The 125,295-nt window shown below is 51.1% G+C and overlaps 2 protein-coding genes across 2 annotated transcripts in view; both read left to right on the top strand.

Annotated features, from left to right (window-relative positions):
• LOC140347165 (noelin-like) overlaps window positions 1-14,567 on the top strand; it is a 49,468-nt gene extending 34,901 nt beyond the window's left edge. The window contains exons 7-10 of the mRNA XM_072433511.1: window positions 3,340-3,574; window positions 8,103-8,353; window positions 14,143-14,280; window positions 14,461-14,567. Of these exons, the coding sequence (XP_072289612.1) occupies window positions 3,340-3,574; window positions 8,103-8,353; window positions 14,143-14,280; window positions 14,461-14,499 (663 nt within the window). The 3' untranslated portion in view covers window positions 14,500-14,567. The remainder of the gene's footprint in view (window positions 1-3,339; window positions 3,575-8,102; window positions 8,354-14,142; window positions 14,281-14,460) is intronic.
• Window positions 14,568-73,418: 58,851 nt separating this feature from the next.
• Window positions 73,419-121,489, top strand: LOC140347039 (formin-binding protein 1-like). Its single transcript, XM_072433355.1, has 18 exons — window positions 73,419-73,704; window positions 74,032-74,147; window positions 74,269-74,319; window positions 75,109-75,253; window positions 77,264-77,326; window positions 77,388-77,477; window positions 79,741-79,755; window positions 93,420-93,548; window positions 94,275-94,421; window positions 96,439-96,615; window positions 102,053-102,244; window positions 102,718-102,732; window positions 102,805-102,914; window positions 111,671-111,803; window positions 117,821-117,918; window positions 118,454-118,587; window positions 120,265-120,423; window positions 121,164-121,489. Exons 1-18 carry the CDS (start codon window positions 73,441-73,443, stop codon window positions 121,187-121,189), a joined length of 2,064 nt encoding a protein of 687 aa, XP_072289456.1. The 5' UTR covers window positions 73,419-73,440; the 3' UTR covers window positions 121,190-121,489.
• Window positions 121,490-125,295: the final 3,806 nt, after the last annotated feature.

Consider the following 125,295-nt stretch of genomic DNA (forward strand, 5'->3'; position numbering starts at 1 on the left):
TGTACTCACACCTTCTCATACTTCCTGTGTACATGTACTCACACCTTCTCATACTTCCTGTGTACATGTACTCACACCTTCTCATACTTCCTGTGTACATGTACTCACACCTTCTCATACTTCCTGTGTACATGTACTCACACCTTCTCATACTTCCTGTGTACATGTACTCACACCTTCTCATACTTCCTGTGTACATGTACTCACACCTTCTCATACTTCCTGTGTACATGTACTCACACCTTCTCATACTTCCTGTGTACATGTACTCACATCTTCTCATACTTCCTGTGTACATGTACTCACACCTTCTCATACTTCCTGTGTACATGTACTCACACCTTCTCATACTTCCTGTGTACATGTACTCACACCTTCTCATACTTCCTGTGTACATGTACTCACACCTTCTCATACTTCCTGTGTACATGTACTCACACCTTCTCATACTTCCTGTGTACATGTACTCACACCTTCTCATACTTCCTGTGTACATGTACTCACACCTTCTCATACTTCCTGTGTACATGTACTCACATCTTCTCATACTTCCTGTGTACATGTACTCACACCTTCTCATACTTCCTGTGTACATGTACTCACACCTTCTCATACTTCCTGTGTACATGTACTCACACCTTCTCATACTTCCTGTGTACATGTACTCACACCTTCTCATACTTCCTGTGTATGTGTACATGTACTCACACCTTCTCATACTTCCTGTGTACATGTACTCACACCTTCTCATACTTCCTGTGTACATGTACTCACACCTTCTCATACTTCCTGTGTACATGTACTCACACCTTCTCATACTTCCTGTGTACATGTACTCACACCTTCTCATACTTCCTGTGTACATGTACTCACACCTTCTCATACTTCCTGTGTACATGTACTCACACCTTCTCATACTTCCTGTGTACATGTACTCACACCTTCTCATACTTCCTGTGTACATGTACTCACACCTTCTCATACTTCCTGTGTACATGTACTCACACCTTCTCATACTTCCTGTGTACATGTACTCACATCTTCTCATACTTCCTGTGTACATGTACTCACACCTTCTCATACTTCCTGTGTACATGTACTCACACCTTCTCATACTTCCTGTGTACATGTACTCACACCTTCTCATACTTCCTGTGTACATGTACTCACACCTTCTCATACTTCCTGTGTACATGTACTCACACCTTCTCATACTTCCTGTGTACATGTACTCACACCTTCTCATACTTCCTGTGTACATGTACTCACACCTTCTCATACTTCCTGTGTACATGTACTCACATCTTCTCATACTTCCTGTGTACATGTACTCACACCTTCTCATACTTCCTGTGTACATGTACTCACACCTTCTCATACTTCCTGTGTACATGTACTCACACCTTCTCATACTTCCTGTGTACATGTACTCACACCTTCTCATACTTCCTGTGTATGTGTACATGTACTCACACCTTCTCATACTTCCTGTGTACATGTACTCACACCTTCTCATACTTCCTGTGTACATGTACTCACACCTTCTCATACTTCCTGTGTACATGTACTCACACCTTCTCATACTTCCTGTGTACATGTACTCACACCTTCTCATACTTCCTGTGTACATGTACTCACACCTTCTCATACTTCCTGTGTACATGTACTCACACCTTCTCATACTTCCTGTGTACATGTACTCACACCTTCTCATACTTCCTGTGTACATGTACTCACACCTTCTCATACTTCCTGTGTACATGTACTCACACCTTCTCATACTTCCTGTGTATGTGTACATGTACTCACACCTTCTCATACTTCCTGTGTACATGTACTCACACCTTCTCATACTTCCTGTGTACATGTACTCACACCTTCTCATACTTCCTGTGTACATGTACTCACACCTTCTCATACTTCCTGTGTACATGTACTCACATCTTCTCATACTTCCTGTGTACATGTACTCACACCTTCTCATACTTCCTGTGTACATGTACTCACACCTTCTCATACTTCCTGTGTACATGTACTCACACCTTCTCATACTTCCTGTGTACATGTACTCACACCTTCTCATACTTCCTGTGTACATGTACTCACACCTTCTCATACTTCCTGTGTACATGTACTCACACCTTCTCATACTTCCTGTGTACATGTACTCACACCTTCTCATACTTCCTGTGTACATGTACTCACATCTTCTCATACTTCCTGTGTACATGTACTCACACCTTCTCATACTTCCTGTGTACATGTACTCACACCTTCTCATACTTCCTGTGTACATGTACTCACACCTTCTCATACTTCCTGTGTACATGTACTCACACCTTCTCATACTTCCTGTGTATGTGTACATGTACTCACACCTTCTCATACTTCCTGTGTACATGTACTCACACCTTCTCATACTTCCTGTGTACATGTACTCACACCTTCTCATACTTCCTGTGTACATGTACTCACACCTTCTCATACTTCCTGTGTACATGTACTCACACCTTCTCATACTTCCTGTGTACATGTACTCACACCTTCTCATACTTCCTGTGTACATGTACTCACACCTTCTCATACTTCCTGTGTACATGTACTCACACCTTCTCATACTTCCTGTGTACATGTACTCACACCTTCTCATACTTCCTGTGTACATGTACTCACACCTTCTCATACTTCCGGTGTTCATGTACTCACACCTTCTCATACTTCCTGTGTACATGTACTCACACCTTCTCATACTTCCTGTGTACATGTACTCACACCTTCTCATACTTCCTGTGTACATGTACTCACACCTTCTCATACTTCCTGTGTACATGTACTCACACCTTCTCATACTTCCTGTGTACATGTACTCACACCTTCTCATACTTCCTGTGTACATGTACTCACACCTTCTCATACTTCCTGTGTACATGTACTCACACCTTCTCATACTTCCTGTGTACATGTACTCACACCTTCTCATACTTCCTGTGTACATGTACTCACACCTTCTCATACTTCCTGTGTACATGTACTCACACCTTCTCATACTTCCTGTGTACATGTACTCACACCTTCTCATACTTCCTGTGTACATGTACTCACACCTTCTCATACTTCCTGTGTACATGTACTCACACCTTCTCATACTTCCTGTGTACATGTACTCACACCTTCTCATACTTCCTGTGTACATGTACTCACACCTTCTCATACTTCCTGTGTACATGTACTCACACCTTCTCATACTTCCTGTGTACATGTACTCACACCTTCTCATACTTCCTGTGTACATGTACTCACACCTTCTCATACTTCCTGTGTACATGTACTCACTTCTAGGTTTGGTACATGGATGGTTACCATAACAACCGCTTCGTGCGGGAGTACCCGAGCCTGTGGGACTTCATGAGTTCGGAGAACTTCACGTCTCATCGTTTGCCTCATCCTTGGTCCGGCACTGGTCAAGTCGTCTACAACGGGTCACTTTTCTTCAACAAGTTCCAGTCTCACACCATCATCAAGTTCCACCTGAAGAGCGGCGTCATCAGCCGCTCCAGGACACTCGACTTCGCAGGTCAGACCCTTTCTGTCGCCCCCTTGTGTCGCCCCCTTGTGTCGCCCCCTTGTGTCGCCCCTTGTGTCGCCCCCTTGTGTCGCTCCTTGTGACGCCCCTTGTGTCGCCCCCTTGTGTCGCCCCCTTGTGTCGCCCCTTGTGTCGCCCCCTTGTATCGCCCCTTGTGTCGCCCCTTGTGTCGCCGTGACGCCCCTTGTGTCGCCCCTTGTGTCGCCCCTTGTGTCGCCCCTTGTGACGCCCCTTGTGTCGCCCCTTGTGTCGCCGTGACGCCCCTTGTGTCGCCCCTTGTGTCGCCCCTTGTGTCGCCCCTTGTGTCGCCCCTTGTGTCGCCCCTTGTGACGCCCCTTGTGTCGCCCCTTGTGTCGCCCCTTGTGTCGCCGTGACGCCCCTTGTGTCGCCCCTTGTGACGCCTCTTGTGACGCCCCTTGTGTCGCCCCTTGTGACGCCTCTTGTGACGCCCCTTGTGACGCCCCTTGTGTCGCCCCTTGTGTCGCCCCTTGTGTCGCCCCTTGTGTCGCCCCTTGTGTCGCCCCTTGTGTCGCCCCTTGTGTCGCCCCTTGTGTCGCCCCTTGTGTCGCCCCTTGTGTCGCCCCTTGTGACGCCCCTTGTGTCGCCCCTTGTGTCGCCCCTTTTGTCGCCCCTTGTGTCGCCGTGTCACCCCTTGTGACGCCCCTTGTGTCGCCCCTTGTGTCGCCCCTTGTGTCGCCCCTTGTGAAGCCCCTTGTGTCGCCCCTTGTGACGCCCCTTGTGTCGCCCCTTGTGTCGCCGTGACGCCCCTTGTGACGCCCCTTGTGTCGCCCCTTGTGAAGCCCCTTGTGTCGCCCCTTGTGACGCCCCTTGTGTCGCCCCTTGTGTCGCCGTGACGCCCCTTGTGTCGCCCCTTGTGTCGCCGTGACGCCCCTTGTGACGCCCCTTGTGTCGCCCCTTGTGAAGCCCCTTGTGTCGCCCCTTGTGACGCCCCTTGTGTCGCCCCTTGTGTCGCCGTGACGCCCCTTGTGACGCCCCTTGTGTCGCCCCTTGTGTCGCCCCTTATGACGCCCCTTGTGTCGCCCCTTGTGACGCCCCTTGTGTCGCCCCTTGTGTCGCCCCTTGTGTCGCCCCTTTTGTCGCCCCTTGTGTCGCCGTGTCACCCCTTGTGACGCCCCTTGTGTCGCCCCTTGTGTCGCCCCTTGTGTCGCCCCTTGTGAAGCCCCTTGTGACGCCCCTTGTGTCGCCCCTTGTGTCGTTGTGACGCCCCTTGTGACGCCCCTTGTGTCGCCCCTTCTGAAGCCCCTTGTGTCGCCCCTTGTGACGCCTCTTGTGACGCCCCTTGTGTCGCCCCTTGTGTCGCCCCTTGTGTCGCCCCTTGTGTCGCCCCTTGTGTCGCCCCTTGTGTCGCCCCTTGTGTCGCCCCTTGTGTCGCCCCTTTTGTCGCCCCTTGTGTCGCCGTGTCACCCCTTGTGACGCCCCTTGTGTCGCCCCTTGTGTCGCCCCTTGTGTCGCCCCTTGTGTCGCCCCTTGTGACGCCCCTTGTGTCGCCCCTTGTGTCGCCGTGACGCCCCTTGTGACGCCCCTTGTGTCGCCCCTTGTGAAGCCCCTTGTGTCGCCCCTTGTGACGCCCCTTGTGTCGCCCCTTGTGTCGCCGTGACGCCCCTTGTGTCGCCCCTTGTGTCGCCGTGACGCCCCTTGTGACGCCCCTTGTGTCGCCCCTTGTGAAGCCCCTTGTGTCGCCCCTTGTGTCGCCCCTTGTGTCGCCGTGACGCCCCTTGTGTCGCCCCTTGTGTCGCCGTGACGCCCCTTGTGACGCCCCTTGTGTCGCCCCTTGTGTCGCCCCTTATGACGCCCCTTGTGTCGCCCCTTGTGACGCCCCTTGTGTCGCCCCTTGTGTCGCCCCTTGTGTCGCCCCTTTTGTCGCCCCTTGTGTCGCCGTGTCACCCCTTGTGACGCCCCTTGTGTCGCCCCTTGTGTCGCCCCTTGTGTCGCCCCTTGTGAAGCCCCTTGTGTCGCCCCTTTTGACGCCCCTTGTGTCGCCCCTTGTGTCGTTGTGACGCCCCTTGTGACGCCCCTTGTGTCGCCCCTTGTGAAGCCCCTTGTGTCGCCCCTTGTGACGCCCCTTGTGTCGCCCCTTGTGTCGCCGTGACGCCCCTTGTGTCGCCCCTTGTGTCGCCGTGACGCCCCTTGTGACGCCCCTTGTGTCGCCCCTTGTGAAGCCCCTTGTGTCGCCCCTTGTGACGCCCCTTGTGTCGCCCCTTGTGTCGCCGTGACGCCCCTTGTGACGCCCCTTGTGTCGCCCCTTGTGTCGCCCCTTATGACGCCCCTTGTGTCGCCCCTTGTGTCGCCCCTTGTGACGCCCCTTGTGTCGCCCCTTGTGTCGCCCCTTGTGTCGCCCCTTTTGTCGCCCCTTGTGTCGCCGTGTCACCCCTTGTGACGCCCCTTGTGTCGCCCCTTGTGTCGCCCCTTGTGTCGCCCCTTGTGAAGCCCCTTGTGTCGCCCCTTGTGACGCCCCTTGTGTCGCCCCTTGTGTCGTTGTGACGCCCCTTGTGTCGCCCCTTGTGAAGCCCCTTGTGTCGCCCCTTGTGACGCCTCTTGTGACGCCCCTTGTGTCGCCCCTTGTGTCGCCCCTTGTGTCGCCCCTTGTGACGCCCCTTGTGTCGCCCCTTGTGTCGCCCCTTGTGTCGCCCCTTGTGTCGCCCCTTATGACGCCCCTTGTGTCGCCCCTTGTGACGCCCCTTGTGTCGCCCCTTGTGTCGCCCCTTTTGTCGCCCCTTGTGTCGCCGTGTCACCCCTTGTGACGCCCCTTGTGTCGCCCCTTGTGTCGCCCCTTGTGAAGCCCCTTGTGTCGCCCCTTGTGACGCCCCTTGTGTCGCCCCTTGTGACGCCCCTTGTGACGCCCCTTGTGTCGCCCCTTGTGAAGCCCCTTGTGTCGCCCCTTGTGACGCCCCTTGTGTCGCCCCTTGTGTCGCCGTGACGCCCCTTGTGTCGCCCCTTGTGTCGCCGTGACGCCCCTTGTGACGCCCCTTGTGTCGCCCCTTGTGAAGCCCCTTGTGTCGCCCCTTGTGACGCCCCTTGTGTCGCCCCTTGTGTCGCCGTGACGCCCCTTGTGTCGCCCCTTGTGTCGCCGTGACGCCCCTTGTGACGCCCCTTGTGTCGCCCCTTGTGTCGCCCCTTATGACGCCCCTTGTGTCGCCCCTTGTGACGCCCCTTGTGTCGCCCCTTGTGTCGCCCCTTGTGTCGCCCCTTGTGTCGCCCCTTTTGTCGCCCCTTGTGTCGCCGTGTCACCCCTTGTGACGCCCCTTGTGTCGCCCCTTGTGTCGCCCCTTGTGTCGCCCCTTGTGTCGCCCCTTGTGAAGCCCCTTTTGTCGCCCCTTGTGACGCCCCTTGTGTCGCCCCTTGTGTCGTTGTGACGCCCCTTGTGACGCCCCTTGTGTCGCCCCTTGTGAAGCCCCTTGTGTCGCCCCTTGTGACGCCCCTTGTGTCGCCCCTTGTGTCGCCGTGACGCCCCTTGTGTCGCCCCTTGTGTCGCCGTGACGCCCTTTGTGACGCCCCTTGTGTCGCCCCTTGTGAAGCCCCTTGTGTCGCCCCTTGTGTCGCCCCTTGTGACGCCCCTTGTGTCGCCCCTTGTGTCGCCCCTTATGACGCCCCTTGTGTCGCCCCTTGTGACGCCCCTTGTGTCGCCCCTTGTGTCGCCCCTTGTGTCGCCCCTTTTGTCGCCCCTTGTGTCGCCGTGTCACCCCTTGTGACGCCCCTTGTGTCGCCCCTTGTGTCGCCCCTTGTGTCGCCCCTTGTGAAGCCCCTTGTGTCGCCCCTTGTGACGCCCCTTGTGTCGCCGTGACGCCCCTTGTGACGCCCCTTGTGTCGCCCCTTGTGAAGCCCCTTGTGTCGCCCCTTGTGACGCCCCTTGTGTCGCCCCTTGTGTCGCCGTGACGCCCCTTGTGACGCCCCTTGTGTCGCCCCTTGTGAAGCCCCTTGTGTCGCCCCTTGTGACGCCCCTTGTGTCGCCCCTTGTGTCGCCGTGACGCCCCTTGTGTCGCCCCTTGTGTCGCCGTGACGCCCCTTGTGACGCCCCTTGTGTCGCCCCTTGTGTCGCCCCTTATGACGCCCCTTGTGTCGCCCCTTGTGACGCCCCTTGTGTCGCCCCTTGTGTCGCCCCTTGTGTCGCCCCTTTTGTCGCCCCTTGTGTCGCCGTGTCACCCCTTGTGACGCCCCTTGTGTCGCCCCTTGTGTCGCCCCTTGTGTCGCCCCTTGTGAAGCCCCTTGTATCGCCCCTTGTGACGCCCCTTGTGTCGCCCCTTGTGTCGTTGTGACGCCCCTTGTGTCGCCCCTTGTGAAGCCCCTTGTGTCGCCCCTTGTGTCGCCCCTTGTGTCGCCGTGACGCCCCTTGTGTCGCCCCTTGTGTCGCCGTGACGCCCCTTGTGTCGCCCCTTGTGAAGCCCCTTGTGTCGCCCCTTGTGAAGCCCCTTGTGTCGCCCCTTGTGACGCCCCTTGTGTCGCCCCTTGTGTCGCCGTGACGCCCCTTGTGACGCCCCTTGTGTCGCCCCTTGTGTCGCAGGCTTCAATAACATGTACCATTACTCGTGGGGCGGTCACTCGGACATTGACCTGATGGTGGACGAGGGCGGGCTCTGGGCCGTTTATGCCACGCATCAAAACGCCGGGAACATCGTCATCAGCCAATTAGACGCTGAGTCTCTGTCCGTCACTCGCAGCTGGATCACCAACCATCCCAAACGTAGCGCCGGGGAGTCCTTCATGATCTGTGGGACTCTGTACGTGACCAATGGATACTCCGGAGGGACCAAGGTGACACACACTACACACTACACACACTACACACACTACACACTACACACACTACACACTACACACACTACACACTACACACACTACACACACTACACACTACACACACTACACACTACACACACTACACACTACACACACTACACACACTACACACTACACACTACACACACTACACACTACACACACTACACACACTACACACACTACACACACTACACACTACACACTACACACACTACACACTACACACTACACACACTACACACTACACACACTACACACACTACACACTACACACACTACACACTACACACACTACACACTACACACTACACACTACACACTACACACACTACACACACTACACGCTACACACTACACACTACACACACTACACACACTACACGCTACACACACTACACACACTACACACTACACACTACACACACTACACACTACACACACTACACACTACACACTACACACACTACACACTACACACTACACACTACACACACTACACACACTACACACACTACACACTACACACACTACACACTACACACTACACACACTACACACTACACACACTACACACACTACACACTACACACACTACACACTACACACTACACACTACACACTACACACACTACACACACTACACGCTACACACTACACACTACACACACTACACACACTACACGCTACACACACTACACACACTGCACACTACACACTACACACACTACACACTACACACACTACACACACTACACACTACACACACTACACACACTACACACTACACACTACACACACTACACACTACACACTACACACACTACACACTACACACTACACACACTACACACACTACACACTACACACACTACACACTACACACTACACGCTACACACTACACACTACACACTACACACTACACACACTACACGCTACACACTACACACTACACACTACACACACTACACACACTACACACTACACACACTACACACACTACACACACACTACACACACTACACACTAGCCACTACACACACTACACACACACTACACACACTACACACTACACACTACACACTACACACTACACACACTACACACACTACACACACTACACACACTACACACACTACACACTACACACACTACACACACTACACACACTACACACACTACACACTACACACTAGCCACCACACACTACACACACTACACACACTACACACGCTACACACGCTACACACGCTACACACTACACACACTACACACACTACACACACTACACAAACTACACACTACACACTACACACTACACACACTACACACTACACACACACACACACTATAAACTACACACACTACACACACACTACACACACTACACACACTACACACTACACACACTACACACACTACACACACACACACTATAAACTACACAGACTACACACTACACACTACACACTACACACACTACACACACTACACACACTACACACACTACACACTACACACACTACACACACACACACTATAAACTACACAGACTACACACTACACACTACACACTACACAATCTACACACTACACACACTACACACTACACACACTACAAACTACACACACACTACACACTACACACACTACACACTACACACACTACACACACTACACACTACACACACTACACACTACACACTAAACACACACTACACACTACACACACTACACACACTACACACTACACACTACACACACACACACACACACACACACTACACACACTACACACACACACACACTACACACACACTACACACACTACACACTACACACACTACACACACTACACACACACACACACTATAAACTACACACACTACACACACACTACACACACACTACACACTACACACACACACACACTATAAACTACACACACTACACACACACTACACACACTACACACACTACACACTACACACTACACACACTACACACACTACACACACACTACACACACACTACACACTACACACACTACACACTACACACTACACACACTACACACACTACACACGCTACACACTACACACTACACACACTACACACTACACACACTACACAGACTACACACTACACACTACACACACTACACAGACACTACACACACTACACACTAGCCACTACACACACTACACACACTACACACACTACACACTACACACACTACACACTACACACTACACGCTACACACTACACACTACACACTACACACTACACACACTACACGCTACACACTACACACACTACACACACTACACACTACACACACTACACACACTACACACACTACACACACTACACACACTACACACTAGCCACTACACACACTACACACACACTACACACACTACACACTACACACTACACACTACACACTACACACACTACACACACTACACACACTACACACACTACACACACTACACACTACACACACTACACACACTACACACACTACACACACTACACACACTACACACACTACACACTACACACTAGCCACCACACACTACACACACTACACACACTACACACGCTACACACGCTACACACGCTACACACTACACACACTACACACACTACACACACTACACAAACTACACACTACACACTACACACTACACACACTACACACTACACACACACACACACTATAAACTACACACACTACACACACACTACACACACTACACACACTACACACTACACACACTACACACACTACACACACACACACTATAAACTACACAGACTACACACTACACACTACACACTACACACACTACACACACTACACACACTACACACACTACACACTACACACACTACACACACACACACTATAAACTACACAGACTACACACTACACACTACACACTACACAATCTACACACTACACACACTACACACTACACACACTACAAACTACACACACACTACACACTACACACACTACACACTACACACACTACACACACTACACACTACACACACTACACACTACACACTAAACACACACTACACACTACACACACTACACACACTACACACTACACACTACACACACACACACACACACACACACTACACACACTACACACACACACACACTACACACACACTACACACACTACACACTACACACACTACACACACTACACACACACACACACTATAAACTACACACACTACACACACACTACACACACACTACACACTACACACACACACACACTATAAACTACACACACTACACACACACTACACACACTACACACACTACACACTACACACTACACACACTACACACACTACACACACACTACACACACACTACACACTACACACACTACACACTACACACACTACACACGCTACACACTACACACTACACACACTACACACTACACACACTACACAGACTACACACTACACACTACACACACTACACAGACACTACACACACTACACACTAGCCACTACACACACTACACACACTACACACTACACACACACTACACACTACACACTACACAGACACTACACACTACACACTACACACTACACACTACACACTACACACACTACACACACTACACACTAGCCACTACACACTACACACACTACACACTACACACACACTACACACTACACACTACACACTACACACTACACACACTACACACACTACACACTAGCCACTACACACTACACACACTACACACTACACACACACTACACACTACACACACTACACACACTACACACACTACACACACTACACACTACACACTACACACGCTACACACTACACACACTACACACTACACATACTACACACTACACACACTACACACTACACACACTACACACACACACACACACACTATAAACTACACACACTACACACACACTACACACACACTACACACACTACACACACTACACACTACACACTACACACACTACACACACTACACACACTACACACACTACACACTACACACACTACACACACTACACACTACACACACTACACACACTACACACACTACACTACACACACTACACTACACACACTACACACACTACACGCTACACACTACACTATACACACTATACACACACTACACACTACACACTACACACACACTACACACTACACACACACTACACACTACACACACACTACACACTACACACTACACACTACACACACACTACACACTACACACTACACACACACACTACACACTACACACACACTACACACTACACGCTACACACACGCTACACGCTACACACTACACACACACTACACACTACACACACTACACACACTACACACACTACACACACACTACACACTACACACTACACACACACTACACACTACACACACTACACACACTACACACACTACACACACTACACACTACACACTACACACGCTACACACTACACACACTACACACTACACATACTACACACTACACACTACACACACTACACACACACACACACACTATAAACTACACACACTACACACACACTACACACACACTACACACACTACACACACTACACACTACACACTACACACTACACACACTACACACACTACACACACTACACACACTACACACTACACACACTACACACACTACACACTACACACACTACACACACTACACTACACACACTACACTACACACACTACACACACTACACGCTACACACTACACTATACACACTATACACACACTACACACTACACACTACACACACACTACACACTACACACACACTACACACTACACACACACTACACACTACACACTACACACACACTACACACTACACACTACACACACACACTACACACTACACACACACTACACACTACACGCTACACACACACACTACACACACACTACACACACGCTACACGCTACACACTACACACACACTACACACTACACACACTACACACTACACACTACACACTACACACACTACACACACTACACACTACACACTACACACACTACACACTACACACACTACACACTACACACACTACACACTACACACTACACACACTACACACTACACACTACACACTACACACACTACACACTACACACTACACACTACACACACTACACACTACACACACTACACACTACACACTACACACACTACACACACTACACACACTACACACACTACACGCTACACACACTACACACACTACACGCTACACACACTACACACTACACACTACACACTACACACTACACACACTACACACACTACACACACTACACACACTATACACGCTACACACTACACTACACACACTACACACTACACACACACTACACACTACACACTACACACTACACACACACTACACACTACACACTACACACACACTACACACTACACACACACTACACACTACACACACACTACACACACTACACACACACTACACACACACTACACACACTACACACACTACACACTTCATCTGTGTCAGTTTGACATGTGCAGCAGCTTGTGGTTCTCGCCTGTCACTCTCATGAATGTCATGAATAACTGACGCCTCCCTCCTTTGGCCCCTCCCTCTCCCTCCTTTGGCCCCTCCCTCATTTGGCCCCTCCCTCCTTTGGCCCCTCCCCTCAGGTGTACTACGCCTTCTCCACAAACTCGTCCACTTACGAGTACATCGACATTCCTCTGGTCAACAAGTACAGCCACCTGTCCATGTTGGACTACAACCCCCGCGAGCGAGCGCTGTACGGCTGGAACAACGGGCACCAGGTACGACACGCCGGGGGCCAGGGGCCGGGGCCCGGGGCCCGGGGCCCGGGGCCAGATACAAAACACACCGGGGGCTGGGGCCAGGTACAAAACACACCGGGGGCCGGGGCCAGGTACAAAACACGTTGGGGGCCGGGGCTAAAGCAGGTTCTAAATCCAGTTCTCTTGGTTCTGTTTCAGGTTCTGTACAATGTGACGCTGTACCACATCATCCAGTAGAGGGCGCCACACTCTGAGAAGATCAATTAATGTTAAAACTTTGACTGTTTCTGCAATTCTGTCCAGGACTAAACCAGGACTAAACCAGGACTAAACCAGGACTAAACCAGGACTAAACCAGGACTAAACCAGGTCTAAACCAGGTCTAAACCAGGACTAAACCAGGACTAAACCAGGACTAAACCAGGTCTAAACCAGGTCTAAACCAGGTCTAAACCAGGACTAAACCAGGACTAAACCAGGTCTAAACCAGGTCTAAACCAGGTCTAAACCAGGTCTAAACCAGGACTAAACCAGGTCTAAACCAGGTCTAAACCAGGTCTAAACCAGGACTAAACCAGGACTAAACCAGGTCTAAACCAGGACTAAACCAGGTCTAAACCAGGACTAAACCAGGACTAAACCAGGACTAAACCAGGTCTAAACCAGGACTAAACCAGGTCTAAACCAGGTCTAAACCAGGTCTAAACCAGGACTAAACCAGGTCTAAACCAGGACTAAACCAGGACTAAACCCGGACCAGACCCAAACAGACAATCAGACTGTTTCTGGACTGTTAAGGATTTTTGTAGAATCTCGTTTGAAGCACAAAACAACTACGTTGTCTTTTCTACTGCACCAAACTCACGCAACACAGACCCCACCAAAACATGTCCAAAACATGTCCCAACCACGAAATGAGAACTTTGAACCTGGACTCACTCCAGAACCCTCTCCCTCCAGAACCCTCTCCCTCCAGAACCCTCTCCCTCCAGAACCCTCTCCCTCCAGAACCCTCTCCCTCCAGAACCCTCTCCCTCCAGAACCTTCTCCCTCCAGAACCTTCTCCCTCCAGAACCTTCTCCCTCCAGAATGCGCCTCGTTTGTGAAGTGTCTCTAAAATGGCGCCGGCCGCACCTCAGTGTCTTGTGTACAGTCGTATTAACAGCAATAGGACGCAGAGAGGCATTGTGGGTAACGTAGTCCCAGTTCAAACACCGACTGTTCCTTTCATATTTGACATTTGAACACAAACACTTCATAATCGTAATGAGTCACAGTCGCTCAGCTTCTAGTTAGTTTAAAGTTTCTTGTGAATAAAACTCTTCATGGACCAAACACGTGTTTTATTTATTTATGATGTAATTATACTTTATTTATGATGTAGTTTTTCTTCCCATTTGTGAATTTAAATCTGAAAATGTTGTCATTTTTAAAGATAACATTGTGATTTTGAGGTTTTAATGCGATATTTAGACTTAGATCATATTTATAAGTGTAAATATTGTGACATTCCAGATTCATTATTGATAGTTTTGATTGTTGCCACGGTGACGCGTCGTCGCGGTGACGCGTCGTCGCGGTGACGCGTCGTTACGGTGACGTGTGCATGTGGCTCCGCCTTAAACACTTTGTGATTCTCAATAAACTTATGAAAGTTTCAATTGTATTTTTGTGTTTTATCTTCTGCACATGTGTCGTTCACTCTGCCTCCAGCACTATCTCAACCACATTTCCTCGCTTCCGCTGTCCTCGCTTCCTCTGTCCTCGCTTCCTCTGTCCTCGCTTCCTTTCCTCTCTAAACATAAAAACTTGCTGTTTAAGTGTAAATTATTCGAGAAACGAGTGTGCAGATGGTGAGGAGCAGGTTCTGAGTGTGGAGCAGGTTCTGAGGAGCAGGTGCTGAGTGTGGAGCAGGTGCTGAGTGTGGAGCAGGTTCTGAGTGTGGAGCAGGTTCTGAGTGAGGAGCAGGTTCTGAGTGTGGAGCAGGTTCTGAGTGTGGAGCAGGTTCTGAGGAGCAGGTTCTTAGTGAGGAGCAGGTTCTTAGTGAGGAGCAGGTTCTGAGTGTGGAGCAGGTTCTGAGCGAGGAGCAGGTTCTGAGGAGCAGGTTCTGAGTGAAGAGCAGGTTCTGAGTGAGGAGCAGGTTCTGAGGTGCAGGTTCTGAGTGAGGAGCAGGTTCTGAGTGAGGAGCAGTTTCTGAGGACCAGGTTCTGAGTGAGGAGCAGGTTCTGAGTGAGGAGCAGTTTCTGAGCGAGGAGCAGGCTCTGAACATGGAGCAGGTTCTGAGTGAGGAGCAGGTTCTGAGCAAGGAGCAGGTTCTGAGCGAGGAGCAGGTTCTGAACGTGGAGCAGGTTCTGAGTGAGGAGCAGGTTCTGAGTGTGGAGCAGGTTCTGAGTGTGGAGCAGGTTCTGAGTGAGGAGCAGGTTCTGAGTGAGGAGCAGGTTCTGAGTGAGGATCAGTTTCTGAGTGTGGAGCAGGTTCTGAGTGTGGAGCAGGTTCTGAGTGAGGAGCAGGTTCTGAGTGAGGAGCAGGTTCTGAGTAAGGAGCAGGTTCTGAGTGAGGAGCAGGTTCTGAGCGTGGAGCAGGTTCTGCGTGAGGAGCAGGTTCTGAGTGAGGAGCAGGTTCTGAGTGAGGAGCAGGTTCTGAGTGTGGAGCAGGTTCTGAGTGAGGAGCAGGTTCTGAGTGTTGAACAGGTTCTGAGTGAGGAGAGGGTTCTGAGTGAGGAGCAGGTTCTGAGTGAGGAGCAGGTTCTGAGTGAGGAGCAGGTTCTGAGTGTGAAGCAGGTTCTGAGCGAGGAGCAGGTTCTGAGCGTGGAGCAGGTTCTGAGTGAGGAGCAGGTTCTGAGCGAGGAGCAGGTTCTTAACGTGGAGCAGGTTCTGAGTGAGGAGCAGGTTCTGAGTGTGGAGCAGGTTCTGAGGAGCAGGTTCTGAGCGAGGAGCAGGTTCTGAGCAAGGAGCAGGTTCTAAATGAGGAGCAGGTTCTGATTGAGGAGCAAGTTCTGAGGAGCAGGTTCTGAGTGTGGAGCAGGTTCTGAGTGAGGAGCAGGTTGTGAGTGAGGAGCAGGTTCTAAGTGTGGAGCAAGGTTCTGGGTGAGGAGCAGGTTCTGAGTGTGGAGCAGGTTCTGAGGAGTAGGTTATGAGTGAGGAGCAGGTTGAGAGTGTGGAGCAGGTTCTGAGTGAGGAGCAGGTTCAGAGTGTGGAGCAGGTTCTTAGTGTGGAGAAGGTTCTGAGTGAGGAGCAGGTTCTGAGGAGCAGGTGGCGAGTGTGGAGCAGGTTCTGAGTGAGGAGCAGGTTCTGAGTGTGGAGCAGGTTCTGAGTGAGGAGCAGGTTCTGAGTGAGGAGCAGGTTCTGAGTGTGGAGCAGGTTCTGAGTGAGGAGCAGTTTCTGAGGAGCAGGTTCTGAGTGAGGAGCAGGTTCTGAGTGAGGATCAGGTTCTGAGTGAGGAGCAGGTTCTGAGTGAGGAGCAGGTTCTGAGTGTGGACCAGGTTCTGAGTGAGGAGCAGGTTCTGAGTGAGGAGCAGGTTCTGAGTGTGGAGCAGGTTCTAAGGAGCAGGTTCTGAGTGTGGAGCAGGTTCTGAGCGAGGAGCAGGTTCGGAGTGTGGAGCAAGTTCTAAGTATGGAGCAGGTTCTGAGGAGCAGGTTCTGAGTGTGGAGCAGGTTCTGAGGAGCAGGTTCTGAGTGTGGATCAGGTTCTGAGTGTGGAGCAGGTTCTGAGTGAGGAGCAGATTCTGAGGAGCAGGTTCTGAGTGTGGAGCTGGTTCTGAGTGAGGAGCAGGTTCTGAGCGTGGAGCAGGTTCTGAGTGAGGAGCAGTTTGAGGAGCAGGTTCTGAATGTGGAGCAGGTTCTGAGTGAGGAGCAGGTTCTGAGTGAGGAGCAGGTTCTGAGTGAGGAGCAGGTTCTGAGTGAGGAGCAGATTCTGAGGAGCAGGTTCTGAATGAGGAGCAGGTTCTGAGTGAGGAGCAGGTTCTGAGTGAGGAGCAGGTTCTGAGTGTGGAGCAGGTTCTGAGTTTGGAGCAGGTTCTGAGTGAGGAGCAGGTTCTGAGGAGCAGGTTCTGAGTGTGCAGCAGGTTCTGAGTGGGGAGCAAGTTCTGAGCGTGGAGCAGGTTCTGAGTGTGGAGCAGGTTCTGAGTGTGGAGCAGGTTCTGAGTGAGGAGCAGGTTCTGAGTGTGGAGCAGGTTCTGAGTGAGGAGCAGGTTCTGAGGAGCAGGTTCTGAGTGAGGAGCAGGTTCTGAGTGTGGAGGAGGTTCTGAGGAGCAGGTTCTGAGTGTGGAGCAGGTTTTGAGTGAGGAGCAGGTTCTGAGGAGCAGGTTCTGAGTGAGGAGCAGGTTCTGAGCAAGGAGCAGGTTCTGAATGAGGAGCAGGTTCTGATTGAGGAGCAAGTTCTGAGGAGCAGGTTCTGAGTGTGGAGCAGGTTCTGAGTGAGGAGCAGGTTCTGAGTGAGGAGCAGGTTCTGAGTGTGGAGCAAGTTCTGAGTGTGGAGCAAGTTCTGAGTGTAGAGCAGGTTCTGAGGAGCAGGTTCTGAGTGTGGAGCAGGTTCTGAGGAGCAGGTTCTGAGTGTGGAGCAGGTTCTTAGTGAGGAGCAGGTTCTGAGTGTGGAGCAGGTTCTGAGCGAGGAGCAGGTTCTGAGGAGCAGGTTCTGAGTGAAGAGCAGGTTCTGAGTGAGGAGCAGGATCTCAGTGAGGAGCAGGTTCTGAGTGTGGCGCAGGTTCTGAGCGAGGAGCAGGTTCTGAGGTGCAGGTTCTGAGTGAGGAGCAGGTTCTGAGTGAGGAGCAGTTTCTGAGGACCAGGTTCTGAGTGAGGAGCAGGTTCTGAGTGAGGAGCAGGTTCTGAGCGAGGAGTAGGCTCTGAACATGGAGCAGGTTCAGAGTGAGGAGCAGGTTCTGAGCAAGGAGCAGGTTCTGAGCGAGGAGCAGGTTCTGAACGTGGAGCAGGTTCTGAGTGAGGAGCAGGTTCTGAGGTGCAGGTTCTGAGTGAGGAGCAGGTTCTGAGTGAGGAGCAGTTTTTGAGGACCAGGTTCTGAGTGAGGAGCAGGTTCTGAGTGAGGAGCAGGTTCTGAGCGAGGAGCAGGCTCTGAACATGGAGCAGGTTCTGAGTGAGGAGCAGGTTCTGAGCAAGGAGCAGGTTCTGAGCGAGGAGCAGGTTCTGAACGTGGAGCAGGTTCTGAGTGAGGAGCAGGTTCTGAGTGTGGAGCAGGTTCTGAGTGAGGAGCAGGTTCTGAGTGAGGAGCAGGTTCTGAGTGAGGATCAGGTTCTGAGTGTGGAGCAGGTTCTGAGTGAGGAGCAGGTTCTGAGTGTGGACCAGGTTCTGAGTGAGGAGCAGGTTCTGAGTGAGGAGCAGGTTCTGAGTAAGGAGCAGGTTCTGAGTGAGGAGCAGGTTCTGAGCGTGGAGCAGGTTCTGCGTGAGGAGCAGGTTCTGAGTGAGGAGCAGGTTCTGAGTGAGGAGCAGGTTCTGAGTGTGGAGCAGGTTCTGAGTGAGGAGCAGGTTCTGAGTGTGGAACAGGTTCTGAGTGAGGAGAGGGTTCTGAGTGAGGAGCAGGTTCTGAGTGAGGAGCAGGTTCTGAGTGAGGAGCAGGTTCTGAGTGTGGAGCAGGTTCTGAGCGAGGAGCAGGTTCTGAGCGTGGAGCAGGTTCTGAGTGAGGAGCAGGTTCTGAGCGAGGAGCAGGTTCTTAACGTGGAGCAGGTTCTGAGTGAGGAGCAGGTTCTGAGTGTGGAGCAGGTTCTGAGGAGCAGGTTCTGAGTGAGGAGCAGGTTCTGAGCAAGGAGCAGGTTCTAAATGAGGAGCAGGTTCTGATTGAGGAGCAAGTTCTGAGGAGCAGGTTCTGAGTGTGGAGCAGGTTCTGAGTGAGGAGCAGGTTGTGAGTGAGGAGCAGGTTCTAAGTGTGGAGCAAGGTTCTGGGTGAGGAGCAGGTTCTGAGTGTGGAGCAGGTTCTGAGGAGTAGGTTATGAGTGAGGAGCAGGTTGAGAGTGTGGAGCAGGTTCTGAGTGAGGAGCAGGTTCTGAGTGAGGAGCAGGTTCAGAGTGTGGAGCAGGTTCTTAGTGTGGAGAAGGTTCTGAGTGAGGAGCAGGTTCTGAGGAGCAGGTGGCGAGTGTGGAGCAGGTTCTGAGTGAGGAGCAGGTTCTGAGTGTGGAGCAGGTTCTGAGTGAGGAGCAGGTTCTGAGTGAGGAGCAGGTTCTGAGTGAGGAGCAGGTTCTGAGTGTGGAGCAGGTTCTGAGTGAGGAGCAGTTTCTGAGGAGCAGGTTCTGAGTGAGGAGCAGGTTCTGAGTGAGGATCAGGTTCTGAGTGAGGAGCAGGTTCTGAGTGAGGAGCAGGTTTTGAGTGTGGACCAGGTTCTGAGTGAGGAGCAGGTTCTGAGTGAGGAGCAGGTTCTGAGTGTGGAGCAGGTTCCGAGTGAGGAGCAGGTTCTAAGGAGCAGGTTCTGAGTGTGGAGCAGGTTCTAAGGAGCAGGTTCTGAGTGTGGAGCAGGTTCTGAGCGAGGAGCAGGTTCGGAGTGTGGAGCAAGTTCTGAGTATGGAGCAGGTTCTGAGGAGCAGGTTCTGAGTGTGGAGCAGGTTCTGAGGAGCAGGTTCTGAGTGTGGAGCAGGTTCTGAGTGAGGAGCAGGTTCTGAGCGTGGAGCAGGTTCTGAGTGAGGAGCAGTTTGAGGAGCAGGTTCTGAATGTGGAGCAGGTTCTGAGTGAGGAGCAGGTTCTGAGTGAGGAGCAGGTTCTGAGTGAGGAGCAGGTTCTGAGTGAGGAGCAGATTCTGAGGAGCAGGTTCTGAGTGTGGAGCAGGTTCTGAGTGAGGAGCAGGTTCTGAGTGAGGAGCAGGTTCTGAGTGAGGAGCAGGTTCTGAGTGTGGAGCAGGTTCTGAGTGTGGAGCAGGTTCCGAGTGAGGAGCAGGTTCTGAGGAGCAGGTTCTGAGTGTGGAGCAGGTTCTGAGTGTGGAGCAGGTTCTGAGTGAGGAGCAGGTTCTGAGTGAGGAGCAGGTTCTGAGTGAGGATCAGGTTCTGAGTGAGGAGCAGGTTCTGAGGAGCAGGTTCTGAGTGTGGAGCAGGTTCTGAGTGTGGAGCAGGTTCTGAGTGAGGAGCAGGTTCTGAGTGAGGAGCAGGTTCTGAGTGAGGATCAGGTTCTGAGTGAGGAGCAGGTTCTGAGTGAGGAGCAGGTTCTGAGTGTGGACCAGGTTCTGAGTGAGGAGCAGGTTCTGAGTGAGGAGCAGGTTCTGAGTGTGGAGCAGGTTCTGAGTGAGGAGCAGGTTCTAAGGAGCAGGTTCTGAGTGTGGAGCAGGTTCTAAGGAGCAGGTTCTGAGTGTGGAGCAGGTTCTGAGCGAGGAGCAGGTTCGGAGTGTGGAGCAAGTTCTGAGTATGGAGCAGGTTCTGAGGAGCAGGTTCTGAGTGTGGAGCAGGTTCTGAGGAGCAGGTTCTGAGTGTGGAGCAGGTTCTGAGTGTGGAGCAGGTTCTGAGTGTGGAGCAGGTTCTGAGTGAGGAGCAGGTTCTGAGGAGCAGGTTCTGAGTGTGGAGCAGGTTCTGAGTGTGGATCAGGTTCTGAGTGTGGAGCAGGTTCTGAGTGAGGAGCAGATTCTGAGGAGCAGGTTCTGAGTGTGGAGCAGGTTCTGAGTGAGGAGCAGGTTCTGAGCGTGGAGCAGGTTCTGAGTGAGGAGCAGTTTGAGGAGCAGGTTCTGAGTGAGGAGCAGGTTCTGAGTGAGGAGCAGGTTCTGAGTGAGGAGCAGGTTCTGAGTGAGGAGCAGATTCTGAGGAGCAGGTTCTGAGTGTGGAGCAGGTTCTGAGTGAGGAGCAGGTTCTGAGTGAGGAGCAGGTTCTGAGTGAGGAGCAGGTTCTGAGTGTGGAGCAGGTTCTGAGTGTGGAGCAGGTTCTGAGTGAGGAGCAGGTTCTGAGGAGCAGGTTCTGAGTGTGGAGCAGGTTCTGAGTGTGGAGCAGGTTCTGAGTGTGGAGCAGGTTCTGAGTGAGGAGCAGGTTCTGAGTGTGGAGCAGGTTCTGAGTGAGGAGCAGGTTCTGAGGAGCAGGTTCTGAGTGAGGAGCAGGTTCTGAGTGAGGAGCAGGTTCTGAGGAGCAGGTTCTGAGTGATGAGCAGGTTCTGAGCAAGGAGCAGGTTCTGAATGAGGAGCAGGTTCTGATTGAGGAGCAAGTTCTGAGGAGCAGGTTCTGAGTGAGGAGCAGGTTCTGAGCAAGGAGCAGGTTCTGAATGAGGAGCAGGTTCTGATTGAGGAGCAAGTTCTGAGGAGCAGGTTCTGAGTGTGGAGCAGGTTCTGAGTGTGGAGCAAGTTCTGAGTGTAGAGCAGGTTCTGAGGAGCAGGTGTTGCGGAAACTATTCTATAACAAATGACAGAGAAAATGAGGCAAAATATAACCAAGTTGTCTTGTTCAAAAGTGGTTCTTTATTTTAGCCGTGCACAGCCAAAAAAGCTCTCCCTGACATCTGCCGTTCTGTCCCTCCTGATCTGCCCAGATCAAACATTGAGTTCAGCTTATTAAGGCACAACAGGTGCCACGTATGCACAAAACCAGTCTAAACATATTGCAGAGACACACACTCAATGTTCTACCGCATGCGAGACATCCTTGGATCCGCAGCTGTCAGTCTGTTTACCCAGGGACGTCTGCAGACAGAGTCATAATAAGTGTGACCCAGATGTTAAACATATGTGACCTAAGTTCTATGGCATCAGGCAAAGACATTACATTTTTACACCACACAGGTTCTGAGTGTGGAGCAGGTTCTGAGTGAGGAGCAGGTTCTGAGGAGCAGGTTCTGAGTGTGGAGCAGGTTCTTAGTGAGGAGCAGGTTCTGAGTGTGGAGCAGGTTCTGAGCGAGGAGCAGGTTCTGAGGAGCAGGTTCTGAGTGAAGAGCAGGTTCTGAGTGAGGAGCAGGATCTCAGTGAGGAGCAGGTTCTGAGTGTGGCGCAGGTTCTGAGCGAGGAGCAGGTTCTGAGGTGCAGGTTCTGAGTGAGGAGCAGGTTCTGAGTGAGGAGCAGTTTCTGAGGACCAGGTTCTGAGTGAGGAGCAGGTTCTGAGTGAGGAGCAGGTTCTGAGCAAGGAGCAGGCTCTGAACATGGAGCAGGTTCTGAGTGAGGAGCAGGTTCTGAGCAAGGAGAAGGTTCTGAGCGAGGAGCAGGTTCTGAACGTGGAGCAGGTTCTGAGTGAGGAGCAGGTTCTGAGTGTGGAGCAGGTTCTGAGTGAGGAGCAGGTTCTGAGTGAGGAGAAGGTTCTAAGTAAGGATCAGGTTCTGAGTGAGGAGCAGGTTCTGAGTGAGGAGCAGGTTCTGAGTGTGGACCAGGTTCTGAGTGAGGAGCAGGTTCTGAGTGAGGAGCAGGTTCTGAGTAAGGAGCAGGTTCTGAGTGAGGAGCAGGTTCTGAGCGTGGAGCAGGTTCTGCGTTAGGAGTAGGTTCTGAGTGAGGAGCAGGTTCTGAGTGAGGAGCAGGTTCTGAGTGTGGAGCAGGTTCTGAGTGAGGAGCAGGTTCTGAGTGTGGAACAGGTTCTGAGTGAGGAGAGGGTTCTGAGTGAGGAGCAGGTTCTGAGTGAGGAGCAGGTTCTGAGTGAGGAGCAGGTTCTGAGTGTGGAGCAAGTTCTGAGCGAGGAGCAGGTTCTTAATGTGGAGCAGGTTCTGAGTGAGGAGCAGGTTCTGAGAGTGGAGCAGGTTCTGAGGAGCAGGTTCTGAGTGAGGAGCAGGTTCTGAGCAAGGAGCAGGTTCTAAATGAGGAGCAGGTTCTGATTGAGGAGCAAGTTCTGAGGAGCAGGTTCTGAGTGTGGAGCAGGTTCTGAGTGAGGAGCAGGTTGTGAGTGAGGAGCAGGTTCTAAGTGTGGAGCAGGTTCTGGGTGAGGAGCAGGTTCTGAGTGTGGAGCAGGTTCTGAGGAGTAGGTTATGAGTGAGGAGCAGGTTGAGAGTGTGGAGCAGGTTCTGAGTGAGGAGCAGGTTCTGAGTGAGGAGCAGGTTCAGAGTGTGGAGCAGGTTCTTAGTGTGGAGAAGGTTCTGAGTGAGGAGCAGGTTCTGAGGAGCAGGTTCTGAGTGTGGAGCAGGTTCTGAGTGAGGAGCAGGTTCTGAGTGTGGAGCAGGTTCTGAGTGAGGAGCAGGTTCTGAGTGAGGAGCAGGTTCTGAGTGAGGAGCAGGTTTTGAGTGAGGAGCAGTTTCTGAGGAGCAGGTTCTGAGTGAGGAGCAGGTTCTGAGTGAGGATCAGGTTCTGAGTGAGGAGCAGGTTCTGAGTGAGGAGCAGGTTCTGAGTGAGGAGCAGGTTCTGAGTGAGGAGCAGGTTCTGAGTGTGGAGCAGGTTCTAAGGAGCAGGTTCTGAGTGTGGAGCAGGTTCTGAGCGAGGAGCAGGTTCGGAGTGTGGAGCAAGTTCTGAGTATGGAGCAGGTTCTGAGGAGCAGGTTCTGAGTGTGGAGCAGGTTCTGAGGAGCAGGTTCTGAGTGTGGATCAGGTTCTGAGTGTGGAGCAGGTTCTGAGTGAGGAGCAGATTCTGAGGAGCAGGTTCTGAGTGTGGAGCAGGTTCTGAGTGAGGAGCAGGTTCTGAGCGTGGAGCAGGTTCTGAGTGAGGAGCAGTTTGAGGAGCAGGTTCTGAGTGTGGAGCAGGTTCTGAGTGAGGAGCAGGTTCTGAGTGAGGAGCAGGTTCTGAGTGAGGAGCAGATTCTGAGGAGCAGGTTCTGAGTGTGGAGCAGGTTCTGAGTGAGGAGCAGGTTCTGAGTGAGGAGCAGGTTCTGAGTGAGGAGCAGGTTCTGAGTGTGGAGCAGGTTCTGAGTGTGGAGCAGGTTCTGAGTGTGGAGCAGGTTCTTAGTGAGGAGCAGGTTCTGAGTGTGGAGCAGGTTCTGAGTGGGGAGCAATTTCTGAGCGTGGAGCAGGTTCTGAGTGTGGAGCAGGTTCTGAGTGTGGAGCAGGTTCTGAGTGAGGAGCAGGTTCTGAGTGTGGAGCAGGTTCTGAGTGAGGAGCAGGTTCTGAGGAGCAGGTTCTGAGTGAGGAGCAGGTTCTGAGTGTGGAGGAGGTTCTGAGGAGCAGGTTCTGAGTGTGGAGCAGGTTTTGAGTGAGGAGCAGGATCTGAGGAGCAGGTTCTGAGTGAGGAGCAGGTTCTGAGCAAGGAGCAGGTTCTGAATGAGGAGCAGGTTCTGATTGAGGAGCAAGTTCTGAGGAGCAGGTTCTGAGTGTGGAGCAGGTTCTGAGTGAGGAGCAGGTTCTGAGTGAGGAGCAGGTTCTGAGTGTGGAGCAAGTTCTGAGTGTGGAGCAAGTTCTGAGTGTAGAGCAGGTTCTGAGGAGCAGGTTCTGAGTGTGGAGCAGGTTCTGAGGAGCAGGTTCTGAGTGTGGAGCAGGTGCTGAGTGTGGAGCAGATTCTGAGGAGCAGGTTCTGAGTGTGGAGCAGGTTCTGAGTGAGGAGCAGGTTCTGAGTGTGGAGCAGGTTCTGAGCGAGGAGCAGGTTCTGAGGAGCAGGTTCTGAGTGAAGAGCAGGTTCTGAGTGAGGAGCAGGATCTCAGTGAGGAGCAGGTTCTGAGTGTGGCGCAGGTTCTGAGCGAGGAGCAGGTTCTGAGGTGCAGGTTCTGAGTGAGGAGCAGGTTCTGAGTGAGGAGCAGTTTCTGAGGACCAGGTTCTGAGTGAGGAGCAGGTTCTGAGTGAGGAGCAGGTTCTGAGCGAGGAGCAGGCTCTGAACATGGAGCAGGTTCTGAGTGAGGAGCAGGTTCTGAGCAAGGAGCAGGTTCTGAGCAAGGAGCAGGTTCTGAACGTGGAGCAGGTTCTGAGTGAGGAGCAGGTTCTGAGTGTGGAGCAGGTTCTGAGTGTGGAGCAGGTTCTGAGTGAGGAGCAGGTTCTGAGTGAGGAGCAGGTTCTGAGTGTGGAGCAGGTTCTGAGTGAGGAGCAGGTTCTGAGTGTGGACCAGGTTCTGAGTGAGGAGCAGGTTCTGAGTGAGGAGCAGGTTCTGAGTAAGGAGCAGGTTCTGAGTGAGGAGCAGGTTCTGCGTGAGGAGCAGGTTCTGAGTGAGGAGCAGGTTCTGAGTGTGGAGTAGGTTCTGAGTGAGGAGCAGGTTCTGAGTGTGGAACAGGTTCTCAGTGAGGAGAGGGTTCTGAGTGAGGAGCAGGTTCTGAGTGAGGAGCAGGTTCTGAGTGAGGAGCAGGTTCTGAGTGTGGAGCAGGTTCTGAGCGAGGAGCAGGTTCTGAGCGTGGAGTAGGTTCTGAGTGAGGAGCAGGTTCTGAGCGAGGAGCAGGTTCTTAACGTGGAGCAGGTTCTGAGTGAGGAGCAGGTTCTGAGTGTGGAGCAGGTTCTGAGGAGCAGGTTCTGAGTGAGGAGCAGGTTCTGAGCAAGGAGCAGGTTCTAAATGAGGAGCAGGTTCTGATTGAGGAGCAAGTTCTGAGGAGCAGGTTCTGAGTGTGGAGCAGGTTCTGAGTGAGGAGCAGGTTGTGAGTGAGGAGCAGGTTCTAAGTGTGGAGCAGGTTCTGGGTGAGGAGCAGGTTCTGAGTGTGGAGCAGGTTCTGAGGAGTAGGTTATGAGTGAGGAGCAGGTTGAGAGTGTGGAGCAGGTTCTGAGTGAGGAGCAGGTTCTGAGTGAGGAGCAGGTTCAGAGTGTGGAGCAGGTTCTTAGTGTGGAGAAGGTTCTGAGTGAGGAGCAGTTTCTGAGGAGCAGGTTCTGAGTGAGGAGCAGGTTCTGAGTGAGGATCAGGTTCTGAGTGAGGAGCAGGTTTTGAGTGAGTAGCAGGTTCTGAGTGAGGAGCATGTTCTGAGTGAGGAGCAGGTTCTGAGTGAGGAGCAGGTTCTGAGTGAGGAGCAGGTTCTGAGTGAGGATTTGGTTCTGAGTGTGGAGCAGGTTCTGAGTGAGGAGCAGGTTCTGAGTGTGGACCAGGTTCTGAGTGAGGAGCAGGTTCTGAGTGAGGAGCAGGTTCTGAGTAAGGAGCAGGTTCTGAGCGAGGAGCAGGTTCTGAGCGTGGAGTAGGTTCTGAGTGAGGAGCAGGTTCTGAGCGAGGAGCAGGTTCTTAACGTGGAGCAGGTTCTGAGTGAGGAGCAGGTTCTGAGTGTGGAGCAGGTTCTGAGGAGCAGGTTCTGAGTGAGGAGCAGGTTCTGAGCAAGGAGCAGGTTCTAAATGAGGAGCAGGTTCTGATTGAGGAGCAAGTTCTGAGGAGCAGGTTCTGAGTGTGGAGCAGGTTCTGAGTGAGGAGCAGGTTGTGAGTGAGGAGCAGGTTCTAAGTGTGGAGCAGGTTCTGGGTGAGGAGCAGGTTCTGAGTGTGGAGCAGGTTCTGAGGAGTAGGTTATGAGTGAGGAGCAGGTTGAGAGTGTGGAGCAGGTTCTGAGTGAGGAGCAGGTTCTGAGTGAGGAGCAGGTTCAGAGTGTGGAGCAGGTTCTTAGTGTGGAGAAGGTTCTGAGTGAGGAGCAGTTTCTGAGGAGCAGGTTCTGAGTGAGGAGCAGGTTCTGAGTGAGGATCAGGTTCTGAGTGAGGAGCAGGTTTTGAGTGAGTAGCAGGTTCTGAGTGAGGAGCAGGTTCTGAGTGAGGAGCAGGTTCTGAGTGAGGAGCAGGTTCTGAGTGTGGAGCAGGTTCTAAGGAGCAGGTTCTGAGTGTGGAGCAGGTTCTGAGCGAGGAGCAGGTTCGGAGTGTGGAGCAAGTTCTGAGTATGGAGCAGGTTCTCCGGAGCAGGTTCTGAGTGTGGAGCAGGTTCTGAGGAGCAGGTTCTGAGTGTGGATCAGCTTCTGAGTGTGGAGCAGGTTCTGAGTGAGGAGCAGATTCTGAGGAGCAGGTTCTGAGTGTGGAGCAGGTTCTGAGTGAGGAGCAGGTTCTGAGTGTGGAGCAGGTTCTGAGTGAGGAGCAGGTTCTGAGGAGCAGGTTCTGAGTGTGGAGCAGGTTCTTAGTTAGGAGCTGGTTCTGAGTGTGGAGCAGGTTCTGAGCGAGGAGCAGGTTCTGAGGAGCAGGTTCTGAGTGAAGAGCAGGTTCTGAGTGAGGAGCAGGATCTCAGTGAGGAGCAGGTTCTGAGTGTGGCGCAGGTTCTGAGCGAGGAGCAGGTTCTGAGGTGCAGGTTCTGAGTGAGGAGCAGGTTCTGAGTGAGGAGCAGTTTCTGAGGACCAGGTTCTGAGTGAGGAGCAGGTTCTGAGTGAGGAGCAGGTTCTGAGCGAGGAGCAGGCTCTGAACATGGAGCAGGTTCTGAGTGAGGAGCAGGTTCTGAGCAAGGAGCAGGTTCTGAGCAAGGAGCAGGTTCTGAACGTGGAGCAGGTTCTGAGTGAGGAGCAGGTTCTGAGTGTGGAGCAGGTTCTGAGTGTGGAGCAGGTTCTGAGTGAGGAGCGGGTTCTGAGTGAGGAGCAGGTTCTGAGTGAGGATCAGGTTCTGAGTGTGGAGCAGGTTCTGAGTGAGGAGCAGGTTCTGAGTGTGGACCAGGTTCTGAGTGAGGAGCAGGTTCTGAGTGAGGAGCAGGTTCTGAGTAAGGAGCAGGTTCTGAGTGAGGAGCAGGTTCTGAGCGTGGAGCAGGTTCTGCGTGAGGAGCAGGTTCTGCGTGAGGAGCAGGTTCTGCGTGAGGAGCAGGTTCTGAGTGAGGAGCAGGTTCTGAGTGTGGAGTAGGTTCTGAGTGAGGAGCAGGTTCTGAGTGTGGAACAGGTTCTCAGTGAGGAGAGGGTTCTGAGTGAGGAGCAGGTTCTGAGTGAGGAGCAGGTTCTGAGTGTGGAGCAGGTTCTGAGCGAGGAGCAGGTTCTGAGCGTGGAGTAGGTTCTGAGTGAGGAGCAGGTTCTGAGCGAGGAGCAGGTTCTTAACGTGGAGCAGGTTCTGAGTGAGGAGCAGGTTCTGAGTGTGGAGCAGGTTCTGAGGAGCAGGTTCTGAGTGAGGAGCAGGTTCTGAGCAAGGAGCAGGTTCTAAATGAGGAGCAGGTTCTGATTGAGGAGCAAGTTCTGAGGAGCAGGTTCTGAGTGTGGAGCAGGTTCTGAGTGAGGAGCAGGTTGTGAGTGAGGAGCAGGTTCTAAGTGTGGAGCAGGTTCTGGGTGAGAAGCAGGTTTTGAGTGTGGAGCAGGTTCTGAGGAGTAGGTTATGAGTGAGGAGCAGGTTGAGAGTGTGGAGCAGGTTCTGAGTGAGGATCAGGTTCTGAGTGAGGAGCAGGTTTTGAGTGAGTAGCAGGTTCTGAGTGAGGAGTAGGTTCTGAGTGAGGAGCAGGTTCTTAGTGAGGAGCAGGTTCTGAGTGTGGAGCAGGTTCTAAGGAGCAGGTTCTGAGTGTGGAGCAGGTTCTGAGCGAGGAGCAGGTTCAGAGTGTGGAGCAAGTTCTGAGTATGGAGCAGGTTCTCCGGAGCAGGTTCTGAGTGTGGAGCAGGTTCTGAGGAGCAGGTTCTGAGTGTGGATCAGCTTCTGAGTGTGGAGCAGGTTCTGAGTGAGGAGCAGATTCTGAGGAGCAGGTTCTGAGTGTGGAGCAGGTTCTGAGTGAGGAGCAGGTTCTGAGCGTGGAGCAAGTTCTGAGTGTAGAGCAGGTTCTGAGGAGCAGGTTCTGAGTGTGGAGCAGGTTCTGAGGAGCAGGTTCTGAGTGTGGAGCAGGTTCTGAGGAGCAGGTTCTGAGTGAGGAGCAGGTTCAGAGTGTGGAGCAGGTTCTTAGTGTGGAGAAGGTTCTGAGTGAGGAGCAGGTTCTGAGGAGCAGGTTCTGATTGTGGAGCAGGTTCTGAGTGAGGAGCAGTTTCTGAGGAGCAGGTTCTGAGTGAGGAGCAGGTTCTGAGTGAGGATCAGGTTCTGAGTGAGGAGCAGGTTCTGAGTGAGGAGCAGGTTCTGAGTGTGGACCAGGTTCTGAGTGAGGAGCAGGTTCTGAGTGAGGAGCAGGTTCTGAGTGTGGAGCAGGTTCTAAGGAGCAGGTTCTGAGTGTGGAGCAGGTTCTGAGCGAGGAGCAGGTTCGGAGTGTGGAGCAAGTTCTAAGTATGGAGCAGGTTCTGAGGAGCAGGTTCTGAGTGTGGAGCAGGTTCTGAGGAGCAGGTTCTGAGTGTGGATCAGGTTCTGAGTGTGGAGCAGGTTCTGAGTGAGGAGCAGATTCTGAGGAGCAGGTTCTGAGTGTGGAGCTGGTTCTGAGTGAGGAGCAGGTTCTGAGCGTGGAGCAGGTTCTGAGTGAGGAGCAGTTTGAGGAGCAGGTTCTGAATGTGGAGCAGGTTCTGAGTGAGGATCAGGTTCTGAGTGAGGAGCAGGTTCTGAGTGAGGAGCAGGTTCTGAGTGAGGAGCAGATTCTGAGGAGCAGGTTCTGAATGAGGAGCAGGTTCTGAGTGAGGAGCAGGTTCTGAGTGAGGAGCAGGTTCTGAGTGTGGAGCAGGTTCTGAGTGTGGAGCAGGTTCTGAGTGAGGAGCAGGTTCTGAGGAGCAGGTTCTGAGTGTGCAGCAGGTTCTGAGTGGGGAGCAAGTTCTGAGCGTGGAGCAGGTTCTGAGTGTGGAGCAGGTTCTGAGTGTGGAGCAGGTTCTGAGTGAGGAGCAGGTTCTGAGTGTGGAGCAGGTTCTGAGTGAGGAGCAGGTTCTGAGGAGCAGGTTCTGAGTGAGGAGCAGGTTCTGAGTGTGGAGGAGGTTCTGAGGAGCAGGTTCTGAGTGTGGAGCAGGTTTTGAGTGAGGAGCAGGTTCTGAGGAGCAGGTTCTGAGTGAGGAGCAGGTTCTGAGCAAGGAGCAGGTTCTGAATGAGGAGCAGGTTCTGATTGAGGAGCAAGTTCTGAGGAGCAGGTTCTGAGTGTGGAGCAGGTTCTGAGTGAGGAGCAGGTTCTGAGTGAGGAGCAGGTTCTGAGTGTGGAGCAAGTTCTGAGTGTGGAGCAAGTTCTGAGTGTAGAGCAGGTTCTGAGGAGCAGGTTCTGAGTGTGGAGCAGGTTCTGAGGAGCAGGTTCTGAGTGTGGAGCAGGTTCTGAGTGAGGAGCAGGTTCTGAGGAGCAGGTTCTGAGTGTGGAGCAGGTTCTTAGTGAGGAGCAGGTTCTGAGTGTGGAGCAGGTTCTGAGCGAGGAGCAGGTTTTGAGGAGCAGGTTCTGAGTGAAGAGCAGGTTCTGAGTGAGGAGCAGGATCTCAGTGAGGAGCAGGTTCTGAGTGTGGCGCAGGTTCTGAGCGAGGAGCAGGTTCTGAGGTGCAGGTTCTGAGTGAGGAGCAGGTTCTGAGTGAGGAGCAGTTTCTGAGGACCAGGTTCTGAGTGAGGAGCAGGTTCTGAGTGAGGAGCAGGTTCTGAGCGAGGAGCAGGCTCTGAACATGGAGCAGGTTCTGAGTGAGGAGCAGGTTCTGAGCAAGGAGCAGGTTCTGAGCGAGGAGCAGGTTCTGAACGTGGAGCAGGTTCTGAGTGAGGAGCAGGTTCTGAGGTGCAGGTTCTGAGTGAGGAGCAGGTTCTGAGTGAGGAGCAGTTTTTGAGGACCAGGTTCTGAGTGAGGAGCAGGTTCTGAGTGAGGAGCAGGTTCTGAGCGAGGAGCAGGCTCTGAACATGGAGCAGGTTCTGAGTGAGGAGCAGGTTCTGAGCAAGGAGCAGGTTCTGAGCGAGGAGCAGGTTCTGAACGTGGAGCAGGTTCTGAGTGAGGAGCAGGTTCTGAGTGTGGAGCAGGTTCTGAGTGAGGAGCAGGTTCTGAGTGAGGAGCAGGTTCTGAGTGAGGATCAGGTTCTGAGTGTGGAGCAGGTTCTGAGTGAGGAGCAGGTTCTGAGTGTGGACCAGGTTCTGAGTGAGGAGCAGGTTCTGAGTGAGGAGCAGGTTCTGAGTAAGGAGCAGGTTCTGAGTGAGGAGCAGGTTCTGAGCGTGGAGCAGGTTCTGCGTGAGGAGCAGGTTCTGAGTGAGGAGCAGATTCTGAGTGAGGAGCAGGTTCTGAGTGTGGAGCAGGTTCTGAGTGAGGAGCAGGTTCTGAGTGTGGAACAGGTTCTGAGTGAGGAGAGGGTTCTGAGTGAGGAGCAGGTTCTGAGTGAGGAGCAGGTTCTGAGTGAGGAGCAGGTTCTGAGTGTGGAGCAGGTTCTGAGCGAGGAGCAGGTTCTGAGCGTGGAGCAGGTTCTGAGTGAGGAGCAGGTTCTGAGCGAGGAGCAGGTTCTTAACGTGGAGCAGGTTCTGAGTGAGGAGCAGGTTCTGAGTGTGGAGCAGGTTCTGAGGAGCAGGTTCTGAGTGAGGAGCAGGTTCTGAGCAAGGAGCAGGTTCTAAATGAGGAGCAGGTTCTGATTGAGGAGCAAGTTCTGAGGAGCAGGTTCTGAGTGTGGAGCAGGTTCTGAGTGAGGAGCAGGTTGTGAGTGAGGAGCAGGTTCTAAGTGTGGAGCAAGGTTCTGGGTGAGGAGCAGGTTCTGAGTGTGGAGCAGGTTCTGAGGAGTAGGTTATGAGTGAGGAGCAGGTTGAGAGTGTGGAGCAGGTTCTGAGTGAGGAGCAGGTTCTGAGTGAGGAGCAGGTTCAGAGTGTGGAGCAGGTTCTTAGTGTGGAGAAGGTTCTGAGTGAGGAGCAGGTTCTGAGGAGCAGGTGGCGAGTGTGGAGCAGGTTCTGAGTGAGGAGCAGGTTCTGAGTGTGGAGCAGGTTCTGAGTGAGGAGCAGGTTCTGAGTGAGGAGCAGGTTCTGAGTGAGGAGCAGGTTCTGAGTGTGGAGCAGGTTCTGAGTGAGGAGCAGTTTCTGAGGAGCAGGTTCTGAGTGAGGAGCAGGTTCTGAGTGAGGATCAGGTTCTGAGTGAGGAGCAGGTTCTGAGTGAGGAGCAGGTTTTGAGTGTGGACCAGGTTCTGAGTGAGGAGCAGGTTCTGAGTGAGGAGCAGGTTCTGAGTGTGGAGCAGGTTCCGAGTGAGGAGCAGGTTCTAAGGAGCAGGTTCTGAGTGTGGAGCAGGTTCTAAGGAGCAGGTTCTGAGTGTGGAGCAGGTTCTGAGCGAGGAGCAGGTTCGGAGTGTGGAGCAAGTTCTGAGTATGGAGCAGGTTCTGAGGAGCAGGTTCTGAGTGTGGAGCAGGTTCTGAGGAGCAGGTTCTGAGTGTGGAGCAGGTTCTGAGTGAGGAGCAGGTTCTGAGCGTGGAGCAGGTTCTGAGTGAGGAGCAGTTTGAGGAGCAGGTTCTGAATGTGGAGCAGGTTCTGAGTGAGGAGCAGGTTCTGAGTGAGGAGCAGGTTCTGAGTGAGGAGCAGGTTCTGAGTGAGGAGCAGATTCTGAGGAGCAGGTTCTGAGTGTGGAGCAGGTTCTGAGTGAGGAGCAGGTTCTGAGTGAGGAGCAGGTTCTGAGTGTGGAGCAGGTTCTGAGTGTGGAGCAGGTTCTGAGTGTGGAGCAGGTTCTGAGTGAGGAGCAGGTTCTGAGGAGCAGGTTCTGAGTGTGGACCAGGTTCTGAGTGTGGAGCAGGTTCTGAGTGAGGAGCAGGTTCTGAGTGAGGAGCAGGTTCTGAGTGAGGATCAGGTTCTGAGTGAGGAGCAGGTTCTGAGTGAGGAGCAGGTTCTGAGTGTGGACCAGGTTCTGAGTGAGGAGCAGGTTCTGAGTGAGGAGCAGGTTCTGAGTGTGGAGCAGGTTCTGAGTGAGGAGCAGGTTCTAAGGAGCAGGTTCTGAGTGTGGAGCAGGTTCTAAGGAGCAGGTTCTGAGTGTGGAGCAGGTTCTGAGCGAGGAGCAGGTTCGGAGTGTGGAGCAAGTTCTGAGTATGGAGCAGGTTCTGAGGAGCAGGTTCTGAGTGTGGAGCAGGTTCTGAGGAGCAGGTTCTGAGTGTGGAGCAGGTTCTGAGTGTGGAGCAGGTTCTGAGTGTGGAGCAGGTTCTTAGTGAGGAGCAGGTTCTGAGGAGCAGGTTCTGAGTGTGGAGCAGGTTCTGAGTGTGGATCAGGTTCTGAGTGTGGAGCAGGTTCTGAGTGAGGAGCAGATTCTGAGGAGCAGGTTCTGAGTGTGGAGCAGGTTCTGAGTGAGGAGCAGGTTCTGAGCGTGGAGCAGGTTCTGAGTGAGGAGCAGTTTGAGGAGCAGGTTCTGAGTGAGGAGCAGGTTCTGAGTGAGGAGCAGGTTCTGAGTGAGGAGCAGGTTCTGAGTGAGGAGCAGATTCTGAGGAGCAGGTTCTGAGTGTGGAGCAGGTTCTGAGTGAGGAGCAGGTTCTGAGTGAGGAGCAGGTTCTGAGTGAGGAGCAGGTTCTGAGTGTGGAGCAGGTTCTGAGTGTGGAGCAGGTTCTGAGTGAGGAGCAGGTTCTGAGGAGCAGGTTCTGAGTGTGGAGCAGGTTCTGAGTGTGGAGCAGGTTCTGAGTGTGGAGCAGGTTCTGAGTGAGGAGCAGGTTCTGAGTGTGGAGCAGGTTCTGAGTGAGGAGCAGGTTCTGAGGAGCAGGTTCTGAGTGAGGAGCAGGTTCTGAGTGAGGAGCAGGTTCTGAGGAGCAGGTTCTGAGTGAGGAGCAGGTTCTGAGCAAGGAGCAGGTTCTGAATGAGGAGCAGGTTCTGATTGAGGAGCAAGTTCTGAGGAGCAGGTTCTGAGTGAGGAGCAGGTTCTGAGCAAGGAGCAGGTTCTGAATGAGGAGCAGGTTCTGATTGAGGAGCAAGTTCTGAGGAGCAGGTTCTGAGTGTGGAGCAGGTTCTGAGTGTGGAGCAAGTTCTGAGTGTAGAGCAGGTTCTGAGGAGCAGGTGTTGCGGAAACTATTCTATAACAAATGACAGAGAAAATGAGGCAAAATATAACCAAGTTGTCTTGTTCAAAAGTGGTTCTTTATTTTAGCCGTGCACAGCCAAAAAAGCTCTCCCTGACATCTGCCGTTCTGTCCCTCCTGATCTGCCCAGATCAAACATTGAGTTCAGCTTATTAAGGCACAACAGGTGCCACGTATGCACAAAACCAGTCTAAACATATTGCAGAGACACACACTCAATGTTCTACCGCATGCGAGACATCCTTGGATCCGCAGCTGTCAGTCTGTTTACCCAGGGACGTCTGCAGACAGAGTCATAATAAGTGTGACCCAGATGTTAAACATATGTGACCTAAGTTCTATGGCATCAGGCAAAGACATTACATTTTTACACCACACAGGTTCTGAGTGTGGAGCAGGTTCTGAGTGAGGAGCAGGTTCTGAGGAGCAGGTTCTGAGTGTGGAGCAGGTTCTTAGTGAGGAGCAGGTTCTGAGTGTGGAGCAGGTTCTGAGCGAGGAGCAGGTTCTGAGGAGCAGGTTCTGAGTGAAGAGCAGGTTCTGAGTGAGGAGCAGGATCTCAGTGAGGAGCAGGTTCTGAGTGTGGCGCAGGTTCTGAGCGAGGAGCAGGTTCTGAGGTGCAGGTTCTGAGTGAGGAGCAGGTTCTGAGTGAGGAGCAGTTTCTGAGGACCAGGTTCTGAGTGAGGAGCAGGTTCTGAGTGAGGAGCAGGTTCTGAGCAAGGAGCAGGCTCTGAACATGGAGCAGGTTCTGAGTGAGGAGCAGGTTCTGAGCAAGGAGCAGGTTCTGAGCGAGGAGCAGGTTCTGAACGTGGAGCAGGTTCTGAGTGAGGAGCAGGTTCTGAGTGTGGAGCAGGTTCTGAGTGAGGAGCAGGTTCTGAGTGAGGAGAAGGTTCTAAGTAAGGATCAGGTTCTGAGTGAGGAGCAGGTTCTGAGTGAGGAGCAGGTTCTGAGTGTGGACCAGGTTCTGAGTGAGGAGCAGGTTCTGAGTGAGGAGCAGGTTCTGAGTAAGGAGCAGGTTCTGAGTGAGGAGCAGGTTCTGAGCGTGGAGCAGGTTCTGCGTTAGGAGTAGGTTCTGAGTGAGGAGCAGGTTCTGAGTGAGGAGCAGGTTCTGAGTGTGGAGCAGGTTCTGAGTGAGGAGCAGGTTCTGAGTGTGGAACAGGTTCTGAGTGAGGAGAGGGTTCTGAGTGAGGAGCAGGTTCTGAGTGAGGAGCAGGTTCTGAGTGAGGAGCAGGTTCTGAGTGTGGAGCAAGTTCTGAGCGAGGAGCAGGTTCTTAATGTGGAGCAGGTTCTGAGTGAGGAGCAGGTTCTGAGAGTGGAGCAGGTTCTGAGGAGCAGGTTCTGAGTGAGGAGCAGGTTCTGAGCAAGGAGCAGGTTCTAAATGAGGAGCAGGTTCTGATTGAGGAGCAAGTTCTGAGGAGCAGGTTCTGAGTGTGGAGCAGGTTCTGAGTGAGGAGCAGGTTGTGAGTGAGGAGCAGGTTCTAAGTGTGGAGCAGGTTCTGGGTGAGGAGCAGGTTCTGAGTGTGGAGCAGGTTCTGAGGAGTAGGTTATGAGTGAGGAGCAGGTTGAGAGTGTGGAGCAGGTTCTGAGTGAGGAGCAGGTTCTGAGTGAGGAGCAGGTTCAGAGTGTGGAGCAGGTTCTTAGTGTGGAGAAGGTTCTGAGTGAGGAGCAGGTTCTGAGGAGCAGGTTCTGAGTGTGGAGCAGGTTCTGAGTGAGGAGCAGGTTCTGAGTGTGGAGCAGGTTCTGAGTGAGGAGCAGGTTCTGAGTGAGGAGCAGGTTCTGAGTGAGGAGCAGGTTTTGAGTGAGGAGCAGTTTCTGAGGAGCAGGTTCTGAGTGAGGAGCAGGTTCTGAGTGAGGATCAGGTTCTGAGTGAGGAGCAGGTTCTGAGTGAGGAGCAGGTTCTGAGTGTGGACCAGGTTCTGAGTGAGGAGCAGGTTCTGAGTGAGGAGCAGGTTCTGAGTGTGGAGCAGGTTCTAAGGAGCAGGTTCTGAGTGTGGAGCAGGTTCTGAGCGAGGAGCAGGTTCGGAGTGTGGAGCAAGTTCTGAGTATGGAGCAGGTTCTGAGGAGCAGGTTCTGAGTGTGGAGCAGGTTCTGAGGAGCAGGTTCTGAGTGTGGAGCAGGTTCTGAGTGTGGAGCAGGTTCTGAGTGAGGAGCAGGTTCTGAGTGTGGAGCAAGTTCTGAGTGTGGAGCAAGTTCTGAGTGTAGAGCAGGTTCTGAGGAGCAGGTTCTGAGTGTGGAGCAGGTTCTGAGGAGCAGGTTCTGAGTGTGGAGCAGGTGCTGAGTGTGGAGCAGATTCTGAGGAGCAGGTTCTGAGTGTGGAGCAGGTTCTGAGTGAGGAGCAGGTTCTGAGTGTGGAGCAGGTTCTGAGCGAGGAGCAGGTTCTGAGGAGCAGGTTCTGAGTGAAGAGCAGGTTCTGAGTGAGGAGCAGGATCTCAGTGAGGAGCAGGTTCTGAGTGTGGCGCAGGTTCTGAGCGAGGAGCAGGTTCTGAGGTGCAGGTTCTGAGTGAGGAGCAGGTTCTGAGTGAGGAGCAGTTTCTGAGGACCAGGTTCTGAGTGAGGAGCAGGTTCTGAGTGAGGAGCAGGTTCTGAGCGAGGAGCAGGCTCTGAACATGGAGCAGGTTCTGAGTGAGGAGCAGGTTCTGAGCAAGGAGCAGGTTCTGAGCAAGGAGCAGGTTCTGAACGTGGAGCAGGTTCTGAGTGAGGAGCAGGTTCTGAGTGTTGAGCAGGTTCTGAGTGTGGAGCAGGTTCTAAATGAGGAGCAGGTTCTGAGTGAGGAGCAAGTTCTGAGGAGCAGGTTCTGAGTGTGGAGCAGGTTCTGAGTGAGGAGCAGGTTGTGAGTGAGGAGCAGGTTCTAAGTGTGGAGCAGGTTCTGGGTGAGGAGCAGGTTCTGAGTGTGGAGCAGGTTCTGAGGAGTAGGTTATGAGTGAGGAGCAGGTTGAGAGTGTGGAGCAGGTTCTGAGTGAGGAGCAGGTTCTGAGTGAGGAGCAGGTTCAGAGTGTGGAGCAGGTTCTTAGTGTGGAGAAGGTTCTGAGTGAGGAGCAGATTCTGAGGAGCAGGTTCTGAGTGTGGAGCAGGTTCTGAGTGAGGAGCAGGTTCTGAGCGTGGAGCAGGTTCTGAGTGAGGAGCAGTTTGAGGAGCAGGTTCTGAGTGTGGAGCAGGTTCTGAGTGAGGAGCAGGTTCTGAGTGAGGAGCAGGTTCTGAGTGAGGAGCAGATTCTGAGGAGCAGGTTCTGAGTGTGGAGCAGGTTCTGAGTGAGGAGCAGGTTCTGAGTGAGGAGCAGGTTCTGAGTGAGGAGCAGGTTCTGAGTGTGGAGCAGGTTCTGAGTGTGGAGCAGGTTCTGAGTGTGGAGCAGGTTCTGAGTGAGGAGCAGGTTCTGAGTGTGGAGCAGGTTCTGAGTGGGGAGCAATTTCTGAGCGTGGAGCAGGTTCTGAGTGTGGAGCAGGTTCTGAGTGTGGAGCAGGTTCTGAGTGAGTAGCAGGTTCTGAGTGTGGAGCAGGTTCTGAGTGAGGAGCAGGTTCTGAGGAGCAGGTTCTGAGTGAGGAGCAGGTTCTGAGTGTGGAGGAGGTTCTGAGGAGCAGGTTCTGAGTGTGGAGCAGGTTTTGAGTGAGGAGCAGGTTCTGAGGAGCAGGTTCTGAGTGAGGAGCAGGTTCTGAGCAAGGAGCAGGTTCTGAATGAGGAGCAGGTTCTGATTGAGGAGCAAGTTCTGAGGAGCAGGTTCTGAGTGTGGAGCAGGTTCTGAGTGAGGAGCAGGTTCTGAGTGAGGAGCAGGTTCTGAGTGTGGAGCAAGTTCTGAGTGTGGAGCAAGTTCTGAGTGTAGAGCAGGTTCTGAGGAGCAGGTTCTGAGTGTGGAGCAGGTTCTGAGGAGCAGGTTCTGAGTGTGGAGCAGGTGCTGAGTGTGGAGCAGATTCTGAGGAGCAGGTTCTGAGTGTGGAGCAGGTTCTGAGTGAGGAGCAGGTTCTGAGTGTGGAGCAGGTTCTGAGCGAGGAGCAGGTTCTGAGGAGCAGGTTCTGAGTGAAGAGCAGGTTCTGAGTGAGGAGCAGGATCTCAGTGAGGAGCAGGTTCTGAGTGTGGCGCAGGTTCTGAGCGAGGAGCAGGTTCTGAGGTGCAGGTTCTGAGTGAGGAGCAGGTTCTGAGTGAGGAGCAGTTTCTGAGGACCAGGTTCTGAGTGAGGAGCAGGTTCTGAGTGAGGAGCAGGTTCTGAGCGAGGAGCAGGCTCTGAACATGGAGCAGGTTCTGAGTGAGGAGCAGGTTCTGAGCAAGGAGCAGGTTCTGAGCAAGGAGCAGGTTCTGAACGTGGAGCAGGTTCTGAGTGAGGAGCAGGTTCTGAGTGTTGAGCAGGTTCTGAGTGTGGAGCAGGTTCTGAGTGAGGAGCAGGTTCTGAGTGAGGAGCAGGTTCTGAGTGTGGAGCAGGTTCTGAGTGAGGAGCAGGTTCTGAGTGTGGACCAGGTTCTGAGTGAGGAGCAGGTTCTGAGTGAGGAGCAGGTTCTGAGTAAGGAGCAGGTTCTGAGTGAGGAGCAGGTTCTGAGCGTGGAGCAGGTTCTGCGTGAGGAGCAGGTTCTGCGTGAGGAGCAGGTTCTGAGTGAGGAGCAGGTTCTGAGTGTGGAGTAGGTTCTGAGTGAGGAGCAGGTTCTGAGTGTGGAACAGGTTCTCAGTGAGGAGAGGGTTCTGAGTGAGGAGCAGGTTCTGAGTGAGGAGCAGGTTCTGAGTGAGGAGCAGGTTCTGAGTGTGGAGCAGGTTCTGAGCGAGGAGCAGGTTCTGAGCGTGGAGTAGGTTCTGAGTGAGGAGCAGGTTCTGAGCGAGGAGCAGGTTCTTAACGTGGAGCAGGTTCTGAGTGAGGAGCAGGTTCTGAGTGTGGAGCAGGTTCTGAGGAGCAGGTTCTGAGTGAGGAGCAGGTTCTGAGCAAGGAGCAGGTTCTAAATGAGGAGCAGGTTCTGATTGAGGAGCAAGTTCTGAGGAGCAGGTTCTGAGTGTGGAGCAGGTTCTGAGTGAGGAGCAGGTTGTGAGTGAGGAGCAGGTTCTAAGTGTGGAGCAGGTTCTGGGTGAGGAGCAGGTTCTGAGTGTGGAGCAGGTTCTGAGGAGTAGGTTATGAGTGAGGAGCAGGTTGAGAGTGTGGAGCAGGTTCTGAGTGAGGAGCAGGTTCTGAGTGAGGAGCAGGTTCAGAGTGTGGAGCAGGTTCTTAGTGTGGAGAAGGTTCTGAGTGAGGAGCAGTTTCTGAGGAGCAGGTTCTGAGTGAGGAGCAGGTTCTGAGTGAGGATCAGGTTCTGAGTGAGGAGCAGGTTTTGAGTGAGTAGCAGGTTCTGAGTGAGGAGCATGTTCTGAGTGAGGAGCAGGTTCTGAGTGAGGAGCAGGTTCTGAGTGAGGAGCAGGTTCTGAGTGAGGATCTGGTTCTGAGTGTGGAGCAGGTTCTGAGTGAGGAGCAGGTTCTGAGTGTGGACCAGGTTCTGAGTGAGGAGCAGGTTCTGAGTGAGGAGCAGGTTCTGAGTAAGGAGCAGGTTCTGAGCGAGGAGCAGGTTCTGAGCGTGGAGTAGGTTCTGAGTGAGGAGCAGGTTCTGAGCGAGGAGCAGGTTCTTAACGTGGAGCAGGTTCTGAGTGAGGAGCAGGTTCTGAGTGTGGAGCAGGTTCTGAGGAGCAGGTTCTGAGTGAGGAGCAGGTTCTGAGGAGCAGGTTCTGAGTGTGGATCAGGTTCTGAGTGTGGAGCAGGTTCTGAGTGAGGAGCAGATTCTGAGGAGCAGGTTCTGAGTGTGGAGCAGGTTCTGAGTGAGGAGCAGGTTCTGAGCGTGGAGCAGGTTCTGAGTGAGGAGCAGTTTGAGGAGCAGGTTCTGAGTGTGGAGCAGGTTCTGAGTGAGGAGCAGGTTCTGAGTGAGGAGCAGGTTCTGAGTGAGGAGCAGATTCTGAGGAGCAGGTTCTGAGTGTGGAGCAGGTTCTGAGTGAGGAGCAGGTTCTGAGTGAGGAGCAGGTTCTGAGTGAGGAGCAGGTTCTGAGTGTGGAGCAGGTTCTGAGTGTGGAGCAGGTTCTGAGTGTGGAGCAGGTTCTGAGTGAGGAGCAGGTTCTGAGTGTGGAGCAGGTTCTGAGTGGGGAGCAATTTCTGAGCGTGGAGCAGGTTCTGAGTGTGGAGCAGGTTCTGAGTGTGGAGCAGGTTCTGAGTGAGGAGCAGGTTCTGAGTGTGGAGCAGGTTCTGAGTGAGGAGCAGGTTCTGAGGAGCAGGTTCTGAGTGAGGAGCAGGTTCTGAGTGTGGAGGAGGTTCTGAGGAGCAGGTTCTGAGTGTGGAGCAGGTTTTGAGTGAGGAGCAGGTTCTGAGGAGCAGGTTCTGAGTGAGGAGCAGGTTCTGAGCAAGGAGCAGGTTCTGAATGAGGAGCAGGTTCTGATTGAGGAGCAAGTTCTGAGGAGCAGGTTCTGAGTGTGGAGCAGGTTCTGAGTGAGGAGCAGGTTCTGAGTGAGGAGCAGGTTCTGAGTGTGGAGCAAGTTCTGAGTGTGGAGCAAGTTCTGAGTGTAGAGCAGGTTCTGAGGAGCAGGTTCTGAGTGTGGAGCAGGTTCTGAGGAGCAGGTTCTGAGTGTGGAGCAGGTGCTGAGTGTGGAGCAGATTCTGAGGAGCAGGTTCTGAGTGTGGAGCAGGTTCTGAGTGAGGAGCAGGTTCTGAGTGTGGAGCAGGTTCTGAGCGAGGAGCAGGTTCTGAGGAGCAGGTTCTGAGTGAAGAGCAGGTTCTGAGTGAGGAGCAGGATCTCAGTGAGGAGCAGGTTCTGAGTGTGGCGCAGGTTCTGAGCGAGGAGCAGGTTCTGAGGTGCAGGTTCTGAGTGAGGAGCAGGTTCTGAGTGAGGAGCAGTTTCTGAGGACCAGGTTCTGAGTGAGGAGCAGGTTCTGAGTGAGGAGCAGGTTCTGAGCGAGGAGCAGGCTCTGAACATGGAGCAGGTTCTGAGTGAGGAGCAGGTTCTGAGCAAGGAGCAGGTTCTGAGCAAGGAGCAGGTTCTGAACGTGGAGCAGGTTCTGAGTGAGGAGCAGGTTCTGAGTGTTGAGCAGGTTCTGAGTGTGGAGCAGGTTCTGAGTGAGGAGCAGGTTCTGAGTGAGGAGCAGGTTCTGAGTGTGGAGCAGGTTCTGAGTGAGGAGCAGGTTCTGAGTGTGGACCAGGTTCTGAGTGAGGAGCAGGTTCTGAGTGAGGAGCAGGTTCTGAGTAAGGAGCAGGTTCTGAGTGAGGAGCAGGTTCTGAGCGTGGAGCAGGTTCTGCGTGAGGAGCAGGTTCTGCGTGAGGAGCAGGTTCTGAGTGAGGAGCAGGTTCTGAGTGTGGAGTAGGTTCTGAGTGAGGAGCAGGTTCTGAGTGTGGAACAGGTTCTCAGTGAGGAGAGGGTTCTGAGTGAGGAGCAGGTTCTGAGTGAGGAGCAGGTTCTGAGTGAGGAGCAGGTTCTGAGTGTGGAGCAGGTTCTGAGCGAGGAGCAGGTTCTGAGCGTGGAGTAGGTTCTGAGTGAGGAGCAGGTTCTGAGCGAGGAGCAGGTTCTTAACGTGGAGCAGGTTCTGAGTGAGGAGCAGGTTCTGAGTGTGGAGCAGGTTCTGAGGAGCAGGTTCTGAGTGAGGAGCAGGTTCTGAGCAAGGAGCAGGTTCTAAATGAGGAGCAGGTTCTGATTGAGGAGCAAGTTCTGAGGAGCAGGTTCTGAGTGTGGAGCAGGTTCTGAGTGAGGAGCAGGTTGTGAGTGAGGAGCAGGTTCTAAGTGTGGAGCAGGTTCTGGGTGAGGAGCAGGTTCTGAGTGTGGAGCAGGTTCTGAGGAGTAGGTTATGAGTGAGGAGCAGGTTGAGAGTGTGGAGCAGGTTCTGAGTGAGGAGCAGGTTCTGAGTGAGGAGCAGGTTCAGAGTGTGGAGCAGGTTCTTAGTGTGGAGAAGGTTCTGAGTGAGGAGCAGTTTCTGAGGAGCAGGTTCTGAGTGAGGAGCAGGTTCTGAGTGAGGATCAGGTTCTGAGTGAGGAGCAGGTTTTGAGTGAGTAGCAGGTTCTGAGTGAGGAGCATGTTCTGAGTGAGGAGCAGGTTCTGAGTGAGGAGCAGGTTCTGAGTGAGGAGCAGGTTCTGAGTGAGGATCTGGTTCTGAGTGTGGAGCAGGTTCTGAGTGAGGAGCAGGTTCTGAGTGTGGACCAGGTTCTGAGTGAGGAGCAGGTTCTGAGTGAGGAGCAGGTTCTGAGTAAGGAGCAGGTTCTGAGCGAGGAGCAGGTTCTGAGCGTGGAGTAGGTTCTGAGTGAGGAGCAGGTTCTGAGCGAGGAGCAGGTTCTTAACGTGGAGCAGGTTCTGAGTGAGGAGCAGGTTCTGAGTGTGGAGCAGGTTCTGAGGAGCAGGTTCTGAGTGAGGAGCAGGTTCTGAGCAAGGAGCAGGTTCTAAATGAGGAGCAGGTTCTGATTGAGGAGCAAGTTCTGAGGAGCAGGTTCTGAGTGTGGAGCAGGTTCTGAGTGAGGAGCAGGTTGTGAGTGAGGAGCAGGTTCTAAGTGTGGAGCAGGTTCTGGGTGAGGAGCAGGTTCTGAGTGTGGAGCAGGTTCTGAGGAGTAGGTTATGAGTGAGGAGCAGGTTGAGAGTGTGGAGCAGGTTCTGAGTGAGGAGCAGGTTCTGAGTGAGGAGCAGGTTCAGAGTGTGGAGCAGGTTCTTAGTGTGGAGAAGGTTCTGAGTGAGGAGCAGTTTCTGAGGAGCAGGTTCTGAGTGAGGAGCAGGTTCTGAGTGAGGATCAGGTTCTGAGTGAGGAGCAGGTTTTGAGTGAGTAGCAGGTTCTGAGTGAGGAGCAGGTTCTGAGTGAGGAGCAGGTTCTGAGTGAGGAGCAGGTTCTGAGTGTGGAGCAGGTTCTAAGGAGCAGGTTCTGAGTGTGGAGCAGGTTCTGAGCGAGGAGCAGGTTCGGAGTGTGGAGCAAGTTCTGAGTATGGAGCAGGTTCTCCGGAGCAGGTTCTGAGTGTGGAGCAGGTTCTGAGGAGCAGGTTCTGAGTGTGGATCAGCTTCTGAGTGTGGAGCAGGTTCTGAGTGAGGAGCAGATTCTGAGGAGCAGGTTCTGAGTGTGGAGCAGGTTCTGAGTGAGGAGCAGGTTCTGAGTGTGGAGCAGGTTCTGAGTGAGGAGCAGGTTCTGAGGAGCAGGTTCTGAGTGTGGAGCAGGTTCTTAGTTAGGAGCTGGTTCTGAGTGTGGAGCAGGTTCTGAGCGAGGAGCAGGTTCTGAGGAGCAGGTTCTGAGTGAAGAGCAGGTTCTGAGTGAGGAGCAGGATCTCAGTGAGGAGCAGGTTCTGAGTGTGGCGCAGGTTCTGAGCGAGGAGCAGGTTCTGAGGTGCAGGTTCTGAGTGAGGAGCAGGTTCTGAGTGAGGAGCAGTTTCTGAGGACCAGGTTCTGAGTGAGGAGCAGGTTCTGAGTGAGGAGCAGGTTCTGAGCGAGGAGCAGGCTCTGAACATGGAGCAGGTTCAGAGTGAGGAGCAGGTTCTGAGCAAGGAGCAGGTTCTGAGCAAGGAGCAGGTTCTGAACGTGGAGCAGGTTCTGAGTGAGGAGCAGGTTCTGAGTGTGGAGCAGGTTCTGAGTGTGGAGCAGGTTCTGAGTGAGGAGCAGGTTCTGAGTGAGGAGCAGGTTCTGAGTGAGGATCAGGTTCTGAGTGTGGAGCAGGTTCTGAGTGAGGAGCAGGTTCTGAGTGTGGACCAGGTTCTGAGTGAGGAGCAGGTTCTGAGTGAGGAGCAGGTTCTGAGTAAGGAGCAGGTTCTGAGTGAGGAGCAGGTTCTGAGCGTGGAGCAGGTTCTGCGTGAGGAGCAGGTTCTGCGTGAGGAGCAGGTTCTGCGTGAGGAGCAGGTTCTGAGTGAGGAGCAGGTTCTGAGTGTGGAGTAGGTTCTGAGTGAGGAGCAGGTTCTGAGTGTGGAACAGGTTCTCAGTGAGGAGAGGGTTCTGAGTGAGGAGCAGGTTCTGAGTGAGGAGCAGGTTCTGAGTGAGGAGCAGGTTCTGAGTGTGGAGCAGGTTCTGAGCGAGGAGCAGGTTCTGAGCGTGGAGTAGGTTCTGAGTGAGGAGCAGGTTCTGAGCGAGGAGCAGGTTCTTAACGTGGAGCAGGTTCTGAGTGAGGAGCAGGTTCTGAGTGTGGAGCAGGTTCTGAGGAGCAGGTTCTGAGTGAGGAGCAGGTTCTGAGCAAGGAGCAGGTTCTAAATGAGGAGCAGGTTCTGATTGAGGAGCAAGTTCTGAGGAGCAGGTTCTGAGTGTGGAGCAGGTTCTGAGTGAGGAGCAGGTTGTGAGTGAGGAGCAGGTTCTAAGTGTGGAGCAGGTTCTGGGTGAGAAGCAGGTTCTGAGTGTGGAGCAGGTTCTGAGGAGTAGGTTATGAGTGAGGAGCAGGTTGAGAGTGTGGAGCAGGTTCTGAGTGAGGATCAGGTTCTGAGTGAGGAGCAGGTTTTGAGTGAGTAGCAGGTTCTGAGTGAGGAGCAGGTTCTGAGTGAGGAGCAGGTTCTTAGTGAGGAGCAGGTTCTGAGTGTGGAGCAGGTTCTAAGGAGCAGGTTCTGAGTGTGGAGCAGGCTCTGAGCGAGGAGCAGGTTCAGAGTGTGGAGCAAGTTCTGAGTATGGAGCAGGTTCTCCGGAGCAGGTTCTGAGTGTGGAGCAGGTTCTGAGGAGCAGGTTCTGAGTGTGGATCAGCTTCTGAGTGTGGAGCAGGTTCTGAGTGAGGAGCAGATTCTGAGGAGCAGGTTCTGAGTGTGGAGCAGGTTCTGAGTGTGGAGCAGGTTCTGAGTGTGGAGCAGGTTCTGAGTGAGGAGCAGGTTCTGAGTGTGGAGCAAGTTCTGAGTGTGGAGCAAGTTCTGAGTGTAGAGCAGGTTCTGAGGAGCAGGTTCTGAGTGTGGAGCAGGTTCTGAGGAGCAGGTTCTGAGTGTGGAGCAGGTGCTGAGTGTGGAGCAGATTCTGAGGAGCAGGTTCTGAGTGTGGAGCAGGTTCTGAGTGAGGAGCAGGTTCTGAGTGTGGAGCAGGTTCTGAGCGAGGAGCAGGTTCTGAGGAGCAGGTTCTGAGTGAAGAGCAGGTTCTGAGTGAGGAGCAGGATCTCAGTGAGGAGCAGGTTCTGAGTGTGGCGCAGGTTCTGAGCGAGGAGCAGGTTCTGAGGTGCAGGTTCTGAGTGAGGAGCAGGTTCTGAGTGAGGAGCAGTTTCTGAGGACCAGGTTCTGAGTGAGGAGCAGGTTCTGAGTGAGGAGCAGGTTCTGAGCGAGGAGCAGGCTCTGAACATGGAGCAGGTTCTGAGTGAGGAGCAGGTTCTGAGCAAGGAGCAGGTTCTGAGCAAGGAGCAGGTTCTGAACGTGGAGCAGGTTCTGAGTGAGGAGCAGGTTCTGAGTGTTGAGCAGGTTCTGAGTGTGGAGCAGGTTCTAAATGAGGAGCAGGTTCTGAGTGAGGAGCAAGTTCTGAGGAGCAGGTTCTGAGTGTGGAGCAGGTTCTGAGTGAGGAGCAGGTTGTGAGTGAGGAGCAGGTTCTAAGTGTGGAGCAGGTTCTGGGTGAGGAGCAGGTTCTGAGTGTGGAGCAGGTTCTGAGGAGTAGGTTATGAGTGAGGAGCAGGTTGAGAGTGTGGAGCAGGTTCTGAGTGAGGAGCAGGTTCTGAGTGAGGAGCAGGTTCAGAGTGTGGAGCAGGTTCTTAGTGTGGAGAAGGTTCTGAGTGAGGAGCAGATTCTGAGGAGCAGGTTCTGAGTGTGGAGCAGGTTCTGAGTGAGGAGCAGGTTCTGAGCGTGGAGCAGGTTCTGAGTGAGGAGCAGTTTGAGGAGCAGGTTCTGAGTGTGGAGCAGGTTCTGAGTGAGGAGCAGGTTCTGAGTGAGGAGCAGGTTCTGAGTGAGGAGCAGATTCTGAGGAGCAGGTTCTGAGTGTGGAGCAGGTTCTGAGTGAGGAGCAGGTTCTGAGTGAGGAGCAGGTTCTGAGTGAGGAGCAGGTTCTGAGTGTGGAGCAGGTTCTGAGTGTGGAGCAGGTTCTGAGTGTGGAGCAGGTTCTGAGTGAGGAGCAGGTTCTGAGTGTGGAGCAGGTTCTGAGTGGGGAGCAATTTCTGAGCGTGGAGCAGGTTCTGAGTGTGGAGCAGGTTCTGAGTGTGGAGCAGGTTCTGAGTGAGGAGCAGGTTCTGAGTGTGGAGCAGGTTCTGAGTGAGGAGCAGGTTCTGAGGAGCAGGTTCTGAGTGAGGAGCAGGTTCTGAGTGTGGAGGAGGTTCTGAGGAGCAGGTTCTGAGTGTGGAGCAGGTTTTGAGTGAGGAGCAGGTTCTGAGGAGCAGGTTCTGAGTGAGGAGCAGGTTCTGAGCAAGGAGCAGGTTCTGAATGAGGAGCAGGTTCTGATTGAGGAGCAAGTTCTGAGGAGCAGGTTCTGAGTGTGGAGCAGGTTCTGAGTGAGGAGCAGGTTCTGAGTGAGGAGCAGGTTCTGAGTGTGGAGCAAGTTCTGAGTGTGGAGCAAGTTCTGAGTGTAGAGCAGGTTCTGAGGAGCAGGTTCTGAGTGTGGAGCAGGTTCTGAGGAGCAGGTTCTGAGTGTGGAGCAGGTGCTGAGTGTGGAGCAGATTCTGAGGAGCAGGTTCTGAGTGTGGAGCAGGTTCTGAGTGAGGAGCAGGTTCTGAGTGTGGAGCAGGTTTTGAGCGAGGAGCAGGTTCTGAGGAGCAGGTTCTGAGTGAAGAGCAGGTTCTGAGTGAGGAGCAGGATCTCAGTGAGGAGCAGGTTCTGAGTGTGGCGCAGGTTCTGAGCGAGGAGCAGGTTCTGAGGTGCAGGTTCTGAGTGAGGAGCAGGTTCTGAGTGAGGAGCAGTTTCTGAGGACCAGGTTCTGAGTGAGGAGCAGGTTCTGAGTGAGGAGCAGGTTCTGAGCGAGGAGCAGGCTCTGAACATGGAGCAGGTTCTGAGTGAGGAGCAGGTTCTGAGCAAGGAGCAGGTTCTGAGCAAGGAGCAGGTTCTGAACGTGGAGCAGGTTCTGAGTGAGGAGCAGGTTCTGAGTGTTGAGCAGGTTCTGAGTGTGGAGCAGGTTCTGAGTGAGGAGCAGGTTCTGAGTGAGGAGCAGGTTCTGAGTGTGGAGCAGGTTCTGAGTGAGGAGCAGGTTCTGAGTGTGGACCAGGTTCTGAGTGAGGAGCAGGTTCTGAGTGAGGAGCAGGTTCTGAGTAAGGAGCAGGTTCTGAGTGAGGAGCAGGTTCTGAGCGTGGAGCAGGTTCTGCGTGAGGAGCAGGTTCTGCGTGAGGAGCAGGTTCTGAGTGAGGAGCAAGTTCTGAGTGTGGAGTAGGTTCTGAGTGAGGAGCAGGTTCTGAGTGTGGAACAGGTTCTCAGTGAGGAGAGGGTTCTGAGTGAGGAGCAGGTTCTGAGTGAGGAGCAGGTTCTGAGTGAGGAGCAGGTTCTGAGTGTGGAGCAGGTTCTGAGCGAGGAGCAGGTTCTGAGCGTGGAGTAGGTTCTGAGTGAGGAGCAGGTTCTGAGCGAGGAGCAGGTTCTTAACGTGGAGCAGGTTCTGAGTGAGGAGCAGGTTCTGAGTGTGGAGCAGGTTCTGAGGAGCAGGTTCTGAGTGAGGAGCAGGTTCTGAGCAAGGAGCAGGTTCTAAATGAGGAGCAGGTTCTGATTGAGGAGCAAGTTCTGAGGAGCAGGTTCTGAGTGTGGAGCAGGTTCTGAGTGAGGAGCAGGTTGTGAGTGAGGAGCAGGTTCTAAGTGTGGAGCAGGTTCTGGGTGAGGAGCAGGTTCTGAGTGTGGAGCAGGTTCTGAGGAGTAGGTTATGAGTGAGGAGCAGGTTGAGAGTGTGGAGCAGGTTCTGAGTGAGGAGCAGGTTCTGAGTGAGGAGCAGGTTCAGAGTGTGGAGCAGGTTCTTAGTGTGGAGAAGGTTCTGAGTGAGGAGCAGTTTCTGAGGAGCAGGTTCTGAGTGAGGAGCAGGTTCTGAGTGAGGATCAGGTTCTGAGTGAGGAGCAGGTTTTGAGTGAGTAGCAGGTTCTGAGTGAGGAGCATGTTCTGAGTGAGGAGCAGGTTCTGAGTGAGGAGCAGGTTCTGAGTGAGGAGCAGGTTCTGAGTGAGGATCTGGTTCTGAGTGTGGAGCAGGTTCTGAGTGAGGAGCAGGTTCTGAGTGTGGACCAGGTTCTGAGTGAGGAGCAGGTTCTGAGTGAGGAGCAGGTTCTGAGTAAGGAGCAGGTTCTGAGCGAGGAGCAGGTTCTGAGCGTGGAGTAGGTTCTGAGTGAGGAGCAGGTTCTGAGCGAGGAGCAGGTTCTTAACGTGGAGCAGGTTCTGAGTGAGGAGCAGGTTCTGAGTGTGGAGCAGGTTCTGAGGAGCAGGTTCTGAGTGAGGAGCAGGTTCTGAGGAGCAGGTTCTGAGTGTGGATCAGGTTCTGAGTGTGGAGCAGGTTCTGAGTGAGGAGCAGATTCTGAGGAGCAGGTTCTGAGTGTGGAGCAGGTTCTGAGTGAGGAGCAGGTTCTGAGCGTGGAGCAGGTTCTGAGTGAGGAGCAGTTTGAGGAGCAGGTTCTGAGTGTGGAGCAGGTTCTGAGTGAGGAGCAGGTTCTGAGTGAGGAGCAGGTTCTGAGTGAGGAGCAGATTCTGAGGAGCAGGTTCTGAGTGTGGAGCAGGTTCTGAGTGAGGAGCAGGTTCTGAGTGAGGAGCAGGTTCTGAGTGAGGAGCAGGTTCTGAGTGTGGAGCAGGTTCTGAGTGTGGAGCAGGTTCTGAGTGTGGAGCAGGTTCTGAGTGAGGAGCAGGTTCTGAGTGTGGAGCAGGTTCTGAGTGGGGAGCAATTTCTGAGCGTGGAGCAGGTTCTGAGTGTGGAGCAGGTTCTGAGTGTGGAGCAGGTTCTGAGTGAGGAGCAGGTTCTGAGTGTGGAGCAGGTTCTGAGTGAGGAGCAGGTTCTGAGGAGCAGGTTCTGAGTGAGGAGCAGGTTCTGAGTGTGGAGGAGGTTCTGAGGAGCAGGTTCTGAGTGTGGAGCAGGTTTTGAGTGAGGAGCAGGTTCTGAGGAGCAGGTTCTGAGTGAGGAGCAGGTTCTGAGCAAGGAGCAGGTTCTGAATGAGGAGCAGGTTCTGATTGAGGAGCAAGTTCTGAGGAGCAGGTTCTGAGTGTGGAGCAGGTTCTGAGTGAGGAGCAGGTTCTGAGTGAGGAGCAGGTTCTGAGTGTGGAGCAAGTTCTGAGTGTGGAGCAAGTTCTGAGTGTAGAGCAGGTTCTGAGGAGCAGGTTCTGAGTGTGGAGCAGGTTCTGAGGAGCAGGTTCTGAGTGTGGAGCAGGTGCTGAGTGTGGAGCAGATTCTGAGGAGCAGGTTCTGAGTGTGGAGCAGGTTCTGAGTGAGGAGCAGGTTCTGAGTGTGGAGCAGGTTCTGAGCGAGGAGCAGGTTCTGAGGAGCAGGTTCTGAGTGAAGAGCAGGTTCTGAGTGAGGAGCAGGATCTCAGTGAGGAGCAGGTTCTGAGTGTGGCGCAGGTTCTGAGCGAGGAGCAGGTTCTGAGGTGCAGGTTCTGAGTGAGGAGCAGGTTCTGAGTGAGGAGCAGTTTCTGAGGACCAGGTTCTGAGTGAGGAGCAGGTTCTGAGTGAGGAGCAGGTTCTGAGCGAGGAGCAGGCTCTGAACATGGAGCAGGTTCTGAGTGAGGAGCAGGTTCTGAGCAAGGAGCAGGTTCTGAGCAAGGAGCAGGTTCTGAACGTGGAGCAGGTTCTGAGTGAGGAGCAGGTTCTGAGTGTTGAGCAGGTTCTGAGTGTGGAGCAGGTTCTGAGTGAGGAGCAAGTTCTGAGTGAGGAGCAGGTTCTGAGTGTGGAGCAGGTTCTGAGTGAGGAGCAGGTTCTGAGTGTGGACCAGGTTCTGAGTGAGGAGCAGGTTCTGAGTGAGGAGCAGGTTCTGAGTAAGGAGCAGGTTCTGAGTGAGGAGCAGGTTCTGAGCGTGGAGCAGGTTCTGCGTGAGGAGCAGGTTCTGCGTGAGGAGCAGGTTCTGAGTGAGGAGCAGGTTCTGAGTGTGGAGTAGGTTCTGAGTGAGGAGCAGGTTCTGAGTGTGGAACAGGTTCTCAGTGAGGAGAGGGTTCTGAGTGAGGAGCAGGTTCTGAGTGAGGAGCAGGTTCTGAGTGAGGAGCAGGTTCTGAGTGTGGAGCAGGTTCTGAGCGAGGAGCAGGTTCTGAGCGTGGAGTAGGTTCTGAGTGAGGAGCAGGTTCTGAGCGAGGAGCAGGTTCTTAACGTGGAGCAGGTTCTGAGTGAGGAGCAGGTTCTGAGTGTGGAGCAGGTTCTGAGGAGCAGGTTCTGAGTGAGGAGCAGGTTCTGAGCAAGGAGCAGGTTCTAAATGAGGAGCAGGTTCTGATTGAGGAGCAAGTTCTGAGGAGCAGGTTCTGAGTGTGGAGCAGGTTCTGAGTGAGGAGCAGGTTGTGAGTGAGGAGCAGGTTCTAAGTGTGGAGCAGGTTCTGGGTGAGGAGCAGGTTCTGAGTGTGGAGCAGGTTCTGAGGAGTAGGTTATGAGTGAGGAGCAGGTTGAGAGTGTGGAGCAGGTTCTGAGTGAGGAGCAGGTTCTGAGTGAGGAGCAGGTTCAGAGTGTGGAGCAGGTTCTTAGTGTGGAGAAGGTTCTGAGTGAGGAGCAGTTTCTGAGGAGCAGGTTCTGAGTGAGGAGCAGGTTCTGAGTGAGGATCAGGTTCTGAGTGAGGAGCAGGTTTTGAGTGAGTAGCAGGTTCTGAGTGAGGAGCATGTTCTGAGTGAGGAGCAGGTTCTGAGTGAGGAGCAGGTTCTGAGTGAGGAGCAGGTTCTGAGTGAGGATCTGGTTCTGAGTGTGGAGCAGGTTCTGAGTGAGGAGCAGGTTCTGAGTGTGGACCAGGTTCTGAGTGAGGAGCAGGTTCTGAGTGAGGAGCAGGTTCTGAGTAAGGAGCAGGTTCTGAGCGAGGAGCAGGTTCTGAGCGTGGAGTAGGTTCTGAGTGAGGAGCAGGTTCTGAGCGAGGAGCAGGTTCTTAACGTGGAGCAGGTTCTGAGTGAGGAGCAGGTTCTGAGTGTGGAGCAGGTTCTGAGGAGCAGGTTCTGAGTGAGGAGCAGGTTCTGAGCAAGGAGCAGGTTCTAAATGAGGAGCAGGTTCTGATTGAGGAGCAAGTTCTGAGGAGCAGGTTCTGAGTGTGGAGCAGGTTCTGAGTGAGGAGCAGGTTGTGAGTGAGGAGCAGGTTCTAAGTGTGGAGCAGGTTCTGGGTGAGGAGCAGGTTCTGAGTGTGGAGCAGGTTCTGAGGAGTAGGTTATGAGTGAGGAGCAGGTTGAGAGTGTGGAGCAGGTTCTGAGTGAGGAGCAGGTTCTGAGTGAGGAGCAGGTTCAGAGTGTGGAGCAGGTTCTTAGTGTGGAGAAGGTTCTGAGTGAGGAGCAGTTTCTGAGGAGCAGGTTCTGAGTGAGGAGCAGGTTCTGAGTGAGGATCAGGTTCTGAGTGAGGAGCAGGTTTTGAGTGAGTAGCAGGTTCTGAGTGAGGAGCAGGTTCTGAGTGAGGAGCAGGTTCTGAGTGAGGAGCAGGTTCTGAGTGTGGAGCAGGTTCTAAGGAGCAGGTTCTGAGTGTGGAGCAGGTTCTGAGCGAGGAGCAGGTTCGGAGTGTGGAGCAAGTTCTGAGTATGGAGCAGGTTCTCCGGAGCAGGTTCTGAGTGTGGAGCAGGTTCTGAGGAGCAGGTTCTGAGTGTGGATCAGCTTCTGAGTGTGGAGCAGGTTCTGAGTGAGGAGCAGATTCTGAGGAGCAGGTTCTGAGTGTGGAGCAGGTTCTGAGTGAGGAGCAGGTTCTGAGTGTGGAGCAGGTTCTGAGTGAGGAGCAGGTTCTGAGGAGCAGGTTCTGAGTGTGGAGCAGGTTCTTAGTTAGGAGCTGGTTCTGAGTGTGGAGCAGGTTCTGAGCGAGGAGCAGGTTCTGAGGAGCAGGTTCTGAGTGAAGAGCAGGTTCTGAGTGAGGAGCAGGATCTCAGTGAGGAGCAGGTTCTGAGTGTGGCGCAGGTTCTGAGCGAGGAGCAGGTTCTGAGGTGCAGGTTCTGAGTGAGGAGCAGGTTCTGAGTGAGGAGCAGTTTCTGAGGACCAGGTTCTGAGTGAGGAGCAGGTTCTGAGTGAGGAGCAGGTTCTGAGCGAGGAGCAGGCTCTGAACATGGAGCAGGTTCAGAGTGAGGAGCAGGTTCTGAGCAAGGAGCAGGTTCTGAGCAAGGAGCAGGTTCTGAACGTGGAGCAGGTTCTGAGTGAGGAGCAGGTTCTGAGTGTGGAGCAGGTTCTGAGTGTGGAGCAGGTTCTGAGTGAGGAGCAGGTTCTGAGTGAGGAGCAGGTTCTGAGTGAGGATCAGGTTCTGAGTGTGGAGCAGGTTCTGAGTGAGGAGCAGGTTCTGAGTGTGGACCAGGTTCTGAGTGAGGAGCAGGTTCTGAGTGAGGAGCAGGTTCTGAGTAAGGAGCAGGTTCTGAGTGAGGAGCAGGTTCTGAGCGTGGAGCAGGTTCTGCGTGAGGAGCAGGTTCTGCGTGAGGAGCAGGTTCTGCGTGAGGAGCAGGTTCTGAGTGAGGAGCAGGTTCTGAGTGTGGAGTAGGTTCTGAGTGAGGAGCAGGTTCTGAGTGTGGAACAGGTTCTCAGTGAGGAGAGGGTTCTGATTGAGGAGCAGGTTCTGAGTGAGGAGCAGGTTCTGAGTGAGGAGCAGGTTCTGAGTGTGGAGCAGGTTCTGAGCGAGGAGCAGGTTCTGAGCGTGGAGTAGGTTCTGAGTGAGGAGCAGGTTCTGAGCGAGGAGCAGGTTCTTAACGTGGAGCAGGTTCTGAGTGAGGAGCAGGTTCTGAGTGTGGAGCAGGTTCTGAGGAGCAGGTTCTGAGTGAGGAGCAGGTTCTGAGCAAGGAGCAGGTTCTAAATGAGGAGCAGGTTCTGATTGAGGAGCAAGTTCTGAGGAGCAGGTTCTGAGTGTGGAGCAGGTTCTGAGTGAGGAGCAGGTTGTGAGTGAGGAGCAGGTTCTAAGTGTGGAGCAGGTTCTGGGTGAGAAGCAGGTTCTGAGTGTGGAGCAGGTTCTGAGGAGTAGGTTATGAGTGAGGAGCAGGTTGAGAGTGTGGAGCAGGTTCTGAGTGAGGATCAGGTTCTGAGTGAGGAGCAGGTTTTGAGTGAGTAGCAGGTTCTGAGTGAGGAGCAGGTTCTGAGTGAGGAGCAGGTTCTTAGTGAGGAGCAGGTTCTGAGTGTGGAGCAGGTTCTAAGGAGCAGGTTCTGAGTGTGGAGCAGGTTCTGAGCGAGGAGCAGGTTCAGAGTGTGGAGCAAGTTCTGAGTATGGAGCAGGTTCTCCGGAGCAGGTTCTGAGTGTGGAGCAGGTTCTGAGGAGCAGGTTCTGAGTGTGGATCAGCTTCTGAGTGTGGAGCAGGTTCTGAGTGAGGAGCAGATTCTGAGGAGCAGGTTCTGAGTGTGGAGCAGGTTCTGAGTGAGGAGCAGGTTCTGAGCGTGGAGCAAGTTCTGAGTGTAGAGCAGGTTCTGAGGAGCAGGTTCTGAGTGTGGAGCAGGTTCTGAGGAGCAGGTTCTGAGTGTGGAGCAGGTTCTGAGGAGCAGGTTCTGAGTGAGGAGCAGGTTCAGAGTGTGGAGCAGGTTCTTAGTGTGGAGAAGGTTCTGAGTGAGGAGCAGGTTCTGAGGAGCAGGTGGCGAGTGTGGAGCAGGTTCTGAGTGAGGAGCAGGTTCTGAGTGTGGAGCAGGTTCTGAGTGAGGAGCAGGTTCTGAGTGAGGAGCAGGTTCTTATTGTGGAGCAGGTTCTGAGTGAGGAGCAGTTTCTGAGGAGCAGGTTCTGAGTGAGGAGCAGGTTCTGAGTGAGGATCAGGTTCTGAGTGAGGAGCAGGTTCTGAGTGAGGAGCAGGTTCTGAGTGTGGACCAGGTTCTGAGTGAGGAGCAGGTTCTGAGTGAGGAGCAGGTTCTGAGTGTGGAGCAGGTTCTAAGGAGCAGGTTCTGAGTGTGGAGCAGGTTCTGAGCGAGGAGCAGGTTCGGAGTGTGGAGCAAGTTCTAAGTATGGAGCAGGTTCTGAGGAGCAGGTTCTGAGTGTGGAGCAGGTTCTGAGGAGCAGGTTCTGAGTGTGGATCAGGTTCTGAGTGTGGAGCAGGTTCTGAGTGAGGAGCAGATTCTGAGGAGCAGGTTCTGAGTGTGGAGCTGGTTCTGAGTGAGGAGCAGGTTCTGAGCGTGGAGCAGGTTCTGAGTGAGGAGCAGTTTGAGGAGCAGGTTCTGAATGTGGAGCAGGTTCTGAGTGAGGAGCAGGTTCTGAGTGAGGAGCAGGTTCTGAGTGAGGAGCAGGTTCTGAGTGAGGAGCAGATTCTGAGTGAGGAGCAGGTTCTGAGTGTGGAGCAGGTTCTGAGTGTGGAGCAGGTTCTGAGTGAGGAGCAGGTTCTGAGGAGCAGGTTCTGAGTGTGCAGCAGGTTCTGAGTGGGGAGCAAGTTCTGAGCGTGGAGCAGGTTCTGAGTGTGGAGCAGGTTCTGAGTGTGGAGCAGGTTCTGAGTGAGGAGCAGGTTCTGAGTGTGGAGCAGGTTCTGAGTGAGGAGCAGGTTCTGAGGAGCAGGTTCTGAGTGAGGAGCAGGTTCTGAGTGTGGAGGAGGTTCTGAGGAGCAGGTTCTGAGTGTGGAGCAGGTTTTGAGTGAGGAGCAGGTTCTGAGGAGCAGGTTCTGAGTGAGGAGCAGGTTCTGAGCAAGGAGCAGGTTCTGAATGAGGAGCAGGTTCTGATTGAGGAGCAAGTTCTGAGGAGCAGGTTCTGAGTGTGGAGCAGGTTCTGAGTGAGGAGCAAGTTCTGAGTGAGGAGCAGGTTCTGAGTGTGGAGCAAGTTCTGAGTGTGGAGCAAGTTCTGAGTGTAGAGCAGGTTCTGAGGAGCAGGTTCTGAGTGTGGAGCAGGTTCTGAGGAGCAGGTTCTGAGTGTGGAGCAGGTTCTGAGTGAGGAGCAGGTTCTGAGGAGCAGGTTCTGAGTGTGGAGCAGGTTCTTAGTGAGGAGCAGGTTCTGAGTGTGGAGCATGTTCTGAGCGAGGAGCAGGTTCTGAGGAGCAGGTTCTGAGTGAAGAGCAGGTTCTGAGTGAGGAGCAGGATCTCAGTGAGGAGCAGGTTCTGAGTGTGGCGCAGGTTCTGAGCGAGGAGCAGGTTCTGAGGTGCAGGTTCTGAGTGAGGAGCAGGTTCTGAGTGAGGAGCAGTTTCTGAGGACCAGGTTCTGAGTGAGGAGCAGGTTCTGAGTGAGGAGCAGGTTCTGAGCGAGGAGCAGGCTCTGAACATGGAGCAGGTTCTGAGTGAGGAGCAGGTTCTGAGCAAGGAGCAGGTTCTGAGCGAGGAGCAGGTTCTGAACGTGGAGCAGGTTCTGAGTGAGGAGCAGGTTCTGAGGTGCAGGTTCTGAGTGAGGAGCAGGTTCTGAGTGAGGAGCAGTTTTTGAGGACCAGGTTCTGAGTGAGGAGCAGGTTCTGAGTGAGGAGCAGGTTCTGAGCGAGGAGCAGGCTCTGAACATGGAGCAGGTTCTGAGTGAGGAGCAGGTTCTGAGCAAGGAGCAGGTTCTGAGCGAGGAGCAGGTTCTGAACGTGGAGCAGGTTCTGAGTGAGGAGCAGGTTCTGAGTGTGGAGCAGGTTCTGAGTGAGGAGCAGGTTCTGAGTGAGGAGCAGGTTCTGAGTGAGGATCAGGTTCTGAGTGTGGAGCAGGTTCTGAGTGAGGAGCAGGTTCTGAGTGTGGACCAGGTTCTGAGTGAGGAGCAGGTTCTGAGTGAGGAGCAGGTTCTGAGTAAGGAGCAGGTTCTGAGTGAGGAGCAGGTTCTGAGCGTGGAGCAGGTTCTGCGTGAGGAGCAGGTTCTGAGTGAGGAGCAGATTCTGAGTGAGGAGCAGGTTCTGAGTGTGGAGCAGGTTCTGAGTGAGGAGCAGGTTCTGAGTGTGGAACAGGTTCTGAGTGAGGAGAGGGTTCTGAGTGAGGAGCAGGTTCTGAGTGAGGAGCAGGTTCTGAGTGAGGAGCAGGTTCTGAGTGTGGAGCAGGTTCTGAGCGAGGAGCAGGTTCTGAGCGTGGAGCAGGTTCTGAGTGAGGAGCAGGTTCTGAGCGAGGAGCAGGTTCTTAACGTGGAGCAGGTTCTGAGTGAGGAGCAGGTTCTGAGTGTGGAGCAGGTTCTGAGGAGCAGGTTCTGAGTGAGGAGCAGGTTCTGAGCAAGGAGCAGGTTCTAAATGAGGAGCAGGTTCTGATTGAGGAGCAAGTTCTGAGGAGCAGGTTCTGAGTGTGGAGCAGGTTCTGAGTGAGGAGCAGGTTGTGAGTGAGGAGCAGGTTCTAAGTGTGGAGCAAGGTTCTGGGTGAGGAGCAGGTTCTGAGTGTGGAGCAGGTTCTGAGGAGTAGGTTATGAGTGAGGAGCAGGTTGAGAGTGTGGAGCAGGTTCTGAGTGAGGAGCAGGTTCTGAGTGAGGAGCAGGTTCAGAGTGTGGAGCAGGTTCTTAGTGTGGAGAAGGTTCTGAGTGAGGAGCAGGTTCTGAGGAGCAGGTGGCGAGTGTGGAGCAGGTTCTGAGTGAGGAGCAGGTTCTGAGTGTGGAGCAGGTTCTGAGTGAGGAGCAGGTTCTGAGTGAGGAGCAGGTTCTGAGTGAGGAGCAGGTTCTGAGTGTGGAGCAGGTTCTGAGTGAGGAGCAGTTTCTGAGGAGCAGGTTCTGAGTGAGGAGCAGGTTCTGAGTGAGGATCAGGTTCTGAGTGAGGAGCAGGTTCTGAGTGAGGAGCAGGTTTTGAGTGTGGACCAGGTTCTGAGTGAGGAGCAGGTTCTGAGTGAGGAGCAGGTTCTGAGTGTGGAGCAGGTTCCGAGTGAGGAGCAGGTTCTAAGGAGCAGGTTCCGAGTGTGGAGCAGGTTCTAAGGAGCAGGTTCTGAGTGTGGAGCAGGTTCTGAGCGAGGAGCAGGTTCGGAGTGTGGAGCAAGTTCTGAGTATGGAGCAGGTTCTGAGGAGCAGGTTCTGAGTGTGGAGCAGGTTCTGAGGAGCAGGTTCTGAGTGTGGAGCAGGTTCTGAGTGAGGAGCAGGTTCTGAGCGTGGAGCAGGTTCTGAGTGAGGAGCAGTTTGAGGAGCAGGTTCTGAATGTGGAGCAGGTTCTGAGTGAGGAGCAGGTTCTGAGTGAGGAGCAGGTTCTGAGTGAGGAGCAGGTTCTGAGTGAGGAGCAGATTCTGAGGAGCAGGTTCTGAGTGTGGAGCAGGTTCTGAGTGAGGAGCAGGTTCTGAGTGAGGAGCAGGTTCTGAGTGTGGAGCAGGTTCTGAGTGTGGAGCAGGTTCTGAGTGAGGAGCAGGTTCTGAGGAGCAGGTTCTGAGTGTGGAGCAGGTTCTGAGTGTGGAGCAGGTTCTGAGTGAGGAGCAGGTTCTGAGTGAGGAGCAGGTTCTGAGTGAGGATCAGGTTCTGAGTGAGGAGCAGGTTCTGAGTGAGGAGCAGGTTCTGAGTGTGGACCAGGTTCTGAGTGAGGAGCAGGTTCTGAGTGAGGAGCAGGTTCTGAGTGTGGAGCAGGTTCTGAGTGAGGAGCAGGTTCTAAGGAGCAGGTTCTGAGTGTGGAGCAGGTTCTAAGGAGCAGGTTCTGAGTGTGGAGCAGGTTCTGAGCGAGGAGCAGGTTCGGAGTGTGGAGCAAGTTCTGAGTATGGAGCAGGTTCTGAGGAGCAGGTTCTGAGTGTGGAGCAGGTTCTGAGGAGCAGGTTCTGAGTGTGGATCAGGTTCTGAGTGTGGAGCAGGTTCTGAGTGAGGAGCAGATTCTGAGGAGCAGGTTCTGAGTGTGGAGCAGGTTCTGAGTGAGGAGCAGGTTCTGAATGTGGAGCAGGTTCTGAGTGAGGAGCAGGTTCTGAGTGAGGAGCAGGTTCTGAGTGAGGAGCAGGTTCTGAGTGAGGAGCAGATTCTGAGGAGCAGGTTCTGAGTGTGGAGCAGGTTCTGAGTGAGGAGCAGGTTCTGAGTGAGGAGCAGGTTCTGAGTGTGGAGCAGGTTCTGAGTGTGGAGCAGGTTCTGAGTGAGGAGCAGGTTCTGAGGAGCAGGTTCTGAGTGTGGAGCAGGTTCTGAGTGTGGAGCAGGTTCTGAGTGTGGAGCAGGTTCTGAGTGAGGAGCAGGTTCTGAGTGTGGAGCAGGTTCTGAGTGAGGAGCAGGTTCTGAGGAGCAGGTTCTGAGTGAGGAGCAGGTTCTGAGTGAGGAGCAGGTTCTGAGGAGCAGGTTCTGAGTGAGGAGCAGGTTCTGAGCAAGGAGCAGGTTCTGAATGAGGAGCAGGTTCTGATTGAGGAGCAAGTTCTGAGGAGCAGGTTCTGAGTGAGGAGCAGGTTCTGAGCAAGGAGCAGGTTCTGAATGAGGAGCAGGTTCTGATTGAGGAGCAAGTTCTGAGGAGCAGGTTCTGAGTGTGGAGCAGGTTCTGAGTGTGGAGCAAGTTCTGAGTGTAGAGCAGGTTCTGAGGAGCAGGTGTTGCGGAAACTATTCTATAACAAATGACAGAGAAAATGAGGCAAAATATAACCAAGTTGTCTTGTTCAAAAGTGGTTCTTTATTTTAGCCGTGCACAGCCAAAAAAGCTCTCCCTGACATCTGCCGTTCTGTCCCTCCTGATCTGCCCAGATCAAACATTGAGTTCAGCTTATTAAGGCACAACAGGTGCCACGTATGCACAAAACCAGTCTAAACATATTGCAGAGACACACACTCAATGTTCTACCGCATGCGAGACATCCTTGGATCCGCAGCTGTCAGTCTGTTTACCCAGGGACGTCTGCAGACAGAGTCATAATAAGTGTGACCCAGATGTTAAACATATGTGACCTAAGTTCTATGGCATCAGGCAAAGACATTACATTTTTACACCACACAGGTTCTGAGTGTGGAGCAGGTTCTGAGTGAGGAGCAGGTTCTGAGGAGCAGGTTCTGAGTGTGGAGCAGGTTCTTAGTGAGGAGCAGGTTCTGAGTGTGGAGCAGGTTCTGAGCGAGGAGCAGGTTCTGAGGAGCAGGTTCTGAGTGAAGAGCAGGTTCTGAGTGAGGAGCAGGATCTCAGTGAGGAGCAGGTTCTGAGTGTGGCGCAGGTTCTGAGCGAGGAGCAGGTTCTGAGGTGCAGGTTCTGAGTGAGGAGCAGGTTCTGAGTGAGGAGCAGTTTCTGAGGACCAGGTTCTGAGTGAGGAGCAGGTTCTGAGTGAGGAGCAGGTTCTGAGCAAGGAGCAGGCTCTGAACATGGAGCAGGTTCTGAGTGAGGAGCAGGTTCTGAGCAAGGAGCAGGTTCTGAGCGAGGAGCAGGTTCTGAACGTGGAGCAGGTTCTGAGTGAGGAGCAGGTTCTGAGTGTGGAGCAGGTTCTGAGTGAGGAGCAGGTTCTGAGTGAGGAGAAGGTTCTAAGTAAGGATCAGGTTCTGAGTGAGGAGCAGGTTCTGAGTGAGGAGCAGGTTCTGAGTGTGGACCAGGTTCTGAGTGAGGAGCAGGTTCTGAGTGAGGAGCAGGTTCTGAGTAAGGAGCAGGTTCTGAGTGAGGAGCAGGTTCTGAGCGTGGAGCAGGTTCTGCGTTAGGAGTAGGTTCTGAGTGAGGAGCAGGTTCTGAGTGAGGAGCAGGTTCTGAGTGTGGAGCAGGTTCTGAGTGAGGAGCAGGTTCTGAGTGTGGAACAGGTTCTGAGTGAGGAGAGGGTTCTGAGTGAGGAGCAGGTTCTGAGTGAGGAGCAGGTTCTGAGTGAGGAGCAGGTTCTGAGTGAGGAGCAGGTTCTGAGTGTGGAGCAGGTTCTGAGCGAGGAGCAGGTTCTTAATGTGGAGCAGGTTCTGAGTGAGGAGCAGGTTCTGAGAGTGGAGCAGGTTCTGAGGAGCAGGTTCTGAGTGAGGAGCAGGTTCTGAGCAAGGAGCAGGTTCTAAATGAGGAGCAGGTTCTGATTGAGGAGCAAGTTCTGAGGAGCAGGTTCTGAGTGTGGAGCAGGTTCTGAGTGAGGAGCAGGTTGTGAGTGAGGAGCAGGTTCTAAGTGTGGAGCAGGTTCTGGGTGAGGAGCAGGTTCTGAGTGTGGAGCAGGTTCTGAGGAGTAGGTTATGAGTGAGGAGCAGGTTGAGAGTGTGGAGCAGGTTCTGAGTGAGGAGCAGGTTCTGAGTGAGGAGCAGGTTCAGAGTGTGGAGCAGGTTCTTAGTGTGGAGAAGGTTCTGAGTGAGGAGCAGGTTCTGAGGAGCAGGTTCTGAGGAGCAGGTTCTGAGTGAGGAGCAGGTTCTGAGTGTGGAGCAGGTTCTGAGTGAGGAGCAGGTTCTGAGTGAGGAGCAGGTTCTGAGTGAGGAGCAGGTTCTGAGTGAGGAGCAGGTTCTGAGTGAGGAGCAGTTTCTGAGGGGCAGGTTCTGAGTGAGGAGCAGGTTCTGAGTGAGGATCAGGTTCTGAGTGAGGAGCAGGTTCTGAGTGAGGAGCAGGTTCTGAGTGTGGACCAGGTTCTGAGTGAGGAGCAGGTTCTGAGTGAGGAGCAGGTTCTGAGTGTGGAGCAGGTTCTAAGGAGCAGGTTCTGAGTGTGGAGCAGGTTCTGAGCGAGGAGCAGGTTTGGAGTGTGGAGCAAGTTCTGAGTATGGAGCAGGTTCTGAGGAGCAGGTTCTGAGTGTGGAGCAGGTTCTGAGGAGCAGGTTCTGAGTGTGGATCAGGTTCTGAGTGTGGAGCAGGTTCTGAGTGAGGAGCAGATTCTGAGGAGCAGGTTCTGAGTGTGGAGCAGGTTCTGAGTGAGGAGCAGGTTCTGAGCGTGGAGCAGGTTCTGAGTGAGGAGCAGTTTGAGGAGCAGGTTCTGAGTGTGGAGCAGGTTCTGAGTGAGGAGCAGGTTCTGAGTGAGGAGCAGGTTCTGAGTGAGGAGCAGATTCTGAGGAGCAGGTTCTGAGTGTGGAGCAGGTTCTGAGTGAGGAGCAGGTTCTGAGTGAGGAGCAGGTTCTGAGTGAGGAGCAGGTTCTGAGTGTGGAGCAGGTTCTGAGTGTGGAGCAGGTTCTGAGTGTGGAGCAGGTTCTGAGTGAGGAGCAGGTTCTGAGTGTGGAGCAGGTTCTGAGTGGGGAGCAATTTCTGAGCGTGGAGCAGGTTCTGAGTGTGGAGCAGGTTCTGAGTGTGGAGCAGGTTCTGAGTGAGGAGCAGGTTCTGAGTGTGGAGCAGGTTCTGAGTGAGGAGCAGGTTCTGAGGAGCAGGTTCTGAGTGAGGAGCAGGTTCTGAGTGTGGAGGAGGTTCTGAGGAGCAGGTTCTGAGTGTGGAGCAGGTTTTGAGTGAGGAGCAGGTTCTGAGGAGCAGGTTCTGAGTGAGGAGCAGGTTCTGAGCAAGGAGCAGGTTCTGAATGAGGAGCAGGTTCTGATTGAGGAGCAAGTTCTGAGGAGCAGGTTCTGAGTGTGGAGCAGGTTCTGAGTGAGGAGCAGGTTCTGAGTGAGGAGCAGGTTCTCAGTGTGGAGCAAGTTCTGAGTGTGGAGCAAGTTCTGAGTGTAGAGCAGGTTCTGAGGAGCAGGTTCTGAGTGTGGAGCAGGTTCTGAGGAGCAGGTTCTGAGTGTGGAGCAGGTGCTGAGTGTGGAGCAGGTTCTGAGTGAGGAGCAGATTCTGAGGAGCAGGTTCTGAGTGTGGAGCAGGTTCTGAGTGAGGAGCAGGTTCTGAGTGTGGAGCAGGTTCTGAGCGAGGAGCAGGTTCTGAGGAGCAGGTTCTGAGTGAAGAGCAGGTTCTGAGTGAGGAGCAGGATCTCAGTGAGGAGCAGGTTCTGAGTGTGGCGCAGGTTCTGAGCGAGGAGCAGGTTCTGAGGTGCAGGTTCTGAGTGAGGAGCAGGTTCTGAGTGAGGAGCAGTTTCTGAGGACCAGGTTCTGAGTGAGGAGCAGGTTCTGAGTGAGGAGCAGGTTCTGAGCGTGGAGCAGGCTCTGAACATGGAGCAGGTTCTGAGTGAGGAGCAGGTTCTGAGCAAGGAGCAGGTTCTGAGCAAGGAGCAGGTTCTGAACGTGGAGAAGGTTCTGAGTGAGGAGCAGGTTCTGAGTGTGGAGCAGGTTCTGAGTGTGGAGCAGGTTCTGAGTGAGGAGCAGGTTCTGAGTGAGGAGCAGGTTCTGAGTGAGGATCAGGTTCTGAGTGTGGAGCAGGTTCTGAGTGAGGAGCAGGTTCTGAGTGTGGACCAGGTTCTGAGTGAGGAGCAGGTTCTGAGTGAGGAGCAGGTTCTGAGTAAGGAGCAGGTTCTGAGTGAGGAGCAGGTTCTGAGCGTGGAGCAGGTTCTGCGTGAGGAGCAGGTTCTGCGTGAGGAGCAGGTTCTGAGTGAGGAGCAGGTTCTGAGTGTGGAGTAGGTTCTGAGTGAGGAGCAGGTTCTGAGTGTGGAACAGGTTCTCAGTGAGGAGAGGGTTCTGAGTGAGGAGCAGGTTCTGAGTGAGGAGCAGGTTCTGAGTGAGGAGCAGGTTCTGAGTGTGGAGCAGGTTCTGAGCGAGGAGCAGGTTCTGAGCGTGGAGTAGGTTCTGAGTGAGGAGCAGGTTCTGAGCGAGGAGCAGGTTCTTAACGTGGAGCAGGTTCTGAGTGAGGAGCAGGTTCTGAGTGTGGAGCAGGTTCTGAGGAGCAGGTTCTGAGTGAGGAGCAGGTTCTGAGCAAGGAGCAGGTTCTAAATGAGGAGCAGGTTCTGATTGAGGAGCAAGTTCTGAGGAGCAGGTTCTGAGTGTGGAGCAGGTTCTGAGTGAGGAGCAGGTTGTGAGTGAGGAGCAGGTTCTAAGTGTGGAGCAGGTTCTGGGTGAGGAGCAGGTTCTGAGTGTGGAGCAGGTTCTGAGGAGTAGGTTATGAGTGAGGAGCAGGTTGAGAGTGTGGAGCAGGTTCTGAGTGAGGAGCAGGTTCTGAGTGAGGAGCAGATTCTGAGGAGCAGGTTCTGAGTGTGGAGCAGGTTCTGAGTGAGGAGCAGGTTCTGAGTGAGGAGCAGGTTCTGAGTGTGGAGCAGGTTCTGAGTGTGGAGCAGGTTCTGAGTGTGGAGCAGGTTCTGAGTGAGGAGCAGGTTCTGAGTGTGGAGCAGGTTCTGAGTGGGGAGCAATTTCTGAGCGTGGAGCAGGTTCTGAGTGTGGAGCAGGTTCTGAGTGTGGAGCAGGTTCTGAGTGAGGAGCAGGTTCTGAGTGTGGAGCAGGTTCTGAGTGAGGAGCAGGTTCTGAGGAGCAGGTTCTGAGTGAGGAGCAGGTTCTGAGTGTGGAGGAGGTTCTGAGGAGCAGGTTCTGAGTGTGGAGCAGGTTTTGAGTGAGGAGCAGGTTCTGAGGAGCAGGTTCTGAGTGAGGAGCAGGTTCTGAGCAAGGAGCAGGTTCTGAATGAGGAGCAGGTTCTGATTGAGGAGCAAGTTCTGAGGAGCAGGTTCTGAGTGTGGAGCAGGTTCTGAGTGAGGAGCAGGTTCTGAGTGAGGAGCAGGTTCTCAGTGTGGAGCAAGTTCTGAGTGTGGAGCAAGTTCTGAGTGTAGAGCAGGTTCTGAGGAGCAGGTTCTGAGTGTGGAGCAGGTTCTGAGGAGCAGGTTCTGAGTGTGGAGCAGGTGCTGAGTGTGGAGCAGGTTCTGAGTGAGGAGCAGATTCTGAGGAGCAGGTTCTGAGTGTGGAGCAGGTTCTGAGTGAGGAGCAGGTTCTGAGTGTGGAGCAGGTTCTGAGCGAGGAGCAGGTTCTGAGGAGCAGGTTCTGAGTGAAGAGCAGGTTCTGAGTGAGGAGCAGGATCTCAGTGAGGAGCAGGTTCTGAGTGTGGCGCAGGTTCTGAGCGAGGAGCAGGTTCTGAGGTGCAGGTTCTGAGTGAGGAGCAGGTTCTGAGTGAGGAGCAGTTTCTGAGGACCAGGTTCTGAGTGAGGAGCAGGTTCTGAGTGAGGAGCAGGTTCTGAGCGTGGAGCAGGCTCTGAACATGGAGCAGGTTCTGAGTGAGGAGCAGGTTCTGAGCAAGGAGCAGGTTCTGAGCAAGGAGCAGGTTCTGAACGTGGAGAAGGTTCTGAGTGAGGAGCAGGTTCTGAGTGTGGAGCAGGTTCTGAGTGTGGAGCAGGTTCTGAGTGAGGAGCAGGTTCTGAGTGAGGAGCAGGTTCTGAGTGAGGATCAGGTTCTGAGTGTGGAGCAGGTTCTGAGTGAGGAGCAGGTTCTGAGTGTGGACCAGGTTCTGAGTGAGGAGCAGGTTCTGAGTGAGGAGCAGGTTCTGAGTAAGGAGCAGGTTCTGAGTGAGGAGCAGGTTCTGAGCGTGGAGCAGGTTCTGCGTGAGGAGCAGGTTCTGCGTGAGGAGCAGGTTCTGAGTGAGGAGCAGGTTCTGAGTGTGGAGTAGGTTCTGAGTGAGGAGCAGGTTCTGAGTGTGGAACAGGTTCTCAGTGAGGAGAGGGTTCTGAGTGAGGAGCAGGTTCTGAGTGAGGAGCAGGTTCTGAGTGAGGAGCAGGTTCTGAGTGTGGAGCAGGTTCTGAGCGAGGAGCAGGTTCTGAGCGTGGAGTAGGTTCTGAGTGAGGAGCAGGTTCTGAGCGAGGAGCAGGTTCTTAACGTGGAGCAGGTTCTGAGTGAGGAGCAGGTTCTGAGTGTGGAGCAGGTTCTGAGGAGCAGGTTCTGAGTGAGGAGCAGGTTCTGAGCAAGGAGCAGGTTCTAAATGAGGAGCAGGTTCTGATTGAGGAGCAAGTTCTGAGGAGCAGGTTCTGAGTGTGGAGCAGGTTCTGAGTGAGGAGCAGGTTGTGAGTGAGGAGCAGGTTCTAAGTGTGGAGCAGGTTCTGGGTGAGGAGCAGGTTCTGAGTGTGGAGCAGGTTCTGAGGAGTAGGTTATGAGTGAGGAGCAGGTTGAGAGTGTGGAGCAGGTTCTGAGTGAGGAGCAGGTTCTGAGTGAGGAGCAGGTTCAGAGTGTGGAGCAGGTTCTTAGTGTGGAGAAGGTTCTGAGTGAGGAGCAGTTTCTGAGGAGCAGGTTCTGAGTGAGGAGCAGGTTCTGAGTGAGGATCAGGTTCTGAGTGAGGAGCAGGTTTTGAGTGAGTAGCAGGTTCTGAGTGAGGAGCAGGTTCTGAGTGAGGAGCAGGTTCTGAGTGAGGAGCAGGTTCTGAGTGTGGAGCAGGTTCTAAGGAGCAGGTTCTGAGTGTGGAGCAGGTTCTGAGCGAGGAGCAGGTTCGGAGTGTGGAGCAAGTTCTGAGTATGGAGCAGGTTCTCCGGAGCAGGTTCTGAGTGTGGAGCAGGTTCTGAGGAGCAGGTTCTGAGTGTGGATCAGCTTCTGAGTGTGGAGCAGGTTCTGAGTGAGGAGCAGATTCTGAGGAGCAGGTTCTGAGTGTGGAGCAGGTTCTGAGTGAGGAGCAGGTTCTGAGTGTGGAGCAGGTTCTGAGTGAGGAGCAGGTTCTGAGGAGCAGGTTCTGAGTGTGGAGCAGGTTCTGAGTGTGGAGCAGGTTCTTAGTGAGGAGCTGGTTCTGAGTGTGGAGCAGGTTCTGAGCGAGGAGCAGGTTCTGAGGAGCAGGTTCTGAGTGAAGAGCAGGTTCTGAGTGAGGAGCAGGATCTCAGTGAGGAGCAGGTTCTGAGTGTGGCGCAGGTTCTGAGCGAGGAGCAGGTTCTGAGGTGCAGGTTCTGAGTGAGGAGCAGGTTCTGAGTGAGGAGCAGTTTCTGAGGACCAGGTTCTGAGTGAGGAGCAGGTTCTGAGTGAGGAGCAGGTTCTGAGCGAGGAGCAGGCTCTGAACATGGAGCAGGTTCTGAGTGAGGAGCAGGTTCTGAGCAAGGAGCAGGTTCTGAGCAAGGAGCAGGTTCTGAACGTGGAGCAGGTTCTGAGTGAGGAGCAGGTTCTGAGTGTGGAGCAGGTTCTGAGTGTGGAGCAGGTTCTGAGTGAGGAGCAGGTTCTGAGTGAGGAGCAGGTTCTGAGTGAGGATCAGGTTCTGAGTGTGGAGCAGGTTCTGAGTGAGGAGCAGGTTCTGAGTGTGGACCAGGTTCTGAGTGAGGAGCAGGTTCTGAGTGAGGAGCAGGTTCTGAGTAAGGAGCAGGTTCTGAGTGAGGAGCAGGTTCTGAGCGTGGAGCAGGTTCTGCGTGAGGAGCAGGTTCTGCGTGAGGAGCAGGTTCTGCGTGAGGAGCAGGTTCTGAGTGAGGAGCAGGTTCTGAGTGTGGAGTAGGTTCTGAGTGAGGAGCAGGTTCTGAGTGTGGAACAGGTTCTCAGTGAGGAGAGGGTTCTGAGTGAGGAGCAGGTTCTGAGTGAGGAGCAGGTTCTGAGTGAGGAGCAGGTTCTGAGTGTGGAGCAGGTTCTGAGCGAGGAGCAGGTTCTGAGCGTGGAGTAGGTTCTGAGTGAGGAGCAGGTTCTGAGCGAGGAGCAGGTTCTTAACGTGGAGCAGGTTCTGAGTGAGGAGCAGGTTCTGAGTGTGGAGCAGGTTCTGAGGAGCAGGTTCTGAGTGAGGAGCAGGTTCTGAGCAAGGAGCAGGTTCTAAATGAGGAGCAGGTTCTGATTGAGGAGCAAGTTCTGAGGAGCAGGTTCTGAGTGTGGAGCAGGTTCTGAGTGAGGAGCAGGTTGTGAGTGAGGAGCAGGTTCTGAGTGTGGAGCAGGTTCTGAGGAGTAGGTTATGAGTGAGGAGCAGGTTGAGAGTGTGGAGCAGGTTCTGAGTGAGGATCAGGTTCTGAGTGAGGAGCAGGTTTTGAGTGAGTAGCAGGTTCTGAGTGAGGAGCAGGTTCTGAGTGAGGAGCAGGTTCTTAGTGAGGAGCAGGTTCTGAGTGTGGAGCAGGTTCTAAGGAGCAGGTTCTGAGTGTGGAGCAGGTTCTGAGCGAGGAGCAGGTTCTCCGGAGCAGGTTCTGAGTGTGGAGCAGGTTCTGAGGAGCAGGTTCTGAGTGTGGATCAGCTTCTGAGTGTGGAGCAGGTTCTGAGTGAGGAGCAGATTCTGAGGAGCAGGTTCTGAGTGTGGAGCAGGTTCTGAGTGAGGAGCAGGTTCTGAGCGTGGAGCAAGTTCTGAGTGTAGAGCAGGTTCTGAGGAGCAGGTTCTGAGTGTGGAGCAGGTTCTGAGGAGCAGGTTCTGAGTGTGGAGCAGGTGCTGAGGAGCAGGTTCTGAGTGTGGAGCAGGTTCTGAGTGTGGAGCAAGTTCTGAGTGTGGAGCAAGTTCAGAGTGTAGAGCAGGTTCTGAGGAGCAGGTTCTGAGTGTGGAGCAGGTTCTGAGGAGCAGGTTCTGAGTGTGGAGCAGGTGCTGAGTGTGGAGCAGGTTCTGAGTGAGGAGCAGATTCTGAGGAGCAGGTTCTGAGTGTGGAGCAGGTTCTGAGTGAGGAGCAGGTTCTGAGTGTGGAGCAGGTTCTGAGTGAGGAGCAGGTTCTGAGGAGCAGGTTCTGAGTGTGTAGCAGGTTCTTAGTGAGGAGCAGGTTCTGAGTGTGGAGCAGGTTCTGAGCGAGGAGCAGGTTCTGAGTGAAGAGCAGGTTCTGAGTGAGGAGCAGGATCTCAGTGAGGAGCAGGTTATGAGTGTGGCGCAGGTTCTGAGCGAGGAGCAGGTTCTGAGGTGCAGGTTCTGAGTGAGGAGCAGGTTCTGAGTGAGGAGCAGTTTCTGAGGACCAGGTTCTGAGTGAGGAGCAGGTTCTGAGTGAGGAGCAGGTTCTGAGCGAGGAGAAGGCTCTGAACATGGAGCAGGTTCTGAGTGAGGAGCAGGTTCTGAGCAAGGAGCAGGTTCTGAGCGAGGAGCAGGTTCTGAGTGAAGAGCAGGTTCTGAGTGAGGAGCAGGATCTCAGTGAGGAGCAGGTTATGAGTGTGGCGCAGGTTCTGAGCGAGGAGCAGGTTCTGAGGTGCAGGTTCTGAGTGAGGAGCAGGTTCTGAGTGAGGAGCAGTTTCTGAGGACCAGGTTCTGAGTGAGGAGCAGGTTCTGAGTGAGGAGCAGGTTCTGAGCGAGGAGAAGGCTCTGAACATGGAGCAGGTTCTGAGTGAGGAGCAGGTTCTGAGCAAGGAGCAGGTTCTGAGCGAGGAGCAGGTTCTGAACGTGGAGCAGGTTCTGAGTGAGGAGCAGGTTCTGAGTGTGGAGCAGGTTCTGAGTGTGGAGCAGGTTCTGAGTGAGGAGCAGGTTCTGAGTGAGGAGCAGGTTCTGAGTGAGGAGCAGGTTCTGAGTGTGGAGCAGGTTCTGAGTGAGGAGCAGATTCTGAGGAGCAGGTTCTGAGTGTGGAGCAGGTTATGAGCGAGGAGCAGGTTCTGAGTGAGGAGCAGGTTCTGAGTGTGGAGCAGGTTCTGAGTGTGGAGCAGGTTCTGAGTGTGGAGCAGGTTCTGAGTGAGGAGCAGGTTCTGAGTGTGGAGCAGGTTCTGAGTGTGGAGCAGGTTCTGAGTGTGGAGCAGGTTCTGAGTGAGGAGCAGGTTCTGAGTGTGGAGCAGGTTCTGAGTGAGGAGCAGTTTCTGAGGAGCAGGTTCTGAGTGAGGAGCAGGTTCTGAGTGAGGAGCAGGTTCTGAGTGAGGAGCAGGTTCTGAGTGAGGAGCAGGTTCTGAGTGTGGAGCAGGTTCTGAGGAGCAGGTTCTTAGTGTGGAGCAGGTTCTGAGTGTGGAGCAGGTTCTGAGTGAGGAGCAGGTTCTGAGTGAGGAGCAGATTCTGAGTGTGGAGCAGGTTCTGAGTGTGCAGCAGGTTCTGAGTGTGGAGCAGGTTCTGAGTGAGGAGCAGGTTCTGAGGAGCAGGTTCTGAGGAGCAGGTTCTGAGTGGGGAGCAAGTTCTGAGCGTGGGGCAGGTTCTGAGTGTGGAGCAGGTTCTGAGTGTGGAGCAGGTTCTGAGTGTGGAGCAGGTTCTGAGAGTGGAGCAGGTTCTGAGTGAGGAGCAGATTCTGAGGAGCAGGTTCTGAGTGTGTAGCAGGTTCTTAGTGAGGAGCAGGTTCTGAGTTTGGAGCAGGTTCTGAGTGAGGAGCAGGTTCTGAGTGTGGAGCAGGTTCTGAGTGTGGAGCAGGTTCTGAGTGTGGAGCAGGTTCTGAGCGAGGAGCAGGTTCTGAGGAGCAGGTTCTGACTGATGAGCAGGTTCTGAGTGAGGAGCAGGTTCTGAGGAGCAGGTTCTGAGTGAGGAGCAGGTTCTGAGTGAGGAGCAGGTTCTGAGTGAGGAGCAGGTTCTGAGTGAGGAGCAGGTTCTGAGTGAGGAGCAGGTTCTGAGCGAGGAGCAGGTTCTGAACGTGGAGCAGGTTCTAAGTGAGGAGCAGGTTTTGAGTGTGGAGCAGTTTCTGAGCGTGGAGCAGGTTCTGAGTGAGGAGCAGGTTCTGAGTGAGGAGCAGGTTCTGAGTGAGGAGCAGGTTCTTAGGAGCAGGTTCTGAGTGTGGAGCAGGTTCTGAGGACCAGGTTCTGAGTGAGGAGCAGATTCTGAGGAGCAGGTTCTGAGTGTGGAGAAGGTTCTGAGCGAGGAGCAGGTTCTGAGCGAGGAGCAGGTTCTGAGTGTGGAGCAGGTTCTGAGTGTGGAGCAGGTTCTGAGTGAGGAGCAGGTTCTGAGTGTGGAGCAGGTTCTGAGTGAGGAGCAGGTTCTGAGTGTGGAGCAGTTTCTGAGTGAGGAGCAGGTTCTGAGTGTAGAGCAGTTTCTGAGTGAGGAGCAGGTTCTATGTGAGGAGCAGGTTCTGAGCGAGGAGCAGGTTCTGAGCGTGGAGCAGGTTCTGAGGAGCAGGTTCTGAGTGTGGAGCAGGTTCTGAGTGTGGAGCAGGTTCTGAGTGAGGAGCAGATTTTGAGGAGCAGGTTCTGAGTGTGTAGCAGGTTCTGAGTGAGGAGCAGGTTCTGAGGTGCAGGTTCTGAGTAAGGAGCAGTTTCTGAGGAGCAGGTTCTGAGTGAGGAGCAGGTTCTGAGTGTGGAGCAGTTTCTGAGTGAGGAGCAGGTTCTGAGTGTAGAGCAGTTTCTGAGTGAGGAGCAGGTTCTATGTGAGGAGCAGGTTCTGAGCGAGGAGCAGGTTCTGAGCGTGGAGCAGGTTCTGAGGAGCAGGTTCTGAGTGTGGAGCAGGTTCTGAGTGTGGAGCAGGTTCTGAGTGAGGAGCAGATTTTGAGGAGCAGGTTCTGAGTGTGTAGCAGGTTCTGAGTGAGGAGCAGGTTCTGAGGTGCAGGTTCTGAGTAAGGAGCAGTTTCTGAGGAGCAGGTTCTGAGTGAGGAGCAGGTTCTGAGTGAGGAGCAGGTTCTGAGCGAGGAGCAGGTTCTGAACGCGGAGCAGGTTCTGAGTGAGGAGCAGGTTCTGAGTGAGGAGCAGGTTCTGAACGTGGAGCAGGTTCTGAGTGAGGAGCAGGTTCTGAGTGTGGAGCAGTTTGAGTGAGGAGCAGGTTCTAAGTGAGGAGCAGTTTCTGAGTGAGGAGCAGGTTCTAAGTGAGGAGCAGGTTCTGAGTGAGGAGCAGGTTCTGAGCGTGGAGCAGTTTCTGAGTGAGGAGCAGGTTCTGAGTGTGGAGCAGGTTCTGAGTGAGGAGCAGGTTCTAAGCGAGGAGCAGGTTCTGAGTGAGGAGCAGGTTCTGAGCGTGGAGCAGGTTCTGAGTGAGGAGCAGGTTCAGAGTGAGGAGCAGGTTCTGAGTGAGGAGCAGGTTCTGAGGAGCAGGTTCTGAGTGTGGAGCAGGTTCTGTGGAGCAGGTTCTGAGTGTGGAGCAGGTTCTGAGTGTGGAGCAGGTTCTGAGTGAGGAGCAGATTCTGAGGAGCAGGTTCTGAGTGTGGAGCAGGTTCTGAGCGAGGAGCAGGTTCTGAGTGAGGAGCAGGTTCTGAGTGTGGAGCAGGTTCTGAGTGTGGAGCAGGTTCTGAGTGTGGAGCAGGTTCTGAGTGAGGAGCAGGTTCTGAGTGTGGAGCAGGTTCTGAGTGTGGAGCAGGTTCTGAGTGAGGAGCAGGTTCTGAGTGTGGAGCAGGTTCTGAGTGTGGAGCAGGTTCTGAGTGAGGAGCAGGTTTTGAGTGTGGAGCAGGTTCTGAGTGAGGAGCAGGTTCTAAGTGAGGAGCAGGTTCTGAGTGAGGAGCACGTTCTGAGCGTGGAGCAGGTTCTGAGTGAGGAGCAGGTTCTGAGTGAGGAGCAGGTTCTGAGTGAGGAGCAGGTTCTGAGTGAGGAGCAGGTTCTGAGGAGCAGGTTCTGAGTGTGGAGCAGGTTCTGAGTGAGGAGCAGATTCTGAGGAGCAGGTTCTGAGTGTGGAGCAAGTTATGAGCGAGGAGCAGGTTCTGAGTGAGGAGCAGGTTCTGAGTGTGGAGCAGGTTCTGAGTGTGGAGCAGGTTCTGAGTGTGGAGCAGGTTCTGAGTGAGGAGCAGGTTCTGAGTGTGGAGCAGGTTCTGAGTGTGGAGCAGGTTCTGAGTGTGGAGCAGGTTCTGAGTGAGGAGCAGGTTCTGAGTGTGGAGCAGGTTCTGAGTGAGGAGCAGTTTCTGAGGAGCAGGTTCTGAGTGAGGAGCAGGTTCTGAGTGAGGAGCAGGTTCTGAGTGAGGAGCAGGTTCTGACTGAGGAGCAGGTTCTGAGTGTGGAGCAGGTTCTGAGTGTGGAGCAGGTTCTGAGGAGCAGGTTCTTAGTGTGGAGCAGGTTCTGAGTTTGGAGCAGGTTCTGAGTGAGGAGCAGGTTCTGAGTGAGGAGCAGATTCTGAGTGTGGAGCAGGTTCTGAGTGTGGAGCAGGTTCTGAGTGAGGAGCAGGTTCTGAGGAGCAGGTTCTGAGTGTGGAGCAGGTTCTGAGTGGGGAGCAAGTTCTGAGCGTGGGGCAGGTTCTGAGTGTGGAGCAGGTTCTGAGTGTGGAGCAGGTTCTGAGTGAGGAGCAGGTTCTGAGTGTGGAGCAGGTTCTGAGAGTGGAGCAGGTTCTGAGTGAGGAGCAGATTCTGAGGAGCAGGTTCTGAGTGTGTAGCAGGTTCTGAGTGAGGAGCAGGTTCTGAGTGTGGAGCAGGTTCTGAGTGAGGAGCAGGTTCTGAGTGTGGAGCAGGATCTGAGTGTGGAGCAGGTTCTGTGTGTGGAGCAGGTTCTGAGTGAGGAGCAGGTTCTGAGTGTGGAGCAGGTTCTGAGTGTGGAGCAGGTTCTGAGCGAGGAGCAGGTTCTGAGGAGCAGGTTCTGACTGATGAGCAGGTTCTGAGTGAGGAGCAGGTTCTGAGGAGCAGGTTCTGAGTGAGGAGCAGGTTCTGAGTGAGGAGCAGGTTCTGAGCGAGGAGCAGGTTCTGAACGTGGAGCAGGTTCTGAGTGAGGAGCAGGTTCTGAGTGAGGAGCAGGTTCTGAGCGAGGAGCAGGTTCTGAACGTGGAGCAGGTTCTAAGTGAGGAGCAGGTTCTGAGTGTGGAGCAGTTTCTGAGCGTGGAGCAGGTTCTGAGTGAGGAGCAGGTTCTGAGTGAGGAGCAGGTTCTGAGTGAGGAGCAGGTTCTGAGGAGCAGGTTCTGAGTGTGGAGCAGGTTCTGAGGAGCAGGTTCTGAGTGAGGAGCAGATTCTGAGGAGCAGGTTCTGAGTGTGGAGCAGGTTCTGAGCGAGGAGCAGGTTCTGAGCGAGGAGCAGGTTCTGAGTGTGGAGCAGGTTCTGAGAGTGGAGCAGGTTCTGAGTGAGGAGCAGATTCTGAGGAGCAGGTTCTGAGCGAGGAGCAGGTTCTGAGTGAGGAGCAGGTTCTGAGGAGCAGGTTCTGAGTGTGGAGCAGGTTCTGAGGAGCAGGTTCTGAGTGAGGAGCAGATTCTGAGGAGCAGGTTCTGAGTGTGGAGCAGGTTCTGAGCGAGGAGCAGGTTCTGAGCGAGGAGCAGGTTCTGAGTGTGGAGCAGGTTCTGAGAGTGGAGCAGGTTCTGAGTGAGGAGCAGATTCTGAGGAGCAGGTTCTGAGCGAGGAGCAGGTTCTGAGTGTGGAGCAGGTTCTGAGTGTGGAGCAGGTTCTGAGTGTGGAGCAGGTTCTGAGTGTGGAGCAGGTTCTGAGTGTGGAGCAGGTTCTGTGTGTGGAGCAGGTTCTGAGTGTGGAAACCACCCTCTTGGAGCTCATCTGGGACGGGGATAAGATGTGGGGGTTTTCTTCATGTTTGACCGGCAGAAGCTTCAGCTGTGGTCAAGGTTCTTGACAGGTACAAACTGGACTCACTCTCATCTTTCCTTGTTTCTTCGCGTCCTCTTCCCTTCCTTCTTTTACTTCCTTCTTTTACTTCCTTCTTTTACTTCCTTCCTCCTTCCTTTCCTTGCTTCCTCTCCGCTCTCCTCCATGCGGCGGCGCATGCGCAGTGCGCTGAACAGAACGGCACTTTCAGCCGTTTGTAGAGGCTGTGCGCATGCGCAGTGCCTCTCGCGCGGAGCATCTCTGTGACAAAGGAGCGTGTGCGCGCCGCTCGTGCCCGCGCGGGACAAACCGTTTTTTCTTCAGAACCGGAACAATCTTCAGCAGAACCTTCTGCCCGCGGCTCACGTCACGAGCCGTCCGGTCTGCGCGTGTGCGTGAGGCGCGTGCGTCTGGAGAAGCGGCAGAAGAACCGGAGCAGAACCGGAGCAGAACCGGAGCCACAGACATGAGCTGTAACTGGGGCACGGAGCTGTGGGTAGGTCTGTGCGCGTGCGTGTGAGCGGGCACCGGGCCTCGTGCTCTTGTGCCATGGCAACGGCTGCAGCCACAGAACCCGGGCCGAACCGGGTTAAACACAGGTCTACGTGTCCGCGGGACAAACCGGGACAAACCGGGACAATGTGTGCGCGCGCGCGTGTCAGAGGTGAGGAGGATTTCACCTGCAGCAGAGCGTCGGTGTGCGCATGCGCGTCACTGTCTGGAGCTAGAGCTCATTAAGAACATGTTTAGAACATGTTTAGAACATGACTCATGTGTCTGCCTGACCCCTGACCCTGTGCTGACCTCTGACCTCTGTCCTCAGGACCAGTTCGAGAGTTTGGAGAAACACACGTCGTGGGGCATCGACTTTTTAGAGAAATACACAAAGTTTCTGAAAGAAAGATCCGAGATCGAGCAGAACTACGCCAAACAGATCAGGTACTGGACCTGGACCTGGACTGGACTGGACCTGGACCTGGACCTGGACCTGGACCTGGACCTGGACCTGGACCTGGACCTGGACCTGGGTCAGTTTCAGTAAATTGTGTTGGTGTTTCAGGAATCTGTCGAAGAAGTATCAGCCCAAACGGAGCCGTGAAGATGAGACCAGGTCTGACCTCTGACCTCTGAGACCAAGAGACTGAATCATCTTCAATAAAGTATTAAAACTGAGACAGACGTTTCTACAATTTACTCCCCCCCTCCTCCCTCCCCCCCTCCTCCTCCCCCCTCCTCCCTCCCCCCCTCCTCCTCCCCCCTCCTCCCTCCCCCCCTCCTCCTCCCCCCTCCTCCCTCCCCCCCTCCTCCTCCTCCCCTCCTCCCCCCCCCCTCCTCCTCCCTCCCCCCTCCTCCTCCTGCTCCTCCCCCCTCCTCCCTCCCCCCCTCCTCCCTCCCCCCCTCCTCCTCCTCCTCCTCCCCCCCTCCTCCTCCTCCCCTCCTCCCTCCCCCCCTCCTCCTCCTCCTCCCCCCTCCTCCCTCCTCCCCCCCCTCCTCCTCCTCCCCTCCTCCCTCCCCCTCCTCCTCCTCCTCCTCCTCCTCCCTCCCCCCCTCCTCCTCCTCCTCCCCCTCCTCCTCCCCTCCTCCTCCTTCCCCCTCCTCCCTCCCCCCTCCTCCTCCCCTCCTCCCTCCCCCCCTCCTCCTCCTCCTCCTCCCCCCCTCCTCCTCCTCCTCCTGCTCCTCCTCCCTCCCCCCCTCCCCCTCCTCCTCCTCCTCCTCCCCCCCTCCTCCTCCTCCCCCTCCTCCTCCTCCCCCCTCCTCCCTCCCCCCTCCTCCTCCCCCTCCTCCTGCTCCTCCCCCTCCTCCTCCCCTCCTCCTCCCCCCCTCCTCCTCCTCCCCCTCCTCCCCTCCTCCTCCTCCCCCCTCCTCCCTCCCCCCCTCCTCCTCCTCCTCCCCCCCTCAGGTTCTCCTGGTGTGTGGCGTTCTGCTCCTCGTTGCGTCATCTGGAGGTTTTGGCGTCTCAGAGAGAGGAACTGTCTGAGAACCTGAGTGAGAACATGCAGGAGCTGAGCCGCTACAGCAGCGACCTGAAGGGCGAGAGGAAAGGGGTGAGTAAAGGGGTGTCCCACAGCGTCCCCTGTCCTCAGGCAACTGTCCCACAGCGTCCCCTGTCCTCAGGCAACTGTCCCACAGCGTCCCCTGTCCTCAGGCAACTGTCCCACAGCGTCCCCTGTCCTCAGCCAACTGTCCCACAGCGTCCCCTGTCCTCAGCCAACTGTCCCACAGCGTCCCCTGTCCTCAGCCAACTGTCCCAGCGCAGGGTGCCGTGTTACTTCAGTTATTTTGTTCTTTGGGCTGGTTACCATGTGACTTCCTCTGCGGGACAGGGCGTGTCTGACCCTGGACAGGGCGTGTGTCTGAGGCGGGACAGGGCGTGTCTGACCCTGGACAGGGCGTGTGTCTGAGGCGGGACAGGGCGTGTCTGACCCTGGACAGGGCGTGTGTCTGAGGCGGGACAGGGCGTGTCTGAGGCGGGACAGGGCGTGTGTCTTAGGCGGGACAGGGCGTGTCTGACCCTGGACAGGGTGTGTGTCTGAGGCGGGACAGGGCGTGTGTCTGAGGCGGGACAGGGCGTGTCTGAGGCGGGACAGGGCGTGTGTCTGAGGCGAGACAGGGCGTGTGTCTGAGGCGGGACAGGGTGTGTCTGAGGCGGGACAGGGCGTGTGTCTGAGGCGGGACAGGGTGTGTCTGAGGCGGGACAGGGCGTGTGTCTGAGGCGGGACAGGGTGTGTCTGAGGCGGGACAGGGCGTGTGTCTGAGGCGGGACAAGGCGTGTGTCTGAGGCGGGACAGGGCGTGTCTGAGGCGGGACAGGGCGTGTGTCTGAGGCGGGACAGGCCGTGTGTCTGAGGCGGGACAGGGCGTGTCTGAGGCTGGACAGGGCGTGTCTGAGGCGGGACAGGGCGTGTGTCTGAGGCGGGACAGGGCGTGTGTCTGAGGCGGGACAGGGCGTGTGTCTGAGGCGGGACAGGGCGTGTCTGAGGCGGGACAGGGCGTGTGTCTGAGGTGGGACAGGGCGTGTCTGAGGTGGGACAGGGCGTGTCTGAGGCGGGACAGGGCGCGTGTCTGAGGCGGGACAGGGCGTGTGTCTGAGGCGAGACAGGGCGTGTGTCTGAGGTGGGACAGGGCGTGTCTGAGGTGGGACAGGGCGTGTGTCTGAGGTGGGACAGGGCGTGTCTGAGGCGGGACAGGGCGTGTGTCTGAGGCGGGACAGGGTGTGTCTGAGGCGGGACAAGGCGTGTCTGAGGTGGGACAGGGCGTGTGTCTGAGGTGGGACAGGGCGTGTCTGAGGTGGGACAGGGCGTGTCTGAGGCGGGACAGGGCGTGTGTCTGAGGTGGGACAGGGTGTGTCTGAGGCGGGACAGGGCGTGTGTCTGAGGCGGGACAGGGTGTGTCTGAGGCGGGACAGGGTGTGTCTGAGGCGGGACAGGGCGTGTGTCTGAGGCGGGACAGGGTGTGTCTGAGGCGGGACAGGGCGTGTGTCTGAGGCGGGACAAGGCGTGTGTCTGAGGCTGGACAGGGCGTGTCTGAGGCGGGACAGGGCGTGTGTCTGAGGCGGGACAGGGCGTGTGTCTGAGGCGGGACAGGGTGTGTCTGAGGCGGGACAGGGCGTGTGTCTGAGGCGGGACAAGGCGTGTGTCTGAGGCGGGACAGGGCGTGTGTCTGAGGCGGGACAGGGCCTGTCTGAGGCGGGACAGGGCGTGTGTCTGAGGCGGGACAGGGTGTGTCTGAGGCGGGACAGGGTGTGTCTGAGGCGGGACAGGGCGTGTGTCTGAGGCGGGACAGGGTGTGTCTGAGGCGGGACAGGGCGTGTGTCTGAGGCGGGACAAGGCGTGTGTCTGAGGCGAGACAGGGCGTGTGTCTGAGGCGGGACAGGGCGTGTGTCTGAGGCGGGACAGGGTGTGTCTGAGGCGGGACAGGGCGTGTGTCTGAGGCGGGACAGGGTGTGTCTGAGGCGGGACAGGGCGTGTGTCTGAGGCGGGACAAGGCGCGTGTCTGAGGTGGGACAGGGCGTGTCTGAGGCGGGACAGGGCGTGTCTGACGTGTGTCGTCCCGCAGCACTTCCAGGACGGGCGGCGGGCGCAGCAGCACATCGAGAGCTCGTGGAAGCAGCTGGAGTCGGTCAGAAACACTTTGGTCAAAGTCAAACTCTGGATCTTTTATAATCGTGTCTTTGTTTCAGAGCAAACGACGTTTTGAGCGCGACTGTAAAGAGGCGGAGCGAGCGCAGCACGCCGCTGACCGCCTGCAGCTGGAGCGGGACGGAGAGAAGGTCAGACCATGAGTGACCTACTGTTAACACAGGGTCATGACCTTTTTGTGACCTCTGGTGATCACTGGTGACCTCTGGTGACCTCTGGTGATCACTGGTGACCTCTGGTGATCACTGGTGACCTCTGGTGATCACTGGTGACCTCTGGTGACCTCTGGTGATCACTGGTGACCTCTGGTGATCACTGGTGACCACTGGTGAACTCTGGTGATCACTGGTGACCTCTGGTGACCTCTGGTGATCACTGGTGACCTCTGGTGATCACTGGTGACCTCTGGTGACCTCTGGTGACCACTGGTGACCTCTGGTGATCACTGGTGACCACTGGTGACCTCTGGTGATCACTGGTGACCTCTGGTGATCACTGGTGACCTCTGGTGATCACTGGTGACCACTGGTGACCTCTGGTGACCTCTGGTGACCTCTGGTGATCTCTGGTGATCACTGGTGACCTCTGGTGACCTCTGGTGACCTCTGGTGATCACTGGTGACCTCTGGTGATCACTGGTGACCTCTGGTGACCTCTGGTGATCACTGGTGACCTCTGGTGATCACTGGTGACCACTGGTGAACTCTGGTGATCACTGGTGACCTCTGGTGACCTCTGGTGATCACTGGTGACCTCTGGTGATCACTGGTGACCTCTGGTGACCTCTGGTGATCACTGGTGACCTCTGGTGACCTCTGGTGATCACTGGTGACCTCTGGTGATCACTGGTGACCTCTGGTGACCTCTGGTGATCACTGGTGACCACTGGTGAACTCTGGTGATCACTGGTGACCTCTGGTGACCTCTGGTGATCACTGGTGACCTCTGGTGATCACTGGTGACCTCTGGTGACCTCTGGTGATCACTGGTGACCTCTGGTGATCACTGGTGACCACTGGTGACCTCTGGTGACCTCTGGTGATCACTGGTGACCTCTGGTGACCTCTGGTGATCACTGGTGACCTCTGGTGATCACTGGTGATCACTGGTGACCTCTGGTGACCTCTGGTGATCAATGGTGACCTCTGGTGACCACTGGTGATCACTGGTGACCTCTGGTGACTGGTGACCTCTGGTGATCACTGGTGACCACTGGTGACCACTGGTGATCACTGGTGACCTCTGGTGACCTCTGGTGACCTCTGGTGACCTCTGGTGACCTCTGGTGATCACTGGTGACCTCTGGTGACCTCTGGTGACCTCTGGTGACCTCTGGTGATCACTGGTGACCTCTGGTGACCTCTGGTGATCACTGGTGACCTCTGGTGACCTCTGGTGACCACTGGTGACCTCTGGTGATCACTGGTGACCACTGGTGACCTCTGGTGATCACTGGTGACCTCTGGTGATCACTGGTGACCACTGGTGACCTCTGGTGACCTCTGGTGACCTCTGGTGATCTCTGGTGATCACTGGTGACCTCTGGTGACCTCTGGTGACCTCTGGTGATCACTGGTGACCTCTGGTGATCACTGGTGACCTCTGGTGACCTCTGGTGATCACTGGTGACCTCTGGTGATCACTGGTGACCACTGGTGAACTCTGGTGATCACTGGTGACCTCTGGTGACCTCTGGTGATCACTGGTGACCTCTGGTGATCACTGGTGACCTCTGGTGACCTCTGGTGATCACTGGTGACCTCTGGTGACCTCTGGTGATCACTGGTGACCTCTGGTGATCACTGGTGACCACTGGTGAACTCTGGTGATCACTGGTGACCTCTGGTGACCTCTGGTGATCACTGGTGACCTCTGGTGATCACTGGTGACCTCTGGTGACCTCTGGTGATCACTGGTGACCTCTGGTGATCACTGGTGACCACTGGTGACCTCTGGTGACCTCTGGTGACCTCTGGTGATCACTGGTGACCTCTGGTGACCTCTGGTGATCACTGGTGACCTCTGGTGATCACTGGTGATCACTGGTGACCTCTGGTGACCTCTGGTGATCACTGGTGACCTCTGGTGACCACTGGTGATCACTGGTGACCTCTGGTGACCTCTGGTGACCTCTGGTGACCTCTGGTGACCTCTGGTGATCACTGGTGACCTCTGGTGACCTCTGGTGACCTCTTTAGGCTCTAATCTGTTTCAGTTATGAGAATTATAATAGAAGTAAACCAGGTCTAAACAGTGTAAAAAAGATAAAATATATTTATAAGTTTGGGGGAAATTTAACTGTCTAAACACAACATAAAAGGAATAAAACCAGGATAAAGTTCAGATTATTTTACCAAAGGAAGAAACTATAATTCTGCTCTGTTTTCTCTGCAGCGGTGCAGCATCAAGGTGAGACTAAACCAGGACTAAACCAGGACTAAACCAGGACTAAACCAGGTCTAAACCAGGACTAAACCAGGACTAAACCAGGACTAAACCAGGTCTAAATCAGGACTAAATCAGGTCTAAACCAGGACTAAACCAGGACTAAACCAGGACTAAACCAGGTCTAAACCAGGACTAAACCAGGACTTAACCTGGACTAAACCAGGACTAAACCAGGACTTAACCTGGACTAAACCAGGACTAAACCAGGTCTAAACCAGGATTTAACCTGGACTAAACCAGGACTAAACCAGGACTAAACCAGGACTAAACCAGGACTAAACCAGGTCTGAAGCAGGACTAAACCAGGACTAAACCAGGTCTAAACCAGGACTAAACCAGGACTAAACCAGGTCTGAAGCAGGACTAAACCAGGACTAAACCAAGACTTAACCTGGACTAAACCAGGACTAAACCAGGTCTAAACCAGGTCTAAACCAGGACTAAACCAGGACTAAACCAGGACTAAACCAGGTCTAAATCAGGACTAAATCAGGTCTAAACCAGGACTAAACCAGGACTAAACCAGGACTTAACCAGGACTAAACCAGGTCTAAACCAGGACTAAACCAGGACTTAACCTGGACTAAACCAGGACTAAACCAGGACTAAACCAGGACTAAACCAGGTCTAAACCAGGACTAAACCAGGACTAAACCAGGACTAAACCAGGTCTAAATCAGGACTAAATCAGGTCTAAACCAGGACTAAACCAGGACTAAACCAGGACTAAACCAGGTCTAAACCAGGACTTAACCTGGACTAAACCAGGACTAAACCAGGACTAAACCAGGACTAAACCAGGTCTAAACCAGGACTAAACCAGGACTAAACCAGGACTAAACCAGGACTAAACCAGGACTTAACCTGGACTAAACCAGGACTAAACCAGGACTAAACCAGGACTAAACCAGGTCTAAACCAGGACTAAACCAGGACTAAACCAGGACTAAACCAGGTCTAAATCAGGACTAAATCAGGTCTAAACCAGGACTAAACCAGGACTAAACCAGGACTAAACCAGGTCTAAACCAGGACTAAACCAGGACTTAACCTGGACTAAACCAGGACTAAACCAGGACTTAACCTGGACTAAACCAGGACTAAACCAGGTCTAAACCAGGATTTAACCTGGACTAAACCAGGACTAAACCAGGACTAAACCAGGACTAAACCAGGACTAAACCAGGTCTGAAGCAGGACTAAACCAGGACTAAACCAGGTCTAAACCAGGACTAAACCAGGACTAAACCAGGTCTGAAGCAGGACTAAACCAGGACTAAACCAAGACTTAACCTGGACTAAACCAGGACTAAACCAGGTCTAAACCAGGTCTAAACCAGGACTAAACCAGGACTAAACCAGGACTAAACCAGGTCTAAATCAGGACTAAATCAGGTCTAAACCAGGACTAAACCAGGACTAAACCAGGACTTAACCAGGACTAAACCAGGTCTAAACCAGGACTAAACCAGGACTAAACCAGGACTAAACCAGGACTTAACCTGGACTAAACCAGGACTAAACCAGGACTAAACCAGGACTTAACCTGGACTAAACCAGGACTAAACCAGGTCTAAACCAGGTCTAAACCAGGACTAAACCAGGACTAAACCAGGACTAAACCAGGACTAAACCAGGTCTAAACCAGGACTAAACCAGGACTAAACCAGGACTAAACCAGGACTTAACCTGGACTAAACCAGGACTAAACCAGGACTAAACCAGGTCTAAACCAGGACTAAACCAGGACTAAACCAGGACTTAACCTGGACTAAACCAGGACTAAACCAGGACTAAACCAGGTCTAAACCAGGACTAAACCAGGACTAAACCAGGACTTAACCTGGACTAAACCAGGACTAAACCAGGACTTAACCTGGACTAAACCAGGACTAAACCAGGACTAAACCAGGTCTAAACCAGGACTAAACCAGGACTAAACCAGGACTAAACCAGGACTAAACCAGGACTTAACCTGAACTAAACCAGGACTAAACCAGGACTTAACCAGGACTAAACCAGGACTTAACCTGGACTAAACCAGGACTAAACCAGGACTAAACCAGGACTTAACCTGGACTAAACCAGGACTAAACCAGGACTAAACCAGGACTTAACCTGGACTAAACCAGGACTAAACCAGGACTTAACCAGGACTAAACCAGGACTTAACCTGGACTAAACCAGGACTAAACCAGGTCTAAACCAGGTCTAAACCAGGACTAAACCAGGACCAAACCAGGACTAAACCAGGACTAAACCAGGTCTAAACCAGGACTAAACCAGGACTAAACCAGGACTTAACCTGGACTAAACCAGGACTAAACCAGGACTAAACCAGGACTTAACCTGGACTAAACCAGGACTAAACCAGGACTAAACCAGGACTTAACCTGGACTAAACCAGGACTAAACCAAGACTAAACCAGGACTTAACCTGGACTAAACCAGGACTAAACCTGGACTAAACCAGGACTAAACCAGGACTAAACCAGGACTTAACCAGGACTAAACCAAGACTAAATCAGGTCTAAACCAGGACTAAACTAGGACTAAACCAGGACTTAACCTGGACTAAACCTGGACTAAACCAGAACTAAACCAGAACTAAACCAGGACTAAACCAGGTATAAACCAGGACTAAACCAGGACTAAACCAGGACTAAACCAAGACTTAACCTGGACTAAACCAGGACTAAACCAGGACTAAACCAGGACTTAACCTGGACTAAACCAGGACTAAACCAGGACTAAATCAGGACTAAATCAGGTCTAAACCAGGTCTAAACCACGACTAAACCAGGACTAAACCAGGACTTAACCTGGACTAAACCAGGACTAAACCAGGACTTAACCAGGACTAAACCAGGACTAAACCAGGTCTAAACCAGGTCTAAACCAGGACTAAACCAGGTCTAAACCAGGACTTAACCAGGACTAAACCAGGACTAAACCAGGACTTAACCTGGACTAAACCAGGACTTAACCAAGACTTAACCTGGACTAAACCAGGACTAAACCAGGACTAAACCAAGACTTAACCAGGACTAAACCAGGACTAAACCAGGACTAAACCAGGACTTAACCTGGACTTAACCTGGACTAAACCAGGACTAAACAGGACTAAATCAGGACTAAACCAGGACTAAACCAGGACTAAACCAGGACTTAACCTGGACTAAACCAGGACTAAACCAGGACTTAACCAGGACTAAACCAGGACTAAACCAGGACTTAACCAGGACTAAACCAGGTCTAAACCAGGACTAAACCAGGACTTAACCTGGACTAAACCAGGACTAAACCAGGTCTAAACCAGGACTAAACCAGGACTAAACCAGGACTAAACCAGGACTTAACCTGGACTAAACCAGGACTAAACCAGGACTTAACCTGGACTAAACCAGGACTAAACCAGGACTAAACCAGGTCTAAACCAGGACTAAACCAGGACTAAACCAGGACTTAACCTGGACTAAACCAGGACTAAACCAGGACTAAACCAGGTCTAAACCAGGACTAAACCAGGACTAAACCAGGACTTAACCTGGACTAAACCAGGACTAAACCAGGACTTAACCTGGACTAAACCAGGACTAAACCAGGACTAAACCAGGTCTAAACCAGGACTAAACCAGGACTAAACCAGGACTAAACCAGGACTAAACCAGGACTTAACCTGAACTAAACCAGGACTAAACCAGGACTTAACCAGGACTAAACCAGGACTTAACCTGGACTATACCAGGACTAAACCAAGACTAAACCAGGACTAAACCAGGTCTAAACCAGGACTAAACCAAGACTAAACCAGGACTAAACCAGGTCTAAACCAGGACTTAACCTGGACTAAACCAGGACTAAACCAAGACTAAACCAGGACTAAACCAGGACTAAACCAGGACTAAACCAGGACTAAACCAGGTCTAAACCAGGTCTAAACCAGGACTAAACCAGGACTTAACCTGGACTAAACCAGGACTAAACCAGGACTAAACCAGGACTTAACCAGGACTAAACCAAGACTAAACCAGGACTTAACCTGGACTAAACCAGGACTAAATCAGGACTAAATCAGGTCTAAACCAGGACTAAACTAGGACTAAACCAGGACTTAACCAGGACTAAACCAGGACTAAACCAGGACTTAACCTGGACTAAACCTGGACTAAACCAGGACTAAACCAGGTCTAAACCAGGACTAAACCAGGACTTAACCTGGACTAAACCAGGACTAAACCAGGACTAAACCAGGTCTAAACCAGGACTAAACCAGGACTAAACCAGGACTTAACCTGGACTAAACCAGGACTAAACCAGGACTTAACCTGGACTAAACCAGGTCTAAACCAGGACTAAACCAGGACTAAACCAGGACTAAACCAGGACTTAACCTGGACTAAACCAGGACTAAACCAGGACTTAACCAGGACTAAACCAGGACTTAACCTGGACTAAACCAGGACTAAACCAGGTCTAAACCAGGTCTAAACCAGGACTAAACCAGGACCAAACCAGGACTAAACCAGGACTAAACCAGGACTTAACCAGGACTAAACCAGGACTAAACCAGGACTTAACCAGGACTAAACCAGGACTAAACCAGGTCTAAACCAGGACAAAACCAGGACTAAACCAGGTCTAAATCAGGACTAAATCAGGACTAAACCAGGACTTAACCAGGACTAAACCAGGACTAAACCAGGACTTAACCAGGACTAAACCAGGACTAAACCAGGTCTAAACCAGGACAAAACCAGGACTAAACCAGGACTTTACCAGGACTAAACCAGGACTTAACCAGGACTAAACCAGGACTAAACCAGGACTTAACCAGGTCTAAACCAGGTCTAAATCAGGTCTAAACCAGGACTAAACCAGGACTTAACCAGGACTAAACCAGGACTAAACCAGGACTTAACCAGGACTAAACCAGGTCTAAACCAGGACTTAACCTGGACTAAACCAGGACTAAACCAGGTCTAAACCAGGCCTAAACCAGGACTAAACCAGGACTAAACCAGGACTTAACCTGGACTAAACCAGGACTTAACCTGGACTAAACCAGGACTAAACCAGGACTTAACCTGGACTAAACCAGGACTAAACCAGGACTAAACCAGGTCTAAACCAGGACTAAACCAGGACTAAACCAGGACTTAACCTGGACTAAACCAGGTCTAAACCAGGACTAAACCAGGACTAAACCAGGACTTAACCTGGACTAAACCAGGACTAAACCAGGATTTAACCTGGACTAAACCAGGACTAAACCAGGACTAAACCAGGTCTAAACCAGGACTAAACCAGGACTAAACCAGGACTAAACCAGGACTAAACCAGGACTTAACCTGGACTAAACCAGGACTAAACCAGGACTTAACCAGGACTAAACCAGGACTTAACCTGGACTAAACCAGGACTAAACCAGGTCTAAACCAGGTCTAAACCAGGACTAAACCAGGACCAAACCAGGACTAAACCAGGACTAAACCAGGTCTAAACCAGGACTAAACCAGGACTAAACCAGGACTTAACCTGGACTAAACCAGGACTAAACCAGGACTAAACCAGGACTTAACCTGGACTAAACCAGGACTAAACCAGGACTAAACCAGGACTTAACCTGGACTAAACCAGGACTAAACCAAGACTAAACCAGGACTTAACCTGGACTAAACCAGGACTAAACCAGGTCTAAACCAGGTCTAAACCAGGACTAAACCAGGACTTAACCTGGACTAAACCAGGACTAAACCAGGACTAAACCAGGACTTAACCAGGACTAAACCAAGACTAAACCAGGACTTAACCTGGACTAAACCAGGACTAAATCAGGGCTAAATCAGGTCTAAACCAGGACTAAACTAGGACTAAACCAGGACTTAACCAGGACTAAACCAGGACTAAACCAGGACTTAACCTGGACTAAACCTGGACTAAACCAGAACTAAACCAGAACTAAACCAGGACTAAACCAGGTATAAACCAGGACTAAACCAGGACTAAACCAGGACTAAACCAAGACTTAACCTGGACTAAACCAGGACTAAACCAGGACTAAACCAGGACTAAACCAGGACTTAACCTGGACTAAACCAGGACTAAACCAGGACTAAATCAGGACTAAATCAGGTCTAAACCAGGTCTAAACCACGACTAAACCAGGACTAAACCAGGACTTAACCTGGACTAAACCAGGACTAAACCAGGACTTAACCAGGACTAAACCAGGACTAAACCAGGTCTAAACCAGGTCTAAACCAGGACTAAACCAGGTCTAAACCAGGACTTAACCAGGACTAAACCAGGACTAAACCAGGACTTAACCAGGACTAAACCAGGACTAAACCAGGTCTAAACCAGGTCTAAACCAGGACTAAACCAGGTCTAAACCAGGACTAAACCAGGTCTACACCAGGACTAAACCAGGACTAAACCAGGTCTAAACCAGGACTTAACCAGGACTAAATCTGGACTAAACCAGGACTAAGCCTGGACTAAACCAGGACTAAACCAGGACTAAACCAGGACTTAACCTGGACTAAACCTGGACTAAACCAGGACTAAACCAGGACTAAACCAGGACTAAACCAGGACTAAACCAGGACTTAACCTGGACTAAACCAGGACTTAACCAAGACTTAACCTGGACTAAACCAGGACTAAACCAGGACTAAACCAGGACTTAACCAGGACTAAACCAGGACTAAACCAGGACTTAACCAGGACTAAACCAGGTCTAAACCAGGACTAAACCAGGACTTAACCTGGACTAAACCAGGACTAAACCAGGTCTAAACCAGGACTAAACCAGGACTAAACCAGGACTAAACCAGGACTTAACCTGGACTAAACCAGGACTAAACCAGGACTTAACCTGGACTAAACCAGGACTAAACCAGGACTAAACCAGGTCTAAACCAGGACTAAACCAGGTCTAAACCAGGACTTAACCTGGACTAAACCAGGACTAAACCAGGACTAAACCAGGACTTAACCTGGACTAAACCAGGACTAAACCAGGACTTAACCTGGACTAAACTAGGACTAAACCAGGACTAAACCAGGTCTAAACCAGGACTAAACCAGGACTAAACCAGGACTTAACCTGGACTAAACCTGGACTAAACCAGGACTAAACCAGGACTAAACCAGGACTTAACCTGGACTAAACCAGGACTTAACCAAGACTTAACCTGGACTAAACCAGGACTAAACCAGGACTAAACCAAGACTTAACCTGGACTAAACCAGGACTAAACCAGGACTAAACCAGGACTAAACCAGGACTTAACCTGGACTAAACCAGGACTAAACCAGGACTAAATCAGGACTAAATCAGGTCTAAACCAGGACTTAACCTGGACTAAACCAGGACTAAACCAGGACTTAACCAGGACTAAACCAGGACTAAACCAGGACTTAACCAGGACTAAACCAGGTCTAAACCAGGACTAAACCAGGACTTAACCTGGACTAAACCAGGACTAAACCAGGACTAAACCAGGACTAAACCAGGACTAAACCAGGACTTAACCTGGACTAAACCAGGACTAAACCAGGACTAAACCAGGTCTAAACCAGGACTAAACCAGGACTAAACCAGGACTTAACCTGGACTAAACCAGGACTAAACCAGGACTTAACCTGGACTAAACCAGGACTAAACCAGGACAAACCAGGTCTAAACCAGGACTAAACCAGGACTAAACCAGGACTAAACCAGGACTAAACCAGGACTTAACCTGAACTAAACCAGGACTAAACCAGGACTTAACCAGGACTAAACCAGGACTTAACCTGGACTAAACCAGGACTAAACCAGGACTAAACCAGGTCTAAACCAGGTCTAAACCAGGACTAAACCAGGACTTAACCTGGACTAAACCAGGACTTAACCTGGACTAAACCAGGACTAAACCAGGTCTAAACCAGGTCTAAACCAGGACTAAACCAGGACCAAACCAGGACTAAACCAGGACTAAACCAGGACTTAACCAGGACTAAACCAGGACTAAACCAGGACTTAACCAGGACTAAACCAGGACTAAACCAGGTCTAAACCAGGACAAAACCAGGACTAAACCAGGTCTAAATCAGGACTAAATCAGGACTAAACCAGGACTTAACCAGGACTAAACCAGGACTAAACCAGGACTTAACCAGGACTAAACCAGGACTAAACCAGGTCTAAACCAGGACAAAACCAGGACTAAACCAGGACTTTACCAGGACTAAACCAGGACTTAACCAGGACTAAACCAGGACTAAACCAGGACTTAACCAGGTCTAAACCAGGTCTAAATCAGGTCTAAACCAGGACTAAACCAGGACTTAACCAGGACTAAACCAGGACTAAACCAGGACTTAACCAGGACTAAACCAGGTCTAAACCAGGACTTAACCTGGACTAAACCAGGACTAAACCAGGTCTAAACCAGGCCTAAACCAGGACTAAACCAGGACTAAACCAGGACTTAACCTGGACTAAACCAGGACTTAACCTGGACTAAACCAGGACTAAACCAGGACTTAACCTGGACTAAACCAGGACTAAACCAGGACTAAACCAGGTCTAAACCAGGACTAAACCAGGACTAAACCAGGACTTAACCTGGACTAAACCAGGTCTAAACCAGGACTAAACCAGGACTAAACCAGGACTTAACCTGGACTAAACCAGGACTAAACCAGGATTTAACCTGGACTAAACCAGGACTAAACCAGGACTAAACCAGGTCTAAACCAGGACTAAACCAGGACTAAACCAGGACTAAACCAGGACTTAACCTGGACTAAACCAGGACTAAACCAGGACTTAACCAGGACTAAACCAGGACTTAACCTGGACTAAACCAGGACTAAACCAGGTCTAAACCAGGTCTAAACCAGGACTAAACCAGGACCAAACCAGGACTAAACCAGGACTAAACCAGGTCTAAACCAGGACTAAACCAGGACTAAACCAGGACTTAACCTGGACTAAACCAGGACTAAACCAGGACTAAACCAGGACTTAACCTGGACTAAACCAGGACTAAACCAGGACTAAACCAGGACTTAACCTGGACTAAACCAGGACTAAACCAAGACTAAACCAGGACTTAACCTGGACTAAACCAGGACTAAACCAGGTCTAAACCAGGTCTAAACCAGGACTAAACCAGGACTTAACCTGGACTAAACCAGGACTAAACCAGGACTAAACCAGGACTTAACCAGGACTAAACCAAGACTAAACCAGGACTTAACCTGGACTAAACCAGGACTAAATCAGGACTAAATCAGGTCTAAACCAGGACTAAACTAGGACTAAACCAGGACTTAACCAGGACTAAACCAGGACTAAACCAGGACTTAACCTGGACTAAACCTGGACTAAACCAGAACTAAACCAGAACTAAACCAGGACTAAACCAGGTATAAACCAGGACTAAACCAGGACTAAACCAGGACTAAACCAAGACTTAACCTGGACTAAACCAGGACTAAACCAGGACTAAACCAGGACTAAACCAGGACTTAACCTGGACTAAACCAGGACTAAACCAGGACTAAATCAGGACTAAATCAGGTCTAAACCAGGTCTAAACCACGACTAAACCAGGACTAAACCAGGACTTAACCTGGACTAAACCAGGACTAAACCAGGACTTAACCAGGACTAAACCAGGACTAAACCAGGTCTAAACCAGGTCTAAACCAGGACTAAACCAGGTCTAAACCAGGACTTAACCAGGACTAAACCAGGACTAAACCAGGACTTAACCAGGACTAAACCAGGACTAAACCAGGTCTAAACCAGGTCTAAACCAGGACTAAACCAGGTCTAAACCAGGACTAAACCAGGTCTACACCAGGACTAAACCAGGACTAAACCAGGTCTAAACCAGGACTTAACCAGGACTAAATCTGGACTAAACCAGGACTAAGCCTGGACTAAACCAGGACTAAACCAGGACTAAACCAGGACTTAACCTGGACTAAACCTGGACTAAACCAGGACTAAACCAGGACTAAACCAGGACTAAACCAGGACTAAACCAGGACTTAACCTGGACTAAACCAGGACTTAACCAAGACTTAACCTGGACTAAACCAGGACTAAACCAGGACTAAACCAGGACTTAACCAGGACTAAACCAGGACTAAACCAGGACTTAACCAGGACTAAACCAGGTCTAAACCAGGACTAAACCAGGACTTAACCTGGACTAAACCAGGACTAAACCAGGTCTAAACCAGGACTAAACCAGGACTAAACCAGGACTAAACCAGGACTTAACCTGGACTAAACCAGGACTAAACCAGGACTTAACCTGGACTAAACCAGGACTAAACCAGGACTAAACCAGGTCTAAACCAGGACTAAACCAGGACTAAACCAGGACTTAACCTGGACTAAACCAGGACTAAACCAGGACTAAACCAGGACTAAACCAGGACTTAACCTGGACTAAACCAGGACTAAACCAGGACTTAACCTGGACTAAACCAGGACTAAACCAGGACTAAACCAGGTCTAAACCAGGACTAAACCAGGACTAAACCAGGACTTAACCTGGACTAAACCTGGACTAAACCAGGACTAAACCAGGACTAAACCAGGACTAAACCAGGACTTAACCTGGACTAAACCAGGACTTAACCAAGACTTAACCTGGACTAAACCAGGACTAAACCAGGACTAAACCAAGACTTAACCTGGACTAAACCAGGACTAAACCAGGACTAAACCAGGACTAAACCAGGACTTAACCTGGACTAAACCAGGACTAAACCAGGACTAAATCAGGACTAAATCAGGTCTAAACCAGGACTTAACCTGGACTAAACCAGGACTAAACCAGGACTTAACCAGGACTAAACCAGGACTAAACCAGGACTTAACCAGGACTAAACCAGGTCTAAACCAGGACTAAACCAGGACTTAACCTGGACTAAACCAGGACTAAACCAGGTCTAAACCAGGACTAAACCAGGACTAAACCAGGACTAAACCAGGACTTAACCTGGACTAAACCAGGACTAAACCAGGACTTAACCTGGACTAAACCAGGACTAAACCAGGACTAAACCAGGTCTAAACCAGGACTAAACCAGGACTAAACCAGGACTTAACCAGGACTAAACCAGGACTTAACCTGGACTAAACCAGGACTAAACCAGGTCTAAACCAGGACTAAACCAGGACTAAACCAGGACTAAACCAGGACTTAACCTGGACTAAACCAGGACTAAACCAGGTCTAAACCAGGACTAAACCAGGACTAAACCAGGACTAAACCAGGACTTAACCTGGACTAAACCAGGACTAAACCAGGACTTAACCTGGACTAAACCAGGACTAAACCAGGACTAAACCAGGACTAAACCAGGACTAAACCAGGACTAAACCAGGTCTAAACCAGGACTAAACCAGGACTAAACCAGGACTTAACCTGGACTAAACCAGGACTAAACCAGGACTTAACCTGGACTAAACCAGGACTAAACCAGGACAAACCAGGTCTAAACCAGGACTAAACCAGGACTAAACCAGGACTAAACCAGGACTAAACCAGGACTTAACCTGAACTAAACCAGGACTAAACCAGGACTTAACCAGGACTAAACCAGGACTTAACCTGGACTAAACCAGGACTAAACCAGGACTAAACCAGGTCTAAACCAGGTCTAAACCAGGACTAAACCAGGACTTAACCTGGACTAAACCAGGACTAAACCAGGACTAAACCAGGACTAAACCAGGTCTAAACCAGGTCTAAACCAGGACTAAACCAGGACTTAACCTGGACTAAACCAGGACTAAACCAGGACTAAACCAGGACTAAACCAGGACTTAACCTGGACTAAACCTGGACTAAACCAGAACTAAACCAGAACTAAACCAGGACTAAACCAGGTATAAACCAGGACTAAACCAGGACTAAACCAGGACTAAACCAAGACTTAACCTGGACTAAACCAGGACTAAACCAGGACTAAACCAGGACTAAACCAGGACTAAACCAGGACTTAACCTGGACTAAACCAGGACTAAACCAGGTCTAAACCAGGAATAAACCAGGACTAAACCAGGTCTAAACCAGGACTAAACCAGCTCTAAACCAGGACTAAACCAGGTCTAAACCAGGACTAAACCAGGACTAAACCAGGACTAAACCAGCTCTAAACCAGGACTAAACCAGGACTAAACCAGGACTAAACCAGGACTAAACCAGCTATAAACCAGGACTAAACCAGGTCTAAACCAGGACTAAATCAGGACTAAATCAGGTCTAAACCAGGTCTAAACCACGACTAAACCAGGACTAAACCAGGACTTAACCTGGACTAAACCAGGACTAAACCAGGACTTAACCAGGACTAAACCAGGACTAAACCAGGTCTAAACCAGGTCTAAACCAGGACTAAACCAGGTCTAAACCAGGACTTAACCAGGACTAAACCAGGACTAAACCAGGACTTAACCAGGACTAAGCCTGGACTAAACCAGGACTAAACCAGGACTAAACCAGGACTAAACCAGGACTTAACCTGGACTAAACCTGGACTAAACCAGGACTAAACCAGGACTAAACCAGGACTAAACCAGGACTTAACCTGGACTAAACCAGGACTTAACCAAGACTTAACCTGGACTAAACCAGGACTAAACCAGGACTTAACCAAGACTTAACCTGGTCTAAACCAGGACTAAACCAGGACTAAACCAGGACTAAACCAGGACTTAACCTGGACTAAACCAGGACTAAACCAGGACTAAATCAGGACTAAATCAGGTCTAAACCAGGTCTAAACCACGACTAAACCAGGACTAAACCAGGACTTAACCTGGACTAAACCAGGACTAAACCAGGACTTAACCAGGACTAAACCAGGACTAAACCAGGTCTAAACCAGGTCTAAACCAGGACTAAACCAGGTCTAAACCAGGACTTAACCAGGACTAAACCAGGACTAAACCAGGACTTAACCAGGACTAAACCAGGACTAAACCAGGTCTAAACCAGGACTAAACCAGGTCTACACCAGGACTAAACCAGGACTAAACCAGGTCTAAACCAGGACTTAACCAGGACTAAATCTGGACTAAACCAGGACTAAGCCTGGACTAAACCAGGACTAAACCAGGACTAAACCAGGACTAAACCAGGACTTAACCTGGACTAAACCTGGACTAAACCAGGACTAAACCAGGACTAAACCAAGTATAAACCAGGACTAAACCAGGACTAAACCAGGTCTAAACCAGGACTAAACCAGGACTTAACCTGGACTAAACCAGGACTAAACCAGGACTTAACCTGGACTAAACCAGGACTAAACCAGGACTAAACCAGGACTTAACCTGGACTAAACCAGGACTAAACCAGGACTTAACCTGGACTAAACCAGGACTAAACCAGGTCTAAACCAGGACTAAACCAGGACTAAACCAGGACTTAACCAGGTCTAAACCAGGACTAAACCAGGACTAAACCAGGACTAAACCAGGACTAAACCAGGTCTAAACCAGGTCTAAACCAGGACTAAACCAGGACTAAACCAGGACTAAACCAGGACTAAACCAGGTCTAAACCAGGTCTAAACCAGGACTAAACCCTGACTCTATCCAGGTCCGTCAGAACGCGCAACAGAAACAATTAAATGCTGAAGAATCTCGGAAAGACTATGAGACGAGTCTGAACCAGTTTAACCAGGACCAGCACCAGCACTACAGGACTCTAGTGCCCGTCATCTACCAGGTACAGGGGCGGGGCATCTGACACAGGGGGCGGGGCATCTGACACAGGGGGCGGGGCATCTGACACAGGGGGCGGGGCATCTGACACAGGGGGAGGGGCATCTGACACAGGGGGCGGGGCATCTGACACAGGGGGAGGGGCATCTGACACAGCGGGCGGGGCATCTGACACAGGGGGCGGGGCATCTGACACAGGGGGCGGGGCATCTGACACAGGGGGCGGGGCATCTGACCCAGGGGAAGGGGCATCTGACACAGCGGGCGGGGCATCTGACACAGGGGGCGGGGCATCTGACACAGCGGGCGGGGCATCTGACACAGGGGGAGGGGCATCTGACACAGGGGGCGGGGCATCTGACACAGGGGGCGGGGCATCTGACACAGGGGGCGGGGCATCTGACACAGGGGGAGGGGCATCTGACACAGGGGGCGGGGCATCTGACACAGGGGGCGGGGCATCTGACCCAGGGGAAGGGGCATCTGACACAGCGGGCGGGGCATCTGACACAGGGGGCGGGGCATCTGACACAGCGGGCGGGGCATCTGACCCAGGGGAAGGGGCATCTGACACAGCGGGCGGGGCATCTGACACAGGGGGCGGGGCATCTGACACAGGGGGCGGGGCATCTGACCCAGGGGAAGGGGCATCTGACACAGCGGGCGGGGCATCTGACACAGTCTCTACAGTGTCATGTGGAGGACGGAAGGGCATCTGTGTGTTCTGCAGAGGATCCAGGACATGGAGGAGAGAAGGATCGAGCGAGTGTCAGAAACCATGAGGAGCTGTGCAGAGGCCGAGAGGAAGATCCTGCCTCAGACCTCCAGATGTGTCGAGGGTCTTCTAGAAGCGGCAGCCAGAGTCCAGCCAGGCCAGGTCTGAGACCAGGACCAGGACTGAGACCAGGACCAGAACCAGGACTGAGACCAGGACCAGGACTGAGACCAGGACCAGGACTGAGACCAGGACCAGGACTGAGACCAGGACTGAGACCAGGACCAGGACTGAGACCAAGACCAGGACTGAGATCAGGACCTGGACCAGGACTGAGACCAGGACCAGGACCAGGACTGAGACCAGGAACAGGACTGAGACCAGGACCAGGACCAGGACTGAGACCAGGACCAGGACCAGGACTGAGACCAGGACCAGGTCTGAGACCAGGACCTGGACTGAGACCAGGACCAGGACTGAGACCAGGACCAGAACCAGGACTGAGACCAGGACCAGGACTGAGACCAGGACCAGGACTGAGACCAGGACCAGAACCAGGACTGAGACCAGGACCAGGACTGAGACCAAGACCAGGACTGAGACCAGGACCAGGACTGAGACCAAGACCAGGACTTAGACCAGGACCAGGACTGAGACCAGGACCAGGACTGAGACCAAGACCAGGACTGAGACCAGGACCAGGACTGAGACCAGGACCTGGACCAGGACTGAGACCAGGACCAGGACTGAGACCAGGAACAGGACTGAGACCAGGACCAGGACCAGGACTGAGACCAGGACCAGGACCAGGACCAGGACCAGGACTGAGACCAGGAACAGGACTGAGACCAGGACCAGGACTTAGACCAGGACCAGGACTGAGACCAGGACCAGGACCAGGTCTGAGACCAGGACCAGGATTGAGACCAGGACCAGGACTGAGACCAGGACCAGGACCAGGACCAGGACCAGGACTGAGACCAGGACCAGGACTGAGACCAGGACCAGAACCAGGACTGAGACCAGGACCAGGACTGAGACCAGGACCAGGACTGAGACCAAGACCAGGACTGAGACCAGGACCAGAACCAGGACTGAGACCAGGACCAGGACTGAGACCAAGACCAGGACTGAGACCAGGACCAGGACTGAGACCAAGACCAGGACTGAGACCAGGACCAGGACTGAGACCAGGACCTGGACCAGGACTGAGACCAGGACCAGGACCAGGACTGAGACCAGGACCAGGACTGAGACCAAGACCAGGACTGAGACCAGGACCAGAACCAGGACTGAGACCAGGACCAGGACTGAGACCAAGACCAGGACTGAGACCAGGACCAGGACTGAGACCAAGACCAGGACTGAGACCAGGACCAGGACTGAGACCAGGACCAGGACCAGGACTGAGACCAGGACCAGGACTGAGACCAAGACCAGGACTGAGACCAGGACCAGGACTGAGACCAGGACCAGAACCAGGACTGAGACCAGGACCAGGACTGAGACCAGGACCTGGACCAGGACTGAGACCAAGACCAGGACTGAGACCAGGACCAGGACTGAGACCAGGACCTGGACCAGGACTGAGACCAGGACCAGGACCAGGACCAGGACCAGGACCAGGACTGAGACCAGGAACAGGACTGAGACCAGGACCAGGACCAGGACTGAGACCAGGACCAGGACTGAGACCAGGACCAGGACCAGGACTGAGACCAGGAACAGGACTGAGACCAGGACCAGGACTGAGACCAGGACCAGGACTGAGACCAGGACCAGGACCAGGACTGAGACCAGTACCAGGACTGAGACCAGGACCAGAACCAGGACTGAGACCAGGACCAGGACTGAGACCAGGACCAGGGCCAGGACTGAGACCAGGACCAGGACTGAGACCAGGAACAGGACCAGGACTGAGACCAGGACCAGGACCAGGACTGAGACCAGTACCAGGACTGAGACCAGGACCAGAACCAGGACTGAGACCAGGACCAGGACTGAGACCAGGACCAGGGCCAGGACTGAGACCAGGACCAGGACTGAGACCAGGAACAGGACCAGGACCAGGGCCAGGACTGAGACCAGGACCAGGGCCAGGACCAGGACCAGGACTGAGACCAGGACCAGGACCAGGGCCAGGACCAGGAGCAGGACTTTAAAGCTGGTGTCTCCTCAGGACACTCGGGAGGTGGTGGAGGTCTATAAGTCTGGTTTTGATCCTCCTGGAGACGTGGAGTTTGAGGACTACAGCGCCACCATGAGGCGCAGTGTGTCTGAGTCCAGTTACCTTGACAACCGCGGGGAGGGGCGGAGACCAAGCAGGAAGCTGTGGCCCTTCATCCGAAAGAACAAGGTATTCACTCACACATGACATACGTGTAATGACATAAGTGTAATGACATAAGTGTAATGATATACGTGTAATGACATATGTGTAATGACATAAATGTAATGACATATGTGTAATGACATAAGTGTAATGACATATGTGTAATGACATATGTGTAATGTCATAAGTGTAATGACATAAGTGTCATGACATATGTGTAATGACGTAAGTGTAATGACATATGTGTAATGACATATGTGTAATGACATAAGTGTAATGACATATGTGTAATGACATAAATGTAATGACATATGTGTAATGACATAAGTGTAATGACATATGTGTAATGACATATGTGTAATGTCATAAGTGTAATGACATAAGTGTCATGACATATGTGTAATGACGTAAGTGTAATGACATATGTGTAATGACATATGTGTAATGACATAAGTGTAATGACATATGTGTAATGTCATAAGTGTAATGACATAAGTGTCATGACATATGTGTAATGACATAAGTGCAATGACATAAGTGTAATGACATATGTGTAATGACATATGTGTAATGACATAAGTGTAATTACATATGTGTAATGACATATGTGTAATGACATAAGTGTAATGACATATGTGTCATGACATAAGTGTAATGACATATGTGTAATGACATATGTGTAATGACATGTGTGTCATGACATATGTGTAATGACATAAGTGTCATGACATAAGTGTCATGACATAACTGTAATGACATATGTGTAATGACATATGTGTAATGACATATGTGTCATGACATATGTGTAATGACATATGTGTCATGACATATGTGTCATGACATATGTGTAATGACATAAGTGTCATGACATAACTGTAATGACATATGTGTAATGACATAAGTGTAATGACATATGTGTAATGACATATGTGTAATGACATATGTGTCATGACATATGTGTAATGACATATGTGTAATGACATATGTGTCATGACATATGTGTCATGACATATGTGTAATGACATAAGTGTCATGACATAACTGTAATGACATATGTGTAATGACATAAGTGTAATGACATAAGTGTAATGACATATGTGTAACGACATAAGTGTAATGACATATGTGTAATGACATAAGTGTAATGACATGTCAAATCAAATCAATTTATTTTTGTAAGGCCCAAAATCACAACAACAGTTGCCTCTGAGGGCCACAGGGAGAAATGAATCAACAATGTCTGTGGTGGCGAGGGACGATGTCCCAGGTCCTCTGTCCTTAGACTCTCCTTCTCGGCCAGGAAAAACTACAAAAAAAACCTCTTTGGGAAAAAAGCGTAGAAACCTGGAGGAGTTCCAGTGAAGGAGAGATCCGACTCTCACAGACGGACAGACGGACACGAGGGAGACTGGAGCTGGAGCCACTCTTCAGGCAGATGAGGGACCGTCCACACAGGGCAGGGACCACTTCACCAGGAGAGGGACATCTGGGTCCACAGGTCCTCAGGAGTGAGAGAAAGAAAAGAAGGCGGTGAACAGTTTGCAAGTGGAATCAAAAAATAAATATTGTTTGATAGCATAAGTAGTCAGAAGAAGAAGAGGATAGTGCTCAAGCTGTCATACTTCCCCCAGCATAGTTACTCCTAGGGCAGCGTAGCTGAAGCTGTGGGTTTATGTTTCTGTTCCTAACTAGTCTGACCATAAGCGATTTCGAAGAGGAACGTTTTAAGCCTGGACTTAAATGAAGAGACTGTGTCAGCATATTTAACATGGGTCGGGAGCTGATTCCATAACACAGGAGCTTGGGAGCTAAACGCTCTACCTCCTACAGTACTTTTAGAGACTCTTGGCACCACCAGAAGGCCGGCATTCTGAGAGCGAAGAGCTCTGATTGGATGATATGGTTCTATAGCATCTTTGAGGTAGGATGGGGCCATGTCATTTATGGCTTTGTAGGTCAAGAGTAGAATTTTAAATTTGATTCTAGACTCGACGGGGAGCCAGTGAAGAGACTTCAGCACTGGCGTAATGTGCTCTCTTCTTTTTGTTCATGTTAGTAATCTTGCTGCTGCATTTTGAACCAGTTGAAAGCTTTTTATGGAGCTTTTAGGACACGCTGTGAGCAGGAGTTACAGTAGTCTAATCTAGTCGTTACAAATGCATGGATAAGTTTTTCGGCATCACTTTTAGGCAGGATTCTTCTGATTTTGGCTCTTGTTGCGCAAATGGAAATAGGCTGTTTTACAAGCTTGATTTATATGAGCTTTAAATGAGAGCTCCTGGTCAAATAAGACTCTGAGGTTTCTTACAGTAGAACTGGAGGCTACACTGACATTGTCCAGTGTGACTATCTGCTCAGATAGAGAGTCTCGTAGGTGTTTAGGACCAAGCTCAATGACCTCGGTTTTTTCAGGGTTAAGAAGCAGGTAGTTTAGTGTCATCCAGGTTTTTATCTCCTTCACACAAGTACTAAGTCTGTCTACTTGATCGCTCTGATCAGGTTTCATTGATAAATACAGCTGAGTGTCGTCTGCAGAGCAGTGGAAGTTAATGTCATATGACCTGATCATGTGACCTAATGGCAGCATATAAAGAGTAAACAGAATTGGACCGAGTACTGATCCCTGTGGCACACTGTAAATTACTTTAGAGCAGGTGAGGAGCTCTGGTTTACATTAACAAATTGGAACCTATCAGATAAATAGGATTTAAACCAGCTGAGGGCGGGGCCTCTGAGGGCGGGGCCTCTGAGGGCGGGGCCTCCAACACCTACATCACATTCTAACCTCTGCAGTAGAATGTTGTGGTCGATGGTCAAACGCTGAGGTCCAACAGAACCAGGACTGAGACCAGTCCATCATCAGCGGCTAATAACAAATCATTTGTGACTTTAACTAGTGCAGTTTCAGTGCTGTGGTGGGCTCTGAACCCTGCTGTGGTGGGCTCTGAACCCTGCTGTGGTGGGCTCTGAACCCTGCTGTGGTGGGCTCTGAACCCTGCTGTAGTGGGCTCTGAACCCTGCTGTGGTGGGCTCTGAACCCTGCTGTGGTGGGCTCTGAACCCTGCTGTGGTGGGCTCTGAACCCTGCTGTGGTGGGCTCTGAACCCTGCTGTGGTGGGCTCTGAACCCTGCTGTGGTGGGCTCTGAACCCTGCTGTGGTGGGCTCTGAACCCTGCTGTGGTGGGCTCTGAACCCTGCTGTGGTGGGCTCTGGACCCTGCTGCAGGTGGCGACAAAGCTGTTTTTCTACAACTTTTTCAAGGATTTTAGAGACGAAGGGAAGATTATAAATAGGTCTGTAGTTTATCAATAGGTCGGGATCTAGATGAGGCTTTTTCAGAAGAGGTTTAATGACGTCATGTTTGAAGGACGTGGAACATAAGCACTTTCTACAGAAGTATTTATTATATTCAGAATAGGGTCTATAATTAGGGGGAGAATGTCTTTGAGGAGCTTGGAATGGGGTCTAGGACACAAGTGGAGCTTTTAGAGGACATAAGGGCTGAAGTTATCTCTCTTGATCAACAGATGTGAACCTTTCTAAGTTTACAGCTGGATTTATATGGGACGTTAGATTTACAGCTTGGGCTAGTTCAGGGCTAATAGCGGGGGTAATTTCATCTAATTTATCTCTGATTGTTTTTATTTTATTGTTAAAAAATAGGAGGAAATCATCAGAGCTAAGTGTAGCTGGGAGTGAGGGCTCTACTGCTGTGACAGTTTGTTAGCCTAGCTACAGCGCTGAAAAGAAATGTAGTGTTACTTTTGTTGACTTCTATTAGATGTGAATAATATCTGGTTCTGGCCTCACACAGAGCTGCTGACAGGACAGGAGCAACTTTTCCTGCTTTTAGGGATTCTTCTGTGAGAGAGCGACAAAATAATCCCTCTAACTTTCTAACTTTGTTTATGTGAACGCAGTTCTTGGTTGTACCAGGAGGAGGCGCTTTGACCTAATGACCTTCTGTTTTAACAGAGCTGCAGCATCGAGAGCAGACTTCAGAGAATTCATGGTCAAGTCGACACATTGATCACTTAAACTGGGACTAAAACTGTTCTCAGCAGGATCACATGACACGATCACATGACATGATCACATGACATGATCACATGACATGATCACATGACATGATCACATGACATGATCACATGACACGATCACATGACATGATCACATGACACGATCACATGACATGATCACATGACGTGATCACATGACATGATCACATGACATGATCACATGACATGATCACATGACACGATCACATGACATGATCACATGACATGATCACATGACATGATCACATGACATGATCACATGACATGATCACATGACATGAGCACATGACATGATCACATGACACGATCACATGACACGATCACATGACACGATCACATGACATGAGCACATGACATGATCACATGACACGATCACATGACATGATCACATGACATGATCACATGACGCGATCACATGACATGATCACATGACACGATCACATGACACGATCACATGACATGATCACATGACATGATCACATGACATGATCACATGACACGATCACATGACATGATCACATGACATGATCACATGACATGATCACATGACATGATCACATGACATGATCACATGACACGATCACATGACATGAGCACATGACATGATCACATGACACGATCACATGACACGATCACATGACGCGATCACATGACGCGATCACATGACATGATCACATGACACGATCACATGACACGATCACATGACACGATCACATGACATGAGCACATGACATGAGCACATGACATGATCACATGACACGATCACATGACACGATCACATGACACGATCACATGACGTGATCACATGACACGATCACATGACATGATCACATGACATGTCACTGAATATTGGCTCTATTATTTCTTTGAATTTTGAGATAGATTTTTCAGATATTGTCCTTTTCATTATAACTTTATTCTGTGGGACTGGATGATCTTTAAGAATAAACTGAAAGGTAATTATGAAATGATCTGACAATATAGAGTTTTGAGGGAGGACAATGAGGTCACTAATCTCTGTTCCATACGTTAGGACAAGATCCAGAGTGTTCTTGTGAGTGTGAGTCGGTTTATTTACATTCTGAGTGAAACCAATGCTGTCTAACAAGGCGCGTGTGTCATGACATGTGTCATGACATATGTGTAATGACCTAAGTGTAATTACATGTGTGTAATGACATATGTGTAATGACATATGTGTAATGACATGTGTGTCATGATCGTGTTATTACTAGAACGTGTTTTAAGCAGTTAGCTTTAGCTACACGTTAGCACGCCGCTCTCGTCCAGCTCGTGCACTAATTGGTCAGAACGGTCACTGTCCAGACCAATCATCTCCTGCAGGTGATCGAGCTGATGATGAGGCTTTATATTCTATAGTTTATTTGTGTTTTTGTTTTACAGCTGTTGACTCTGCTGTCATCACCACGGCAACCTCCTCCTCCTCCACCCACCTCTCCCTCTCCGGGAGGCGTGGCTTCCAGCCCTCAGTCCCCGCCCACTGCCTCCAGAGAGCCAATCACAGCACGGCTCAACGACCTCATGTCCTCAGGCTCCAGGACCAGGAAGCAGTGTCTGCGCAGCATCAAGAGAGGGGTGAGCTAACAAGCTAACAGGCTAACAAGCTAACAAGTTAACAAGTTAACAAGCTAACAAGCTAACAAGTTAACAAGTTAACAAGTTAACAGGCTAATGAGCTAACAGGCTAATGAGCTAACAGGCTAACAAGTTAAAAGGCTAACAAGTTAACAGGCTAATGAGCTAACAGGCTAATGAGCTAACAAGTTAACAGGCTAATGAGCTAACAGGCTAACAAGCTAACATAAGCGGTCTGAGCGGCCCCGGGCGGTCTGAGCGGCCCCGGGCGGTCTGAGCGGCCCGGGCGGTCTGGGCGGTCTGAGGCCCCCGGGCGGTCTGAGCGGCCCCGGGCGGTCTGGGCGGTCTGAGGCCCCCGGGCGGTCTGAGCGGCCCCGGGCGGTCTGAGGCCCCCGGGTGGTCTGAGCGGCCCTCAGCATTAGTGGTGACTGTGGTTCTCTGCGTCTCTTTAATCGTCTCTTCTTCTGCCGCAGCTTTCGCTCAAACTGGTGAGTTTTTAAGTCTTTTCTTTTTTCTTTTCTTTTTTTTAAATCTCAATTTGAATCAAATGTTTTCCTCAGAGTTCAAGTCCAGCCGACTGCAGCCACCTGCCGCCTGAGCAGCGCCGCAAGAAGCTGCAGAGCCGACTGTCCTCCATCAGCCACGAGATCCAGAGAGAGAAGGAGCAGAGGTCAACCAGACTCAACCAGACTCAACCAGACCAAACCAGACTAAATCAGACTAAACCAGACCAAACCAGACTCAACCAGACTCAACCAGAACAAACCAGACTAAACCAGACCAAACCAGACTCAACCAGACCAAACCAGACTAAACCAGACTAAACCAGACTCAACCAAACCAGACCAAATCAGACTAAACCAGACTAAACCAGACTCAACCAGACTAAACCAGACTAAACCAGACTCAACCAGACTAAACCAGACTAAACCAGACCAAACCAGACTCAACCAGACCAAACCAGACCAAACCAGACTAAACCAGACCAAACCATACCAAACCAGCCTAAACCAGACCAAACCAGACTAAACCAGACTCAACCAGACTAAACCAGACCAAACCAGGACTAAACCAGACCAGACCAAACCAGACCAAACCAGACTAAACCAGACCAAACCATACCAAACTAGACTAAACCATACCAAACCAGACCAAACCAGCCTTAACCAGACCAAACCATACCAAACCATACCAGACCAGACTAAACCAGACCAAACCAGACTAAACCAGATTCAACCAGACCAAACCAGCCTAAACCAGACCAATCCATACCAAACCAGACTAAACCAGACTCAACCAGACTAAACCAGACCAAACCATACCATACCAAACCAGACTAAACCAGACCAAACCAGACTCAACCAGACTCAACCAGACTAAACCAGACTCAACCAGACTCAACCAGGCCAAACCAGACCAAACCAGACTCAACCAGACTAAACCAGACCAAACCATACCAAACCATACCAAACCAGACTAAACCAGACTCAACCAGACTAAACCAGACTAAACCAGACCAAACCATACCAAACCAGACTCAACCAGACTAAATTAGACCAAACAAGATTAAACCAGACCAAACCAGACTAAACCAGACCCAACCAGACTAAACCAGACTAAACCAGACTCAACCAGACCAAATCATACCAAACCAGACCAAACCAGCCTAAACCAGACCAAACCATACCAAACCAGAATAAACCAGACTCAACCAGACCAAACCAGGACTAAACCAGACCAAACCATACCAAACCAGCCTAAATCAGACCAAACCATACTAGACCAGACCAAACCAGACTAAACCAGACCCAACCAGACTCAACCAGACCAAACCAGACTAAACCAGACTTAACCAGACCAAACCATACCAAACCAGACTCAACCAGACTCAACCAGACCAGACTAAACCAGACTCAACCAGACCAAACCAGGACTAAACCAGACCAAACCATACCAAACCAGACCAAACCAGCCTAAACCAGACCAAACCAGACCAAACCAGCCTAAACCAGACCAAACCATACCAAACCAGACCAAACCAGACTAAACCAGACCAAACCATACCAGACCAGACTAAACAAGACCTAACCAGACTAAACCATACCAAACCAGACTAAACCAGACTCAACCAGACCAAACCAGACTAAACCAGATTCAACCAGACCAAACCAGACCAAACCAGCCTAAACCATACCAAACCAGACTAAACCAGACTAAACCAGACCAAACCAGACTAAACCAGACTAAACCAGACCAAACCAGACTCAACCAGACTCAACCAGACTAAACCAGACTCAACCAGACCAAACCAGACCAAACCAGACTCAACCAGACCAAACCAGCCTTAACCAGACCAAACCATACCAAACCATACCAGACCAGACTAAACCAGACCAAACCAGACTAAACCAGATTCAACCAGACCAAACCAGCCTAAACCAGACCAATCCATACCAAACCAGACTAAACCAGACTCAACCAGACTAAACCAGACCAAACCATACCATACCAAACCAGACTAAACCAGACTAAACCAGACCAAACCAGACTCAACCAGACTCAACCAGACTAAACCAGACTCAACCAGACTCAACCAGGCCAAACCAGACCAAACCAGACTCAACCAGACTAAACCAGACCAAACCAGACTCAACCAGACTCAACCAGACTAAACCAGACTCAACCAGACTCAACCAGGCCAAACCAGACCAAACCAGACTCAACCAGACTAAACCAGACCAAACCAGGACTAAACCAGACCAGACCAAACCAGACCAAACCAGACTAAACCATACCAAACTAGACTAAACCATACCAAACCAGACCAAACCAGCCTTAACCAGACCAAACCATACCAAACCATACCAGACCAGACTAAACCAGACCAAACCAGACTAAACCAGATTCAACCAGACCAAACCAGCCTAAACCAGACCAATCCATACCAAACCAGACTAAACCAGACTCAACCAGACTAAACCAGACCAAACCATACCATACCAAACCAGACTAAACCAGACTAAACCAGACCAAACCAGACTCAACCAGACTCAACCAGACTAAACCAGACTCAACCAGACTCAACCAGGCCAAACCAGACTCAACCAGACTAAACCAGACCAAACCATACCAAACCATACCAAACCAGACTAAACCAGACTCAACCAGACTAAACCAGACTAAACCAGACCAAACCATACCAAACCAGACTCAACCAGACTAAATCAGACCAAACAAGATTAAACCAGACCAAACCAGACTAAACCATACCAAACCAGACTAAACCAGACTCAACCAGACCAAACCAGACTAAACCAGATTCAACCAGACCAAACCAGACCAAACCAGCCTAAACCATACCAAACCAGACTAAACCAGACTCAACCAGACTAAACCAGACCAAACCAGACTAAACCAGACTAAACCAGACCAAACCAGACTCAACCAGACTCAACCAGACTAAACCAGACTCAACCAGACCAAACCAGACCAAACCAGACTCAACCAGACTAAACCAGACCAAACCAGCCTAAACCAGACCAAACCATACCAAACCAGACTAAACCAGACTCTACCAGACTAAACCAGCCCAAACCAGGACAAAACCAGACCAAACCAGCCTAAACCATACCAAACCATACCAAACCAGACTAAACCAGACCAAACCATACCAAACCAGACTCAACCAGACTAAATCAGACCAAACAAGATTAAACCAGACCAAACCAGACCCAACCAGACTAAACCAGACTCAACCAGACCAAATGATACCAAACCAGACCAAACCAGCCTAAACCAGACCAAACCATACCAAACCAGAATAAACCAGACTCAACCAGACCAAACCAGGACTAAACCAGACCAAACCATACCAAACCAGCCTAAATCAGACCAAACCATACCAGACCAGACCAAACCAGACTCAACCAGACTAAACCAGACCCAACCAGACTCAACCAGACCAAACCAGACTCAACCAGACCAAACCAGACTCAACCAGACCAGACTAAACCAGACTCAACCAGACCAAACCAGGACTAAACCAGACCAAACCATACCAAACCAGTCTAAACCACACCAAACCAGACCAGACTAAACCAGACCAAACCAGACTCAACCAGACTAAACCAGACCAAACCAGACTAAACCAGACTCAACCATACCAAACCAGACTCAACCAGACTAAATCAGACCAAACAAGATTAAACCAGACCAAACCAGACTAAACCAGACCCAACCAGACTAAACCAGACTAAACCAGACTCAACCAGACCAAATCATACCAAACCAGACCAAACCAGCCTAAACCAGACCAAACCATACCAAACCAGAATAAACCAGACTCAACCAGACCAAACCAGGACTAAACCAGACCAAACCATACCAAACCAGCCTAAATCAGACCAAACCATACCAGACCAGACCAAACCAGACTAAACCAGACCCAACCAGACTCAACCAGACCAAACCAGACTAAACCAGACTCAACCAGACCAAACCATACCAAACCAGACTCAACCAGACCAGACTAAACCAGACTCAACCAGACCAAACCAGGACTAAACCAGACTCAACCAGACTCAACCAGACCAAACCAGACCAAACCAGACTAAACCAGACCAAACCATACCAAACCAGCCTAAACCAGACCAAACCAGACTAAACCAGACTCAACCAGACTAAACCAGACCAAACCAGGACTAAACCAGACCAGACCAAACCAGACCAAACCAGACTAAACCAGACCAAACCATACCAAACTAGACTAAACCATACCAAACCAGACCAAACCAGCCTTAACCAGACCAAACCATACCAAACCATACCAGACCAGACTAAACCAGACCAAACCAGACTAAACCAGATTCAACCAGACCAAACCAGCCTAAACCAGACCAATCCATACCAAACCAGACTAAACCAGACTCAACCAGACTAAACCAGACCAAACCATACCATACCAAACCAGACTAAACCAGACTAAACCAGACCAAACCAGACTCAACCAGACTCAACCAGACTAAACCAGACTCAACCAGACTCAACCAGGCCAAACCAGACCAAACCAGACTCAACCAGACTAAACCAGACCAAACCATACCAAACCATACCAAACCAGACTAAACCAGACTCAACCAGACTAAACCAGACTAAACCAGACTAAACCAGACCAAACCATACCAAACCAGACTCAACCAGACTAAATCAGACCAAACAAGATTAAACCAGACCAAACCAGACTAAACCAGACCCAACCAGACTAAACCAGACTAAACCAGACTCAACCAGACCAAATCATACCAAACCAGACCAAACCAGCCTAAACCAGACCAAACCATACCAAACCAGAATAAACCAGACTCAACCAGACCAAACCAGGACTAAACCAGACCAAACCATACCAAACCAGCCTAAATCAGACCAAACCATACCAGACCAGACCAAACCAGACTAAACCAGACCCAACCAGACTCAACCAGACCAAACCAGACTAAACCAGACTTAACCAGACCAAACCATACCAAACCAGACTCAACCAGACTCAACCAGACCAGACTAAACCAGACTCAACCAGACCAAACCAGGACTAAACCAGACCAAACCATACCAAACCAGACCAAACCAGCCTAAACCAGACCAAACCAGACCAAACCAGCCTAAACCAGACCAAACCATACCAAACCAGACCAAACCAGACTAAACCAGACCAAACCATACCAGACCAGACTAAACAAGACCTAACCAGACTAAACCATACCAAACCAGACTAAACCAGACTCAACCAGACCAAACCAGACTAAACCAGATTCAACCAGACCAAACCAGACCAAACCAGCCTAAACCATACCAAACCAGACTAAACCAGACTCAACCAGACTAAACCAGACCAAACCAGACTAAACCAGACTAAACCAGACCAAACCAGACTCAACCAGACTCAACCAGACTAAACCAGACTCAACCAGACCAAACCAGACCAAACCAGACTCAACCAGACCAAACCAGCCTTAACCAGACCAAACCATACCAAACCATACCAGACCAGACTAAACCAGACCAAACCAGACTAAACCAGATTCAACCAGACCAAACCAGCCTAAACCAGACCAATCCATACCAAACCAGACTAAACCAGACTCAACCAGACTAAACCAGACCAAACCATACCATACCAAACCAGACTAAACCAGACTAAACCAGACCAAACCAGACTCAACCAGACTCAACCAGACTAAACCAGACTCAACCAGACTCAACCAGGCCAAACCAGACCAAACCAGACTCAACCAGACTAAACCAGACCAAACCATACCAAACCATACCAAACCAGACTAAACCAGACTCAACCAGACTAAACCAGACTAAACCAGACCAAACCATACCAAACCAGACTCAACCAGACTAAATCAGACCAAACAAGATTAAACCAGACCAAACCAGACTAAACCAGACCCAACCAGACTAAACCAGACTAAACCAGACTCAACCAGACCAAATCATACCAAACCAGACCAAACCAGCCTAAACCAGACCAAACCATACCAAACCAGAATAAACCAGACTCAACCAGACCAAACCAGGACTAAACCAGACCAAACCATACCAAACCAGCCTAAATCAGACCAAACCATACCAGACCAGACCAAACCAGACTAAACCAGACCCAACCAGACTCAACCAGACCAAACCAGACTAAACCAGACTTAACCAGACCAAACCATACCAAACCAGACTCAACCAGACTCAACCAGACCAGACTAAACCAGACTCAACCAGACCAAACCAGGACTAAACCAGACCAAACCATACCAAACCAGACCAAACCAGCCTAAACCAGACCAAACCAGACCAAACCAGCCTAAACCAGACCAAACCATACCAAACCAGACCAAACCAGACTAAACCAGACCAAACCATACCAGACCAGACTAAACAAGACCTAACCAGACTAAACCATACCAAACCAGACTAAACCAGACTCAACCAGACCAAACCAGACTAAACCAGATTCAACCAGACCAAACCAGACCAAACCAGCCTAAACCATACCAAACCAGACTAAACCAGACTCAACCAGACTAAACCAGACCAAACCAGACTAAACCAGACTAAACCAGACCAAACCAGACTCAACCAGACTCAACCAGACTAAACCAGACTCAACCAGACCAAACCAGACCAAACCAGACTCAACCAGACTAAACCAGACCAAACCAGCCTAAACCAGACCAAACCATACCAAACCAGACTAAACCAGACTCTACCAGACTAAACCAGCCCAAACCAGGACAAAACCAGACCAAACCAGCCTAAACCATACCAAACCATACCAAACCAGACTAAACCAGACCAAACCATACCAAACCAGACTCAACCAGACTAAATCAGACCAAACAAGATTAAACCAGACCAAACCAGACCCAACCAGACTAAACCAGACTCAACCAGACCAAATGATACCAAACCAGACCAAACCAGCCTAAACCAGACCAAACCATACCAAACCAGAATAAACCAGACTCAACCAGACCAAACCAGGACTAAACCAGACCAAACCATACCAAACCAGCCTAAATCAGACCAAACCATACCAGACCAGACCAAACCAGACTCAACCAGACTAAACCAGACCCAACCAGACTCAACCAGACCAAACCAGACTAAACCAGACTCAACCAGACCAAACCAGACTCAACCAGACCAGACTAAACCAGACTCAACCAGACCAAACCAGGACTAAACCAGACCAAACCATACCAAACCAGTCTAAACCACACCAAACCAGACCAGACTAAACCAGACCAAACCAGACTCAACCAGACTAAACCAGACCAAACCAGACTAAACCAGACTCAACCATACCAAACCAGACTCAACCAGACTAAATCAGACCAAACAAGATTAAACCAGACCAAACCAGACTAAACCAGACCCAACCAGACTAAACCAGACTAAACCAGACTCAACCAGACCAAATCATACCAAACCAGACCAAACCAGCCTAAACCAGACCAAACCATACCAAACCAGAATAAACCAGACTCAACCAGACCAAACCAGGACTAAACCAGACCAAACCATACCAAACCAGCCTAAATCAGACCAAACCATACCAGACCAGACCAAACCAGACTAAACCAGACCCAACCAGACTCAACCAGACCAAACCAGACTAAACCAGACTCAACCAGACCAAACCATACCAAACCAGACTCAACCAGACCAGACTAAACCAGACTCAACCAGACCAAACCAGGACTAAACCAGACCAAACCATACCAAACCAGACCAAACCAGCCTAAACCAGACCAAACCAGACCAAACCAGCCTAAACCAGACCAAACCATACCAAACCAGACCAAACCAGACTAAACCAGACCAGACCAGACTAAACCAGACCAAACCAGACTGAACCATACCAAACCAGACTAAACCAGACTCAACCAGACCAAACCAGACTAAACCAGATTCAACCAGACCAAACCAGACCAAACCAGCCTAAACCATACCAAACCAGACTAAACCAGACTCAACCAGACTAAACCAGACCAAACCATACCAAACCAGACTAAACCAGACTAAACCAGACCAAACCAGACTCAACCAGACTCAACCAGACTCAACCAGACCAAACCAGACCAAACCAGACTCAACCAGACTAAACCAGACCAAACCAGCCTAAACCAGACCAAACCATACCAAACCAGACTAAACCAGACTCTACCAGACTAAACCAGCCCAAACCAGGACAAAACCAGACCAAACCAGCCTAAACCATACCAAACCATACCAAACCAGACTAAACCAGACCAAACCATACCAAACCAGACTCAACCAGACTAAATCAGACCAAACAAGATTAAACCAGACCAAACCAGACCCAACCAGACTAAACCAGACTAAACCAGACTCAACCAGACCAAATGATACCAAACCAGACCAAACCAGCCTAAACCAGACCAAACCATACCAAACCAGAATAAACCAGACTCAACCAGACCAAACCAGGACTAAACCAGACCAAACCATACCAAACCAGCCTAAATCAGACCAAACCATACCAGACCAGACCAAACCAGACTCAACCAGACTAAACCAGACCCAACCAGACTCAACCAGACTAAACCAGACTCAACCAGACCCAACCAGACTCAACCAGACCAGACTAAACCAGACTCAACCAGACCAAACCAGGACTAAACCAGACCAAACCATACCAAACCAGTCTAAACCACACCAAACCAGACCAGACTAAACCAGACCAAACCAGACTCAACCAGACTAAACCAGACCAAACCAGACTAAACCAGACTCAACCAGACCAAACCAGACTAAACCAGACTAAACCAGGACTAAACCAGGTCTAAACCAGACTAAACCAGGACTAAACCAGACTAAACCAGGTCTAACTTGTGTCCTCTTCAGGGAGGCTCTGCTGAAGATGAGGGAGTTGTATGAGAGAAGTCCTCACATGGGAGAACCTGCCAGTGTGGAGCCTCGACTGCAGGAGGTTCACCTGAGCCTGCAGCGCCTGGAGGACGAGCTGCACAACAACCAGGTCATGTGATGTCATGGTGATGTCATCATTATGTCATGATGACATCATCATGATGTCATGGTGATGTCATAGTGATGTCATGATGATGTCATGGTGAGGTGATGTCATGATGATGCCATGATGATGTCATGATGTCATGATGATGTCATGGTGATGTCATAGTGATGTCATGATGTCATAGTAATGTCATGATGATGTCATGGTGATGTCATGATGATGTCATTGTGATGTCATGGTGATGTCATGATGTCATGATGTCATGGTAATGTAATGGTGATGTCATGATGATGTCATGGTGATGCCATGGTGATGTCATGATGTCATGGTAATGTAATGATGATGTCATGGTCATGTCATGATGATGTCATTGTGATGTCATGGTGCTGTCATGATGTCATGGTAATGTAATGGTGATGTCATGGTCATGTCATGATGATGTCATGGTCATGTCATCATGATGTCATGGTAATGTAATGGTGATGTCATGATGGTCATGATGATGTCATGGTGATGTCATGATGATGTCATGGTGATGTCATGGTGATGTCATGATGGTCATGATGATGTCATGGTGATTTCATGATGGTCATGATGATGTCATGGTGATGTCATGGTGATGTCATGATGGTCATGATGATGTCATGGTGATGTCATGGTGATGTCATGATGGTCATGATGATGCCATGGTGATGTCATGATGATGTCATGGTGATGTCATGATGGTCATGATGATGCCATGGTGATGTCATGATGATGTCATGGTGATGTCATCATGATGTCATGGTGATTTCATGATGATGTCAGTGATGTCATGGTGATGTCATGGTAATGTAATGGTGATGTCATGATGGTCATGATGATGTCATGGTGATGTCATGGTGATGTCATGATGGTCATGGTGATGTCATGATGATGTCATGGTGATTTCATGGTGATGTCATGATGATGTCATAGTGATGTCATGATCAAATCAAATCAAATCAATTTATTTTTGTAAGGCCCAAAATCACAACAACAGTTGCCTCTGAGGGCCACAGGGAGAAATGAATCAACAATGTCTGTGGTGGCGAGGGACGATGTCCCAGGGTCCTCTGTCCTTAGACTCTCCTTCTCGGCCAGGAAAAACTACAAAAAAACCTCTTTGGGAAAAAAGCGTAGAAACCTGGAGGAGTTCCAGTGAAGGAGAGATCCGACTCTCACAGGGTGATGATGTCATGGTGATGTCATGATGATGTCATGGTTATGTCATGGTGAGGTGATGTCATGATGATGCCATGATGATGTCATGATGATGTCATGGTGATGTCATGGTTATGTCATCATGGTCCTGATGATGTCATGGTGAGGTGATGTCATGATTATGTCATGGTTATGTCATGATGATGTCATGATGTCATGGTAATGTAATGGTGATGTCATGATGATGCCATGATGATGTCATGGTGATGTCATGGTGATGTCATGATGATGTCATGAACATGTCATGGTGATGTCATTATGGTCATGATGATGTCATGGTGATGTCATGGTGATGTCATGATGGTCATGATGATGTCATGGTGATGTCATGATGGTCATGATGATGTCAGGGTGATGTCATGGTGATGTCATGATGATGTCATGAACATGTCATGGTGATGTCATTATGGTCATGATGATGTCATGGTGATGTCATGGTGATGTCATGATGGTCATGATGATGTCATGGTGATGTCATGATGGTCATGATGATGTCATGGTAATGTCATGATGATGTCATGGTGATGTCATGGTGATGTCATGATGGTCATGATGATGCCATGGTGATGTCATGATGATGTCATGGTGATGTCATCATGATGTCATGGTGATGTCATGATGATGTCATAGTGATGTCATGGTGATGTCATGGTAATGTAATGGTGATGTCATGATGGTCATGATGATGTCATGGTGATGTCATGGTGATGTCATGATGGTCATGGTGATGTCATGGTGATTTCATGGTGATGTCATGATGATGTCATAGTGATGTCATGATGATGTCATGGTAATGTAATGGTGATGTCATGATGGTCATGATGATGTCATGGTGATGTCATGATGGTCATGGTGATGTCATGATGATGTCATGATGGTCATGAGGATGTCATGGTGATGTCATGGTGATGTCATGGTCATGTCATGATGATGTCATGGTGATGTCATGGTGATGTCATCATGATGTCATAGTGATGTCATGATGATGTCATGATGTCATGGTAATGTAATGGTGATGTCATGATGGTCATGATGATGTCATGGTGATGTCATGATGGTCTTGATGATGTCATGGTGATGTCATGATGATGACATGGTAATGTCATGGTAATGTCATGATGGTCATGATGATGTCATGGTAATGTAATGGTGATGTCATGATGGTCATGATGATGTCACGATGATGTCATGGTGATGTCATGATGGTCATTATGATGCCATGGTGATGTCATGATGATGTCATGGTGATGCCATGGTGATGTCATGATGTCATGGTATCGAATGGTGATGTCATGATGGTCATGATGATGTCATGGTGATGTGATGGTGATGTCATGATGGTCATGATGATGTCATGGTGATGTCATGATGATGTCATAGTGAGGTCATGATGATGTCATGATGTCATGGTAATGTAATGGTGATGTCATGATGGTCATGATGATGTCATGGTGATGTCATAATGGTCATGATGATGTCATGGTGATGTCATGATGATTTCATGGTGATGACATGGTAATGTCATGGTGATGTCATGGTTATGTCATCATGGTCCTGATGATGTCATGGTGATGTCATGGTGATGTCATGATGATGTCATGGTGATGTCATGGTGATGTCATGATGATGTCATGATGATGCCATGATGATGTCATGGTGATGTCATGGTGATGTCATGATGATGTCATGGTGATGTCATGGTGATGTCATGATGATGTCATGGTGATGTCATGGTGATGTGATGTCATGATGATGCCATAATGATGTCATGGTGATGTCATGATGTCATGGTATCGAATGGTGATGTCATGATGGTCATGGTGATGTTATGATGATGTCATGGTGATGTCATAGTGATGTCATGATGATGTCATGGTGATTTCATGGTGATGTCATAGTGATGTCATGATGATGTCATGATGATGTCATGATGATGTCATTATGGTCATGATGATGTCATGGTGATGTCATGATGATGTCATGGTTATGTCATGGTGAGGTGATGTCATGATGATGCCATGATGATGTCATGATGATGTCATGATGATGTCATGGTGATGTCATTATGGTCATGATGATGTCATGGTGATGTCATGGTGATGTCATGGTTATGTCATCATGGTCCTGATGATGTCATGGTGATGTCATGATGATGTCATGGTGATGTCATTATGGTCATGATGATGTCATGATGATGTCATGGTTATGTCATCATGGTCCTGATGATGTCATGGTGAGGTGATGTCATGATGATGTCATGGTGATGTCATGATGATGTCATGGTGATGCCATGATGATGTCATGGTGATGTCATGATGATGTCATGGTGATGTCATGATGATGTCATGATGATTTCATGGTGATGTCATGATGATGCCATGGTGATGTCATGATGATGCCATGATGATGCCATGGTGATGTCATTATGGTCATGATGATGTCATGGTGATGTCATGGTTATGTCATCATGGTCCTGATGATGTCATGGTGAGGTGATGTCATGATGATGTCATGGTGATGCCATGGTGATGTCATGGTGATGTCATGATGATGTCATGGTGATGTCATGATGATGCCATGATGATGCCATGGTGATGTCATCATGGTCCTGATGATGTCATGGTGAGGTGATGTCATGATGATGTCATGGTGATGCCATGGTGATGTCATGGTGATGTCATGATGATGTCATGGTGATGTCATGATGATGTCATGATGATGCCATGGTGATGTCATGATGATGTCATGATGATGCCATGGTGATGTCATGATGATGTCATGGTGATGTCATGGTGATGTCATGATGATGTCATGATGATGTCATGGTGATGTCATGGTGATGTCATGATGATGTCATGATGATGCCATGGTGATGTCATGATGATGTCATGATGATGCCATGGTGATGTCATGGTGATGTCATGGTGATGTCATGATGATGTCATGATGATGCCATGGTGATGTCATGATGATGTCATGATGATGCCATGGTGATGTCATGATGATGTCATGATGATGCCATGGTGATGTCATGATGATGTCATGGTGATGTCATGGTGATGTCATGATGATGTCATGATGATGCCATGGTGATGTCATGATGATGCCATGATGCTGTCAGGAATAAAGTCTGGCGGTAATGCAACACTCGGATGCCAACCGCCATAAAACAACAACAACAACAACATGATGCTGTCATGGTGATGTCATGGTGATGTCATGATTATGTCATGGTTATGTCATGATGATGTCATCTTATTTTAATGTCATAAATCAAAGAATCATCATCGTCCCTAAAACAAGTTTATGATATAGTCTGGCGGTAATGCAACACTTGGATGCCAACCGCCATAAAACAACAACAACAACAACAACAGATGTATTAATACTTACACTCATTAAGTCATTTATAATTAACACTAATATTAAGATAAGATATTCCTTTATTGTCCCACGTGGGGAAATTTCATTGTTGCAACGCAGGTAGATCCAGAGAAAAAGAACAGATCACTTATAGGAAGTTTAAAAACACTTTCAGTAGAAGATCTCATATAAACAAAAACTCCCATTTCACAACAAGGGGAAATAATAAAGCTACAAATACATAAATACCATTACATTGCACCATTACTGTCCTCTGTCCTCCACATCATCGTCTGTGATGAGTCCCATGATGGCAGAGTGGTCAGAGAACTTCTGCAGGACACAGTGTCCATGTCTGAGGTCTGCAATGTAGAGGGTGAAGAGAAAGGGCGCGAGGACGGTGCCCTGGGGCCCCCACACTGCAGGTCCCCACACTGCAGGTCCCTCACACTGCAGGTCCCCACATTGCAGGTCCCCCACACTGCAGGTCCCTCACACTGCAGGTCCCCACACTGCAGGTCCCCACACTGCAGGTCCCTCACATTGCAGGTCCTCACACTGCAGGTCCCCACACTGCAGGTCCCCACACTGCAGGTCCCTCACACTGCAGGTCCCCACACTGCAGGTCCCTCACACTGCAGGTCCCCACACTGCAGGTCCTCCACACTGCAGGTCCTCCACACTGCAGGTCCCCACACTGCAGGTCCCCCACACTGCAGGTCCCCACACTGCAGGTCCCCCACACTGCAGGTCCTCCACACTGCAGGTCCCTCACACTGCAGGTCCTCCACACTGCAGGTCCTCCACACTGCAGGTCCTCCACACTGCAGGTCCCCACACTGCAGGTCCCCCACACTGCAGGTCCCCACACTGCAGGTCCCCACACTGCAGGTCCCCCACACTGCAGGTCCTCCACACTGCAGGTCCCTCACACTGCAGGTCCTCCACACTGCAGGTCCTCCACACTGCAGGTCCTCCACACTGCAGGTCCCCACACTGCAGGTCCCCCACACTGCAGGTCCCCACACTGCAGGTCCCCACACTGCAGGTCCTCCACACTGCAGCTCGTTTAATATTCATCATATCTACATCGATATGATGAATATTGTCCTGGAGAGATGGAATCTCTCCAGGACAGTTCTGATCCGACACATTGATAAAAACCCTAGGGTCCAGGTGTTAGCATTAGCATTAGCATAATTAGGACACATATAAACACTTCAGACCCGGTCTAACCCTGGACCCGGTCTAACCCTGGACCCGGTCTAACCCTGGACCCGGTCTAACTCTGGACCCGGTCTAACCCTGGACCCGGTCTAACCCTGGACCCGGTCTAACCCTGGACCCGGTCTAACTCTGGACCCGGTCTGGACCCGGTCTAACCCTGGACCCGGTCTAACCCTGGTCTGTTTCAGGTCTGGCTGTCAGAGACTGAGAGTCGACTGAACTCGACGCGGCGTCAGAGCTGTGGCCTCGCTCCAGAACCCAAGAGGAGCCCGGCCTCAAGAGAGAGGTACAGGATCATAACCAGACTAACCTGAGGTACAGGATCATAACCAGACTAACCTGAGGTACAGGATCATAACCAGACTAACCTGAAGTACAGGATCATAACCAGACTAACCTGAGGTACAGGATCATAACCAGACTAACCTGAGGTACAGGATCATAACCAGACTAACCTGAGGTACAGGATCATAACCAGACTAACCTGAGGTACAGGATCATAACCAGACTAACCTGAGGTACAGGATCATAACCAGACTAACCTGAGGTACAGGATCATAACCAGACTAACCTGAAGTACAGGATCATAACCAGACTAACCTGAGGTACAGGATCATAACCAGACTAACCTGAGGTACAGGATCATAACCAGACTAACCTGAGGTACAGGATCATAACCAGACTAACCTGAGGTACAGGATCATAACCAGACTAACCCTGAGTAGTGCAATCAAAGTAATAATTTAACACCATCTGATTGGCCGCTTCAATCCCCTCCCTGATTGGTCGTCGTAAACCCTTGTCTCCTCTGATTGGTGCAGCCCTGACGGCAGTTACACGGAGGACCAGGGGGCGGAGCTTCAGTTTAAATCTCGGAGTTCAGAGTTCGACGATGACTTTGACGACGAGCCTCTGCCGAGCATCGGAACCTGCAAGAGCCTGTACCCTTTCCAAGGTACTACAAGTACAAGTACAAGTACAAGTACTGCACTACTGCACTACTGCAAGAGCCTGTACCCTTTCCAAGGTACTACAAGTACAAGTACAAGTACAAGTACAAGTACTGCACTACTGCACTACTGCAAGAGCCTGTACCCTTTCCAAGGTACTACAAGTACAAGTACAAGTACTGCACTACTGCACTACTGCAAGAGCCTGTACCCTTTCCAAGGTACTACAAGTACAAGTACAAGTACAAGTACAAGTACTGCACTACTGCACTACTGCAAGAGCCTGTACCCTTTCCAAGGTACTACAAGTACAAGTACAAGTACAAGTACTGCACTACTGCACTACTGCAAGAGCCTGTACCCTTTCCAAGGTACTACAAGTACAAGTACAAGTACAAGTACTGCACTACTGCACTACTGCAAGAGCCTGTACCCTTTCCAAGGTACTACAAGTACAAGTACAAGTACAAGTACTGCACTACTGCACTACTGCAAGAGCCTGTACCCTTTCCAAGGTACTACAAGTACAAGTACAAGTACTGCACTACTGCACTACTGCAAGAGCCTGTACCCTTTCCAAGGTACTACAAGTACAAGTACAAGTACAAGTACAAGTACTGCACTACTGCACTACTGCACTACTGCAAGAGCATGTACCCTTTCCAAGGTACTACAAGTACAAGTACTGCAGTACTGCAGTACTGCAGTACTGCACTACAGCAAGAGCCTGTACCCTTTCCAAGGTACTACAAGTACAAGTACAAGTACTGCAGTACTGCACTACAGCAAGAGCCTGTACCCTTTCCAAAGTACTACAAGTACAAGTACTGCAGTACTGCAAGAGTTTGTACCCTTTCCACAAGTACTGCAGCATTAGCATTAGCATTAGCATTAGCAGACAACATCATGGGTGAGCCTCACACTGAGCTGGAGAAGATGACGTGTCCCTCTGTTTATTACATATAAAACACTGATATTCTCTGTACTTCCATATTCTGGATAATATATGAAATGTATAAGATATGAAATGATTCATTATAAACCACTTGAGAAAAACAGTACTTGTGCCTCGTGACAGGGGGCGCTGCTGAGCCTGTGGATCCTCTTCTTTCTTCAACTCCTTTATTTCTTATTTACAATTTTCCGACTTCAAAATGTAAAGATAAATCCAGAAACTTATATTTAGTTCAGCTTGAAATCGGCTCAATTGGAATTAACTTTGATATAAAATATGTGTCACGTGTTTAAATGATGTTTAAAGAGCCTCACCTCACAAGTCACATGACCAGGGCGGAGTTTGGATCTTACAAAGTACAAGTACTAGTACAAGTACTAGTACTAGTACAAGTACTGCGAAGTTTATCAGCGAGTTCAGCCGAGCTGAATCACACTCATACTTCTGTGTACTTATATACTTGAGTACTTGTGTGTATTTATATACTTGAGTACTTGTGTGTACTTATATACTTGATTACTTCTGTGTACTATATACTTGAGTACTTGTGTGTACTTATATACTTGAGTACTTCTGTGTACTTATATACTTGATTACTTCTGTGTACTTATATACTTGAGTACTTATGTGTACTATATACTTGAGTACTTGTGTGTACTATGTACTTGAGTACTGGTGTCTACTCATACTTGTGTGTACTTATATACTCGAGTACTTGTACTTGCAGGTCAGACTGAGGGCACGTTGTCCATGCGTGAGGGGGAACTACTTTCTGTGGTGGAGGAGGACAAAGGCGACGGCTGGACCCGAGTGCGCCGCAGCCTGGAGGAGGAAGGATACGTGCCCACGTCCTACATCAACGTGTTTCTGGACGCCAGCGGCGCAGGTCAGACATGGAGGGCGGGGCTCGGTCGGGCTGGGGGCGGGGCTCAGTCACTCTGAGGGCGGGGCTCAGTCACTCTGAGGGCGGGGCTCTGTCACCCTGAGGGCGGGGCTCAGTCGGGCTGGGGGCGGGGCTCAGTCGGGCTGGGGGCGGGGCTCAGTCGGGCTGGGGGCGGGGCTCAGTCGTGCTGGAGGCGGGGCTCAGTCGAGCTGGAGGCGGGGCTCAGTCGGGCTGGGGGCGGGGCTCAGTCGAGCTGGAGGCGGGGCTCAGTCGGGCTGGGGGCGGGGCTCAGTCAGGCTGGAGGCGGGGCTGGGGGCGGGGCTCAGTCGGGCTGGGGGCGGGGCTCAGTCAGGCTGGAGGCGGGGCTCAGTCGGGCTGGGGGCGGGGCTCAGTCGGGCTGGAGGCGGGGCTGGGGGCGGGGCTCAGTCGGGCTGGTGGCGGGGCTCAGTCGGGCTGGGGGCGGGGCTCAGTCGGGCTGGGGGCGGGGCTCAGTCGGGCTGGGGGCGGGGCTCAGTCAGGCTGGAGGCGGGGCTCAGTCGGGCTGGGGGCGGGGCTCAGTCGGGCTGGGGGCGGGGCTCAGTCAGGCTGGAGGCGGGGCTGGGGGCGGGGCTCAGTCAGGCTGGAGGCGGGGCTGGGGGCGGGGCTCAGTGTACAGATGAAATCTATTTACTTGGATCTATGTTTTACTTGCATTTATGACTTGACTTTTGTTTGTCTGTTTGTTTACTCTGATTGGTCGTCAGGTTTTGTTCAGAGTCGTTTGGTGTGAAGACTCCGCCCACCGCTGGTCTGGACCAATCAGAGCGCACTCATGGCTGCAGAGGAAGATGTGGGCGTTACCGCGTTTGTACTGACCAATCAGAGCCTTCTTTTGTCTGTACATAAACCAACGGCTGCCTGGCCCCACCCCCGTGTGGCCCCACCCCCGTGTGGCCCCACCCCCGTGTGGCCCCACCCCCGTGTGGCCCCACCCCCGTGTGGCCCAACCCCCCACGCTACATTGGCTGTTTTTTATTTAAGGGCGACCACTTCCTGTAAAGTTTGAAAATAAAAGCCTCTGCCTCAAACTCTCTGCTCCTCTGGGTTTTTAAAGTCTAAGTCTGGAGACGTTTCACCCGCCGTCTCGGGACAGCAGAAGATATTAGAGGTATTAGAGGTATTAGAGATATTAGAGATATTAGAGATATTAGAGGGTGCACGGTGGCAAAGGCGGTTAGCGCTCTTGCCTCCCAAGAAGGAGATCATGGGTTCGATGGAGTCTGCATGTTCTCCCCGTGTTACCGTGGGTTCTCTCCGGGTTCTCTGGCTCCTCCCACCGTCCAAACACATGTATGTGTTAGGCAAAAACTGGTGACTCTAAATTGGCCCTAGTGAATGAATGTGAGAGTGAACTGTCTGTAATGTCTATGTCTCTGTGTTAAACCTGCGACAAGTTGGCCACTGTCCAGGGTGCACCCCGCCTAAGGCCCGAAGTCACTGGGATAGGCTCCAGTCACCCGCAACCCCGAAAGGGAACAAGCGGTAGAAAATGGATGGATGGATGGATAGAGGTATTAGAGATATTAGAGATATTAGAGGTATTAGAGATATTAGAGATATTAGAGGTATTAGAGATATTAGAGATATTAGAGGTATTAGAGACATTAACGGTATTAGAGGTATTAGAGATATTAGAGGTATTAGAGGTATTAGAGGTATTAGAGGTATTAGAGATATTAGAGGTATTAGAGATATTAGAGGTATTAGAGATATTAGAGGTATTAGAGGTATTAAAGATATTAGAGGTATTAGAGATATTAGAGGTATTAGAGATATTAAAGATATTAGAGATATTAGAGATATTAGAGGTATTAGAGGTATTAGAGATATTAGAGATATTAGAGATATTAGAGGTATTAGAGATATTAGAGGTATTAGAGGTATTAAAGATATTAGAGGTATTAGAGATATTAGAGATATTAGAGGTATTAGAGATATTAGAGGTATTAGAGATATTAGAGATATTAGAGATATTAGAGGTATTAGAGATATTAGAGGTATTAGAGGTATTAAAGATATTAGAGGTATTAGAGATATTAGAGATATTAGAGATATTAGAGGTATTAGAGATATTAGAGATATTAGAGATATTAGAGGTATTAGAGATATTAGAGGTATTAGAGATATTAGAGATATTAGAGATATTAGAGGTATTAGAGATATTAAAGATATTAGAGGTATTAGAGATATTAGAGATATTAGAGGTATTAGAGGTATTAGAGATATTAGAGATATTAGAGGTATTAGAGATATTAGAGATATTAGAGGTATTAGAGATATTAAAGATATTAGAGGTATTAGAGGTATTAGAGATATTAGAGGTATTAGAGGTATTAGAGATATTAGAGGTATTAGAGGTATTAGAGGTATTAGAGGTATTAGAGATATTAGAGATATTAGAGATATTAGAGATATTAGAGATATTAGAGATATTAGAGGTATTAGAGATATTAGAGGTATTAAAGATATTAGAGGTATTAGAGATATTAGAGGTATTAGAGATATTAGAGATATTAGAGATATTAGAGGTATTAGAGATATTAGAGATATTAGAGGTATTAGAGACATTAAAGGTATTAGAGGTATTAGAGATATTAGAGGTATTAGAGATATTAGAGATATTAGAGGTATTAGAGATATTAGAGGTATTAGAGGTATTAGAGGTATTAGAGATATTAGAGGTATTAGAGGTATTAAAGATATTAGAGGTATTAGAGGTATTAGAGATATTAGAGATATTAGAGGTATTAGAGGTATTAAAGATATTAGAGGTATTAGAGGTATTAGAGATATTAGAGGTATTAGAGGTATTAGAGATATTAGAGGTATTAGAGATATTAGAGATATTAGAGGTATTAGAGGTATTAGAGGTATTAGAGGTATTAGAGATATTAGAGATATTAGAGGTATTAGAGGTATTAGAGGTATTAGAGGTATTAGAGATATTAGAGGTATTAGAGGTATTAGAGGTATTAGAGATATTAGAGGTATTAGAGATATTAGAGATATTAGAGATATTAGAGGTATTAGAGGTATTAAAGATATTAGAGGTATTAGAGGTATTAGAGATATTAGAGATATTAGAGGTATTAGAGATATTAGAGATATTAGAGGTATTAGAGGTATTAGAGATATTAGAGGTATTAGAGATATTAGAGATATTAGAGATATTAGAGGTATTAGAGGTATTAGAGATATTAGAGATATTAGAGGTATTAGAGGTATTAGAGATATTAGAGATATTAGAGATATTAGAGATATTAGAGGTATTAGAGATATTAGAGGTATTAGAGGTATTAGAGATATTAGAGATATTAGAGATATTAGAGATATTAGAGGTATTACTGTTGTCCTCTGGAGGAAGCTGTTGTCCGCTTGTTTCAGTGATACTAGGGTCACTCTCGACCGCCTGTTTACATATGTCAATGAGAACATGTGACTCAGAACTGCTTTGATCTGGATGAAATGTCATGAATAAACATAACTGTGATGTTTATCTTCCATAAACAAGAAGAAGATCATCAGCGTCACTTCCAGGACCAGAGCTTCTTCATTCTGAGGATTTCCTGGTTTTGAATCTGTTGTGTCGGGATGACACAGAATGCTGTATGTCTGCCCTACTCCCCGACCTTAGGTCACCTGCATAAAACAATATAGAAATATAGCAGCTCAATTCAAACGTCTCTATCGTGTCGTCAGTACAATTATTTTCAATTAAATTATGAATGTAACTATTTACAGTGATCCCTCGTTTATCGTGAGGGTCACGTTCCAAAAAGAACCCGCGGGAGTCGAAATCCGCGAAGTAGAAACCTTTATTTTTTTACAGTTCTTATACAATGAAATACTCCATAAAACATTGAACAAAACCTTTTTACAGCCCAAGCATTTGTTTAACAAATACAAGTACTGTATAAACGTTTGTACTGAACTCTCACCGCTCTCATCGACCTCTCACACTTCAATTTGTGGTTTTACGTCCGTGTTCATATGAATCCATAACAGAGACTGTTCAGCCAATCAGAATGCAGAACACAATGCATGATGCAAATCCATGAAGCAGCGAGAGCGTGAAAATATACACATATATATATATATATATATATATATATATATATATATATATATATATATATATATATATATATATATATATATATATATATATATATATATACATATATGTTATAGTGAGTATCAGTGTATTTTCCTTTTCTAAAATAAAAGAATTGGCGCGTCAGCGCCCCCAAATGTACCAAAAATGCATTGAGAGATAGGAAATGACCCAAAAAAAATCTGATCGTAGAATCATGAAATTTGGCGCAGAGATAGATGGTGACAAGAGAAGTAAAAAATATTATTACGGCAACGCCGTCCGCCCAACTAAATGTCGGCCATATTGCTTTAAAAATGGCTAAACATGACTTCGGAGTTTTTCCAAATGTCGTACTTTTATGAACTCCTCTCAGGGCGTTGGCCCTAAAAAGCTGAAATTGTGTGAAAATGCTACTGAGGAGTGGGACATCAAAAGTTATTCAAATGACATTGACCCTGTCACGGTCTCTGTGCGGCGAAGCCACAAACTGTAGCTAGAATTTCAGAAATTTCCCAAATTTAACATTTCTGTCGTTTACACAGATAAAGTCCGAATTGCGTCAAATTAGAATCAGTTGTTAAACTCTTTGCCCTAAACCTACTTGAAGTGAAATAAATTCATTTGGAGCCACAGCGCCCCCTGCAGATTTTACATGGAGGTTAAATGTTTAGTACCACATAGAGATCATCGTTACACAATGACAAACACAACTAAACAAAGATGAAGAATAAGTCTGGACT

Source organism: Eucyclogobius newberryi, unplaced genomic scaffold (genome assembly GCF_026437365.1).
Source record: "Eucyclogobius newberryi isolate DKJ021-1_F unplaced genomic scaffold, fEucNew1.0.hap1 SCAF_6, whole genome shotgun sequence".
Taxonomy (NCBI): domain Eukaryota; kingdom Metazoa; phylum Chordata; class Actinopteri; order Gobiiformes; family Gobiidae; genus Eucyclogobius; species Eucyclogobius newberryi.

What these genes read in the sequence shown, in the direction of transcription:
- LOC140347039 (XM_072433355.1), top strand. Translation starts at nt 73,441, where the DNA reads ATGCGCAGTGCCTCTCGCGCGGAGCATCTCTGTGACAAAGGAGCGTGT. An exon ending in ACTGGGGCACGGAGCTGTGG is followed by an intron (nt 73,705 to 74,031) that starts GTAGGTCTGTGC and finishes CTCTGTCCTCAG; the next exon opens with GACCAGTTCGAGAGTTTGGA. An exon ending in GAGCCTGTACCCTTTCCAAG is followed by an intron (nt 118,588 to 120,264) that starts GTACTACAAGTA and finishes TTGTACTTGCAG; the next exon opens with GTCAGACTGAGGGCACGTTG.